Raw genomic sequence first — 144,179 nt, 5'->3', positions numbered from 1 at the left:
ATATTTTCAGTGAATTGAAACATATTATTTAAAACACTTACCCACATATATTAGTTGCTTTATGGGTTGATCTGAAATATCTAGGCTACCATTATTGTAAACAGAATTCCATTCCACTAATTTTTAAAAATTTAGGGGTTGAGAATCTTGAGGTGCTAAATTAGGGGTACTTTCCTTCAGAAAGAACTTGTACTTGCTTCTGGTGGGTACTATTGAATACACGTTGGTACCATTGTAACATGATATCTCAGCTTCAGGTTTCTCTGGCTACAGGGAAAATGTATATCTGAAACTGAGACCTGAACAATAGCAGGTCTAAGGGCTAATTCTCAGGAGAAACAATATAACTGTTTTGTTTGTTTTGTTTTTCTTTTAAACCTAGAGATCTGGTGAAGACAGACACTTTCCTGATAGGCTTCCATGAGATGTTTTAACGCCTTTTGACTAACATTGTAGCCCATTTGAGGTTCAAAATTAATGAAATTCATATGTCATGGATTGTTTACTGGGTTGTAGCCATGAATATATGTGCTGAATGTGTTGGCTGAAGGAAAATATATCTAAAAACTGATAAAGTGGCATATTAATAGATATGTCAAATAATCTTTAAGCCAGGGATAATACTTATAGGAGTCAGATAGGTAATGTAAAGGCATGAAGTTTCTAAAAAATAAGACAGTAAGAACTAGTGGGCAACTGTCTAAAAGATTCAAATTCAAATGTAAAATTGAAGGTAGCCAAGAAAACATCTCCTGAAAGTACTTGACCCAGAGACTGCCAGTTTTGACCTCTGACTAAACTCAACAAATATCTTGATAGTATACTTTACATAGACTTGAATATGCACTAATATTTTCTGATGTTTCTTGACAACATCCAATTTTACATTTAAATATGATCTGTAACAGTTTTACTTGCTTAGGCTAATGTATTTTAAACCGTGTGATTGGTATGGCCTTTGTTCTACATTTTTTTAGAGATGCAGAATCATCTTTAGCATACATTAAAAATAAATGGTCATGGAGCAAGGATTTACTAATCATAGTAAATTGAGGGAGTTTGGATAAAAGATCAGTTTTGTAAATTAGGGATTCCAGAGTCTAAAATTAGCAGTATTCATGATTTAGAGAACAAAAGTTACTAATAAAACATTGTGCATAAAATGTTTCCACCACTAATCCATATTATATGATGATGAGAGAAATGAGGTGAAATAGAAGATTAATGAAAAAATCAATGGTAATTTCTGTCTTCTTACTAAATAAGAGTCGATTTGTATCATCACTATTAGCATGTAAATATAAATGGGAATAAAATCAGGTCTAGAGGGAAAAGTTGTGTTGAGTTTTATGGCTCAATGTGGGCAAAGTGTGGTGCTTAATTCCACAGCTTTCCACTTATTGTGTGATCACACACTATTTTTTTCATATCCAGACTGGATATTCAGCAAACTCTTACTATATATCAAGAAAAAAATGCTGCAGAAATATATTTCTTATTTAATTTCTACTATTCTTTTAAATGGCAGTTTGCAGAATGCTTCTGGGTGTACAGCTAATGACCCATGAGCAATAAGCAACTGTTTAAGTAAAATGCACTATGAAAAAGCTTTTACCAAACAGCATTTTAATATTTTAAATAGATTTTCCATTGCAGGCTCTTTGTAACTGGATTAGTTCTCTGATGTGTTCTGACAGAGCTGTGGTTAGGGATACTCCATTAACTTTGTCTGTCATCTTATTTTCTCTAGTATCCGGCAGAACACCCTTATATTTCATAATTTGTATTGCTATCAGTGCTGATTTGTAAATGTGCAAATTATAATTAACAATGGCTACTGCTTCTATTAAATATTAAATCATTCTTGCAGCTTATGTTTTCCACAGCAGATGGAGCCCTGTGGTATGCAAATGGGCTTTCCTTACATTGTCAGCAATATTTAACCTATATTTTAGCTTAAAGAACATATTTTTCTCTGTTTGCTTTATGTTTTCTATAGCATTTAGGTTAATATTTATTTACTGCAGATTCCCTTTCTACCAATAAGAATTTCATGGACTATTACATCCCAGCACTGTGGTTTTGTTTCCCTTCATTAATAGCTCCTTAATCATCTAGCTTGCTTGTAAGTACAAGAACTTGTTATTTGTACTGATGCTGCAGTATTGCATAAGAAGCATTTAGTTATATTTTAGTATGTAGAGCAGAAGCAAAAATGTTGAGTACACCATCGTAGGTTTTAATTTGAAATCCAATCTATGCGCACATTTTTCCCCCAGAATAAGCAAAAGCATTTAAGGTTTTATATTGTGTCTTAAACATTCTATTAAATGTCATCAGCCGATTCAGGAAAATGTATTGCAAAAATATTAGAGAAGTGTAAAATGTGTAAATGTAATAGATGCTTGGGACATGGAGAGGAATGTAAAAGTCCAACATTTATCAGGTAACCATAAACTACTAAGAAACATTGATAGAATGTAACATTCTTATGATATATAGTATCTTAAGCATGAACTCTTATTTCTGGTATTTATTACAGTGCTGTTTCATTAGAAAACACTAATCCAGAATTATTGCAACCTTTCCTAACTGTGGAGTACAAATATTTTGGTTGAGGAATGAGTTCTAACTTTCTTAACAATGAAAGGATATATACTGTTTAAACCTGGCTGGAATCAGAAAGTTGTGCTTTCTTGACAAGTTTTTAATGGCAAGTTAAGACTGCCAGGGAAACTGTAGAACTCAAAGGCATTAACTGACAAATTAAGCAAAGAGTAATGAAAACTTCAATGTGTTTGCATCATCATTCATTGAACTGTAATTGCCTCAGCAGCACAAAATTAAATTGTAACAAGTAAGGGTCTTGACACTTCCCGCAATTTCTAAAAAAAGTTTGTACATGTCATGGAGGATAAACAGCAGTCACAAGAAATACTGGATGTGAGTCTTTTAAATTAATTAATTCTATTTATTTATTTATTTATTGGAATCAGCCATTCAATAAGACATACAAGGTTATTGTAACAGTCTGCCTTTTGGATCCTTAAACATAGGAAACTTTTGGTCTGCTGCAGATGACACAATTTTAAGTGGGGTCATATTCAAGGTGTTCAGCTTGTTGGTTTGTAGAAACAACTGGAAATGAATTGCCATTTAGGGATCTCCTCCACCCAAAGCCCCATCCTGAGAGAGGAAGAAAGATTAGGAATACACGAGGTAATTGTTCAGATTTTGCCTTTATGAATGTCATTTGAGTATCTAGTTAAAAGTATATTTATTTGTGACTGGCCAAAGAAAGCAAAATCTAGGTAGCAGGGTTTTTTTCCCTCCAAGAACATGTTTAAAGCTTTAATGCTAGAGTACCAAAAAGAGTATTAGAATACTCAGAAAGAAAAGTATGTCTGTTTTGCTGAGGCAAAACAGAATATAAAACAAATGTTGGATTAATTTAAAGTTACAGTTATGAAATCCACAGGAACAGCCTGACCAATTTTTCTGTGGGCTTTAGAGATGGTGACTTTCCTAATAGATTGTGCTTCAGTTTTGGGTGGGAAGCTGTGATGAACGTTTGAGTGAGAAAATATGTGTCTGAGTTAGAGCATCTGCTTTCATTACTTAGTTTTCCAGAGGACATTGTGAGTCAAGGAAATGAGTGGGTTTTATCCTGGAAAAGATCCAGGGGAAACTAGATCTTCTTAAGAAGACAAAGGAAGAGCAGATTTCAGCAGCTTTGAGAAGGGAGCTGTGGGCGAGACTGAGTGCGGGGAAGACTCACCCTGTTGGTCTGTGGTGAGTTCTGCTCATCTGGAGACAGTGAATCCTCCTTCAGCAGCACAGAGACTCGTTCAGGGTTCAGTATTAACCTGTTTAAAAGTCTTCCCTCTAGCTTATTCCAAAGTGAGATGCCCTAAGAGCAGAATGCCTTTGCTTCAGAGAGCTGTACTTAATGGGCATTGCCTGAAGATAAGGCCTCCACAGAACATTGATATAAGGAGGGCAGTGGGAGTGAGAAGAACATAAAGGACCTGGATTCTGGGTGTGGAATTTCAGATTTAAAATTCAGAGGAGTGTCCATAAGGAGGCTAAACCTTACAGTCAAGTAATTTCATCAACAATTCCTAAGCTATATGTTCGGGAAGAGAGGAGGAGATTTGTATACCCTTCAAATAGTTCGCATATTTTTGTAGCCTGAAAAAATAAAAATCGTAGTGCAAAATGGATGATTGGGGTCTCTGCCAACATACATACCAAAATCTGTCACAGCAACAGAGACTATCAGGCTAATTTCTATCTCTTCTTTATTGGGGGCGAGGTTGAGGATGAAAGTGTAGGGTGGAGTTAAAAAAAAAAAGAGAGAGAAGAAATGGGATACTCCTGGATGAACAAGATAAAAGACTTGTTTTGTCTTATTTTGACTTTGAATGCCTGTCTCATGCTCTGGGGACCTTTTGTCATCAGTAACTTCTGATATTTGCTAAATCTAGTGACCTAACACATTATTTCCTTCCTTGGATATCTTTGTGTCCTTAGCCAGCAGCATCTACACAACTAGGTTTAGATCTCCTGAATTTCTGCTTACTATTTCCTATGAAGACTCTAACAGTCAAGATCTGTCATCATGCCACCATGAGGCTAACATATAAAGTGGGCACAGTGGAATTCAGTGTTCTTTTATCCCCATTATGCTGCACCTTCTTTCCTGATATAACTGTCCCATTACCTGCTTCAGGATGCCCAGTTACAGCTGTCTTGCTGACATACCTCACTCTCCAACCATCCTTCTCGTCTTGGCTTCATCAAAATGTGTAAGTTTTGTGGTCTCTGCCCTCAGTACCTTGTTACCTTTATTTAATCTATCAGGCAAATGAAATTCAGTAAGGTGCTATTGGCTAATAAGTAAGGTCTTTGGATAACATTTGCCTTTTGATAAGTTTTCATTTACATGGACCCAAGTGGGATGTTATAGACCCTGTGCTAAGACCAGTAAGGCAAGAGCATTCTTTGCTTCCCTTCCCAGCAACAGTTTAACTAATTTGCTGATGAAGAGCTTTGGCCTTCCAGTTAAAAAGTCCATGAAATTGTATAAGGTGCCAAACTAGCACCTTCTTTAAAAAATAAACAAAACATATGAAAAGAAGCTCATCACCACTGATCCTTAGAGAAATGCAAATCAAAACCACAATGAGTTAGAATGGCGATTATTCAAAAGTCAGGAAACAACTGATGCAGGAGAGGATGTGCAGAAATAGGAACGCTTTTACACTGTTGGTGGGATTGTAAATTATTTCAATCATTTTGGAAGACAATGTGTAGCAATTCCTTAAGGATCTAGAACCAGAAATACCATTTGATCCAGCAATCCCATTACTGGTATATACCCAAAGGATTATAAATCATTCTACTATAAAGACACATGCACATGTTATGTTTATTGTGGCACTAATCACAATAGCAAAGACTTGGAACCAACCCAAATATCCAGCAATGATAGACTGGATAAAGAAAAAGTGGCACATATACACCATGAAATACTATGCAGCCATAAAAAAGGATGAGTTCATGTCCTTTGTATGGACATGGATGAAGCTGGAAACCATCATTCTCAGCAAACTAACACAGGAACAGAAAACCAAACACTGTATGTTCACACTATAAGTGGGAGTTGAATAAGGAGAACACGTGGACACAGGGAGGGGACCGTCACTCCCCCGGGCCTGTTGGTACGTTGGGGGACAAGGGGAGGGAGAGCATTAGGAGAAATACCTAATGTAGATGATGGGTTGATGGGTGCAGCAAACCATCATGGTGTATGCATACCTATGTAACAAACATGCACATCCTGCACATGTATCCCAGAACTTAAATTATATTTTTAAAAACACAATGAAATAAATATCAGTCTTTCAGCACATTCCCCAAAATAATGCTTGCTGAAGGATCTGTAGTTTTATGCAAACCCAGTATTAGGCCTAATAGAAAGTAAATAGTAAATCGTGGTAAAACTATTCTGCAAGGCATATAGCTTTCAAAAGAAACTCTCTCTGCCTTCTTTATGGTCCTAGTGTTTTAATTTTTTATAGATTTAGCTTTTGAAGACCTTGAGTGTTTTTGTTATAGATAAGCATGTTCTCTGGAAGACTTGACTTGAGAGAAAGAAGCTCCATGCAAAAGATCTTTTTGAGCAGGGTAGAGTGGAAAGCATAATTCAATAACTTCACAAAATACTGCAGATACTATCTACATTTTGAAGATTTGCAGTTCATCAGTGTATTAAATGCCCTGAGAAGTCCTGTAGTGAAAAAGCCTGTTTAAATTTGTTGAATTCAGCATTTTCTAAATGTGTAATTCTTTTGTTCACAACATTCTGGGGAACTAGTTTCCCAATTAACACAATCGTGGAGGATGGGGAGGGGTGGTGACATGCTGCTATAGACATCTGCTTGTACTCTAATTACTTTAGTAGAAAAGAAAGAAGAAAATGTTGTGTTGCAAGCCGCTGTAGACAGCCAGTAAACACACCATTTTTTTTCCACTCATTCATTTACTTATCAAGAATTTCCTAAGTATCAACCTTGTAAAGAAGACTGAATAAGGAGTTGAGGAGCCCCCCCACCAACGAAATCCAATCTTGGCCTTGAGGTGTTTAGAAGCATGTTGGGAAGAAATTACATAACAAAAGTAGTCTAGGCAGCACGTATGTGACTAAATCAATGATCAGTGGTGAGACAATGTCTTCCAGTGCTTGAGTCCTGGCTTCCTGGGATTTGCAGGGACTACTGGATGCTGATGACCGACTGCTGCTTGGACTCAGCCACATCTGTGCAGACATCCAGTCTCAGTAAAGAACCAAACAAAAAAACACCACTTCAAAGACCTTTCAATCTGTTAGAGCAGTAAGCTGGAAGTAATATTTCCTTTCTTTGATATTCAGAGGAGAAAGCATAGGGCTTGGAATCAGAGAACTTCAGTTTGAGTTCTGCCTGCATCCTTCATAGTTTTTTGTTTGGATATATCCCCTGACGTTGCAAGGTACAGACACTGAGGATACTGTTGTTTCTGTTTTCTGGAGTATTGATCTAGAAGGATCCTGGGAGGATCTAATGAAAACAATTATATAAATTCACACATAATAAGATTCTATAGAAATGTTAGGTATTATTTTTATTATCCTTGATTCTGTTATTCTTAAACTAATCAAAATAATGAATCAATATGTAAGAGACTATCTTAAGTGTTTTCCATTTGTTTTCTTTTTTAATCTTTGCAGCAGCCCTAAGTGTCAGATATGTAATTATTCCATGTTACAGATGAGAAAACGGAGGATGGCAGAATTTAAATCAAGGGTTTAAGTTAAGTACTTTTATGTGTGCCCTGTTCAGCAACTTTGGAATTCATTCATCCATCTGATATTATTAAGCACCTGCTACGTACCTGTATTGTTCCAAGTCTTGGCTGTACAGTAGTAAGCAAAATGGATTAAAATGCACGTCTTTGTGGAGTTTAAATTCTAGAGAGGAAGAGGGACAATAAGTGTAATAAATATGTAAGCTACGTAGAATGATAGAAGGCAATGAGTAGGAAAGGTCAAGGGGTGTTGGGAGTGTGGGAAGAAGCAGTGACATATAATTCTAAATGAGTTATATGGCTTGCTGAGATGGTGACTATTGAGCAAAGATCTGAAGGAGGGGAGGGAATTGGTCTTATAGATATTAGAAAGAAGAGCGCTTTAGTCACTGTGGGCAGTTAATGAAAAAGCTCCTAAGAAGTGAATATGTTGAGTGTGTTTGAGAACCGGTATATTCAGTGGGGCTAGAGTAAGTGTGCCAGGGGACAGAACACCCAAATCAGGGAGGCCGGACGGTGTGGGGCCTGCAGACTACCGCCAGGGCCCTAGCTTCTCTCTTGAGGGAATAGAAGATAGGGAAGGGTTCTGAGCAAAGAAATGATGTCATCTGATGTATGTTTCAAAAGGATCACAGTGGCCATTTTGTTGAGAATACACCCTGGGGGTTAAGAGAAGAAGCAGGAAAATAAAAAACTGCCTCATTTCTGGTACAGGATAAAGTGAATTAGAATGTGCTTCCAAGTCTCTTTTGGTGTATATTAAACTTGGTTAGTTCATTTTCCATATAGCAAAATGAGTATGCTGGGGAGGCCTTTTTGAACATCTATTTATCTTGACCAAATACTTTCTTCTAGCATCTTGAAGTCATTTATTTGGCTATGTTGGTGCTATAACCAAAATGAGTTTTTCTATAATAGTGACATAAATCCTGGAATTCCACTAGAAGATTAGATTAAATAGGCCTTTTAATTTTTTGTGGGGTAGGGGGGGTAGTGTATACCATCTGCTTCTTATCAAAACCAGTGTAAGTTCCAGTATAGACTGGGTGGTGATTTGAAAACACCATCTGTCCAGGTTCCATCTAAAGGTAGAATGTCCATTAATAGGAGAATATCGTTAGAAACTCTATCCTGCTATGCAAAGTGAGGATCAGAACCATGATCTTTTGAAAGCAAGAAGCAGAAAACTGACACAATAAAAATTTGAATTCTTTTTGAAATCATATTAATCATTGATATTATTATCCAATTTCTAGCCTTCAGTCCCACAAAACTCAACCTGGATGAAGAATTTGATGTTGTTTTTACCGAGCTGATAGAACTAGAAATCACATAATCTTATAGTAAGTTCGTTTATAGATATTCGAGTAACTTTATGGACCATGCTTGGGTCAATGATAGAGCAGAAATGCCATTAAAGTAGAATATTTTTAGTTAATACACTGGTGACATGCATTAGTGATACTTGAAAAGGAGCGAGGAGTTTTGTGGTTTTAGCTCATCTCCTTATTAAGATTTGTAGGTGTTTTATATGAACTTACTCTCCCATTCACCCTCAGCGAATGACTCAGATCACTTTAGCCTACCAGGAGACATGCTCAAGAACGTTTTCTGTTAATAGAACATGGCTGCCTTGTTTTCTTTCAAAATGCAATACAGTTACTTTGGAATTACAAGTGTGACCAAGAAGCAGCCTCAGTTGAAATACAGATTTTGTGGTTTATTGGAAATGTGAATCATATTTTCTTTATTTACTTAAGGATTCATGTTTGGGAGTAGAAGTATAGCAAAGAGGAGGTTATTCAAAAATTATTGAATTAATCTGCAGTTCTTCCTCTTCATATTTGACTTATTTTATTTTCTAAGAATTGACCAATGCCTTCATGAGGGATATGCTTAGGAAATGACAGTCAATTGCCTGATAGAAATATCTGTGTTTAGAGATTGGAGAGGGCCAAGGGGACAAGTAAGGCAGTCCTATCCTTTGAGACTGTAGTCAGAGATTTAGCAAGAAATTAGAAATGCACAATACTGTATTAAGCATATGTATAGTTACCTGAAATCCAGAGTCATTTTAAAACAAAGTGGTTAAGAGGGTATAAATGTTAGTATTCCATTGCCATCCCTGCCACCACAAATCTACAGCCTACTATTTTCCTACCATACATTTCCTAATGATGCTTCTGTTGATAGAAAGCCCCAGTCATTTTTTATTAATGGATGCTGTGACTTCGTCCCACTCTCTTTCCATTGGCACAGCATCTACTGATTAAAGATGCTGGGTGAGTCAGAATATTCCTTGCATAATGATTGGTTACTTGGAATGGGTACCAGCTCTTCCTTTGTGATAAAGAACAGTGTATATAAATAAGGGGAAGAGATTTTCTTGATGTTCAAGGTCTTTGGTCTCTGAGTTACAGACTATAAATTTCCTGGGCCACATTCTAGATGCAGAACTTCCACAGAAGTCAACAAAAGTTTTGATAAAAAAATTAACAGCAGGAAAATGCACTATTATTATTTATTATTATTTCTTTTGGCTGCTCTGAAGATAATTTTATGCATAAAGTAATGAAGAAGTTTTGAGTTTTTTTAGTGATTCATTTTCATGCAAATGTTTATCACATTTCTGGGTATTGTTTTCCTCTATCATATATATTTCCATCTTCCATGGGTAAATCAACATCTTCATCCATATTGCACATTCAGCGGCTGTAAATTCAGCCTGTATTCTCATTAAATGTTACGAATATGTGATTTTCATTTATGATTTTAGTGGGTGTTTCTGAAATTTCCACAGCAGCATCTGGCCAGGAAATAGTGTCTGTGAATCAGAATTACTACAACTAATTTTATTTTTCTTTTGTAGACTTACTTCTCTAATCCTTTACTAGCAAATAGGAGATGACTTGGATTCCTTTCTATTTTAACTCTCAGAGACTCTGCTCATCAACAGACTTTAGGTTTGATTTTGCTTTTCCTGGTATGCAACGTTTAGGGAACAGTGGAAGCAAATCTTGCATCCTCTCCTCTGCCACCCTGTCAACACTCACACCTAGGCCACCACCATGGTTTAATCAGACTAGCAGGTACATCTCGTAAGAGCTTTTTTACTACATTCAGCTTTGGTCCCTTCTAATCTCTCACTGCTGCTGTTAGAATGATCTTTTAAAAATGCAGATATCCTACCTCTTCCTGCTTAAAACCCTTTGTATTGTCCTTGAGATAGAGATCAAATTTCTGAACATAGCTCATGGAGCTCTGCGTGTTTTGGTCTCTACTTGCCTCTCCAGACAATTATCCCACATTCCCTCTCACTCTTCATGTTCTAACCATAGGAACCTGCTGCCAGGTCCCCAGATCATCACTTTTTTTCACCTCCAGGTCTTTATGTATGCTGGTTCCTTTGCTAGGACAATCGTTTCCCTCTATATGCTTCTGCATATATCCTGCTCATCCTTCAGATCTCTGCCTGGATTCCCCTCTGTTGAAAGGCCACTCCTAATGCCATCAATAGGCCCTACATTTCCAGGATATATGGCACTTGACCTTTCAAAATAGCCATCACACGTGTTACTTTTTGTTTCATGTCTATCTTCCCCACCAACTGCACCAACCGCTATCTTTCTGAGGCTCATGACTGTATCTGTGTTGTTTATTTCTCTATCCCCAGCACCCTGTACAGAGTAGAGATTTGCACACCTAACAGGTATGTAGTAAATGTTTGTTGCTATCACTTTAGTCCTAATTCAACTGCTGTCCTCTGTGATTGTTTCACTCCTGTGATTGGAGGCATGTTCTTCTTTTTCTAAGGAGAGGGTAGGGTATTCTTCATTTGAGACTGCACAGATACTCCTCATCTTTCATCTTTCCTCTCTGGAGCTGCTTTCTGATCTAATTTTCACCATAAAAGCACACTCCGTTTAGAATGAGGAAGCATCTTCATGTGATTGGGATGGCCAGTTGCTTAGGAGACGGGAGTCTTGAGTTTGGATTCTCACATAACATTAGCTGGGCTTTTATTCCTGGGCAAATCATGTGATTTCTCTGGTTCTTATTTCTCTGGGCCACAAAATGAAATGTGTGGACTGGATTGGAGCAGTAGGTTCCTCTATAATACTAAGAAACCTTCTTGTGCACTTTTTGAGACAGGTTAGGCTAGTCTACTCTTGTAGAATACAGAAGAGAAAAAGATGGAAAGGTGAACAAATGGAAATTCAGCATATCTTCCTAGAGTGAATACTGGGTTTTGACCAAGGGAGGGCTGAGGATGGGCTGTCTGTTTCCTTCAACACATGCCTTCCCTCTCGCCGTTTCTCTGTGGCTCAGGACAACAGTCTGGGGCAGTTGCAGGTCAGAGAGGAAGCTGGTAGAGGCCACACACGAAACATTTTTCCTCATGGAAAATGTGGATTAGTGGAAGCCAGAATAGTGTATGGCAACACTGTGAAGTTGTGTGTATGTGTGTATGCGTGTGTGTGGAGGGAGAGGTATTATTGTCTGCCGTCTACCCACAGTGTCTTTATTTACATAATAGCTATAATTCTCAATGTATAGTAAATGAAAGAATAGGATTTAGAATTAGGCTGGGACCTGGGTTTAAATTCCAGCTCTATCCGTTTGGTTGTGTGTGAGTGTGTGTGAGAGAGAGATCCATGGCAAATGATTTGATTTCTGTTAGTCTCAGTTTCCTCCTCTATACATTTATGGTAATAACTACTTCATAGAGTTAAGAACTTAAAAAATAATATTTATAAGATGGGTCTTTTGTGTCTAGTTAGCATGCCTTTCCTCTCTGATAACGCCATTCTCCTTTAGAGGAGCTGCTTCTCCTTACTTAGATCATGTCTGTGATTCACAGGGAATGCCAATCACATAGTAACTGCTTACTCTCTAGAAGCCCACTGCCACTCTCCCCAAAGCAAGAGATCTGTAGATGAACTAAGCCTGGACAATCAGGGAACAGACCTGGATTTTTGAAATTGAAGCTGGGGTGAGCTTTTCTGGTGGTGAATGTGAAAAAGTGCACACTCTAGTTAGAAGCTGTTGGCAGGTGGGGTCCCAGTTTCTCAGAGAATCCTGATTTGCAGTAGGATAAGACATGATAGAGGCAGAGGTAAGGAGAGCGTGTATCCTGCTGCCATCAAATCTTTGTTTCTCATCATTTCCAGTTAACTCTTACTCCTTATATGAGTCCATAAATTTACCTTTTTGCTTAGGATAGCTCAAATTATGTGCCTGCATTTACATATGTAAGAGTCAGGATTAATAGAGTAACGTGCTGTAGGTCCTCAGGAAACCTTAGTTTTCTTCTGCACACAAATATGATCTTTTTTTGTGTGCTTCTTTTTGGATAGGCCTAGGCATCATGGGTTGAAAAAATCAAGAGTTTCTATATTTCAAATTTCAAGTTTTTAATAAATTAGTAATTTTTTTAGTTTTCCCTACAGATTTAACTACTAGCCTCAATGATAATTTTATATTTTGAGGATTAAAAAATATAGCAGGTGTAAGTACTTAAACATGCTATTGCCAGAGTGGAAAGGGGGCACAATATTTCTAAATGATTTCATAGTAAGTATCTAAAACTTTTGTTTATACTCTTTTACTTTCAGTTTCACTTCTAGTACTCTATCCTATGGAAACAAATCTGGATGTGAACAATATGTGTTCAAATACATTTATGTGTATATATATTTGTTAGGGTGGAAAGTAAAACAATTTAATGAATGCCCAAATCTCAGGTGTTATTTAAACTCCATGCAGCCTTTTAAATAGCTTTTAAAGGAGTATTTGTTCACATGAGAAAACTCTCATATTTTTCAGTGAAAAATAGAAAGGCCATAAAACAATATATACAATATAATGGTGATTTGTAATTATATCATCACGACCTCCCACACTGCAGCGTATATGTGCGTGTTCAGAGCTAAATAGTATAACAGAAACACCAACATACATCTTCCCTGGGCAGTGGGATTCCTGATGTATGGAAGCCACTGTGATTTACTCCTCAGTATCCATTCCACTATCCCTCCTACCTCTACACCACATGCAACAACTATGCCACTTGGCGAGACTGATCTCTACTTGAGTTTTGTGGGTGGAACTCAAATCAATTTGGAAGGTCAATTGGATCAAATCAATTGGGAGGATCTAATTCCTCTACTTACAGTTTTTAGGTTAAAGGTGGACACAACCCAGGCCCAAGCCATTTCATGAATAGTATTATTAATGTTTTGGCCTTTTAGAAAATTTTTTTATAATTGAAAGTGTATATAAATTTACGGTATACCATATGATGTTTTGATATGCATACAAAGTGAAGTAATTACTACAGTCAAGCTAACTAATATATCATCTCTTCACATAGTTACCTTTTGTGTGTGTATGGTGAAAACATAAGATCTACTCTCTAACAAAGTTCAAGTATACAATACAGCAATGTTAACTGTAGACCCCATGCCGTGCCTTCAATCTCTAGAACTTATCCATCCTACAGAACTGAAATTGTGTACGCTTTGACCAACATTTCCCTACCTCCCCAGTACCTCGGCCTGAAAGTTATATGCCTGGCTCAGAGACAGGCATATAACTTTATTTGGTCCAGTGAGAGATAATAAAATACTTTTATTCAGTGTTTGGATGAGGGATACCCATTCTTGCTCCCTGGACATGGATGAGGAATCATGAAGTCCTGGGTAATATTGAAAGAGATTTTGTGCCCAGGGGAAAGCAAGCCTTGGTATGAACTGACACACACAGGCAGAGTGGAGAGGTGGAATGAGACCTTGTATCTGGTGACATTTGTCAAGTCTCTGAATCAAAATAGCACTAAAGGTTGCCCTAACTTTGGGATGAGCTAACATTTGCCTAATCATTTAAAGTAGATGGCATTGAGGTTTTAATTAAATCAAAATAAAACTGTTAAAATGTAAATAAAGTGGATTTTATTTTATTCCTTATGTTTTCCAGTATTTTAAAAAGATTTTCTGCATTGAACATTTTCTGCAATATTTTCTAATATTGCTTTCATAATTAGAAAAGAGTATTTATTTATAAAATTACTGTTAGCTAAAAACTTGCAAAATCCTGTTGAGTCAGTGTATCTTCCCTTCTTGTTCACTCTTAACCTCCTTGAATCCTTTTCCCCAAATTCTCATGAGAGCCAGAGAAGCCAACAAAATGTCAAAATTTTGTCACTTCATTAATTAAGAGATGAATTGGGTGAGGCACAACCTACATTCTGTGAAATTGATTGGCAAGTGACTGGCAGAACTACCCTGTAGCTAACAGGGCAATGACAGCAATGTGGTTGATTATCACTGTGTGGCTTATTTTAAAGGTATAGAAACATGGGAAGATTCACAGCAACAATGATTATCTTATGCGGAGGGAAGAAGCTCCAAAGTCAGGATCTAGAACTCTTTTACCTCATTTGGCAGGGTGGTCAAAGGAAGAAAGTCCATAAGCGATCTAGACCTCAAAAGCTAGAAGTAACTAAAACTAGACATATACTCACATTGTATCAAATCAGTTAGATTGTAAGGCATGGTACAGTAGAGAGAGGCATGCATGAGCCCATTTAATCAAGGGGTCTGTGAGCAAATGGTAACTGGGAAGAGAGAAGTAGTCCAGAATTCGATTAAGGAGGTGGTTCAGAAATGGTACTGGAGGGATAAAGGGGCTGGTGGCCAAGCACCTTTAAGAAGTCCTGTGGATAACTGTGATAAATATTGCCTTGGGGAAGGAAAATTCTCACTAGTAGAATCAGTCTAGTGATGACGCCTAAATCTCTGTTCCTCACACCTCATTGCTCTCTGGTTCTAGATCATATGCCCTATGAGGCTACCATTAAATAGATATGAAATCTTAGGTTAGTCACTTCTCTGCCCTTGAGGTGTCTCATTTGTGACAGGGCTGAGAGTTGGATCAGAAGACTTGCAAGGACCCTGCCAGGTGTAATATTCTACAGTTCTGCAATTGGCCCATCCATCTGCCCATTGCATGAGTCAGCCAATGAAGAGAGCCTTGGAAGCTTGTGCCTTTGAGAGCACAGCATGAAGAAGGCATCTTCCCAAAGTAGTGCTCTTGGGGAAACAGAGGGCTTTTGAAGTCGAAGCTGCTCTCCTTGCAGCTGCTCTACAGAGGGAAAAAAACCTGGATTTTAAAGAAGCAAATGGTCTTTCTTCTTTTTTTTTTTTTTTTAACAAAATTAACTCACAGCTGCAAACAGCACAATGAAAGCACATTTTAAAATAATCAGATGCTTTTAGGGCCTCCTTCTGCTGCCAGAACAACTTCAGTCCGAGCTTCTGCGGGATTGCTTTCAAGGCTTCAGCCTCAAGCGTCAACTGTCCAGTGGTGAAATGGGGCCTAAAGCTGTTGGTGTCAGAAAAGAGCCAGAAAGTTTTATGATCTCAGGGACCCTAAAGGCCTCAGCTGTTTGTGTGTTTGTTCTGTTCTAATTAGGATGCATTACGTATTTTTGAAAGGCATCTGACAGCCAATAGGTTGTTTTTAAAGGGTCATTTCATTAAATACTTTTTAAAAATGTTCAGTGATCTTTTAAATTCCATTTAATCAACTAATTTTTATTTTATAACAGTAATAAAATGTGAGCTCATGCATTTGCTGGTGCTTGCAATGATCAAGGTCTAAAACATGCTACGTTCTGAATGTCCGCCTGTATTCGGTACATTGATTTTTAGATGAATATGCTATATATTTAGAAGATTGTTTAAAATCCTCTATTTCACTGTGATGCCTTTGCAAGTGAATTTCTGTGTGTTGTTCAGGTGGCTGAATTGGCCTTAAAAGAGAAATATATAATGGGGTTGAATATCTTGAGAAAAGCCTACGAAAATACTTAACACATTGGAGAGGCCAACTTTGTCCAAGAGAATGAAGCTTCTTCCTTGTGAGCTGCCAAAGGCCAAGAATCACTTTGGTCACTGGGGTTGGACACATGGATTTATAGCTAGGTAACCTCAGGGCAAATCCATTCCGGGATACCTGTTAATGGTATGACCTTGTGTAAGGCCCTTTATCTTCCAGATTTCTTGCATGTTCAGTATAGACCATCCCTTAATTTATATAAAACATTTTTTGAGCTTAGTGATATTTTCAGAGTCAGAAATCTGACTGTGGTTGAAAGACAATTCCTTTGTTCTCATAATTAATAATGACTATGCTGTCTTATATTGGATTTTGAAGATAATCATACTATTATTGTCATAACTAAGAGTATTGGGTAGAACCACATCATGTTGTTAAGGCTTCAGCCTGTCTTTCTTTAATCTGACAATTATAATCACAATAATAATAATAATGTCAAACACTATACTAAGTTCTGTCCATATAATGACTCAGTACTTTAATACCCATAATGACCTCTGTGGTAGTTACTGTTTCTAGTCCCCTCTTACAAATGAAGAAACTGAGACACAAAGAGGTTTAATGACTTGTTCAGGGTCACAGAGCTTTATAATAAAGGGAATATTTGAAGCCAGGCAGTTGCCTCCAGGGTCTGCACTCAACCCGGTTCCTATATGATCCTTTTCTTGACTATGAGTTAAGTGTGGTCACAAGCTATCTTGACACAGAATATGGCATCTTAAAGGCCTAAAATATGGGCTATATATTATGGTTTGAAACATATATTTGCCTGGAGGTTTGCTGTATAGTTTGCAATTGGTATTGAGGAGAAGGTATATTTAGGAATTAAAAATATTTTCTATTAAGTATATGGGCTTTCAGACACAATGTTTTCAGTTCTGATGTAGATGTTGTTTTCTTTGTAAGTTGGAGGTAAGTTCACCATGTCATAACATATCAGCCAATCATAAGTCAAAAATCCTTTCCATTAATACACCTATTACAATGTAAGCACTGCACAAGGTACAATTTAAAGAAAATAAGAATTTCCCTTTGACAAATATTTGTTCCTGCCTTACTGAAATTTAAGGGCTGATGAGGTATGTCACATAAAAACCAAAGGAATAAAGACAACCAGAGAGTGGTGGAAAACATACCTATATATACCACAAGTATAGTCTGTGAGAGCATCCTTTTCCTAAATATCTTTCTGTCCTTTCCCTATGCAGCCTTTGCCCTTCGTTTCTCCAGTCCTGACTCAGATACTTATCACTTGCTCCTGCAGCATTGCAATAGCCGTCTACTTAGTTTCTCTTCCTCTAATATTGTCCCTTTGTTTCCGTTTTATACACCTTCTCCAGATGACTTTGCTGAAGCAGAAAGCTGACACTATCACTGTTCTCCTTAGAACGCTGATCTGACTCTTCACCAGCATATAGTAAAGCTCGAACTCTTTAGAGTGACATGCAATGCCCTCCACAAAATCCCCTGCCTACTTTTCTAGCCTCTTCTTCCCTGATATACTGGGCCTTTCAAGCCTTGATCTTTCGAGCATGTGGAATGCCTTTTCTGCTCTTGTCTGCTGGGAGAAACCCAGTGAATTTTTTCAGACTGAATTTAACCATTGCCTCATGGGAGAATCCTCCTTTGACGTCCCCCTCTTTAGTAGGAAACAATTCTGTCACCTCTGTGCCCCCATAACACTTTATTCAGACCTTATAGCCCTTCTCATGATGTTTGATAATTCCCATAACTACATGGCAATCTTCCCCACCAGAGGGAGGGCTCTGTAAGGTAAGGCTTGTTGTCTTCATCTTTCTGTCTGCAGTGTCTAACAGTGGCTGGCACAGAGGAGGAGTTCAATAAATGACTATAGATTGACTAATGAATGGGTGATGAATGATGGATCAAATCCTATTGCTTGAGTAAAGGGTAAATTTTGGAAGCTTTCTCTATTCATTAATGAACTAACTGATATATCAATTCAGTTGGTATAAAGACTATAACATGAACTAGATAGCAGCAAGTCTGAGGTCTCATCCCCAGGGTCACTAATTAGAACTGTGGCCTGGGACAAATCACTTAACCTCTTGATGCCTCAGTATTGTCATCTGAAGATTAGGACATGGATATCTAAAACCCCCAGAGTTGCCTCTAGGATCAAATAAAACCAATTTATGGTCAAAATGCTGTTGAAAAATACAAATGATAAAATATTTCAGCAAAATTTCTCATGACTGTCCCTCTTATATCCAATTCCATGCTAGGGAAGCATAACAGTATGTCTCCCTGCTTCTTATTTTCTCAAGGTGCTCTGCATGTTCTTCCTATAATTGCTTTGGGTCATTGAAGAGGCTCAAGAGGGTTATATTTAGTAGGTCAGTATATTCACAAGCAAGAACTAGAATTGTAAAGAGATTCTTAGAACACATTTAGTACAAAAGAGTATTTCTGTATTAGACCATCAAAAGTCAAAGTCATAATTTGAAATGATGAACGTATCCATTTTAAGTCACACAATACTTTGCATAGTTAATATCACTGTAATTAGTCATGGTTCCTATAATTTATTGAAAAAGATGCTGATCCCCTCTAGTGCACTACAGTGATGAATGTTACAGGAGCAACTTTGGAAGCTGGAAGCTGGAATCAGGAAAATGAGTAACAGTTGGAGAATTTGTATGTAAATCAATAATACCCTTTCTTCTTCATTTTGAAACCAGGATTTTCATCACACACTGCAAAATCAGAGTGCTCCCACAAGTTAGAGCTGTTGCTACATTCCACAGAACTAGGCAGCCCATTTCTACCATAGGAAATGTTTAAAATCCTCTCAAACATTTGAGTAAATCTCTAGTAAATATTTAAACTCTGTATAACTAGTCACAAATAAATTAAGCTGATTATATGCAGTCTCTCTAATTAGAAGGGCACAGCATTTGTTGAAACGTGATTAGTATTATTCATTAAGCAAAAAATTCTCATTTGTATCTTATTATCACTATTCTGCATAAACTAACACAATTTGTCATGAACTCCCTCATTTGCTATATCCTCAAAAAGCAGATTATGCTTATTTTTCATTTGGACAGTGGAAAATCAAGCCAGGTGTTTGGCAGCACCAGAGTGTTCAGGTGTAACTGTGCCAGTGATGGCACATTACGAGCAGCGTGGATGAAGGATGAGGCATGGAGAATCTTGGGACCGAGGTGCCTTGAGGCCCATCCCTTCTGAGTGCCCCTGCTGATGAGACAGGTGTTGTACTGGGCTTCTGGGAGGGGAGAGGGAGACAGGAAAGAAACTTTTTTGTTAAGTCAGATCTTTCCTTTTCCATCAGAACCTGAAATTTCTTGCTTGGATTCCTGCTGCATTTGAGCTGGGGGCATGTGCAGTGTAAGACCTCCACAGCGGTACCTTTGTTTAAAATATTTCCAAAGCATAAAAATTCAGCTCCATGATTTGTCTAGAACTGTCAGTCTGTCTAGACACATAAGCACTGTACATATTTGGCTTTTCAGACTTATAGATATTGACAGATAAGACAAAGACTATGTTACATTATCTGGCCGAGTGGGAACTGCAGGCTGCTTTTCCTCCTCTTCAATCTATTCTTTTTGTCTTTAAAATCTTCTTTGTTCTCCAGCTCAGGTTGGAGACTCCATTAGGGCTTGTGACTTCAGCTGCTTTACGATTCTGGCAGAAATAGGGACGTGAATGCTGTAGGGTCTATAAAATAGTGAGCGATGATAGGAAATTATTTTTTAAGGAAGCAATGCTCTTAAATATGCTACTTCAAATGCTGTCTTTTCTCTTGGAACTTCAGAGCTGTGAAGGACTGGGCATTCACTATTTGGCCTTGAAGTGTGTCAGTTTCTCTTTTTGTCTCTCTATTTCTCTTTGTTACTTCATTATCATCTCCTGTTTTTGTAAATACTCTGCTTTCTGCAGCCTGTTTTCCACACTCCTTCTGATACGGTTGATTTTCTGAGAGACCAAGCATGTGGAATGGTGTGGGAATAATATCCAACAAGGAAATATTGGAGAGAATGGTAATATTTCCTTAAAAACACACAAAGCATAGGAGCAGGATATAATGGTGGTCTTTAAATGTTAGCATGGCAGAAGAAGTCTCTGTAAAGCTGGCAGGAGAAAGATACAGGGTGGCAGATACAGCTCAGCCTGCAGAAGTGCTCTCTAAACAGAGCTATTCAGACATGAGCAGGCTAAACCATGTGGTGGAGAGCTCCCTATTACTGGAAGTAGTCAAGCAGAGTTTGTAGCGAGAGCTTGAATTAAATGAGTTTCAAGTTCCTTTCCATCACTAATATTTGATGATTCTCTTTTTGTGGAAAGACTGTGTTCAACTGCCTCCATCAAGAAAGTTGAGAGAATTTCAATGATGATAGAATTTCAAAATATTCAGGAATCTAAAGTCCTGCTCTTCACTGCCTCACTCTTCCTCAAGCCTGCAAAGAAAGCTACCTGCTACTGCAGGTTACCTGGCAAATGTTCTATTAACACCTGGAGTGGCTGGTCATGCTGAAAAACCAGTGTAATGTGTGACATTTATAACTCCAATTTGGCCGGGCGCAGTGGCTCATGCCTGTAATCCTAGCACTTTGGGAGGCCAAGGCAGGTGAAACATGAGGTCAGGAGTTTGAGACCAGCCTGGCCAGCATGGTGAAACCCCAACTCTACTAAAAATACAAAGCATCAGCTGGGCATGGTGGTGCGTGCCTGTTATCCCAGTTACTCAAGAGGCTGGGACAGGAGAATTGCTTGAACCTGGGGGTTGGAGGCTGCAGTGAACCGAGATCATGCCACTGGACTCTAGTCTTGGTGACACAGTGACACTCTATCTAAAAAAAAAACAACCTCCAATTTTGGGATAACCTTGTCAAGATTTCCAACTGAAGCCTGACTAATAGACTTAAGAACTCCTGTGCGCTGCTATGTGGCCAAGGCACAACTGCAAAGACATTAATGGCCCATCCAGAAAGCATCATTCTTAGACTCACATTTTCTTTGTCTTCTCCATGGATGAAGACTTGTCCAAATACAGGCTTTGGGTGTTAGATTTTGGCTGTAACTACTTTATATAACTAGTGGGGAGATTTCTAAAGTAAAAAGACTTTGGAAAGTCCTGAGACAGGGACTCATAATGTGGGGTGAAATTAATTACAAATTAAAGGGACAAATACATTACCTTCCCAAGTAGAAAACTAATTGTGAACCTAGCTTATTGGGCAGGAGAGCCAAAATTATGAAACTTTTAGGTGAGGTTTCTTGAATTATGGTTTGGGACCACCTACTTGTTGAAGAACAGATTCCTGAGCCCAGTCCCAAACCTATTATATTTGCTTTTTTATTGCTATGAAACAAATTACCACTAACTTAGCAGTGTAAAGCAGCATCTATTTATTATCTCATAGTTCTGAAGGTCAGAAGCCCAGGTGGGTTTGGCTGGGTTCTATGCTTAGGATTTCACAAAATTAGAATGAGACCAAATTTAGAGTCTCACAAGGCTACATTATTTTCTGAAGGCTCTTAGGAAAATCCAGTTCCAAGCTCATTCATGTTATCAGCAAAAATCAGTTCTTTGCTGTCTGTCAGTGAAGGCTGTTCCTGGAGGCCACCCACTTCTTTCCATATGGCCCCTCCACCTTTAAGCCAGCAAAGGCACATGCTTGAAATCTCTCTGACTTCCTCTGTCATATGTCAGAGAAAACTGTGCTTTTAAAGGAGTTTTATGATTACATTAGGCTCACCCAGATAATTTAGGATATTCTAAGGTGCACTGACGTGAGACTTTAATTATATCTGCAAAATCCCTTCTCAGCAGTATGTAGGTTAGTATTCGATTAAATAAACAGGGGACTGGAGTCTTTGGGGTCCCTCTTTTGAATTATGGCTACCAATCTACTAAATCAGAGTCTCTTCAGTAGAATAAAATAAATTTGTCTTTTAAACAACACTCTAAGAGATTTGAAGAACAATAAAGATTGAGAACTCCTGATTTAGAAGAACAGTAAGACAAGCAGTGAATGTTAGTTGTCAGGTGAGTGATGCAGAAAATAACTGTCATAGGAGTTTAAATGAGAGACCGCTAAAGACTGAAGATGCCAACAATTGCAGGGACATCCACAGAGAAACTGGAGCTTGAGCTGAGTCCTGAAGGAAAGAAGACATTCAGAAGGGAGCAGTGCAGGCTTTTCAGGAAGGGCAGACTCGTGAGCAGAGATTTGGAAATTAGAAAACATGTAACTGGCCTTTCAGAATACAATGAAAATGAGTGTGGTTGGATGGAGGTATGTAATTGTGATTTGTGAACAAACGTGAGGTTGTGGCTATATTATGGAGGACCTTGATTGTCAGGTCAAGAAATTTAAATAAAGAAAAGTCATTTTAAAGAAAAAAAAAGTTTAAAATGCAATGCAGTTATATTCCCTTTGCCCCATTTACTCACCAACTTTCTCTGCAATCGAAGATTATAGTTCGATTCTCTTTCAGCAATGTCAAGGTCTTGCTTATTATCCAAAGATAGACAAATATTTTTATTATTTTTATGCACAGGGATAAGGAAGGAAGGGGATTTTTAAGTTGTAAGAAATAAACTAGCATATGGGAAACGTTAGAAAAACTCAGGATTCAGACTCTTTGGTTGAGGGAGAGTGATGGTGACATGAGACTTTTTTTAGAAGTACCTTTCTGCATATTATGATCCCTGAAATGTTCTCCATTTACTATTCTCCAAGGTATAAATATACTCCAAAGACCCCAGATAATGGAAAGCAGTATATGGGCAAGACTACTAGTCACTGCATAGTTATTAGAATTGAAAGCTGAGAGTTAATTTTGTAGCTTGGAACAGAAGGTGGACTACCTTAGAGCCAGGTTCAACAGCTTTGAAAACCAGATGAAAGCTGCAGATACAGGAGGGTATCATTTGACAAGCAGATGGATGACAGGGTGGGTACACTGGTGAGTGTTGTTGATTTAATGACTCCAGATAACATTTCTTTAAAATTGAAAGCAAGTCCCTGGGAAATAGCCAGCAAAGCTGTAACTTGTGGATTTCTGGCCTCCCAATAGATCTAGATGGGGAAAAGGGAAGGGACATATGTAGTTCTTTGTTCTGAGAAACTTAAATTGCTTCTCAGAAGGAGGCAGTATAGGCTTCCCCCAGTGGAAATTATGAGGGTTCAAATCAAATTCTCTACCTAGGAAAGTGGAGTTTCACTCTATTTTAGTGATAATTCCAAATCTTATGTTTAAAAATGCTAAGTGAATATAGAAAAGATTATCTAGGGTCTTCCTTTTTCAACACTGAAGTGGGGAAATTCTGAATTTCTATGTCACCGAACTATAGAATTACACTTTAGAATAATTGAATAGAGAACCTCAGGACTTTGAGCCCTTAAAGTTCATCTAATTTCATCACCATTTAAATCCATCGTTTTATTTATCCAGGTGACTATCAAGAATATCTGTATTACTCCATTGAGTTTAATGTATATAAAAATGAACCAAACACATATCTGTTTACAAGGAGCTCACATTTCCCTCTAGGAAACAAACAGCAAAGTGGAGTCCTATGGAGAGCTTAGTCTCTGCAATCAATGGCAGCAGTGAGACTTAGATGGTCTTAGACTTAGACTCCACTTCACCCCCTCACCAGTGTCAGCAGGACTTAGCAAGGACCTGAGGCTTCACACCTACCTGGAATCAATGAGATTAAACAACGTGGTGCAAGGTGGGGCTCGTCATCCCCAAGCTTTCACCATCCCTGGTGACAGTGGGGCACAGTGGGGAACAGTGGGGAGTGTAGCTGAGCTTATACCCTGCTTGAACGCAAGAGGTGATGTGACTCAGTGCTTCACTTTAACAGGAAGGAATCCTTGGGGCTGAAAAGGAAGCTCTACTTCCACTTCACTCATTTTTAATGAGGCAGTGTGAGTCTGCACTCTACTTTTTGCATAGATAATGTCAGCAAGGCCCAGCAGGAAACTAGACATACACACCCATTTAATGCTTATACTGAGCTCAGCAGGGGGACTATCAACAAAAAAGAAAATCAAATAGGATCAGACTCCATTGCTATAATGTCCAAAATGTCCATATATAATTTTTTAAAAATTCATCATACCAAGAACCAAGAAAATCACCACTGAGTAAGAAATAATAATCAATAGACACAAACATCAAGGTGAACCAGATGTTGGAATTATCTGATGAGAATTCCAAAGCAGCCATCATAAAAATGGTTCAACAAGCAATTACAAATTACCTTGGAACAAATGAAAAAAATGAAAACCTCAGAAAAGTAGTAGAAGTTATAAAAATCCCAAATGGAAATGATAGAACTAAAAAATCATTAAAAGCAACATAAAATACTCACTGGATGGGTTCAGTATTAGAGTGGAGATGACAAATGATAGAATCAGTGAACTTGAGGATAGAGTTCTATATATAGAGATAATGTAATTTACATAATCTGAGCAATGGGGAGAAAATAGGAAGGTGAGAAAAGAGAGTGGAATTGAAAAACAAATTGAATAAATCTAAAAGATTCCTAAATTTCTTGAAAGATAGAAATCTACATATTCAAGAATGTGAGCCAATCCTAAAAGGGATAAACCAAATAAATTCATACTAAGTTACTTTATAATAAAACTTCTGAAAATTAAATACAAAGAAAACATTTTGAAAGCAGCCAGAGCAGAAATGACACATTGCTTATAGGGAAACAGCAATTCAAATGATGGCAAATTTCTCATCTGAAACCAGGAAGGCCAGAAGAAAGTGGCACAGAATCTTTCAAGTGATGAAAGAAGAAAAGAACAATCAATTCAAAATTTTATATCCAGCAAAATATTCTTTGGAAAAGGAACGAAAATTATTACTTCTTTTTTTTAGACAGTGTCTTGCTCTGTCACACAGGCTGGAGTTCAGTGACTGCAACCTCTGCTACCTGGGTCCAAGTGATTCTTGTGCCTCAGCCACCCAAGTAGCTGGGATTATAGGCATGCATTGGCATGCCCAGCTAATTTTTGTATTTTTAGTAGATACGGTTTCGCCATGCCGCCCAGGCTGGTCTCGAATTCCTGGACGCAAGTGGCCTGCCTGCCTTGACCTCCCAAATACATTCTTAAACTAAGAAAAACTTTTTAAAAATTATTGCTGGCACACCTACTCTTAAAGATCACTAAATAAAATTCTCTAAACAAAAAGGAAATGAAAATAGAAGACAGTTTGAAACTTAAGAAAGAGTATCAGAATGGGTAAAAAAAATTAAAGTAAACATAATAGACTGTTCTCATGAATTTCTTGAATTATGTTTGATGGTTGAAACAAAACTCATTATACCTTCTGATATGGTGCTTAATATGTGTAGAAGAAATTATATTTTAAATTATATTTTTGAGAAAATTATATTTTAAAAGTGGGAAATATAAAGAAATGCAAATGAAAATCAGGTTCCTTCAACTTCATTTGAAGTGATCAAACATTGAGACTAGTAAACTGTGATTTTTAGTCTGGAATAAAAAAAAGTATGTTTTTTCTAAAACTAGAAGTCTACCCATCAATGAAAACATCCTCAGTGAATTATACATTGATGAGAAATACAACTTTATTGTGTTAATGACAACACAAAGTTATTCTGATCCTTATTGGATTACACTGGATCAGAGAGGTCTCCATGGAAAATTCAGGCTGAAGATGGGAGCGAAAGAAGTAGGGCTTGAAAAAAGTAAATGAGTTGTAATGCCTGAATACCCGCTCTAAGCTTCACAACGGACTTCCAGCTTAAGTTTGAAGTTATCTAAAAAAGATTGTCTCTGCCTTCACCCAGGTATCCCTTAGCAATTAAAATCTAATCCCACCAGTGTGTTCAGTCCCATTAGCTGGCAAAATCACGAAACAATTGTGCTTCCATAGTCCTGGTGTCTGGTTTCCCAATTAGGAGTCATAAGCAATACCTCACCAGTGAATGAAAGCTTTCCATATTACTCTGCCATGTTGTGTAATTTCATGAATATCCATGTCCAGGTATCCAAGATCCTAAATCCAGCCTAAGTACCCACCGTGACTCCAAGACCTGAGTACAATATAAAACACAATATTATTTTGGGAAAACAAGCATTAATGTATGCCTTAGCACTTATGTCTACTTTGTCCTGTATTTGTAAACTGGACTAGACTACACATAGGCTTTTCAGAATGTTTTTACCTTTCTAACTTGAAGTCCTTTTGCTTAAGCCTCTTATGATAATCATGGTCTTCAGGAACTTTTTATTTTCAGAGTAAGATAAGGATGAAGAAGGCAGCCCATCAGGGGTTTGAAGCATAGTTTGGGTAAAATAATGTTTCCATTTCCCTATCCCTCCCTGGCCCTATTGAGTCTTGCAATTAAAGCCAATAGAGGAGCAACGTTAGGTTAAGGTAGAAAAGAACAAAGTAATGTGAATCCCTCCAAATAGGGACTCTTGAGGTATGGCAGGGAAGCAGGGTAACTCTTCATCTTCTGGCGGCTCATCTCCAAAACTCTTTCCTATATTATCATGGCCTAGTTGTGCATCTGTGAGAGCTTTATTAGGCCCTTGGATTTTCCTTCTTGGAAGGGCCTTGAGTTTTCCATCTTGAGATGTGAGGGGCTTAAAACTCCTTTATGGCTATGATTTTCAGACATCAGCTATGCGTTGTGCTGGACATACTTCTTGGAGTCCAAGAGGGTGACAATTCTTTGAAGAACTCTTGCATGAATAACTAAATAGCTGCACTATTTGAAATGAGGGGTGAGAATCCCAAATCTCTAATTTTTAGCTTTTTCAGGAATCCTATGATGTATGTTGTTGGAACACTAGGACTCCACATGATACAGCTGGAAACCCTAAATTAGAGCTAACACAGTGTGAATGCGCAGGCCTGGACTTCCACGTTCTGTCCTGATGAACACTTCTGGCTACCCTCTAGAGTCCTGTTCAGGATACCAGCCAATTATCCTCTAGCTCATGTAAGAAGTGATCCCATCTCATTTTCTGTCATTTGCTATTGACTGGAGTACTGCTCCCAGTGACTGATCACTTGAGGACATACAACAATTAACATACCTAATTTAGGAGAATTGCCTGTTACACATTACTGCTGCAGTGATTACCATCCTTGCATCTGAGTGGGAACTTTGTGCCCTTTAATTCTCAGTCCTAAAGGCTGGTCATGTCTACACGTCTTGATACAGCAGGTGCCTGTGTCATTCCTTGCTTGGAGTGGTCCATACATGCATTGTATGTTTGAGCCAACCTGTGATAGTTCATTTCTTCTATGGATAGCTCTGAGTTAATGTTTTATTTATTATATCGAGGCTGATATTGATACAGATATCAAGGCAAAACTTACATCCTAGTGATCCAAACTCTTGCTTCTTGAGGAGAACATAGAACAAGATTAGTTTCTCTCTCATATGACAATTCTCCAAGTATCTGAAGATAACAGACCTCATGTCTTCACCAAACCTTCTCTTGTTGAATGATATATTCTTTTTTCAAGATGCATTTATTATTTTATTTTTAATACTAAGTAGTAAAGCTTATCTGATCACCTACAAAAATGGTGATTTTCCTGTCATTTAAAAAACTCTCCAAGGGTCAAGACTTCCATGAGAAGTTCTGTGGGAATATCACAATAAGATAAATCTTTGCACTATCATCTTCTGCTTCTTTATTTGGCTACTATTTTGGACTCGGAGCAGCAATTGAACAGGAGGGACATTTCTGATTCCTGAGGAACTGGGTATGATGTGTACATGAAGTGGGGAGGTCAGTTGGTAGAAACCTGCACACCACCTGGTATGATACTTCTGCTCAACCCACCACCTGCTAATGGTCTGTGCTGGATGCTACTGCCACTGAGGGCGGGCTGCTTTCTCAGGCTCCACAAGGAACATATATCAATGTGTGTTCATTTGTATTTTCCTTGTGAATGCTTATCCTTCCAAATGAAGTAGACTTTTTATATCTCCAGTGCCCAGCACAGAACAAGCATTCTATAAATATGTAGTTGGTGATTGAATAAATAGGTAAATGAAATAAGGAAAAGCTCCAAAGCCATTCTGTTTTCGTTCTCTTTCCCCTCTGTCTCTCTTACCAGCTTATGGTCTTAGCATTGTGTCACCCTGATGGCTAGTGTCTTCTGACAGTGAATACTGGTTGCAGGATGCAAACTCTCTTGCTCTTCTTAATAACAATTTCTGTTTATTCCACTTGCAGTAATTGATTCCTGTCTGTGGCTCTCTCTCTATGCCTGTTCATCAGTATTTTGCCAGTAGCAAATTCTGATTGGAAGTGCTTGTGGCCTGGATCCCTGCTACCTACAGTTGGATCTTCCTAGTTTTAACTACCTAAGCCTCTGTTCATGGCCTCATTTTCATTTATTTAGTCAGTCATTTATAGGGCGAACATTTACTGTATGCTTACTCTATGGTTTTGAAAACAGCAACTAATAAAATGCTGGTCCTTTGCTAAGAAGCAGAGAATCCAGTGGATTCTCCACTCTCCTGTGACATCCTTTATCCGTCTGCTGCTGAGACTATACGAGTTTACCTGGTTTCCTGTGAATCTGTATGTTCTCTGGGTCCTGGCCCCATCCTGTTTTCCCTTACCACCACCCCACTGTTGCTGCTTGGGTCCTGTACCTGACACCCTGCAAGTCTGCTATGGAAGCCTGTGCTCCCTGAAGTCAACAGTATGCTTCCATGGCTGCCCATGACCTGTGGGGACATCATTATACCTCATATAAGGGACAGGTTCTCCACAAATATGCAAACATACAGAAACATACAAACATACATACACATGTGGATAAGCTTGAATCATACACCTGTGCACACACATGCTTATAATGCTTGCTCTATTATACTCTGCCAGAAAACAGAATTTGAGTTTTATATCAGTTACCTCTTTGACTTGAAGTCTTCCTGTTACATGCCTGCAAATATTTATACTTGCATTGAACAAAGTGACTGGAGACTCTGATAGTATTTTCTGAAATGTACCATGACAAATGCCTAAGATGCCAAGCTCAGCTCATTGACTTTGGATCTGAATATAAATGGTTGGGTGGTAACAACGGTATAATTTTTTTTTTCTTTTTTCCCCCCTAATTCCATATTATCACATTGAATGTATCTGAGTACATATTCATTGCTTTAGCCTCCTGGGTTGCAATGCTGTGCACATGCATGATCAGATCAGGAGAAATGGGCCCTATCCTTATTTTGAAACTCAATGCACCTAGAACAAAGAACCTCTGACTCTGCTTGCCATCTGCTGGGGGAAGAGAAGGCCTCCCACTGCCCCATTTGCCACACTTAAATTAAAGAGTGCACTCCTGGCAGGCGGTAGAGTGCTTGGATCTATAGCCCTGGTGTGGATTTCACCCTCAGATGCCCCACATGAAGTTTTGTAGGAGTTCTTTGACTTCCCACATTGGGGAGTAGAGTAAAATTTAATTTCTGAGTAGAAGGACTGGTAAGAAAGAGTCAATGTTCTATAAACCATAGAATAAAAGACAGAGACCAAAAGACAGATAATAAGTATATATTTTATTTAATAATGTTCTCAGTAGTTTCAATCATTTTTCTGTAATTTTCATGATGAATGCAAGTGATACTTTTCTGCATATCCTTAGTGTTGAGAAAACAGGCTGGGGAAATAATTTTTTAGTCAAATATGAAACTGTACATGATTCTAATACCTTGGAGGAGATTTCTTTCTACTTTCCATTGTTCTGTAAATGAAAAGTAAATTATGCTTTGTTAAAAAAAACTTTCCGTTGAATAGTTTTATAGCAAATGTTTCATTCACTTCAATAAATAAATGTACAATATTTTTTGAAAATTGAGAATCGGGCTTTGTGAAATTTAACAACCACACCAAATTAGTCTCTCCAGTTCTTCTGCTGCAATAGAAAATTATACTTTTTAACTTTTAGTTAAGTACCATTTAAATAAAATGTCTAATTCACTCTGAGCTTTCATGAAGCATTAGACCTGTGACGCACAGTAGTAGTTAACGTGAGCAAGCTAAAGGATTCTTAATGATTATGCTTAATCTTAATGAGAGGTGCCATTTTAATGAACAGCAGCATGGTCATGTGGATAGAACACTGCTTTAGAAATTAGGCTTCTGGAGACTTCCACACAGGATTTCCAGTGCATCACTCTGTGTCTCTTTGCAGATCTCTTGACCTCTCTGGGCATTTGGTAAAATGGAAATAATGAATACGGGTGTCTGCCAAGCTCTCAGGGATCCTTAAACAGGAGGAGTTTTTTACATATACATGATGTAGGCAATCATGGTGGATCTACCTACGATTTACAAGGGACGTTCAGCAGTTTTCGTTAGTGAGAACAGTAATCCAAGTCAGAATTATTGTAGATTGTGGGTTAATTTCTTTGTTTTATATTTGTGTGTGGTATTGTTATTTGGGTTAATTTTTGGAAATGAGTGCAAGGGAGGAAAGAAAGAACTTAATGCTGCGAGAGCTCCAGAAACTTTATCTCAAGTTTGGCTTTATGCTTAGAAAAAATTGTGTGTGGGAGATGATAGTTGCTACTTTGTGTCCTTTGTTGTAAGCACCGAGCAAGCTGCTCTCTGTACTATTGTTTCTTCCAGCAGAATGAAGAAAGGAGGTTGGTGTTATCTTCAAAACTGTGTCTCCTCGAAATTGTACCACTATGGTTGGTCTATCATAGCCAGGTGGCCACTTCAGATGGGGTTGGGATTTGGCACTGGATTTCCTCAGTAGCAGGGACAGTGGCTGAGCGAGCGGCTCTCTGGAAGCCAAGTGCCTCCCTGGGGCTTGGCCAAATATGTACGCATGATCTCTTAAGCACATGCATAGCAGGAATTGGAGGAGATGGTTGACAGCCACTGGGGATCCAGAATACTGATTCTTGGAAGGTGAGGTAGTAGGAAGGGAGAGGGTGAGCATCAGCGAGAACTGAAAGTAAGCTGCTGAACCCAGCTGGGGTTTAGAGACAGGCCTGGAGTTCCTGGGAAAATAGGTTTTGAGGTCACGTACATGTCTAGGCCCAAATCCACCTATGTCATTCACTTAACTGTATGACTTGGAGAAATATGATGTAACCTCTCAGACTCTCAGTTTCTGATTCTCTAAAATGGGTTTAATAAAACTGTTGGTTTGTAGTGAGGATTTAAGCCAACAATGTAATAAGCTAAGTGCAGTCAATGATGTTTAGGAGTACCTGGAAGGCAAGTGGTTGCTCTGGCCCAGGAGGATTGATTACCAACCAGAGAATGTTCAGTCACTTTGGATCTGGTCAGCATTGATCCTGAGAACAAAAGAGGGTGGGAGTAGTAGTTAGGTCTGAGCCTGGAAGTGGGATCGTGACCCAAGCCTGTGGAGAGAGCTACTGAGCCTGAAAAACAAACTGAAGCTAGCTGGATAAGCTTTGTTGTGTATCCATGGCCAGTTGTACCTTTATCTCAAAGAAAGGCTCATGTCTTATTCATCGTTATATCTCCTATACCTAGCAGAAGACCTGACACAGTATATAAATAATTACAGAATAAAAGCAAAAAGAACAAAATGTGGTATCTTAAATGTGTTGCACACCTTCTAAGAAAAGCAGAGTTGGGCAAAGTCTGGAATTCCTCATGTCTCTCTTCAAAAGGAACTTAGTTTAATCACTTAGCCCTGCTCTTTGACACCTAGCTCTAATCTTGATTTTATAAGTTATGAACCTCTCAGATTAAGAAATAATTTCCTGAGTAGCACGCTAGTATACAAGGGCATATCATGGGATCCTATGGAATATACCTACCTGGGTCCAGAGGAGTACTAGCTTGTAGACAATGAATTATTTCAGAGGAAGAATAACTAACCTATTGTTCAGCTGTTTCTTCCTAGAAATGTAGTATCTTATATTCCTCTATAAATGGTAGGATTAAATTATAAACAAAATTATTTGTGTAGTTATATTTCCCTGTTATCTTTTACATGCCATTTCTTATGTGTACAGCACTTGATTCATTGGGCTGAGTTTATCATAGTGATTCAGGAGATACCAGAGTATAAGCACAGAACCAATTTGCAAGGAGTTTGGGAATAGTTGGTCTAAAACAGAATGTATTTGCATCCCAAGTTTCTTTGAGTTTTAACTTGAATGTATCAAGTTGCTCAAGAAGATTTTTTTCTCCTGGTTAAAGCCAAATCAAAATAAACCATCAGATGTTGAGTGGTTTCTGAATAAAAGCATGCATCTCTTGCAAATTCTTAATCATGAGGGGATGTATTTACTCAGGAATTATCCAAGGGACATCCAAAACTCGACTCAGATTTTTCTAAAGTTGTACATACAAAGTTCAACAAAACTGAACTTCTTTTGAACAAAATTCCTAAATGGGCAAATTTTGTCTGAAGTATGAATGAAATGAAAAATTTTCTTAATTAAAAATGATGTTTTTTGGTCTTAGATAACAATTAAAGAAAGCTCACAAGCCAAATATGTATCTTCATTGTGGCACATCAACAAACAGGGCCAACAGGAAAAACGAGGCTATCTTTGGTACCTATCAGTTTACATTTGTTCCTTTGAAAGTCTTGGACATAGGCCATCTACACAAGTAGAGAATAATCAGGCATTTTACCAATGTGGGTGACCAGGTGATACTGCTTTGGTTTCATAGAAGTACCCAGAGTAGTTTTAGTGTATGTATTTACGGCTGTTTTGTAATCACATATTTTAACACATTTTTTATATAGAAACTATGTAAGACCAGGAATATATTGACTTTAGGACGGAAAACCATAGTAGCTTCAAGAACCCAGTGCTTTAGAGTAAAGAGCTTATAGCATATTTTGTCCTCAATGCCTAGCTTTTACTGGGTACTTAGAAGACACCCAAAGATGTTTGTCAGTGTCTTCCACTATGGTTTTTGTGTTGCCTTATATCATGATTGCTGCTGCTTGAAAAGTTTAACACATCTGTCTCAGTCCTGGTTTTGATGTGAAAGACTATATCTGCATTACTCATTAAAGACCCAATGTGGCGCACGAGGGAGGGGTCGGCGCGAGGACACGCAGGCCCGGTGCGCAGGGCTGGGGCACCAGTGAGGGGAGGGGGCGTACGGCCCGCCCTGCCCTGCCCCTCGCCCCGAGACTGGCTTAGGGGCTCCTGCGCCGCTTCCGCTCGGGGGGCACTCACTGGCGAGCTGAGGGGAGTCCGGGCCGCCCCTTCCACCTCTTCAAGCTGGGAGGAGGGGATGAAAGCTGTTGAATGCGTAGAGCAAGAGTTAGCAATGTGATACACACCTACACAGTGAAGCATTAATAATTGTTCAGCTTGGGACTTCTGGGAAGACGGCTGCCTAAGAACAGCTCAGGACTTCAGCTCCCAGTGAAAGTGCAGAGGGTGCGTGGACCCCGCATTTCCAGATGAACTCTTATTGCCCACAGACCAGGAGATACCCAGGCAGAGGGGTCGCCAGCATCGCAGTCCCAGCCGGTGCGGCTGTTTTGGCCCCCGTGGGGTTGATTCTGCCCGCGCGGCTGCTGTGACCACACCCTGTTGCTGCGGTTCTCCGAACAAAAGCCACTGGTCTGGGAGCCCTCTTAGCTGGCGATCAGAGCCCTGAGACGGCAGAGTTTCCCATTCATCTGAAATAGCGAGACAGGCCAGGAGATTCCTAGGCAAAAAATCCGCCAGGAGCCGGCGTCGCAGTTCGAGCCAACTCAGTGAGTCACAGCACGGGACATCCCGGCGCCTTTTCAACAAGCCACCGGAACACGGGGTCCTTTAACTTAAAAGAAAAGACTCGGCCGGGCGCGGTGGCTCAAGCCTGTAATCCCAGCACTTTGGGAGGCCGAGGCGGGTGGATCACAAGGTCGAGAGATCGAGACCATCCTGGTCAACATGGTGAAACCCCGTCTCTACTAAAAATACAAAAAAATTAGCTGGGCATGGTGGCACGTGCCTGTAATCCCAGCTACTCAGGAGGCTGAGGCAGGAGAATTGCCTGAGCCTAGGAGGCGGAGGTTGTGGTGAGCCGAGATCGCGCCATTGCACTCCAGCCTGGGTAACAAGAGCGAAACTCCGTCTAAAAAAAAAAAAAAAAAAAAAAGAAAAGACTCTGAGTCAGGGAGCCAGGTGATCAGGCTCGGTTGGTCCCACCCCTCCACCCCCAACAACAATGAAAACAAAAACAGTAATTGGAAACCCTCTGGGTTGAGCCCTTCAAACCAAGCACAGCTGAATCAGGATGGTCCGGCTTGGTGGGGGAGGGGCTTCTGCCATTACTGAGACTCTCCACCGCTACGGAGGCAGGCCGCCATTGCCCAGGCAACTCACCGTTGCCGAGGCAACAGGCCACAACAGAGAGAGTCTGCCATAACAGAGGCGGGGCCACCGTTGCTGAGACAGTTCTAACTACGCCCATATAAACAGGACTGCAGGGAAGAGCTCAGGGCAGCTGGGCGGAGCCCACAGCAGCTCAGCAAAGCCCCTGCAGGCAGGCAGTGGCTAGGCATGCTGCTAGCTGGGCGGGTCAGACCTGAAAGAAAAATAAAAAAAGGCAGTAGTGCAGCAGAAACTCATAAAGCTCCAACTCCCTAGGATAGAGCACCTGGGAACAAAAAGTGCTTTATGAGTTCAGCTGCAGCAGACCTAAACATACCTGCCCAGCAGCTCTGAACGAACAACGGAGCTCACAACTCAGGACTTTAAGCCCCAATAAAAGATAGACTGTCTCCTCAAGTAGCTCCCTGACCCCCATAGATCCAAAGACTCACCTCATAAAGGAGAGAACGGACTGAGCAACTGAGCATCCTTCTGGGACAAATATAGCAGAAGAGGAAACTGGCAGCAACCCTTACTGTTCTGCAGCTGCTGCAGGTGACCCTCAGGCAAGCAGGGCCTGGAGAGGACCTCAGCAGTCCTACAGCAGAGGGGCCAGACTGTTAGGAGGAAAGCTTAAAAAAAAAAAAAAGTAACTTCAGCATCCACGAACTAGAAGCTCACTCAGAGACCCAATCTGAAAGACAGTAATTACAAAGACAACAGGTGGATAAACCCACCAAAATGGGAAGAAACCAGCACAAAAAGGATGAAAACTCCCGAAACCAGAACACCTCTCCTCCTAAAAGGGATCACAACTCCTCACCAGCAAGGGAACCAGACCGGATGGAGAAGGAGGGTGATGAAATGACAGAATCAGACTTCAGAAGGTGGGTAGTAAGAAACTACAGTGAACTAAAAGAACATTTTCTAACCCAGCGTAAAGAAAACAGGAAACTTGAAAAAAGATTGGACGAACTGCTAACGAGAATGGACAGCATAGAGAGGATTATAAGTGAATTGATGGAGCTGAAAAACACAACACGAGAACTTCGTGAAGCATGCACAAGCTTCAACAGCCGAATTGACCAAGCAGAAGAAAGGATATCAGAGGTCGAAGATCAACTCAATGAAATAAAAAGAGAAGGCAAGAACAGAGAAAAAATCGCAAAAAGGAATGAACAAAATCTTCAAGAAATGTGGGACTATGTGAAAAGACCTAATCTACGTCTGATAGGTGTACCTGAATGTGATGAAGAGAATGAATCCAAGCTGGAAAATACTCTTCAGGATATTATCCAGGAAAACTTCCCCAACCTAGCAAGGCAGACCAATATTCAAATCCAGGAAATACAGAGAACACCACAAAGATATTCCTCAAGAAGAGCAACCCCAAGGCACATAATCGTCAGATTCACCAGGGTTGAAATGAAAGAGAAAATGCTAAGGGCAACCAGAGAGAAAGGTCGGGTTACCCACAAAGGGAAGCCCATTAGACTCACAGCAGATCTCTCAGCAGAAACCCTACAAGCCAGAAGAGATTGGGGGCCAATATTCAACATCCTTAAAGAAAAGAACTTTCAACCCAGAATCTCCTATCCAGCCAAACTAAGCTTCATAAGTGAAGGAAAAATAAAATCCTTTGTGAACAAGCAAGCACTCAGAGATTTCATCACCACCAAACCTGCTCTACAAGAACTCCTGAAAGAGGCTCTACACATATAAAGGAACAACCAGTACCAGCCACTCCAAAAACACACCAAATGGTAAAAGAGCATCAACACAATCAAGAATCTGCATCAACTAACCAACAAAACAGCCAGGTAGCATCAAAATGACAGCATCAAATTCACACATAACAATACTATCCCTAAATGTCAATGGACTAAATGCCCCAATCAAAAGACACAGACTGGCAAATTGGATAAAAAGCCAAAACCCATCAGTGTGCTGTATCCAGGAAACCCATCTTACATGCAAGGATACACAAAGACTCAAAGTAAAGAGATGGAGGAAGATCTACCAAGCAAATGGAGAGCCAAAAAAAAGCAGGAGTTGCAATTCTCATCTCTGATAAAATAGACTTTAAAGCAACAAAGATCAAAAGGGACAAAGAAGGATATTACATAATGGTAAAAGGATCACTGCAACAAGAAGAGCTAACGATCCTAAATATATACGCACCCAATACAGGAGCACCCAGATACATAAGGCAAATTCTTAATGACTTACAAAGAGACTTAGACTCCCACACAATAATAGTGGGAGACTTTAACACCCCATTGTCAATATTAGACAGATTAACCAGACAGAAAATCAACAAGGATATCCAGGACCTGAACTCAGACCTGGAACAAGCAAACCTAATAGACATTTACAGAACTCTCCACCCCAAATCCACAGAATATACATTCTTCTCAGCACCACATCACACCTACTCTAAAATTGACCACATAATTGGCAATAAATCACTCCTCAGCAAATGCAAAAGAACAGAAATCATAACAAACAGTCTCTCAGACCACAGTGCAATCAAGTTAGAACTCAGAATGCAGAAACTAACTCAGAATCGCACAGCTTCATGGAAACTGAACAACCTGCTCTTGAATGTTGACTGGATAAACAATGAAATGAAGGCAGAAATAAAGATGTTCTTCGAAACCAATGAGAACGAAGACACAACATACCAGAATCTCTGGGACACATTTAAAGCAGTCTCTAGAGGAAAATATATAGCAATGAGTGCCCACATGAGAAGAAAGGAGAGATCTAAAATTGACACCCTATCGTCAAAATTGAAAGAGCTAGAGGAGCAAGATCAAAAAAACTCAAAACCTAGCAGAAGACAGGAAATATCTAAGATAAGAGCAGAACTGAAGGAAATAGAGACACAAAAAACTCTTCAAAAAATCAATAAATCCAGGAGCTGGTTTTTTGAAAAGATCAACAAAATAGACAGACCACTAGCCAGATTAATAAAAAAGAAAAGAGAGAATAACCAAATTGATGCAATAAAAAACGATAAAAGGGATATCACCACAGATTCCACAGAAATCCAAACCATCATCAGAGATTATTACAAACAACTCTATGCACATAAACTAGTAAACCTGGAAGAAATGGATAAATTCCTGGACACCTGCATCCTCCCAAGCCTAAACCTGGAAGAAGCCGAAACCCTGAATAGACCAATAACATGGTCTGAAGTCGAGGCAGCAATAAAGAGCCTACCACCCAAAAAAAGCCCAGGTCCAGATGGGTTCACAGCTGAATTCTACCAGACATACAAAGAGGAGCTGATACCATTCCTTCTGAAACTATTCCAGAAAATCCAAAAAGAGGGAATCCTTCCCAAATCATTTTATGCGACAAACATCATCCTGATACCAAAACCCGGCAGAGACTCAACAAGAAAAGAAAATTTCAGGCCAATATCCATCATGAACATAGATGCAAAAATCTTCAATAAAATACTGGCAAACCGATTGCAACAGCATATCAAAAAGCTCATCCACCATGTTCAAGTAGGATTCATCCCGGGAATGCAAGGCTGGTTCAACATACGCAAGTCCATAAACGTAATTCACCACATAAACAGAACCAAAGACAAAAACCACATGATTATCTCAATTGATGCAGAGAAGGCTTTTGACAAAATTCAACAACCCTTTATGCTAAAAACCCTCAATAAACTAGGTATTGATGGAACGTATCTCAAAACAATAAAAGCTATTTACGACAAACCAACAGCCAGTATCATACTGAATGGGCAAAAACTGGAAGCATTCCCTTTGAAATCTGGCACTAGACAAGGATGCCCTCTCTCACCAGTCCTATTCAATATAGTACTGGAAGTTCTAGCTAGAGCAATCAGGCAAGAAAAAGAAATAAAGGGTATCCAAATTGGAAAGGAGGAAATCAAATTGTCTCTATTTGCAGATGACATGATTGTATATCTGGAAGACCCCATCATCTCAGCCCAAAATCTCCTGAAACTGATAAACAACTTCAGCAAAGTCTCAGGATACAAAATCAACGTGCAAAAATCACAAGCATTCCTATACACCAGTAATAGACTTCAAGAGAGCCAAATCAAGAACAAACTACCATTCACAATTGCTACAAAGAGAATAAAATGCCTAGGAATACAACTAACAAGGAACGTAAAGGACCTCTTCAAGGAGAACTACAAGCCATTGCTCAACGAAATAAGAGAGGATACAAACAGATGGAGAAACATTCCGTGTTCATGGTTAGGAAGAATCAACATCGTGAAAATGGCCATACTGCCCAAAGTAATTTACAACTTCAATGCTATTCCTATCAAGCTACCAATGACCTTCTTCACAGAACTGGAAAAAAACACCTTAAATTTCATATGGAACCAAAAGAGAGCCCGCATAGCCAAGTCAATTCTAAGCAAAAAGAACAAAGCGGGAGGCATCACACTACCGGACTTCAAACTATACTACAAGGCTACAGTAATCAAAACAGCATGGTACTGGTACCAAAACAGAGATATAGACCAATGGAACAGAACAGAGGCCTCAGAGGAAATTCAACATACCCATAACCATCTGATCTTTGACAAACCAGACAAAAACAAGCAATGGGGAAAGGACTCCCTGTTTAATAAATGGTGTTGGGAAAACTGGCTAGCCATGTGCAGAAAGCAGAAACAGGACCCCTTCCTGACACCTTACACCAAAATTAACTCCAGATGGATTAAAGACTTAAACATCAGACCTAACACCATAAAAACCCTAGAAGAAAATCTAGGCAAAACCATTCAGGACATAGGTGTAGGCAAGGACTTCATGACCAAAACGCCAAAAGCAATGGCAACAAAAACCAAAATAGACAAATGGGACCTAATCAAACTCCACAGCTTCTGCATGGCAAAAGAAACAGTCAGTAGAGTGAATTGGCAACCAACAGAATGGGAAAAAATTTTTGCAGTCTACCCATCTGACAAGGGGCTGTTATCCAGAATTTACGAAGAACTAAAGCAGATCTACGAGAAAAAAACCAACAAGCCCATTAAAAAATGGGCAAAGGATATGAACAGATACTTTACAAAAGAAGACATACAGGAGGCCAACAAACATATGAAAAAATGCTCATCAACACTGGTCATCAGAGAAATCAAAACCACATTGAGATACCATCTCACACCAGTTAGAATGGCGATCATTAAAAAATCTGGAAACAACAGATGCTAGAGAGGATGTGGAGAAATAGGAACACTTTTACACTGTTGGTGGGAATGTAAATTAATTCAACCATTGTGGAAGACAGTGTGGCGATTCCTCAAGGACCTAAAAATAGAAATCCCATTTGACCCAGCAATCCCATTACTGGGTATATATCCAAAGGATTATAAATCATTCTACTACAAGGACACGTGCACACGAATGTTCATTGCAGCACCGTTTACAATAGCAAAGACCTGGAACCAACCCAAATGCCCAACGATGATAGACTGGATAGGGAAAATGTGGTACATATACACCATGGAATATTACGCAGCCATCAAAAACGACGAGTTCACGTCCTTTGTAGGGACATGGATGAACCTGGAAACCATCATTCTCAGCAAACTGACACAAGAGCAGAAAATCAAACACCATATATTCTCACTCATAGGCGGGTGTTGAACAATGAGAACACATGGACACAGGGAGGGGAGTACTACACACTGGGGTCCGTTGGGGGGAAATGGGGGAGGGACGGGGGGATGGGGAGGTGGGAAGAGATAGCATGGGGAGAAATGACAGATACAGGTGAGGGGACGGAAGACAGCAAACCACACTGCCATGTGTGTACCTATGCAACAATCTTGTATGTTCTTCACATGTACCCCAAAACCTAAAATGCAATAAAAAAAAAGACCCAATGTGTAACAGCCTCAATTCAATACTATTCATTGTTCAGTTAACAGGTGCCATAAAGAAATATAAAAGATGAAATGCAAAGGATCATGCTAGGAAATAGAAGTACGAAATACAGTCCATGTTTTAGAGAAATATACCATTCTATATAAAAAAATAAGGTAAATTCAGGGAAGCATTTAAATTGCAATATTGAATATTAAACAAGAATTTAATGTGGCACGGAGAGTGTTATTGGAAGCCAGAGAAGAAGGAGGAGATAGTTTTACAGAGGAGTTGGGACTAGGACTGAACATTGGTGACTGCACAAAACTATGATGGAGAGAAACGGGACAGTAATATTATAAAGAGGTACATAGCCGATCTCCAAGGGCCATGGTGCAGGAAACTGCTGTTTTTTCTGTGGAGGAGCTCTAATACAAAACATTCCAAAATTGATGGGGGCACCTGTGCAAGACTTTCCATTGAAGACCGGAAAGAGGCTGGTCATTCTCAGTCCTGCTGTCAGTGTGGTATGGAGAACACAGGTTCACCTGGCTTTTCTTGCACAGACCCAGAGCTCTTCTTTTCCCATCTCAGCTGTCTTATCAGCTGCCTCACCTCCCTGAGAATTTGGTGCATTGCCCCGTCACTCCCCTTCAGGAGGCCTTAGCAGTCACATTAATTGACTGTTAAACTATTGATTCCAAAATTCCAATACTTCCTCTAGGATATTGGGATTTCCAAAGGAACATCTTCCTCTTATGTGACATGTACATGAACCTGAAGAGACTCAAGCATTTTCTGCAGCAAATCTGCTGTGGCCTATTCAGTTGGCTTGTCTTAGCAGCAGGGATCCTTGAAAGCTTATCTGCTACTTAGTGTATGACATCAGGACAACAGGACAAAGAGGCTGGTAGGTAGAGTGATGACCTTACATTGAACAGAATGTTTCACACAGGCAGCAAAACTTCCCAAAGACCTGGACGTTAGTTTGAAAGAATAAATAAATCAAATGTCCTGACACATACTCAAGTATTTGTTTAGACATGCATATATATATAGATTGCTTTCTGGTCTCTATTACAGAGGTAACATTAAGCTAACTTTTATTTTCTATATTATTTGCACATTTTCCTATATTGTTTTGTGAGGGGTATGTGTGTGTGTGTGTGTGTGTGTGTGTGTGTGTGTGTGTGTGATGCCTAGTCTGTCTAGGCTAGCCTGCAAACACCTTGAGGGTGAAAATTACATCTTTTGGAATCATTCATAGTACCTACCAGATGAATTTAGGCTCCTGTAAGAACATAAATGTAGCCTAGTTTAATTCATATAGAATTTATTTTTGATTCCTCACTTTATTACATATACCACTCAAACACTAGTTTATCTCCTTCAAAAGCTTTATATTTCTTCCTCATGTTTCATTTCATGCTCAGTATATATGTGTATAACCAGTCAACTTTGTCTCAATTCTTTTTATTTCCTTGCGTGGGAGCCATTTTAATAGTATTTGTTTCAAGTGAAGGTCTGTTATTCAAAGTAAACACACAGAACTTGGCTGGAGAAAACTATTTGAATAATATTCACATAGCAATAAAACCTTGAAAATGTAAATATAAAATACAATATCCATGGTTAGTAATGTTATTCACACACTTTACTAAGTACTGTTAGAATAGAATATAGCTAATTATGGAAGAAGCATAGTCCTACAAACAACTTTCATCTGAGGATCTCAAAGAATTTTTACTAAAGGACATTATAATATTTATTCTTAGTAGCCATTCTTTTCTCACCAATTTTTAATGTGAAAACAGAGATGGGACAAATATGCAAATAATTTTGCGTCTGAGGGCTCCTGATTTTTTAATCCTAAAATATATGTTGGGTGCATATGAAAGCACAACCCCATCATGAGTAAATATGGAATGCAGCCCTCTCTTCATTCCTGCTAGCTAGCTACTCAGGGACCTCAAAGAAAAGAATTTTGTTATTCACCTTTACAGTCCTGGTGAAGAAGCCAAGAGGTTGTTTTTTCCTCCCAGGGCAGCATTTTGAGTGCCAAGGCACTGTAAAACCATTAGATCATAGATGTGAATGATTCTGGACTTATAGGAGAGTAGGGGAGGGAACACTGGAATTTAAGGAAAGTATTGTTCATTTCATTAAAGATGAGAAACACGCTGCTTGGAGAGTGCTATTGAGTGGCAGGATCTGGTCAGAAGAGCACTGAATGTAGAGTCCCAACAGTGGAATTTGGTACCAGAGCTCTGAGCTGTGCCATGCTCTAGCTTTGCAGCTTAGGCAATAATGGTTATAAATATAATTAAAGGTATATATTATTAAATGGTTTCTGTTTACTAGGAACTTTGTATTTGTCATTTGAATCCTCACTATTCTACCAAGTGGTAGTTATTATTTTTCCTATTTTATAAACACAAAAATAAATAGATGCAGGGAGATTCAGTAACATTGCAAAGGTCTCAATACCAGTGAATTGGCAGAGCTGAGAGTCTATTTGAGACTCAAGTTCAGGCTCTTTCTGCTAGACCACGATGCCATCAAGGCATCTCTGAGCACCACGTTTTAAGTACCTACTATAAGCTGGTCCACCAAAGTGCTTAGCATAACTTACTCTATTTGATTTATAGAAAAAGGTGCTGTGAGGACAGTGATATTTTACAGACTTATAAACTGCAAATGAGAAGAAAAGTGACTTGTCTCAGTTCATAAATTTAGTACATGGCAGAGATGAGCTTCATTTTTTAAAAAAGTTATTCTCTAAATATGTTACCCTTATTCTCTAAATATGTTACCCTTTCTTAAGTTATAGTCCCTTTCTAACCCACAGAGTGTCATGTGGTCTTATAGTTTTCCCAGGGTGGTAGTTATGGCTGGTAGTTTTTCCTCTATTTTAAAGGTAAGAAAAATGACTATCAAGGGCATCACAACCGGTTTATTCTTGTCCACTGGTTGTATCTCTTCTGTCCCCTGGCTCTTTTTCTCAGTGTTGGAGCTCTCCAGCGGCTTATCCCTAATCTCTTTCTCTATTTCAACTTTGTCTTTGGTATAGCCCTAAAGGAATTCATCTAGTCCTATGTTTCTGAATGTGTTGATATCACACAAATTTAAATCTCAACTTTTATGACTTCCAAATCTCTACATTGACAACTCTGAATTGTAAATCTGGAGCCCTTGGTGTCCCTCTGAATTCCAGGTGTCTGTTCAGTATTGCCACTTGAGTGTCTGAAAGGTATGTCAAAATCAGTATGATCTAGACCAAATTATTCTTTTCCCAAACATCTGTTCAAACCTGGGACTTTCTCACTCTTTTGTGACTTAACAAAAGGTGCCATCTCCATCTAATTGCTCAGGGAAAAACCCTGGAGATTAGTTCCTCTTTTTCCCTCACCTTCTACATCCAATCCATCCCCAACTTTTGACAATTAGACTATTGGACTAGAACTGCTTCTTATCTTCTCCCCATTATGTCCTGAATCAAATCCTCATTCTCTCTTACTTTGGCTACAAGAGTCTCCTAACTGATTCTGTTACCCTTCTTGTCAACCTATTTAGTACATTTCATATGGAGACCAAATGACTTTTTTTTTTATATTTGATGTCAGATCATATAAACCTCCTGCTTAAAACCTTCCAATAACTTTCCATTGTATTTTTAAAAAAAAATTCCAAATACCAGGACCTAAGACACCTTCATAATCTGTTCCTTATTATCTTGCTTACTTCACCTTTTTTTACTCTTTCTTCTGCTCACATGCTCTGACCACACAGCCTTCTTGCTTTTTATCAAACATGCCAATGTTGTTCCTGCCCCATGACCTTTGAAATTCTGAAATATTTTCTTCCATATTGTGCATACCTGGCTCCTTCTTTTCACTGAGCTGTCAATCATCCTTTGCTGAGCACCTTTGTGAAGTAGGCTTCCCTGCCTTGCTAGTCCCTTGGGATCTTATCATCTCATTTTATTATGTTCATAGAACTTACCACTATTTGAAATTATCTTTTAAAAAAGTATTTATTTTTCTGGTTTATTGTCTGTCTTCTCTGTTTAATGTAATATCTTCAAGGACAGGGACTTCTGCCTTATTCACTGAAGAGCAGTGCCTGGTACATAGTAGACACACAATTAATATTTGCTAATGACCAAATCACCGAATGGGTAAGAAACAGGCGGCAGTATAGGGTAGGGGTTTTGAGCCCAGACTTTGGATCAGGCTGACTTGGTCTTAAGTTCAGGCTTTGCTCACTAGCTATGTCACCTTAGGGAAATCTCCTCTTAAAAGATAAATGTAGATATTAATAGTAATTACCTTATGGGGTTGTTTTGAGGATTAAATGAAATAATAAAAGTGAAGCACTTAGGAAGGTGTCCAGCACATAGCAGTGTTCTGCCAGTGCTGGACCTTCTCATTAAAAGCATCTTGGTCCTATGATATAAAGCAAGAGGAACAAGGCTCTTTATATCCTACATAATACTTAGTGATATTGGGTAGTAATACTGGGAAGGGGAGGAAAGCCTAATGAAAATTAGATGTAGCAAGGAAAGGGTGTTGGTCCAAAGGTGCCTGATAGCTCATAATGTATTATTTGCATCTGTGAAGAGCTGTCACAAAGGACCCATACATGCTGTGGAGGGCACAACTTTGGGAGTGTCACTGATTTAGACTATAGTATAAACAGCATCCCTGGAGTTGTACAATGGGAAGTGACTAGTACATGTTTCCTAAGTTATTTAATCCAACAGGGGTAAAGGAGTTTATTTAACATCATCTGAAATCTCATAACTCATAGTTGCCTTTTATCACCAAGGTCTTTCAATTCCATGCCACCTTATTTTTAAATGTACCAGGATTCCTCCCTACTTCAGTTTCCTATCTCCTATATGCCGTATGCCGAAATTTCAGCAGCTCTGATTTTACCAGTGCTTTAAGAATTATGTAGTGATGCTCTGTTATGACTTAAAAGTCAGGTCACGTCATCTGACAATGGAACAGAATATTTGGAATGAGGTCTGTCCTGGAATCCTGCATGTGGGATCACTGCAAACTACTGTGAGTGGCAGAAGAGCTGGATGGGTCTTTTATTCTGCTTCCTCAGTGCCCTGCACTGCACCTGCCAATTGTAGGTGCTCAGTGAATGTGTACCACATGATTGAATGTCTGACTCCAGCCTTCTACTTTGTATGAGCAAGATGGGACTCGCTCCTCTAGAGGCATTCCTGACATGAAAAATCTAGGTGGAAAAGAAAAACTCAGCTGCACTGAGTTGGTAACACAGAAGATAAAGCACCATCGTGACATTGGTCCTTGCCTAATTTGAGACACCAACTGTGCTACCCAACATTAGGCAATATGGTCCAGAGGAGTTGCAGTTTTGTGCCAGATGTTTTCAGGACACATGTGGAGTCCGAGAGTTGCTGGACTTTAAATCTCAAATGGCACAAATATGTCTGGACACATCATTTGAAGGTCACAAGTAAGAAAGCTGAGCTCCATCCTGAACTTCCTCACTATTAGCCCATGTGATTTTGAAAGCACTGCTGACATAGTGTGGTCTTGATTTTCACCTTCTGAAACTTCAGTATCTAAATATTCTCCTGTGAAGGGGTCAGCATAAATATTATTGCCCTTAATTACTTCTGTTATTCTTTGATTTTGAGTATAGGACACTTAATGCATTATAGATTGTGTAAGACATTGGATTTCTACTCCTAATGAACTTTAAATAAGTTAACAATGGAATTAAAAAATATACATTTTCCTTATTTGACTTATGATGATTTTTGTCTGTCTTCTTTCTGATGTGGTTTCTGTTTATAAATGAGAACAAAAAAGATGGGTGGAGGCCATGATCATCAGTGGGAGCTTTTAATTTCCCATCTCTACCTACAAACCCCTTTTCAGGGGTTCCATTGCAGGTAGAATATAGAATTATTCCAGAGCCCCTTAAAATGATGGGGTCTATTTCTGTAGCATTTCTCTAGGTGACTTCTATGCATCCTCTTCACTCTATCCTCCCCAACTCAGGGAGAACTTCAGTATCCAAAGGGGCTTCTCCTTAAACTAACTGCTCTATATTTAGAAAAAGAACTTCTCCAGGAGAGGTTAATCACACTACTTAAGGCAAATTCACAATAGTTAAAATAGGTCATTAGGAATTCATTCAAGTGTGGCTCCTATAAATTGACTTCTAAATTTGCAAGGGAAAAGAACACTGCTTAGGTCTAAGCACAGGATTTGTCCAAAAATAATGTTACATATCAGGAATTACTACAGACTGCTGAGAGCTGTCAAATCTTAAAAAGAATCAATTTCTGTTTGAAAAACTTGCTAAAAATAGAGATACTTATGTAGAAGAAGCTTGGATATCTATTTTGCTCAAATAAAATAGGTTATTCTATTAGATTCCTGTTAGATTTTATGTTCCTTGAGGGCAGAAGACAAATCTATGTCAACTTTACAGCCCCTTGTTAGTGTCTTACAGAATATCTTGCACATAGAAAATGTTTAGTTGGTTTTTGAGTGAAACTGGATGTATGTATGTTAAAGAGAATACGCAAAGGGTAAAATTACAAAGAAAAAGCATAGCTCTTTTTAAAAGATGATTAATAAGGTCATATAGTGTATGGGAAATAATGAGAAACTGAGATGGGAGAAACTTGGGTCCTAATTTGGCTTTGCCATTAACTATGTGTCTTTGGTTGAGAACTTTCACCAACCTTAATTTATTTTAACTTTAAACAGAGGAAGCTGGAGCTTCGTGCCTGTTCTAAAACTGATCATTTGAATGTTTATTTTATGCTAATCATAATTTTTACTTGTGTTGATATTTACCTAAATGAAGATACCAGTTCATTTATAGCTTTAGGCACTAAATTTTATATCAAGTAATCAAACTGCCTTCCAGTCACCTTACTTAAAGGAGAGTTTTCTGATTATTTTAAGCAGTTTTCTTCTGTCTGAATATTTGATTCTTAGAGTTTTGAAAACTTACTTTCCAGACTTGTAAAAATAGGGCAGAGTAAAGACACAAATGACTGTCCTTGTTATACCCAGCTGAAGTTTATGGTATTCTAATTACAGTGGACCTGAACCTTTGGTGAGCTGGAGTAATTAAACTATTCGGTGGGAGCAAATCATTACCCATAGGAGATGAATATGTTTTTCTAGGTTGCTGATTAGAGCACTGAAAGAGGAAATTTACTTAATAGTGCCTGGAAAAGTGAAGGGCATTTTATTTTCAGATAGTAGCTTGTTAAAAAAAAAAAAAAAAATCAAGCTGGATGCTGTTTTACTGTGATCATTTTTGTAATCACTTCAGTTTTACTGAATAAACCTGATTCATGTTATCAGAGTGGAAAGGTGGTTTCAGAATAGGTGAGAACAAGTACAAAAAAAAAAAAAAAAAAAAAAAATTAGCCGAGCGTGGTGGGGCACTCCTGTAATCCCAGTTACTCAGGAGGCTGAGGCAGGAGAATCACTTGAACCCTGGAGGTGGAGTTTGCAGTGAGCCAAGATCATGCCACTGCACTCCAGCATGGCAACAGAGTGAGACTCTGTCTCAATAAAAATAATAATAATCTCATAGGATTACTCAAGAGCATTCATGGGCCATTCTGATGAAATTGTGGAACCAGAGAGGGAGGAAACCTTGTCTTGTAGTTAAAAGACAAAGAACTTCATGGTTGAGGAAGGAATTGCTCCTTCTCTTTCTTTATGATAGAAATTGCTGCTGACAACTCTTCTCACCAACCTGAATGATATGGGGATACAGGTCTCATTCTGTAAGAAGAGGCAGTTGTAGATGTGACTTGCTATCTGTAGCTATGAAGTCTTCCGGAGAAGCTATAATCCTATGTGAAATCAGAAATTAAAAAAAAAAAAAAACACCAAAATTCCCGGTTTCCTTCTGGTAACATTGAAAGTGTCCCAGGACAGTGGGTGCTATGGGGTTAGGAAAGGGCCATTCCCCCAGCAACACTTAATAAACATATGACAGATTATGGGAGCAACCACTGCAGACAAAGCCTGCTGCTAATATGGTTCCATTAATATTGAAAAGGAAGAGACTATGGTATTTGAACCATTGCCATTTGGTCTTGAAGAATATATAACTTGGTTGGCTTTTTGAAATTCTATAGAATAATAGAATGTGCTTATAAGTTGGAAAGTTAATGTCAGCTAATTAAAAACATCAGTGGAAAGAGCCCCTCAAGTTTAAGATTCGTCTCCAAATCAAATAAAATACGAATCAGCTGTTGGCCCAAGGGATTCCAGGCACTGGTCTCTATGCCCCTTGGGCAAGGCTTGCATTGGAATCATGGGGCAATTCTACATTGAGCTTAATTACATACTTACCTACACATGTTGGTGAAGAACATGGACTTGGGAGTCACATAGAACTGGATTCAAGATTGACATCTAAATTTGGGGATAAAAGTGCCTTCCTTACAGTGTTGCTGTGGGGAAACAACACAAGTGAATGCTAAATATGTAACAGCTGGAAGGCTCAGGCACTGATCCGTCATAGCAGGTGCCAGTCATGGGGCTGCAGCAGGGTCCTGGAGGCCCCTCTGGGTTGCATTAGTTGCTGTATTTTGAGCTTGTCCAGGGAGTACCTGGGAACGAGCCAGAACTGCCAGAGGAGAGGAAAAGTCCTTGAGGGACTGAGTAACAGCTGTTTACTACCCAAAGCAGAGGATTTCAATACATATAATAGCATACAAGCTAGATAAACAGTCATGAGATTGAAAGAGATTAAGTTAGATAAAGTACTTAGCACAAAGCCTGGCATTTAGTAAGTGCTCAGTTAATGACCATTATTATCAGTACTGCTATTCCTCCTTCTCCTCCCCCTTCTTCCTCTTATTCTTCTCCCTTCTTGTCCTCCTCCTTGTCTCCTCCTCCTCCTCCTATTATATAATACAAGAACAAATATATGCCCTACAACCTAGAACGGGTGGCTTGTTTTCTATCCTGTTTTGGACCACTCTTAAGACTAAACCAGTGGTCCCAAACATTCTCATGAATCTTGATGTCTCTGTGATGTTTTTAAAACCCTATACCAAAAGAAATATCTAACTGTTCTGTTTATTAAGTAGGAAAGTCCAAACAACTTAATGTTAACATTTGGAAAAAAACTAATACAAGGAAACTGAAAGGCAAAAATATTATTTTTATTTTATTTTTAAATAGCCCCAATTACTTACTTATGGGATGTGCATAGCAGTTCAGCATCTCGCAACTTCTAAAACCTTGGAATTAGATTGGATAATGCCTCCTCCATTTCTTATTCCACAAATAATTTTTTGCATTACTTAGTTTTTATCATTAAAAGCCTGCCTTCGCAGAGGTCCCATGCTATTGAAAGGAATGCAGCAAGACCCAATGTTGAAACCAAAAACTACCTTGCTATTAGTTTGTGGCATATTTGAGAAATATGGCTGTGTGCCACCCTAAAAAATGTAAACGGTCCATGGGCTCTGGGAATTTGCTGCAGTATTCCATGGTGCCTCTGCACACAATTTAGAAACCATAGGATTAAACAGATGGACTTTTGGAAATAGTAAATACTAATAGCTGGAGTCAGCTACAAACTAATGCAGTCACAACTCCAGGGATCTAGTGGGCATAAATTTCATATGATTATGTCTTGACTCTTGGACTTCTGGGACAAATGGTGGTTTGGGCTAACTGCCAGTGAGTTACAGTCTGCCCAAGCTTATCTAATTTGTTGATTTTGAACTTTCAAGAGAAATGAGAACACCTTGAATGGAGAATAACAGCCTTTGCTTTCAGTCTTTCTAATGGCCTTTATCTGCCTGCTGAAACTCAATTATGCACTCAGGGGAATACAGTATATTGTGCTAGTTTTTCATGAAATTAATATACGGATTACTGGATTAGCAAAGTTCATCCTTTTTTTCTTCTAAAAGTGATTTTTCCATCTCTGATCCATCACTGGATTTTCTGGATTTTGTTTAGATTTATATTTGGGGTGATCTGCTGGCTTATCTTCTGTTTTGGAGGGGAGAACACTGCTTCTGGTAGAATTATGGAATATAGAACAAAAAATAATTTTAAGTTCACTTACCATGATCCTCTTATTTTGCTCATGAAGAGAGAGGCCAAGCAATTTGCCTAAGGACATTTCTCATTATGGGGCAAGACAAGTCTGGAACCTAGTTTTCAGCCTCCTGCAAAAGTCTTCTAGTCTACAGTTCTTTTTTACACAATGCTTGCTTTCTCTTCCACTCATGCCACTTCAGAGGTCTCAGGGCATATCATTATAAATTACCTCTCCATGATCCTGTCACAGTCTACTATTGAGTGAGCGCTGACCTCAACCCTATATACAGAGCAACCTCTGGTAATGTCGTGTAACACAACGTTGAAATGCTACAAGGTTTGGGAGAGGTTCTTTCTAGAATTTGTAGTTTATTTTGATCATTTTCTTAAATAAGTAGTTTCTAATCTATTTAGAATTACAAACTTGTGAAATCATCTAAATGAAAGCTAATGACCTTGTCCTCCTGAAAGGCACACACAGTTGCACAGTTTAGGGGGTTCTGTATACTCTCTGAACTCCTGTCAACTCTGGATTAAGCACCTCTGCCATTAAATGTGAAAGCCTTTAAAATATTATTTATAACACATAATTATTTTGCTCTGCTTTTATTACTAATACATGTACATCCCAAGACTTTTAGCCTGTAATTTGGTTTACTTTTTGTATATTTTCCCAATAAAAGGAAGAGTAAAGATTATTAATAGTTTGTTTCCAAGATTATGAAAAATCACAGCCTAACTTTCTTTTGAAATGAGAGATAACCAGTCAGTGGTCTCTAAATCCAGGTGTCTTTCTTGGTGGTGCAGGTGAGCTTTTAAAAATAGACTGCCGTGTCCAATTCCAATCTAGACCTCACCTGAAGAGTATGATCTAGGAAACATTTTTAACATGTGACAATTATCCCGATGCAGCAGGTGCATGAACCCCTGAAAATCCAAAATTATCATTTTCTACAAGTGCTACTTGAAGGCTATAAAGGTGGAAAAATTAGTGGCATAACTGTAAATTTATTGTAAAACACCTGGCTTCCTTGATCAAATGTACTTTCTTTTGAAAAGCATTTGTATCAGAAAATAATACTGCCATATAGAAAATTCTAGAGAGCAATAAAACACTAACAATTAGTTCGATCAAATGTTGACATGTTGCTATGTATGCTTCATGCTTCCAAAAAAGTATAGATATACCAGCTTATTTTGATTTATAGTCTCACTATTGTTCTTTAATTCCTGTGACTTCCTTCTATGTTAACTTGTATTTTTCTAATAATATTTTTCAGTTCCTTTATTTTTAACCATTCTGTCTGGGTTGGTTATACTGAGTTTAGATGTATCTAGCAAGCAATGCAGTGCTATTGGTTTTCAGGCTACTGTGATATTCTCTGTTTCCATTTTTCATTTGTTGTGAATCCTATAATATTTTGGTTTATTTCTATGATCTTATTTTATATTTCTCTTTGTGTTTTCTGTTTTCCTTCCGTATTTACCTCTTGTGTTGATCAGATTCTCAATAGTTATTCCACCCTTCTTTCTTTGTATTTTTTTCGTATCTTTTTCCCTCCCTCCTTCCCTCCCTCCCTTCCTCCTTTCTTTCCTTCCTTTCTTCCTTCCTTCCTTCTTGCTTGCTTGCTTTCTTTTCTTTCTTCCATTCATTAATTCATTTATCCATTCCTTCAGCAGTTGTCTTTAATTTTAAAAATACATGTAACGCCGGGCGCGGTGGCTCAAGCCTGTAATCCCAGCACTTTGGGAGGCCGAGGTGGGTGGATCACGAGGTCGAGAGATCGAGACCATCCTGGTCAACACGGTGAAACCCCGTCTCTACCAAAAAAAATACAAAAAATTAGCTGGGCATGGTGGTGCGTGCCTGTAATCCCAGCTACTCAGGAGGCTGAGGCAGGAGAATTGCCTGAACCCAGGATGCGGAGGTTGCGGTGAGCCGAGATCGCGCCATTGCACTCCAGCCTGGGTAACAAGGGCGAAACTCCGTCTCAAAAAAAAAAAAAAAAAAAAAAAAAAACATGTAACATTAAAAAGTGTAAAATTATTTAGTATTTCTAACTTTCTCTTAAAAATATATCAACCTTAGTCACTGTTGTGCTGGTACATGTTTACCTACCACTTTATAGAGGAGGAAAAAAGGTCCTGATTTGTTACATTTACTGATTTCCCTTGGGTAAATATTCTTACTATAGCTAATTCCAAGCTATAAATATCATGTAAAGTTGGGCAGTAATGCTCAATAGCACATCATCATAAGTATTCCAGATACCAGAGACAGAGATTAACCTCAAGAACACAGGAAATAGCTAAATGAAGTGAAATAGCTAAATGAAGCAATATAACTGGAAAGTAATGGGTTTGGGGTATCTATTACCTTTGCTTCTCATATACTTTAGTTCTAAATTGATATACTTGAATATTTAAATAATGGCTGTGTTTGATAACTGGTTTGCAAAATTTTTAAAAAGCTCATTTTGTGACCTCGTTTAAGAACACCACTGTCCTTAGACTGCTTTAACCAGTCACTCTGCATTGCTATCCTCAGCTCAAATAGACACACAACAATCATTGTTATTTTGGCAGTTTTGACTTGCTTTATTTTAAATGTGTGTACACAAAATATTAATTTCACAGATAATCATTAATTCACTTATTAATATATGTCAATTTCTGGCTTCATCCTTGTTCCTTAATTCCACGACTTCCTTTTATGTTAATTTGTTATTTTCCTGAAATACATAACTTGATAAATCTATTAGCAAAGGCATGTAAGTGGTAAAATCAATTTGTTTCTATATGTCCAAAAATGCTTCAATTTTGCCTTCTTTCTTGAGAGGTAGCTCAGCTGTATAAAACCTGCTAAACTGACAGTAATTTTCCCTCAGTACTTTCAAAATATTCATTCATTCCTTTCTTGCTTTAATTATTACTGCGGAAGAGTCAGTTCTCAATGTATCACTGTGATTGTCACGGTCATCTCTTTCTCTCTTCCTGTTAGCTTTAAGTTTCTGTTTCTCCCACCTCACTTCCTCAGTGTTCTGCAGTTTTGTTAAGATGCCTCTTGGCCTAGATCTATCCCTATTTATGCTACTGAATGCCCACAGTACTCAGGTCTATTTCTTATTTCTTCAGTTCTGGAAAATTCATTATTTCTTCAAATAATACTTCATCTTTTTTTTTTTTCATTTTCTTTCACTTTCTGCAGTACTTAGTAGATGTAAATGGACTCTTGTCAATCTGTTCTCCATTTCTTGTATCTGATATTTTATGTAAGAAGACAAAACAAAACAAAACTCTCAAAACAATAGCCCCTCTTTGTCTTTATATGATTAATTTTGGGTAAAGTCCTCAGTTCTTTTTTCCAATTTTCTACTTCTTTCTTCAACCATTTTTAGTCTAAGGTTTATCATGCTATTAATATTTTTAAAAATCAAATAACTCCTACTTCCCAGAATCTTAATTGTTTTTTTTATAACCATGTATTTTTGTTCAGTATCTTTTTAAAAATAACTTTTTGTTCACTTTAAATAGGTGTTATTTCTTCATTTAGCCAATGAATATTAAGGATTCTCAATAAGCAAATATGAAAGTTTTTGTCAGATGGCTCCATAAAATTAATTCCTGTAGCTTAGTTACTGTGCTGAATATTTATTTTGTTAGCTACCTTTAGTTGCACTGTATTTCTTAATGCGCTTTGTAATTTTGATTTTGCAACTTATTGTGAGTGGGAGTTATTATTGCTATATTTTTTGCTAAGTTTTAACTTTTTTTTCCCTTTTATGTGCACCCTCGTGTGTGTGTGTGTGTGTGTGTGTGTGAGTGAGTGTGACTGCTGCCTCCTACCCATGTGACTTTAACCTCTCTGCCATCCCTACCGAAGTCTTCTCTTGCAGTTTCTGTGCTTCTGTTCTTCAGCAATATTAGGGATCTCATAGATGTATCCCCTGAACCAATAAATGACTCAATTCTATTATAGGCCATGGCGGCCAGCAATATATTTGTGCTTGTTTTGTTTTAAGCTGTCTTTATAGGGAAGACTAGCTAGTTTCAGCTCCTGGCTTTAAGCAGTAAGTTAAGCTCCAGTTTCCCTTCTCACATGTCCTTCACCCCTACCCTCAATCTCATTTGAACACTTTAATTCCCCTTTAGCCCCCCACCACCCCAAGCAGGGCTCCTAAACTCCATTGCTGCTACCATACTTGAAACTTAGTGGGTATACAGTTTCAGCGCAGCACATAGCTTTGCATTGTGTTCTTTTTGTGGTCCAAAGGATCCTCACCTTGGTTTTAAGTCTTATCATATCTTTTTGCTTTTCTATTTTTATATTATCTATTGTTTGTACAAGATGGGACTTGTCAAGTAAACATTCCATTCTACCATGATATCTTCTGCTTTCAGAGGCTTAAAACCAAATGCAGGCAAGATTCAAACAGATTCCTAAGCATAATGTTAAGAAGCCTTTCTTTTATGTTTTTATAAAAATAGGGTCTTTTTGTTATTCAAAATAATATTTAAGTCTCATTACATGATCAGAGTAGTCTAGGCCTTTCTATTTTAAATAAAGATTTAGATGAGAAACACTGCAGGTGGCTTGAAGATAATATGCATCATGTGATTGTCTCCTGGGGTGTTATTGTCTTCTCCATGATATCCAAAGTTTTATGAAAGATTCTGTACACATCCAACATAGTATTGGTTGGAATACATTTTATTGGTTACTTTTGCCCAAAGCTGGCATATTGCCTAAAGCTAGTAACTGAAGTCTTGTAACATATGTCTAGTTATTTAGGTTACCTTGGCCACTTTTATCTGCTGGCATTCCTAATACAGGGAGCTTTTCTTTTTTTAAATGCCTTCTTTCTGCATATTTCCCTGAGTTCAAGTAATGGAATTGTATCATTTTGCTTATTATGTTCATCATCATTTTAACCCTTATCTTCTGATCAAAAGAGCAGGCATAAATGAAAAGTAGCATCTTCCATACAAACAAAAAATAATTTTAAAATACCATTCCATTACATTACAGCATGAGATGCACTTATATTGATAATCAGTGTGTCTGAATGTCACACACATGAGGTTCTAAGAATGATACCACAGAACTTTTCCCAGCAATATCTATCTATATATAATAATTGCCCACAAATATTAGTCTGAATTTTAAAAGAACAGAAACTAAGCATTTCATACTCTCAGAAAGCACAAAAAGATTTAATTGTCATATAGCCAGACCATAAATATGTTCCTTCCAAAACTGAAGACTAGAAAGACTGCCTCGTCTTTGTCACTTTAAGGAAATTAGCCAAACTTGTCACATTCATGCAGAGTCAAAACGATCCTTCTTTGGACCTCTGTGTGTGTGTGTGTGTGTGTGTGTGTGTGTGTGTGTGTGTCCTGGGGAGGAAGTGTGTGTACCTTTTTTCTTCCTGAAAAGGATCTGTATGTTTAAATGGAGCAAAACAGATAATTGTCATGAAGCACACTGATAGAACCTGGGATTTGACTCCTGCTATGTTGTAATTTCACTAGACAGTACATTCTTTGAGGATGAGTCTCTCACAGTATCACATAGAGCATAGCATATTTTCAGGCACCTCCATTGTTGATTGTGGTTCCATTTCTCATGTACTTCGGCCCATACTAATCCTTCCGTTGGAATTATTAGCACCATGCAGAGCATTCGATAAGCCATTCAGCCTGTGTGAAGCCTCTCCTATGAACCTGTTTAGTGCTCTATATATTAAATATTTCTACCATTTTGTATTAAGCTCAGGAACTTTTTCCCCCTTACCATTGGACTATGAACATCCTGAAAGAAGAGCCTGAACCTTTTAGCTCTATGTAGTACCTGGACTAAGTGCCAAATACATGTTTGTAAATTAAAGTATTTACTACTTCTCTGAGGGATCTTGAAAAAAACTGGGCTTTCTATTATTATTGTGGTTTTCAATTGAAACCTAACATGTAGGAGACACAACAATGTCCCTGTTTACATTAGTCAAAATCTCAGTAGTTTCACATAATAAAAGCAGATTTCTCCTTAATGTCTTGGTTCCCATGCAGTCAGTCAGAACTAAGATTACTCGGTCATGTGGCCCTGTCATCTTCTGGAGCTTCATTCCCTTCTATATTCAGCCAGTGTGTGGGAAATGAAGGAGGATGTGAAAGTCTGAAGTTTCACATATAACTTCAACCATATTTTATCAGACAGAACTGAGTCCAATGACTCCGGCTTAGTTGGAAGGAGGCTTGAAAATATAGTCTAGTTATGAGCTAGGAGAAAATAAAATGAAGTTGAGTTAACCCAGGCTTGCACCTGCTACATTGATATCTAAGGAAGTCTAGAATCTGGTCAAGCCTGTCATGCAATGGCTTGTATGTTGCAAACATTTTTAAAAATCACAATAGATTGGCCATTAAATACTTGGAACTTAATTGTAATTATATCCTGGGATTTTCATTTGCTATACTTTGTTGATGTGAATAGAAGTTGGTAGAAATATTTAATTGACAAAAGCATTTTTTAAATTTGAGAAGTAGCTTTGTACATTGGTGACAAAGTAAGACATTTCTAAAAAGATTGTGGTGCAGAAAAATATGTTTAAGGAGCAGATGAACTTACCTACCTGAGTCCACACCTTAGCAAGTAAGGCTTATTTATCAGAGTTTGTTTTCTCTAGTTTTAGTCACATGGATATTTATAAGTCTCTCATACTAGAAATCATTTGAGTGAAATGACATCATTTATTTTTCATTAAGTGCATCTTTTCTTGTAGGATTCATTTCTTCTCCATCACTAATCCATAACTACTAACTGGTCTGAGATGTGTTTTTTTAAATGAAACAAACCAAAGTAGGCACAATTAACTTACATTAACTAGAGGCAATCCAAATCTTTTTCTTTTTTTTATTGTAAGCAAATCTGCTTTAGCAATTCCTAAGAAATGACCAATTTAGCGCTTGCTTTGAAAGTATGTTTACATATGAGTTTCAATATAAAGATGACTATTCCTTAAGTTTTGTGTATGGTAAATAATGAAATTGAATTTTCTTTGGAATACTCTATTGAGTTCCAAAGAAAGGAGTCATTATTTTGTAAATAAGATATGCGCCTCCATTTTACAGGTTTTTCCTGATTCTGCAAGCCTGAGTAGTCAACTGAAAGGGTTCATTCAAAGACGTAAGACATACTATATAATGTGAGGTATAATTTTTTTTCTAAACTTACGTCTACCACCGAGAACTTTATAAGTAGAGATTTAAGAGGACAGGCTTGGGGACTGACTGGCCTCCTATAGTTCCTCCTAAACCTGAAAGATTATTATATCAAAAGTCAGCATTTCATTGCCCCCCTATATCCATAAAGAAAATTAAAATCATATGCTGCACAGCAAGCTTAAACCATTCAGAATGCTCATAAACATATTTAAAGCCAAAATTACAGCTGTTTCTCAACTCTCGGTACCACGTATAGCTCTAGATGCAGCTCTTATGTTGCTGTGCACATATACTGTAACAGTAATTACTGTATTTTAAGTACTATGCCATTCCACAAGAACAATTTTTTGGTGATGATACAGCAACCTGGTGACAAAGAGTCCCTCCTGCACCATATAACCACCTTCACAAGGAAAACACTGTGTCCTTAATGTTCTTCTAGAGCCTTGTCTTCTTTTGCTTAGGGAAGGAGATAACAGGTTTTCTCAAATATACAACCAAAGAAAGCATTTCGCCAAACACGCACTGTCCAGTGACCTACTGACAGCTTTTTCTTTCTCCACTTTTAATGCAATTTTACAGTTGGAATTTAGTTGATTGCATACAAGTTTGACTGAAGGACTAACTGGTTCCACTGGTAGTTCCAAACTTGTCTGAGCACCTTTTCTTGCCACTGTGCTCTGAAATAAGGATGAATCAACAGTCAAACATGAACTTTAATTAACTTCCACTAGAACATACCATATGTTATACAGAGAAGTAGGAAGTGTGAAATCCTTTGCAAAATGAAAATTTCTCAGAATCTGACAAAGTGGGAGCAAATTTATTATTTTATCCTCATTATTATTATTTTGTGTTTTTCACCCTTACTCTCGGAGTTTGGTAAGTGATTAGGTTAACAAGCCTTCTATGAGGAACCTAAGTGTATACTGAAGTGATGATGGATCATACACTATGAGATAGCACGTGCATTGAGAAAGTACTTGCCATAAGTTTGCGGTACTCTGTTCACTTGATCCCAATTCTATTTACATGACCATCTAATGAGTAGGATGTCTGGTAGGAAAGGAGCTTACAGGTATGTTCTGGTGTGCCCTGGCAGAATGGTAAAGTGCATGTCTAATTCTGCTGGTGTGGACAGTTATGGTTAGAGTAACACTTGGTAGCTCAAGGTGGAATGGTAAGGACAATCCCCTAGTGATATTTTTGCAAAGATTCTTCTTAGTTTACATCCTAACCCACTGAATTATAACAAACAAATAAAGCTCACTGTCTACTAAGTGGGAAAATTTAGATGTTATCCACTAGGAATTCTGTCCCTTTGGGGAGCAAAATAAACATAAGTTATTCATTTATATATTTACTTGTATTCTCAAGAAAGGTCCTGAGGATGAACCCTGCTGAAAGCCTCCACTGTGCAATTTCCATGTATACTTCTAAGGAGCCTAGAAAGAGACAAAGTCAGATTGGGCCTGGTATTCAGAACATCCCAGCAGAACCATTAGCTGGGATAGAGAAATTTGCTAAAGACATCAACTTTGGGGTTTTCCCTTTGGCTCATAGAGAAAAATCTTTGTTCTCCCAGTACAATTCTTCCTAGAAAGAGGACAATATTGCACTTTTAAGCAGAGGATACCTATCTTCAGGCAAAATATTTCACAGACTCCTTTTACGTAAAATCAATAAAAGTAGAGTTGCTTTGGCTGAAGAAGGAGGTCAGAAGGACAGAACCACCCTCTGATTCAAGCTCGGTGTCTGCTTTTCCCCAAGTTTCCTCTCTGTGAAAACCTCAAAGGAAACTTACAGCTCCTCTTAACAGTATGAAAATTATTGGCTCGAGACAACTCAGACCACTTGAGACTCATTTCCCTTGACCTGAAGAAAAGTCACTCTTTACTATCTATTTTGTCTGATAGAATAAAGGAGGATATTGGAAACTCCAAGCTTGAATGTGCAGATATTATATAGATTCCTCTAAAAACAGTAAAATTTGTTTATATACAACAATAACTATCAACACACATATATTTCCAAATACGGGAAAGAAAACTGTGAATACACATATGTGTATGTTTACAGTTATGCTTATGCAGAACAAGTAGATGTTTATGCTGTATGATTGGAAAAAACTTTCCCAGACAAAATATACTTCTAAGTGGCCCTGTTACATGTGTAGAGTCTCCCATTACCTATTCTTTTGGGTAATGGGAATTGTTGAAGAAGAAACAGCATCTGGGGAGTGGCATGTATTCGGCCGTTATTGGCCATTAATAGTTTACTTTCAGTCAGTCCTCCAGAGAGAAAGATTGGGGAATGGATTGAAATATAGGACAGAGGCAATTCAAAGAAAATAGAAAATATAGAGAAGTTGTTAAATCGGGGGGAACATGATTTTAGCTGGATTTTGAAGTAAAAGGTTCTAACCAACTGCAGTGTGGCACAGGTTTATCCAAGAGAGTTAGCTATTTAAACATAAGAACTGTACGGAAAGGAGGATAGGGTTGCTAAGAAAATCTTTGTTGCTTTTACAATTTTTTTAACCACTTAAGAGTCTGTGTGAATATAATCTGTATGTAAAATTAGTAACCAATTGGCATTTGCATTTCAAAGTTAGTAAGAGGGAGATTGACTTGATGGCTTGAATCATACTCAAAATTTTCCAATGGTGTTAATGCGCTCCCCCATTAATCTTTTCACTTTTAACCTCCTTACTTCTCACTGGACTATCTAGGTTCTGTTTCTTAAAAATCAACTTAAGAAAGTGTCCCTACTAAGCTGTTGACTGATCCATGAACAATACTAGGAAATCATCTGTTTAATTGTAAGTCTTATAATATTCCTCTGTTCAAAAAGCACTTTATTGCACCTAAGAAACATATAGATGAATAGATGAATGGGCTAGCTAATGAGGGGCAGGGTAGGGTGTGTGGTGGGGTTAAAGGCAGTGAGTCCTTCTTTTATACTAAGCAGCTGGATAGCAAAAAGAGGGCTTAAAAGGGGTTTGCTCTGCATCCAACGGGCAGTCAGTTAACCATTACAGTTTTGGCTATGGGGTTACTAAAACTGAAAGGTAAATAACTCATGTCAGGGACATTTTATCTGCATACTTAAAATATGAATCTTCCATAAGGATTCAGAGAGGAAGATGAAAATAAATAATAAATAAATAAATGAAAATAAAGCCAGATGAGAAAAAAGCCTAAAATGATAAATTGCAAAGTTTTAAATGGTCATTAAAGCTGAGCTATCAAATGGCTACCAAATGAAGTTTCATTTCTCATTTTATTTATAAACATTCATAAAAAAATTGCAAGGAGAAAAAAGGGAAAATCCTTGAACTCGTGTGAAAGACATTTTGTGCCGCGTATGTTGAATTACTATTAAGTATTCACCTGTCTTAAATGGGCTCTTTCTCCAGCCTCTGCATCATACATCTTAATGTCAGTAACATCTGCAACTGAATGGTAATGTGGATCAGTGAAGGTAATCATGAGTTAATAAGAGCTTCAAATCGTGCTTTAGCTAGTGTACACCCTTTCACGTATTTCTTTGGATAATTTACCAATACAATTTTATTAAATGCTCCTGCTTGACCAAAAAGTGCTTGTGTATAAAATTAGTTGTGAATCTGAATTTTTAAAAATGACTAGCACAGTGGTTGTTTTGCTTCATGCAGTCCTTACCTGTTAGCTTTCTTTGGAGCTTAGATTTCAGAAGTAATCGTTTAAAGATCATTCTTGGTTTCAATTTGAGTGTTGAGGATGTAACCTTCCTCTTTTTTACTAAGTCTATGCACCAGAAAGATGAGAAGACAAAAGGTGAAAAATCGATGTTCTTTGCTCCATTGATAAATCTCGAGTGCATTGGGTCTTGTGGGGACACATTGACCTTTACTATTTCTGTTTTTGTTGCTTTTTATTTATTTTGCTGCAGAAAGCAATTGGTCATGAAAAATAACCCAGGGGCGATGCGGTGGGTAGTGGAGAGGAGGAGGAGGAGTGACCTGGTTTTGATTAGTTAATTCCGATTAGGGAGTAAATTCTGATTTCACAGCTGCTGTTCAGGTTCAATGGCACTACCAATTTTTCCATTTCCAGTTCCCGTATATAAAGCTGACAGATTCCTCGGCTAGAACCCCTTTTTAATGCTCCTCTTTGGCAGAGGCTCTACCTTTACCCCCATGATTTTCAGTAGCCTTCCTCCCCGATGCAGCTTTGCCAGAGCTACTCAGTCACGAGCTTCAAATCTCCTGTAATTCCAGTCCTAGCAGGCCCTTAAAAATGTAGCAATGCACAGATGTGCAGTGAAAATTTTAAAATGTGCACTTTCTTTTAGGAATATGAACACTGAATATCACATAAACCTCTGATGTTCCCCTTGCCACCTTCTAGAGCTTAGCTAACCCTTCCTTCTGTGTTTATATTCATGGCTCTTAGGTACATGGTCGTCCGGCTTTTAGTTCGCACGCTTTCCCATCTCTTTTCTTCTATGCCAAATAGCTTACTGGTTTTATGATGTGAGCAGGGGCCAGTGAGGGAATAGTTTGAGTCCTCAAGCTCCATTTCCAGTCATGGCCTGGGCTGAGTTTTAATATAGACCTTAGTTAGAGACAAAGTCTTATTCTTCACAAAGCTCCCTTTTACAGTTTATATAAAGAAATGATAAACATCAAAAGATCAACAGTTTCCCAAAGAAGCCAATATATAATAGTTATGCCCAGGAGCACTGTTATAACTGAAAACCTTAAAATGAGCATTGAATTGTAGCTTTGTTCCATTTTGTTTTTCCTCCCTATAATAGAGTTCCTTTAAAAGAAAGAGGAATAAAAAGAGGGAGGGAAGTTAGAGAATTGAGACTGGAATGAGTCTGATCATTTAGATGTAATGAAGCAAAGAAACAATTCTCAGTTCTGGAGGCTTTTTGTTGTTGTTCTTGGGGGTGGGTATGGATATACTGAAAAATATCTTCTTGCAATCCAGTTGCAAAATAAGTCCTGCCATTTGAGTTTACATTAACTTAACCAGGTGAAGTGAGTATTTTGTGGATATGTGTGTGGTGGGTCAATGAAAATGCCCTCCTAGGGGAATTCACATCCTTTGAAATTACAAGAAGTAACGAGTCTAATATTTTTCTCTTGTTAAAGAAAAAGCATTTGGGGTGTGTGTGCATTGTCTTCATTACAGAGTATTTATGAAATTAGAAATCTCCTGTTTTAAAGATGGGCAATTGTCCTTCCAATTGTGTGAAATCTTCATGTATTTGAGGGTTGTTGGGCCTTGAAAATGCCATTTCTTTTAAGAGGCTCAGTAAAGTGAGGGATTCTGACAATGACACTGGGTTAAATAATGCACTGGTAGCAGACGAGTTAATAGGCACAAAGCAGAGCTGAGTGCATTTGCATTGCTCAGTGTCTGGCTTAGCTATGAACTATAGGAGAGGGTTTCTACATACAGGTCAGCTGGGTAGGCTACATGTCATTGTCCAGAAGTGGTCATTGCTTCCAGGTTGGCGGGTACATATGTGAGTTGTATTACATAAAGTGCCTGTGAATTAATAGATTGTCTATCTGGGGTTTCGAGTTAATCCATGATTAAACTGATCAGAGCTTTAAAACACTGGATAAAAGGCACTGTTATACTGCAATAGTCAAAACAAAGAAGTAAGATGAGGACTGTTTTGCAGAAAATTCAAGCTAATGTCTTTCTATGTGCCTACAGCGCAAAGCCAAAAAGATAATACAAACCCAAACAGATCAACCTGTTGTCATCATGGGTGGAAAAAAAGGGGCATCAGTTCAGTGTTTAAGACTGGACTAGAAAGCAGGAGAGGCAATTCTAGTTCCAGTTTCAGTGCCTCCCATTTTTATAGGGGTCTTCCTCAAAGGGCCACAGGCCAGCAAGAAAGCAAGTCATTTTGGGGTTTTGTGTCTTCTGTTTGTCTGTCTATCTGTGAAATGGGGATGACAATACCCTTTGTCATTCTGCTTCTCATTGGGTCATTTGGATAGATGGATGAGACAATGAGTGTGAATCAGCTTTGAGTTCTTCAGTGGAAAGGTGCTCTAGAAATCCAAACTTACATGTATTGTTTCAGAGTCTCAGCCATCTGCCATGATATGGATGGCTGTCAGCAAGCCACAGCACCTCCCCACACACTGAAACTGAGCATCCTCTAACTTGCCTGAAAAGCAACATTTAGCATCATTGTGGAGACCCACTTTAGGTATTGACACCTTGAAGTAAGATCCACTTAAGTGCAAGGTAAAAAATGGCCCTTTTCCCACATATCCTAGGTCTTCCACTTGTACAAATGAAAATAAGGAGATTTATGAAATGGCAATGCAAATCTTCATGCTAATCAACAGAGTTTAGAAAAAAATCAGCCAGGAGCCCTGAACATGCCAGTGGCAAGTGTACTGTTTCAGCCTGCAAGAGATAAAGTACACTGGTGCATATCGGTTAGTCTAATTTATTCAGTCTTTGCCATATCACAACCTTGTGTTTGATTTTCTTATAAACTAATAATTTCTTGAATGAATTAATACTGCTACAGCCACTAGTACCTCTACCTTGTAGAAGTTTTTTATTGTTGTGTATGCAACTAAATTGAAATATCTTTCACTTGAAATATTGACTTTAATATCTCATTTGAAAAATTCATGAAGCCTTTGATGTTAAATCCATACTCAATTTAGCCAAATGCCATTAGAATATGCAATACGCCTGAATACAGAGAGCATTATTGTCTGTGTTTCTGCAGAAGAATTACATTTTATGACTGTAACGTCAGGATCTTTTTTGGATTTGTGCATGAGGAAAAGAAAGGGAAAGGCAGCACATTAGAGGCAAAATGAAAAGTGGTATTGATTAGGCTCTCATTTACCCACTCTCTGCTTCATTCCCTAAATGCATGGAAATAAGGGTTGTGCCACTGCAACTAACAATGCTCTATAATGAATGGAACAATCTTTAGAAAATTAGTGTGAGCATGTATGATAGTGCACAGATGTTGCTCCGAGTAACTGTCATGCATTTCTTTTACATCTCCATTTACATAAGTCTCTTTATTTCCTAATAGTATCATAATAGAAACATGACAATAGTTAATGATTTCATAAAACACATAATGTAAAGACTGTCAGAAAGGTAGAACGTTAATTGAAACCTATAGCTATACTACATTAGAATTACATTTTCTAAATGAGTCATGTTAAAAATATCCCTCTTGAACCATGAAAGACAAAGACAGGTATTTAAAAAAAAAAAAAAAAGCAACAACAACAAAACAGAACTCAAGCTTTCAGCAAATTAAAATTTTTCCCCTCGTAAAACACAGACCAACGAATATTGCCAAATCCACTGCATGCTAATAGAATGTTTTTTGCCTTTAGTAATTTATGGGCACTTTCCCCCCATCTATCGATCACATTTTAAAAAGTAAACTGCATTAACATTTTAGAGTATAATGGCTCCAGAAAATGTTTGATTTTTATCACTAGTAAAACATCATCATGGTGTGTGCTTTCGTGTTAGCTGGTGCAGGAAAGGATACTTCTTTTTGAGTGAAAGGGCTGTCGGCATCATCCGTGTTTATACAGGTATTTCATGGTGCCATGAAGAAAAGAGCTGAAGGGTCGTGCTACGAACAAGCCACGCTGTTTTTTTTGTTTTTTTTTTTTTGTTTTGTTTTTTTTTTTTTGAATACAAGAAATACATTTATGAAACGAGGGAGGAAAAGGAATGGAGCAGAGAAAAGACAGGAAATGGCAAGTTCCTTACTCAGTGAGATAACTGACTAGCTAGAAGACTAAAGATCCTTTTGAGAGTCTTTGATACAATCGTTGAGCTCCTGGATGTTAGGCCCTGGGCAGCTGCCTGCTCTGTAGCACCATCTGCTGGTCAGTCTGCAGTCTCTGTCAGCCTGGGTGGGGACACGAAACTGCTCTGCTCAAGACAAAGGTCACTACTGACTTCAGTGTTAACATACAGCATGTGAATTGCAATTTGCTCCACATCGGTGAGGGGAGGAACTATAATTATGTTACGGAAGGCTAGTAGGAATGGGACTGGTTATACAGAATTTAACAAAGTGGTTACTCACATCTTTTTAAAGAAGGAAAGAAAGCAAAGCCCTTTTTTTCATGGAGTGGAAAGTAAAAGAATCCCATGGATTTTTAGAAGAAGACTAAACCATCTGTGCAAGAAAATTTATTCTCACCTTGATCCTGCAACATCTTGTGTATCTCCCATTCTATTAAATTAAGGCATTACTGAAATATGTTTAAAATTGAGCACCATCCATCATAGAGATTGAGTTAGAGTATCTACATAATATTTACACATCTCAACAGGAAAAGTAATTTTTCTTTTCAGTAGTTATCATTTTTGAAAACCCAGGTTGACTTGTAAGCCACCGTCTGTCTCATCCCTTACAAAGCATTTCCTCAGCTGATGCATTTCACTGATTTGATCTCACTGATATGGTAATAAAATCACTGGTCACTCAGACACAGAGCTGGTAGCCATGTGTTGAATCACCTGCTGTTAATTCAGATAGAGGTATACAGATGGGACTCAGGGACCCAAATGTGTTAATCTGAGAAATCCCTCGGCAGTATCCCATGGATTACAATATTGCTGAAATATCCGGTATATTACTGTAAGTTAAATACTTCTAGAATTAATTATTAAAAGTGTATTTACCAAGGTTTAGCAACTATTTAATATGTGTTGCTTCCCAATGGGAGATTAGCCTATCTAAGGGCTGTGGAATCCTGGGGCCTTTGGAATTTATTTAACAAATGATAAGCAGCTGATTAAAAATAAATTAAATGCTAGTTAAAAGTATTTAAGGAGCTCATTTTAAGTGTTTCATTAGTTACGAGTTTCCCCATCCCATCTTTATTGTTTTAGAATTATTAACCTTATATATTGGTGTAGAAAACAAGATGGCTGCCAGGGAAGAACTGTATGAATAACCATATTTCTTAACTATATTTTTCCCCCCTTCTGACGTTTTTATTTTTTAAGGTGATTTGGAATTTTTTATTTTTTTATTTTTTGAGACAAGAGTCTCACTCTGTCGCCCAGGCTGGAGTGCAGTGGTGCCATCACAGCTCACTGCACCCTAGACCTCCTGGGCTCTGCAGTCCTCCCATCTCATCCTCCTAAGTAGCTGGGATAACAGATGTGTACCGCCATGCCCAGCTAATTTTTTAAAAATTATTTTTGGTAGAGACAGGATTTCACCATGTTGTCCAGGCTGGTCTCAAACTCCTGGCCTCAAGTGATCCATCCGCCTCAACCTCCTAGAGTGTTGGAATTATAGGCATGAACCACTGTGCAAGTCCCTTAATGATTTTTTTTTTTAACCTTACAAAAATAGATATCTTAATGCAGTGGAAACTTGGAAAAAATTTTGGATAATAGGTTTCCCAGTTACAGGCCATTATAGGATTCACTTACGCATTTTCTGTATTCATCTTGAAATACATATGTAAGTATCCCTGCCTATTTTCCAAATCTTTTTTTTCTAGAGCTAGAGTTTACATAGTTAGTGCAAGGAAAAAACTCATTCCGTCTTGTATATTCATTCACAGAAAAAAAAGTAAATCATAATTTATGACAAAATGATGTGAATTCTTCTTTCAAGGGTATTGAGTGCTTATTATTGTTATTTCCTAGCCATTATATTAGACTCATTCACATACTTTCTTTTTAAATTCAGTTTTCAAGGAATTATCACACTTACAACTTCGTACGCATAGTGTACACAATGCCAGTCTGTTTGAGCTTGAATCAGAAAAGTTCAATAGCTCAGATCAACACTAATCTTTTCTTATATGGAGCTTTCAGAGAAAACAGAATTATTTTGAAGCAAGCTCAGAAAAGCAATGAGAATTTCGTGTCAAAACCAACCTGAAGACATGCTTAAAGATGGAACTGTAGGTTTTAATGCTTAAATTATGTTTTATGTGCTTGAAATCAGTATCTTTGTGTCCTTGTATCAAAACCAACCTAAAAACATATTTAAAGATGGAACTTTATGTTTTAATACTTAAATTACGTTTCATGTGCTTGAAATCCATATATTTGTATCTAAGCTGTTTTTCTATTTTTTTTTTAAAGTTTAAGTTCCTTGTGACTAAGTTCTCGGTCTTTATGTGATTAAAAGACATCCTGACTCAGGGCATTATGCTTAATACAAATTAGTTATAAGTAAAGATGATTTTGAACATGGAGCTTATTCATGGTGATGTCTAAGTGCTGTGAATTTGGAGGAAGGATTTGTTAGGTGGGGACTGAGTGGGAGTGGGGAGATGGGGCATAGTATAGAGGCCAGGCTTTGAATGAAGAGAAGTGCTGGCTTTCATAAGGAGGCAGTGACTCCTCCTTGTTATTCATCAGCATAGTCACAGCAGAGAAGGTTGCTGGGCTGACACAGGTATGTTTTTAGATGTCTAGGAGGACCAGATAACAAATTAGAACTATCCAGGTATACATCTTATGAAAAAATACAGCAGATATACCAGATTTATTCAGACAGGGATTCGTGCTTTTGGCCAAATATAGACCAAACTGCAAATGGTGATCTGAAATAGCAGCTAGGACTTTTGGTAATAGAAATCTCTCCAGAGCCGAATCCTGGGTAGATAAAGGGCCTGTGAATAGGAGAACCTGATAACAATACAGAGTCAGAGATTGACTTGTGTGGCTTGTGGTTAAGAGCTGAAAGTCAATGATAATAATTGAGTCAGTTTATCTTAAGAATCACAGATAATCAACCTAAGAGACAAAAGGAGTTGCCATCTTCATTTATCAACCAGATCTTGGAACTGGAGGACACAGCCTCTTATGGTTCTTGCATGAGGCAACTCCAAAGGAAAATGTAGCATTTTCACAAATCCTGAGGATAAATTATATAAAGTGAAGCTCCCACAGTTAATATGGGTGGATTTACCTCTATTGGAGGAGTGAATAAAACCAAGTGAAAAATGGAATGTGTCTTGGCTGTGCTTGTTGGCCGCGGCCACTGGTCAGGCAGCAGCTGTGGTCTTTATGTTACTAGCAAAGGCTTTGAAACCTCTCCTGGATCACCTCCCACCCTCGTGGCTCCCTGAGTAGTGCCGATAACAACTAGCCAAACAACTGATGCTGCTGCTGAAATTACCTCTTTGGTCTCACACAGAGCCATCCTCAATCCATGGAGAACAGCCAGCATGTCTGGAGAGATGGCAAGTTATGGACTGAATGCATCCCATTGTACATTGGGGTTGCATTGGTTCACAGGAGACCTTCCAGTAGGAAGAGTGTCTGATCATATTTTATGCTGCCAGGCAGTATTGGTAAATGCTGGGTAGTGTTGTCTGGGACTCTTAGAAGTTGTCTTTTGTACTACAGTTATCACATAACTGTGATAATGAATTTGGTTGGTGCGTTTCCTTATTCATTCTCATATTCTCTCTCTCTCTCTCTCTCTCTCTCTCTCTCTCTCTCTCTCTCTCTTTCTTTGTGCTACAGAAGTGTTTTGGTTTATGACAGCTAAAGACCCTGATACCAAGTACCTCACTGCAGTAACTATAGATGTGTACCTATAATTATAATGTTCATGTCTAGGATTGTGAGAAAAACCACACGTGCTGAGTATATGTTCAGGGCATTTAACTCATAGTGGGACTATGCCTTATTAAAGCTTTTTCTAATAATGAAAGAAAAATTTCTTTTTGGTGCATTGGCATCAGAGCCAATCCATTTCCATTTCCTGAAGCTAAGAAGAAGAAAACTGATTATTTTCTGAAACAGAAGATGTTTGTCTTAAACCATTGAAAAATGTGGAATTTGGCTTAAAGGGTACAATGTTCTCTGATCAAGACTCCCATCTCTTAGTACTCTATACTTAGTCCATTGCTTGAGAAAGGAAGGATGAAAAGGGATGCTCAGTGAACACAGTCCATAATATTGGAGTGTTGGAATATTATATATATAGGTCATTGAGAAAACATAAAATAATTACTGATGATAGCTAACATTTTGAGTACTTTCTATGTACTTGGCATAGTACTAAGTTTTACATACGTTACCTAATTTATTTCTCCTAACCATCTATGAAGTAGATACTGTAATTTCTGCATCTTTTTCAGATGAATAAACCCAATGCTTAGAGTGATTAAGGAAATTGCCTCAGTTTGTTCAGCTGATAAGTTACAGAGCTGCTTCTGACTTTAGATTTATTTGATTCCAGGGCTCAGTTTCTTCACTTTGAGTATTTATGTAATAAGAAGATCATTATACGGAATGTTAATGCTATAGGGAATTGAAGGCAATAGGGTCAAAAAGTATTATAAACTGTATTTAAGACTTCCAAAGACCCGAAGACATGTGACAGTTACGTACTACCCACTTCCCCAATCTAAGATACAAAGCTTACCTACTGATCGAGGATACCCCTCTCTGACGGTTTCATCCTACCTACCCTCTGGGAAGTAACTGTGATAATGAATTTGGTTGGTGCATTTTCTTATACTCTCTCTTTCTGTGTGTATACTTAAAGAATGTACCTTATTTTCTGCATTGCTTTTGATTAGGTTCTGATGTGGGAATTTTTTTGGAAGTTGGAAAGAAGGAGCCTAGAGAGAAAATGGAAATCATACAACTCATCTCTTATGAGAGTGTGTTGTGCAACATAAAGCTTGTTTTAAAGAATTGGGGTACCTTCCTCAGGACTGTGTGAAAGATCTAAGCAATTTTACCAGCATATTTTCAGGGAACACACAGTCCTTGAAATGCTTACCCTTTCCTGTGACCAGGGCAGAATGGAATTTGCCCTTTTGTCTGCACAGTGTAACTGTCAGAATGGCTCATTTTCTTTGATCTTGTGTTTTCTGGCATTTGGACAAGGTACCCCAAGAAGTTAAAATCATCATCCCTGCTTGGCGCTCTGTGGCAGCTGCCTGCCTGGTGGCTTATGGTAGTTCCGTGAAACGTGTGGGCAGAGGAACAGAAGGGCTGAGGAAGGAATAGAGTGACTGGAATAGCATTCGCCGGCAGAATGTTTGTAGCTGAAGGTGGAGCATATCCAGAGGACACTGTTAGGAATATTTTAAAATCACAGGTGCACTTCTGCTCCCTGCAATTTAAAGGCGCACAGCAAATGCAATTTGTATAACTCTCACAAAGTGACTAGATGGCTTTCTTATTTTAAATTGGAGTTCTTGTGGGCCCTCCGTAGGCAAAGGGAAGGTAAGCCAGGTCTCCTTGCGAGAATGAATGAGTGTAAAGCAAGTCTGTTTCCCTAGCACCTGGAAAGAGGCTGTAGAAACTCAAGAAGCGTTTTTTAAAGAAACGAATAAATAGAAATGTCATGTTTTCCCACTTGAGGCTAACTCAGTTGTGCAAAATTTTTTACTCATGCCTGTTAACCCCACCACAGTTACTTGGTTCAGCTGTGAGGCAGGACATGATTGCTTCATGCATAGATGGATTCTGAGCTACTTTCAGAGGTGAAAGAAAAGAACTTCCTGTGCCCATGCTTTTCATTAATATACTCAAATCTAAATGCCACTTAAGGAATGTTTTTAAAGGAACAGAAGAAAGGAATAAAAAAGAAGCTCCTAAAAAAAAAGTGGTCCAAAGTTTAAAAATTATGTATCATATTTGTAAACTTTTTTGAGTACTCATCTACAAATACACTCATTTGTTGATTTATACGTTATCTATTTGCTATTGCATAAATATGTTAATAACTAATAGAACTTTTAAACATTTAAAACATTTTAAAAAGGAGACAAACCTGAAATAAAAATATTTTATTTATAAGGGTACAGAACCTTTTGCTTTCACAAAAATTATTATGATGAGTATGATTAGTTATAATTCAGACTGTTTTATCATCTTGGTTTAATATTTTGTGACATGACTTGTGAGTCTAAATCCAGCTTATTTAAACATTTGTTTTAATGGCTATTATGGCTAAAAATAATATTTTATCAAAGTATATGAGTATCATGTAAAAAGGCATTGTGGCTACATTTACGAATCTGTGGTATCCAGATTTGGGTCTCCTCCCTCACTATGAGGAATGTGTGGTGGCTCCTTGGAAAGCTAATGCCCATCTTCCCTGGTGTCAGTCAGTTGTCTTTGCAAACTAATTGCAAGTTATACATTCTTATAGTTTTTTAACAAATGAATTTAAATTCCTCTAAGAATTTTGATCTGGAAGGTTTTCAAACAGGTTATAATATTCTGTTTTCAAATTGTTAAGAAGTATGAAGACGTGGTGACACATCATTTTTGGTAGCAAAATCATTTTTACAATGGAAATGATTCTTAATACCAATTTAAAAATATTCTTTCCATAATCCAAGTTTTAGTTTTAAATACAATGTTTCTCATCCATGATTGAAACATTAAGTTAAACCTTAAAGACCAGCTTAAGTACGTAAGTCAGTTAATATATGCCCCTTGTCTTTTTGCAAAAGAAAATGCACACTTAAATATTGCAAAATTTTTCTACTTCTTGTTCATGAGATAAACACCTAACCACTGTGATACAAAAGATCTTGGTGGCCCTTCTTTATCTCATTTATGAGAATTGTAAACATTTGACTCTATTTTAAAGGCTTTGTGGTTGTCATCATTGTCGTTATTCCGAAAGGACTTTGGCACTTTAGCTTCAACTTCTTGACCTATGAATGATGCCAATGAGGAGGTTTTGGACACAGATTTTGAAATCTTCTTACTCATGTTGTGTGGTTTATTTTAGTTACCACTTGGTAGCATAATACATGAGTCCAGTAAGCTGTGAGCAGCCTGATGGCCTGAAGGCTCCCTGCCACTCTTCTGCATTGTGGACTCCTGGTTCTTTTTTGAGGTCACTTTCCTGTAACTTATGTGACATAGGACCACTTAAAAGGCAGGCCGGGTAATGGTGGCTGAGTGAATCTATATTAAATATTAGTGAACCTTTTAATTTTTGTGCAAGAAAAATACATATGAGTAAAAGAGCTAAGATTTTTTTCTCTGAGTGTATCACTGTATGCATCCCAGCTTAAAAACTGTCTTTACGGCCTTGATTTCTGTTATAACGTGAATCTACTTGGGTGATGGAAGTACTTGAAGTAATTATGTCACTCAGAATGATTTAATTCAACTTTATTAAAAACAGATTTTGATTGGGTAAAAACATGAGTGAAGTAAATAGCATTGGCCCTTGGTGTAGTTGATAATTACTGAGATTCAAGAGGAGATGGAGAAGGTAATGTACAAGCCTTGGAAGCTAAGAGAATAAAACACAAATTCTCATTTTTATAACATTCTTTCTTCCTACTTTTGTGAAGATGCAGAACTGTAGTAAAGGGCAATGCAGCCACCACTGCTGTTTTGTCCTTCTAGTTCAGAGTACAGCTGTCTACTGGGTCCACCAGACAGAAAGATCTTCGCCAAAGCAAGGCCAAGCTTCAACCCAGAGCCAGGACATGGCCCCTGGCAATGGCCTAGGTGTTTAATCAAAGCAGAAGTAGTTGGGATCAAAGGTGGTATCACCCCATCGATGGCTGGCTGGTTGCTACCCTGGATTATGAATATAGCCTAACATTCATTTGTATGTCTAAAATCTAAGTCTTCAAGTAGCTTTTCTGGGCTACACCATTTTCCTGTGGGAGATATTGAGGTAGCTTTTTAGTTTAAACATATTACAGTAATATTTCACACCAGGTTAGTGGTGAAACCAATATTTTCAAAGACCCTTCGAATCTTTTCACTAAAAGCTGCTTGGAATTGGTAGCTTTCTTCCTTATATGCTATTTTGAGCCTGCCAGCAGAAGAGGTGGATTCTACTTTATCCCCATAATTATTTTAATTTCTGAGCCAATGGTGCCATCACTTTCTCCCTCAATTTGTTCCTATTTTCCTATGTATCATTCTCTGCTGAAATGGAACCACCAGACAGAGGGACTTACTACCAGTGGCTAACATCTTTATGGTCATTCACAGTTGATCACAATCACCAGTGATCACCATTGAATAATGCAGTAAGATCATGTTTGTTTCCTTTACTTCATTTTTTTTTTTTAAGAGACAGAGTCTTACTCTGTTGCCCAGGCTGGAGTGCAGTGGTGCAGTCATGGCTCACTGCAGCCTCAACCTCCAGGATTCAAGCCATCTTCCAGCTTCAGCCTCTAGTAGTGGGACTATATGCATGTGCTATCATGCCCAACTAATTTTTAAAAATTTTTGTACAGATGGGGGTCTCCCTGTGTTGCCCAGGATGGTCTTGAAGTCTTAACCTCAAGCTATCCTCCCACCTTGGCCTCCCAAAGTGCCAGGAGTTCAGATGTGAGCCACGGTCCCTGGCTTCATGATTCCTTTATATTTGACATTGAGAGGAATAAGATGGGCATTATATAATATGATGTTTCAGAGCACATATATCTTTCAATATCTATTTATTCTTCTCGAGAGAAAACATGTTCTCTCTTGCTAAGTAAAATACATCTATGTTCTGTAAATCCTGAATGCCACGTCAGCTTATGTTACACCCCATGAGATGAAAAACACTACAATGTAGCACATGTAAGATAAAGTCTGTACTCCATTTGTGCTGAGTTTGATGCTGATGGATGAAAACTTATTAGAGGAATGCACTCACCATGCTTGGAGACTTTGCTGTTAATGGTTTTCCGTATCTCATTTTTCTGATGTGAGTCTTCTTTAAGAGACTTCGACTAGATGATGGAAGACAGGGAAAAAATTCTACCCCCAAATCTCCCCAAACTTGTACACCTTTTATATTGCTATAACTCACAGGTGAAAGTGGGTGATGGAGAGAAACAGTACATTATCAAGTCACTATCCTCTATGGAATATAAATAAGCCATTCTGACTACAATGGCCTTCTAGTAATTTAAAGGTACCCATGACTTATAGAAACGAATTCTATAAAATGTTATTAACTGGGGGATGGCCAGTCTCTGTAAGAATTATTGATTATGACTCTAAGTAAGCATATATGTATGACTTTTAAGTATGATAGCAGTGTTATGAAGAACTCAGAGGTTTAGCAAATTTGACCATCAACTACACTCTAGAATCTAGGAAAACATGACAGAGATCTTCCCAGCTATGAAGAAAATAGCTTCCCAAAGGCACATATAATATACTTCATAGGAGAACATGGCATTGCTCTCAGAATCTCATATTGTAGACCACTGGGTATACAATAAGGCATTTTATGAGAAACACTGGGGACATACTGATAGCAGATAATGAACAGCAATGAAAAGAAGGAGATGAAGAACTGTTAGAGACCAGCATGAATATGATGACTTGATGGGATCTAATAAAAGCAAAAGTGGTCCCCTAAAGCATAATACAGTTATTTTCATGATGGTGATTTTGAATAAATAAGAATGGGTTAAATTATGCTCACTCCGTTTGAGAAAGCAGATGATTATGTAATATATTTTTTCTAAGTTCTTTCAAAAAGGATTAAATAGTAGTAATTCGAAGCATTTACTATGAAACAAACATTTATCTAAGAGCTTTTTAATGCATTATCTCATCAAATCCTCAGAAAAAGATTATTAAGAGTTACCATTGTTATTTCCATTTTACAGATGAAGAAACAGAGGCAAAAATACATTAAGTTGCCCAAGGTGCAGTCAGAAGTAGACTCTTTAATCACTGTGTCATACCTGCCCAATTAAGATGAATAAGTATTGCTACTTAAAATAAAAATCTCAGTTGTCTGAAAATTTTACTTGTATGAATCCTGATGATGCAGTATAAATGAGACATTTATGCATGTATTAAAATAGCTTTAATTATAACTAGGCTCCAATTATGTTACCTAGTAAAGTCTTTACTGAGAACTTCTTTAGTGATAGATAAGAATGTTTTAAAATTAAAGCTGTGATTATTTTCTGTAGGTGGAGGTTTACATATAGCATGAAGATAGCTTCAAGGTTGACAACTTGCTGTCAGGATACTTAGGAGAATATTGAATCTATCCTAGTACTTTAGATTTAGAAAATCATTAAGTCTTGTTTTTGTTATTCCTTTGCTTTGCAAAAATATTATTTTACAGACAGTACAAAGGTAAACTTTAGCTTTGTTCCTGTCAGAATTATCTACTTTCTAATTAAGGGAGCCTGACTTAATGAGATTTTCCTAAGTAGTTTGGATAAGCCTTGGATGACTGACTTTAAGTAAGTGTTTTTTTTTGTTTTTTTTTTGTTTTTTTTTTTTAAAGAAACTAGTTAATCATTTGTTGCTTTCATAACTGATCAATCCAGCATTTCTTGTACAGCTAGGTAATTAGGCATTTGTAACAGACACTATAGGACTATGGGATGGGAGACCGGAAAGGAAAGCCCAAAAAGAAGAAAGCAAGCTACTGTGGTTCCTCGCTCCTCTACAGGCTGGAAGGGGCAGGGGAGTCCCACAAACACAGCTGGAGCCCGTCTATGAGTGTTCATCACACAACCAGGATCATGCTGACCACCTCTGCTAAATAGGGGAACTTGTTCCTACATTAGTGTTATCAGTTTGGTGAGGTTACCGCAATACTAGCTGCCAGTGCAATTGTATTTCTGCATACCCTCTTTGTGTGTACATGAGAGCTTTGAAGCCACTGAAACTCAGGGTGAAGATGGCCATTCAAAAATATATCAGTTATCACATTATTTCTAGATGATGAAGGAAACTGCAAAGTAGAATAACATGGATGCTTGTAAGTTTATCAGAATTAGTGGAATTCAAGTAAATGCTTTGAGGTTATAGAACAAGCAAACGAAATGACAGTGGTGATGAATCAGTAGTTGATTTAACTTATCTCAATCCAAATATCTGAATCTTCTGGAATTTTAATTAAAAATATATCTAAAAAGTGAATGTGCTCTGGGCTTTTCAACTTTTTACACATTCATGGAATACAGTAACTACAAAAGGCAATGCCTTTAGGGGGTGCCTGGTTTGGTAGCTCAGAGGCTTTATTTTGGACAGACAAAAGACAGTCCAACACAACAGCAACTCAGCCGTCATACTTCTGATCACATGTTCCCATAACCCATTTGTTTTAATGAGTAATGAATTACCTCCCGTTTTCCTGAACTTCAGCCTTTTTCCAAAGGGCTATACAGATAAATGCATTGATGTGTAACCAGGTAAGGCGAGACAGTCTGTTCAACCCATGTTATTAAAGAAATTGGTTCACCTTTTTGATTCTGTGTCATTGTAGTTTCAACCATTCATTTGTTCAATAAGCAGTTTGGTATGTTCTGAAAAATAATGAATATTGATCACAAAATCAATCACTTATTAAGAAACAGATGAAGGGAAATTGTTTATCCAATCAATTGTAATTTTTGATTTGTTATTTGTATTTTTCAATTTCTTCCACCCCTCCCTGAGGCTCTCCTTCTCTCAGGAACACCAAGGTAAAGGCATGAGAAACTTGGCTGAAACTTCTGAAAGAGCACCAAACTCAATATATTCATTATAGATCATGATTGTTGAAATAGGCCATAATAAAAGAGAATGTGAGTGAGAACTTCAGACACACTGCCTCTTGCACCTGTGGCTATTCAGCTGAAACTTTATATAGTAATAGGATTTTCTAAAAAGCATGTGCGCTTACTGCTCATGACATGTAAGCTAGCTGGGTTTTGCTTTAAAAGACAAAACAGTTGCGCAGGATTTAAATGTCTACAAGCTAACAAAGATTTTGAGCAAACAAGGAAAGAAAGTGATTACTTTGGATATATATGATACTTGTTCTGATTTTTTTCTAAAGGCTTTTGGTACAATAGAATTGAAATTTACTCTTTAGAATTTTTATAGGCTGTAACAATAAAATATGCTCAGTTGAGGCAGGTTTGAATTAACTAAGTGATGAAATGTGTTGGATCTAACATGGGATAGAAGAAGTGGGAAAAGTCACATATATCCCTTATGATCCTAGAAGAAGGGACCACTGTCCTTTTGTGGAAAATATTGATGAAGACTTTGAGGAGCCCTCTGGGGAAAGATTGAGTGAGTCCGTCCATAAACAACAGACCTGATCACCATTCTAGATGTCCATGTTAAAGCAAGGAATGAATCAGGTGCAGCCTCAGAGCACATGTTTCTAGTTTCAGTTTTCACGTATGTGAAAAACTAGGGCTTAAAACCAATGTATAAACGTATCCCATTCCTGGCAGAACTATTTCCAACTTTTTGCCCTTTTCCCACAGTGCATCTACAGTAGAGCAAATGTAACTGCATCCCCAAGTGGCTAATTAACTTTCCCTGGGATTTGTGAGCACCAGGTGAATATATTGCTCATGCTCATACTTCATCTGAAATGTGATTTTGAATATCCCTCTAGCTGACTGCAGACACTAATGAAAATTGCCTCTTTCTTTCTCTCTTTTTTCATCCTGTTTTCCAACCTTCTTAAGATCAGAGCCCTTTATTCACAGCATGGAGTAGTGGGTTTAATTTCTAGCTGAAGTTTCAAGTTTCGATGTTTAGTGGATATCTTGATGGCTGTAAAAGCTGGGGATTCCTTTTTAAAGAACTAAAAGGATTGCCTGTTTTTTGTTTTTTGTTTTTACTAGTTGAACATTCTTGCATTTGTCTTAAGAAGATTAATCATTTGTCTTTCAACTGCTATTACCTATTGCCTTTGAACTTTTCCTTTTCAACTGGTATTCAGTTTAGTAGTTCAAATGCCTCCTTGCCATAACCGAAAGTTCTTTCTGCTTGTACCACAGGAGTGATATCTACTAATATGTAATGGGGTTATAATTTTAGGAGCGTTGTATCATTGTCCACTGGGCTGTTATGATCATCTCTTCAAGTGACTCTTTTTATAAACTGCTCCATGCCTTTTTTTTCTTCCACCTTATTAGTTTTCTTCTTCTCTCTTTTACTCTTCCTCTCACAGAGCCAATTATTACTAGTTTCTTGCATCTTCAGCAACTGAATGCTCTCTGGAGCTGTACCTTTTTCCTGCAAATCATGGGTCTCTCTCTCTCTCTCTCTCTCTCTCTCTCTCTCTCTCTCTCTCTCTCTCTCTCTCTCTCTCCTTATAAACCTTCATTAGCAGCCCACCCCCACCATTCATCTGCCCCTGCCCTATAAGCTAAGGTCTTATTTTTCAGCTTTCCTTCCATGACAAACTCCAAGCAAAGGTAACTAATACCAGTCACCTTATTTTTAAAGACATTGCTGTATAATTTCTGGAAAGTGGACGTCAGGTTTCTGGCTTTCACTTCATCATCTACACTGGTTTATAACCTTGCCTGTGCTTTTAGAAAGAAATAATGATCATCTTGTTCCCAAATTTAAAAATACCTTTTAAATCTATGAGTTATATGACTTAATCTGCAGCATTTGATATTTGTGGGCACACCATCCTCATTTATTCATTCAACAAACATTTACTGAGTGCCTAGTATATTCAGGCACCATCCTAGGTACTTGAAATCTATGGATGAATAAAGCAAATAAAAATTTCTGCCCTTACATATTATAGGAAGAATATAGACAATAAGGAATTGACATATAAATAAAAACCATGTTATCTAATTAAAATCACCATCAATTGTAAGACATTGGGGGCTGGCGCTTATATGACCTTATATCTTTTTGTACCCTGGATGTCTCAATTGAGAATTCAAAGAAAAGGAGATAACAGATACAAAGGTCCAAATGCAGGCATGTGCCTGATAGGTTCTAGGAGGAGGAGGCCATGATGGAGTGGAGCGAGTGAGCTGGGCAAGGGTTAAGAAACAAAATCAGAGAGGTAACCTGGCCAGATCCCGTGGGAATTGTGGTTATCAATTTTAAGAACTTTGGCTTTGATAGACTCGAGAGTGGGTGAAGAGTTTTGAGCAGAGAAATGATGTGATCTGCATGACGTTGTAAAAGCCTCACTCTGACTGCCTTGTTGCACTGGGAATGTTAGAGGCAGAGTAAAAGCAGAGACTATTGCAGCAATCTTGGGCAAGAGGAGATGATGGCCTGGACGAAGCTGGTAGAAAGGACAAGAGTGAAGGGTGTTCAGACTGAACTGTTTAGAAGGGCGAATCAACCTGATTTGATGATGTGGGGTCTGAGAGAAAAAGAGGAATCAAAGCTGGTTTCTGTTTGGCCTCTGCAGCTGAGCAACCCGAAAGTCTCTCCTGCTCTGGCTTCCAGGAGAGAATTTTTTTTCTCATTTTCTTATTCTGTGCTTCTGGCTTTGCTGACTTCTTCAAACATTCCCTTTCCTACATCGGCCTCATCATCACACATTTCCCCCTATTCTGTTCACTCAGGCTTGTCTTCTGTCTTTTCTTTCTCATTCCCTCCTCCTGTGTCAACTCAATCTTGAATGCACCCCAAATTCAAGTTTCCAGCCCTAACTTCTTTCATGGATTTCGGTGCTGTTTCCAGCTCTTTATTTTCAGATTTCTGATAAAGCCACAATCATCCTCCCAGTCATCCAGGCCTGAAGCCCTGTGTGCTCCTGTACTAGTACCTTTACAACTATATAAATAAAATTTCCCTCACCAGGATTCCCTTTGGGGAGCCCCAACTGATGCACATTTACGAGAAATGCTTAGAACAGTTCACTGAGATGGGTGGTGAGCACCTCTCAGGGTTGCCTGAGAAACAAAAGGTGACAGCTGAACTCCTTTGTAGGGTGGAGAGTTCCTGTTAGAAGCTGAGCCTTTTGCTTTTCTAGGCATGGCTTTGAGAGCTTTGGCTATGAAAAATCTGGAGTAATATCCCAGGACTGTATTGCTTTACATATGAAGGTCTGGTAAATTTTAAATTCTCAGGGAAATATCTAGAAGTGAGAGAGGTACTATGTGAGAGAATAAAGAGAGGAAAAAACAAAATGAAATTTGAAATAAATCTTAAGGGAGATGTGGGTAAGAGAAGATTTAGAGAAGATAAGTATCTTGTTGGAGATTGACTATTGACGATTGGCTATTGACTTCTGTGTAAATATGAGGAAAATCACCATTTCTGTTTTCTTCATTAAAAAAAAAATAGGGCCAGGCACGGTGGCTCACACCTGTAATCCCAGCACTTTGGAAGGCTGAGGCGGGCGGATCACGAGGTCAAGCGATCGAGACCATCCTGGTCAACATGGTGAAACCCTGTCTCTACTAAAGATACAAAAATTAGCTGGGCATGGTGGCGCATGCCTGTAGTCCCAGCTACTCGGGAGGCTGAGGCAGGAGAATTGCTTGAACCCAGGAGGCGGAGGTTGCGGTGAGCCCAGATCGCGCCATTGCACTCCAGCCTGGGTAACAAGAGCGAAACTCCGTCTCAAAAAAAAAATAGTAAGGACCCCAATATGTGCTTGTGGTTTTTATGAGACTGAATTCTTTGGGGACTTTCAACAGATGCTGAGTTCAGTAGGTAGGTTGAGGAGGATTTAAAAGTGGGATATGACTTGGGGCTGTAAGGAGTGGACACAAAGGAACAGCTGCCTTCTGCCTTGCCCACTCCTCATATTCCCGTGATTAAAAGCTGTTACCCTGACTAAGCACCAGTATGAATGTTACATGAGCCATTTCCTTCCCTTTCAATGGTCACCAGATTTGTTTTCTGTCATCTGCAAACGTGGTGACCTCCTAACTAGTCCCTCTGCCTAACCAGTCCAATCTTCATAAAACTTTTAAATTTGTATGGTCATATTAGAGAGAGAAAGGATGGAGTTTAGTTTATTACCTGAGACTGGATAATTTGTAAATAGAAGAAGTTTAATTGGCTCACAATCCTGCAGGTGTACAAGAAGCATAGTTAGCTTCTTCTTCTGGAGGGAGCTCAGGAAACTTACAATCATGGCATAAGGCAAAGGGGAAGCAGGCAGGTCTTATATGGCTGGAGCATGAGCAAGAGGGGTGGGAGGTGCCAAACTTTTGAACAACTGGATCATATGAGAACTCACTATAGCAAGGAGAGCAGCACTGAGGGCATAGTGCGAACTCATTCATGACAACTCCACCCCTATGATCTAATCACCTCCTCTAAGACCCCACCTACACCACTGGGGATTAGAATTCAATATGAGATTTGGTGACCGCACAGAACCAAACCATATCACACTTATAGCAGTTAATACCATGAGTATTTAAGTTCAATTGTTCTGATTGTGAATCCAGCTCAGCTATTTGCTCTGTGATCTTGGTCAAGCTCTCTGAGCTCCCTAAGCTTTAGTTTTTTCCTAGGTACAATGGGAAAAAATTATCTATTTTGTTGTTAAGTTGTGATGATTATATAAAATTGTATTAGCACAGAGTAAGCCCCTAAAATGATAATAATTAATTCTTATGTCATTCCTCTATACTGAAGCCTTTACAATTTCCCATTATCTTCTAAGTAAAGAAACCAAACCTGTCCTAGCATGTGGGCCCTCACGCCCTGCCCTGATGTGTCCTTTCTGGCCTCATCTCCCTCTATATTCCATGCACATTGTGCCCATCCACCTGTTCCCTGTCTTCAAAAAGGCCCCATTGGTGCCTGTCTCTGTGGCCTTGCTTTTCCCGTCTCCCTCCAGTTATGTGCCCTTTTGACAGTTCCTCACCTGCCACAAACTACTCACCTTTAGAGACCTGGTGGAAACATTCCTTCATGAAAACTTTCCTCCTCCTCACTAGTAGAAGTCATCCTTACTCCTCGCCAAGACTCATGGCTGGCCTTTTTAAGGTGTAGGTTATACCTGCTTGGTTCCTTGGGAACTTAGCATCTTGTTTCCTAGATTGTCAGCTCACTGAAGCATGAACTCTGTCTGTTTTGTCCTTGTAGCCATAATGGTGCCTGGAAGTCTATTCTCATCTCCCGCATTCCCCAACGAGTTCTTGCTTGAGTGTGTAATCTGTGTAGGGACTCCAACCTTATACCTACCTGGAACCTGGCAAAAAATATATTAAATGAAAGATCAAGTAAGTGAAGAAATGTGTTAGTAAATGGATCGTAAGATAGTGAAATTTGTGGTGTCCTAACTTTTTCTATACACTTTAGCAATGGAGTCAGACCAGCTATCTAAAAATCTAAGGTATTCTCTTTCTTAGGGGACCACAAAAGAAGTGCTTTGGAATTTTGGCCTCTGATCATCTCAGTTTATTATGATTTTTGCTCCCAACTGCTGTTCTTAGCTTATCTCTCTTGCAAGTTCCCAGAGAATAGAACTCTTATGAATTCTTATGACACTTGCACTTTATTACCTTTGTCCCACTTTCACCTTTTGCTTTTTTAACTGGCTGTCACCTGGCTCAGTGCTGGCCAGTTTCTTCCCTTTCCTGCTGTTAGATGGCAGTTTTATTTTGTAAGGTCCTTAAATATGAGGAAGACGGTAGCTCTCTAAAAATTATGCGTTTGTGTACGATACACAAAACATACAGGGAGTCATATATGTAACCCTCTAAAGGTTTTGTACAGGTATTTGCTTTATACAAATGTACTACTCTTCCTTTGTTCATTTCTTTACATTTTAATTTCCTGATAGATACTCCAACATAGTAGAGTTTTGTTAGACTTTGTGGGGAATAAAGAAATAGACACACCTATGTTGCTTTGGCTATCATACAGAGGAATGGAGATGAGGAGAATAGGCACATACTCTGGCAGTTGAACAGTGGGCTCATGGAGACCTGAAACCTTATGCAGAACACCTTCGCCACAGGCCACTGGCAACTCCAGCACTATGCCATTTTTGTGTGGCAGCTTTCATTTGTCCTTGCTTTCCCCTCTATTTTTCACTTTCATTTCTTCCCACTGCATTTACTGATGCCTTTTCTGTCTACTCTAGTTCTCTGCTACATCATGACTTCTCTTTAACAGTAGCTTCTACGACCTGTGGCTTCTACTACTTCACAGCTTTGGTTTACTGCCCGTGTGCCGTTCAAAGTGTGTGGCACACTACTCGCTATAGGTCTATGTGTCACATCCAAATTCCCCCAGGTGAAGATCTGATTGACTAGTTTAGTGTTTGCTGTATAACGACCCCGTTGAATAGGATTCTTCCACAGAGTCACTGCGTGGGCTTCTCTGATATCCATTTCACAAGTGGCTGACTTTGGGATAGGTGCTAGTTCTAGGTACAAAATTTAGAATAAATATTTCAGAAATACATATCACAAAATACAGAGTAATTCTGGTGTAAGTAATTCCACATGGACTCTTTATTTAGAAGACTGGGGATCTAATAGGTTCACTGTGTAGGCAATTACCAATTTTTGTTTGATTTAAAAAAAATTCATATTTATTTATAGATTGTGTTTACACAGGCCAAGGTAAATTGAAGACTTTAGCTATACTATGAAGTTTCTCTCTATAGTGAGAATATCTGATAATGCATAGGGTATCAAAGAACCATATGCTGAGAAGGGTCAGAAATTACCTTGTCCAGCAGGTCTTAACACGTTGGTCTCAATTAGTTTACAATCCTAAAAATTACCAAGGACCCCAATGAAGTTAGTTTATGTGATTTGTATCTATCAATATTTATTGTATTGGATATTAAAGAATAAATTTTTAAATATTCATTCCTTTTAAAATAACAGTAATAAATATCTTATAAATAAAATAATATTTTAATGAAAAATACATTTATATTAGTGAGAAGAGTGGTATTGTCTTACCTTTTTTGTAGATCTTTTTAATAGCTGGTTTAATGTACAATCGCTGGATTCCTATATTTGCGTCTACATTTAAGCTGTTATAATATCATATGTCATGTAGACACTAGAAAACTCCACTGTGTACTTGCAAGCAAACAAGAGTGAAAAAGGCAAATGACACCTTTGTGTTATTATGAGAGTTTTGAGTTCAGAGACATCCTGAAAAGATTCAGAAACCCCAGGGTCCTTGGACACCATTTTGAAAACCTTGAACATGGTGGCACAAGTGGGGTTTAGAACTCAGTATCCTGTTTATTCTTTCTTTCTTTCTTTTTTTTTTTTTTTTTTTTTGAGGTGGAGTTTTGATCTTGTTGTCCAGGCTGGAGTGCAGTGGCATGATCTCGGCTCATCACAACCTCCACCTCCTGGATTCAAGCGATTCTTCTGCCTCAGCCTCCTGAGTAGCTGGGATTACAGGCATGTGCCACCACGCCCAGCTAATTTTGTATTTTTAGAAGAGACCAACCTGACCAACATCAGGTTGGTATCAAACGCCCGACCTCGGGTGATCCACCTACCTTGGCCTCCCAAAGTGCTGGGATTACAGGTATGAGCCACTGTGCCCAGCCCTGTTTATTCATTATGTCAGGATTTGAGCACCAACAAACCGACTGGCCACATTCTGGTTCAAGGAGCTGACAAAATGCCAGATGTCCACCTGTCTCCTGCTGTGAAAACCTGGCCTCAGAGGAGTGAAACAGGCTCTGGGAGGTGAAGAGATTGGTGACATTTCACAGTCATCAGAAGGGACACAAGGATAAGAACATATGATCCAGGACATCTCATCCTTGTCCTTTGATTTGTCTGTGTGTGCTGCAATTTCATTCTAAAGCCTGATATACTGAAGGTTTATTATAGAGAAATAAACCAACAAATCAGAAGAAAGGGGACATGATTTGTTCACACCAACCCCTTTCAGCATTTCCCAGGTTAGATCAGAGGGGCAATTCTAGGAGCAGCAGTCTCCATTATTGCCTTTAATTTCCCCATGGCCCAGACTAACATTGTCTTTTCCCTTTGTTATGCTTTTGGCAGAAAGTCTTTCCCTCTTGGTTAGACTTAATTGGAATCTGAGCCAAAGGGGGATGGGACAGGCTGCCATGTTGTACCACTTTCCTGAGGCAATTCTTCAGGGAATATTTGTGTTCTGTTGATATAATGATGTAATACAAGGCTTATTGCACAGTACATGGGACTGAAAGAGGATTTTAATTTTAAATTTCTTTAAGGGATAATTTTAATGAAACAAAAAGAAGTATATTTTTATTCAAATTTTTAGTTGAATATATATGTATGTATATATGCAGTATGTATAGTATATATAGTGTGCTGGTATATGTCTGTGCATATATATATATATATATATATATATTCATCTTGAAGTTAAATGGTCTCTAGATAATTATAGTAGTAAACACCCGCTTCTCTCCTTCTTTGAGTAGGTGCATGTGATTTTTAAGAAACATCTGAAAAATACTGAAACCACTGAGTGTTAAACTTGAAAATTAAACTGGAACTTTCTTTTTATGATAAGCCTCTAAGCACATGCATTTTAACACTTAAAAACTTTATGACTATTTGAATAAATTATTAATTGTTAAGGTTTTCAAGAATCAAAAATAAAATATTCATATATCAAGTGGACTTTTCCCCTTGTCAATAAAGAATTTCCATGTTATGTAATCTTTGGCTTTTATGCTTCATGACTTGAAATGTAAGTACCTACATACATTTTCATCTTACAACATTTAATGCTGTTGGGAATTTAGCTCATTAATTCCTTTGCTACAAGGTAGGGCTATGCCCTCTTCCAAAGTAAGTTGGAGAAAATCACTGGCCAGCATTCCATTATTTCTATTTTCAGTTTTCTCTGATATTGTGGAGTATTCTAATCTTCTCCAGATGAGTGGAATTGCAGCCATTTTTGCTTGACAGTCAAAGACAAACACCGAGCTGTCCAGAAGATAGAGTACCATTTTATTCCTCTGTCGAAATTCCTGATGATATGGGCAAAACATCAGGAAATTCTCTCGAGAAGGCTTTCTGAGCCTTCATATTATTAAGACTGACATTTCGAACTGACCTAGTATAGCATAAACCCTTTTTTCCCTGAAAATATTAATAAACCTTTCTTACCAATTGAACAAGCTTTTGCCCACTATCCACCAACCAACCTCGGAATAGTTTGCCCGATTTATGGGATTTGTTTTTGAGTTTTCACAGGAATTTAGAAGTCCCTTATGTGCCTCTTCAAATGTCATTCTTTATGCCTCCCACCTCCTGGGTAACCACTAATCTGAATTTTTAGTTAATCATTTCTTTTTTTTTTTTTACATGCCCATGTTTTTAACTTTGTATAAATAGAATTATGCTCTATGCATTTTCTTTGATTTTTTAATGAAATGTTATGCTTTTGAGATTCATCCATTGCTGTAAATTTTTTATTTTTTTAATGTAAGAGAATAACTATCACACTAAGGTAAGGTAAGTGGTCACTTCTCTGTCACCTATTTTAGAAGATCTCATCAAGACTTTAGTCACTTGGTTTCTTATTCCTGTCAAGTTGTACATACTACAGTTTATTTTCCTTTTATAAAAGCCAATGCTGTTTACCCATGATTAGTTGAGAGGCATTAAGGGTCATCACTGTCAAGCACAAGCAAACAAATCTCTAAATTGCCAGGTTTACTTATTATTCAAGTATGTTTCTGTTGATAGGATAGCTTTAAAAGTGGGTAGATGTATTCTGAAGTATTTTACAAAAAGGGAAGGGTATGGAAAAATGGAACAATACTGTTTATAGTCTGATATATGCTGACAACTACAAATAAGACATTTCTACAAGTTTGAAGGCCTAAGAAGTCCCAGTTTTGATGAGTTGGTCCTTGACAGTTATGAATGGTGGACTGGTTACATTAAAGCAATGAGGGAGCTAATGGCAGGTTTGAAACTGGGTTGAATAAATCATCAACAAAACCTATCAGGGTGCTGTGAGAGCAGGCCAGACCAGCCATGTGCTTCCTACTTGCCTGGAGACCACGAATCTTTGGCATTGTAGAAATGCTGGAAATATATTTTTTGGTCACCTTAAGTTTCCTAAACCTTTTAAAATATATATTTAAATATTAAATATATTTAGTGTAAAGTTAAATACACATTTTTCTTAAACTAACACTGCCAGTATTACATGTAAAGTGTTCAAGATTATATGTGAGATATTCGGCAGCTTTAAAATTAGAGTGTATATTTGAAATCTTAAATGGAATTGACCTTTCGTATCACTTTTGAATAGGTGCAATATGACTACTGTGCTACCTTCTGGAATCTTTTCAGTGATTATATAATTCTTCCAATATGGTATCATTAAACTTGTAGGAGGTGGAAACCATTACAAAAAGCCCATTCAAATTTTGCTAAAACTCTTATGAAAATGATTTAATTTATACATATAAATAATATAACCAAAAAGCAGGAAAGGAGTTACTAAAACCTAATTCTGTACTAAATTAAAAGAGTGTTTTCATTTTTTTCTCTCTTATTATGACAGTTGAATAATATATGCTATACTAAATGGATGTCTGGTATAAAGAGCAAAGATCAAGAAATGAATGTTTAGAACAGTAAATTATATGTTAAAATCTATAAATAGCTTAATAAATATATTCTTGCATTGAAAAAGCAGAAAATTGCAGGCTACGGAGTCGATTATCCAAATGGTGTGGGTTTGAAATCACCTTTGGAATATAGCCCACATTGTCCCATTGGGTTTTATAGCTTTTGCATATGAAACTTCAGTTTTTAAAAAAGGAGTCCTTTTGAAAATGTATTTATTTTTATTTTATGTACCATCTCATTCCAGAAATGATTTGAAGTGACTTATAAATATCCTATTCAGTTTAGGATGGCAGAATTTATACTTGAGGTAATCAGCAGAGAGAAAATATGAGGAAAGCAATGAAAGCCAGTGACCATGAATTCACAAACTATACATCCATGGTCCTATGTATTTGCTGGCATGTTTGCTAGTGTCACACCACAGATATATCTCTGGGTTTCCTTGCAACCATGGCAGGGGGGAAAGGAGATTGCTTATATGACATATATTAAAAACAAGTTTTATATCTGGGACCAGTTCAGATTTTTCTGCTTCTGAGAGCTGGGGAAACTCTTTCAAACTTGTATGGTTAACCTAATTCCCCTAAGATCTACCATATTTTTCTGTATCTTGAGGTCAGTTTAGTGAGCAAATAGTTTAGAGGGCAACTGTACTCTTCTCGTCCCTAGGATCAGAAATGACTCATTTTAAAGCCATAGACATTCCAAACAAATAGAATAGAGTTTTTGTGTAAGTTAAGGTACACCATTTAAAAGAGACCCAATTATAATTCAGTAGCCTGAAATAATGACAAGTTATTTTTTTCTGATATAACAATTCAAGGTGAGCATTCCAGGTTCGTGGCTGGCCCCACATTCAGAGAGCCAGGTTTTTCCATCACATTGCTCCACCATCTTCCTGGAGCTTATTGTCATCCTGATGGTGGGAACTGGCCAGCAGTAAGGGGAAAAGCACTGGGAAAGGCACTCTAGAGGTCTCAAGACCTAGGCCTAGAGGTCTGGGTCTAGGCCTATTTCTGTCCATCGCTCATTGGCAAGAACTGTCTCATAGATGTTCAGGAGGGCCCGTGAAATACACAGAGGCCAAGTTCTCAGTGAACAGAGAACAACAGATTTTGGCTAAAGACTGTTAACCTTACAGAAGAAATGTTTTCAGAGAAACACTCTGGGGTCTTGTCCATCACTCAGTTGAATACCTACTAGCATATTATATTTGATTTTGGTGATTTAACTTTAACAGGGATATAGAGAAACTAAAACTAAACTAATTTATTTTCCCCATTTTTATACGTGCTCTTCCTTTATTTCTGTTAGTGTTGTTTCCTATCTATGCTTCACATTTCATAATTAGGTTGATTTCTCTTCCTTTCTTAAGCTGCTCTCTCCTCTTCATTACAATCTTTGATAGTACCAACACTGTAATATCTCTGAAATCTATTTTCCCTGTCCATTATCTCCACCACTGGCCCAGGGTAGGCATTTACTTTCAGTCTTCATCATTGCCCTCTAAGTAGACATCCTGGCTTCATTCTCCTCCCTGTCCATCCTATGCTACACACAGCTACTTTATATTTCTCTAATTATTGATTGAAAATCTGTTAGTTCAGGAAACTGCTAGGGAACAAAGATGAAACAGGAAAACTGCCCTCAAGAAGCTTGTCATTTAAGAAAAAGATAAGGCATGCACTCACATAACTAAAATCCAGTATTAGAGCTGTTTGAATCAAAAGGTTCCTAGTGGATTACCCATCAGAGAAGCTCTATGACATCAAAGTCTTATTTTTTGGATTTTGTTGGAAATAATGGAAAAAGAAATTTGGGGGTCCTACAAACTTCAAGAAAAAAATACTAAGTGAAGACAATGATCATTTTAGCTTTTCAGGGTAAAGATGCTCTCCAAGGCAGGACTGTGATTGGTACTGTGCTGTCCCTTGGCCTACCCCCTGAAGATTTGGCCTATGTTCCTTGACAAGGAAAGTAGTGAATTTGAAAAGGCTAAATTTTAGACAAGAAAATAATGACCTATTCCTTCTAATGTTGGAAAATGTAAAGTTTTACGAAATGATTTTAATACCAGGAAAAAAAAATCTTTTGAAGGGTTTTTTTTCTCCTGGTATTAAAATCATTTCATAAAACTTTACATGTCTGGGCATGGAAATCATAACAGGTATAGTCTGTGCCATGCATGGGAAAAGGAAGCCCACAGATATTTTCTCTCCTGACCTCACGGAACACAGGGTATGGAGGTATGAATCCTTCTGGCAAATAAGCTTTATTTTCACAGGACATACAAATAGTTTTTCCAAGTTATTTCCTACTGTGTTATCATGCTGAATAACATGCTTAATAAGGGGGTGGCCATATCATTATATAGAATGCTTTCAACTATTATTAATATAAAATGAAATAACCCAACTGGCTTAAACCACAAAGAAATTTATTAGCTCACATAATGGGAAGTTCTGGAGTTGCGGTGGCCCTAGGATTACTACATTCAGTGGCTCAGTGATGTCACCAAAGACCCAATTTGTTTTTAATTTTTTTAAATTTCTTTCTCAGCAAGTCAGCTTCCTTCACAGTTGAATAAAGTGATGATAGAAGCAAGGGATTCCAGAAAGGGAAATGGCATGAGCAAAGGCACGAAGTCAAGAGGACACAGGGCATGTACAGGAAACAGACTGTTTCATTTGCCTGAAACATAGGAAATTATTGGGAACTATATAGAAAAAGGCATTGTGAGGCCAGATATTATAGAGTCCTGAATGTGAAACTAAGAAATTTGGACTTAATTCTATAGACCATTCAGAACCATGGGTGCATTTTAGCCAGGGCAGTGATAGGACCAGAAAAGGATGATAGGGAGAGAAATCCAGCCAGTCAGTAGTGTGAAGTGGAGTATAAAGGGCCTGGAGGTGGCCTGAACTAGGAGGAGACAAAAACAATACCTCAAGCAAGTCTGAAGTAGGATAGAAGAAGACAGAAGGACAAGAAAAGTATAAATATAAGAGTTAGTGCAGAGATACAACTAGCAGAATTTTTCCACGGGTGGGCAGCTGGGTTGGGGATCAGTGAGGCATCAGAAGGAATCAGAGATGTCCTGAATGCAGATCGGAAGCATAGGAAGGGATATGGGGAACAATATTTTTGAAAATATTCTCTATGCCAGGCACAGTATAACAGTATAGCAATTCACTTCCATAACATATTAACAGGAAAGAATTTAGCATTCCATTCTAATGAGGAAACCAAAGCTGAGGAAAGGGTTTAAGAAATGTTTACATGATTAAGCATTTAACAAATGGAAAAGACCGAATTTTAATTAGGTGTTCCTAATTTCAAAGCTCATGCTTTATCCACTCTACCTTTAGGAGACAAGGAGACTAATTTACTTTTTTCTTCACTGATTTTGCTTCTCTGGTCAAAAGTACTCAGTGGCTCTATATTGTTCAAGAGTACAGTCCAACCGCTACTGCATGGCATGTAAGGGCATCCAACCTCTGACTTCCACTTGCTTTTCCAGCCTTATCTTCCATTACAATAATTTGCTATCCTACTGCATCTTCCTAATGATAATTATTATTTGAAATTCCCTAAGCATGCCAAATGCTTTCTTGTCTCTCTCTGTTTCTTCCATATATGGCTTCTTTTCCTGAATGCATTTCCTCAATTCCTCTTTTTGTGAAAATTACACCTATCCAATCCTCCGTCAGTCTTTTTCTGATTATTCATTTTTATTCACTCTATACTCCTAAGTACCTTATTTGTGGTTAGTTTAGTAACATATCATTTACACTATCTTTCTGACAGAGCTATAAGATCCTTGAGGGAAAGGATTGGTTTTATTGGCCTCCATATTCTGTGCAGAATGTCTTATAAGACCATATGCTTATAAGAAATGAGAGACAGGCAAGAAAAAAAGGGAAATAAAATAAAAATAATACAGAAAGAGAAAAAGAAAGTAATGCAAAGGTTATATACCTAGCAAAGTATACTTTATACTTATTAAATGATTATATTTCTTAAGTATGAGAAATAGCCTTTATGAAAGAAGTCTACTGTAACTTGAGTGTTTTATTCTAGAAAAGGCTAATGATCTACTTAATTATTGTCTTAAAATCAATTTAAAAATTTAGATAGGGAATTAAGACCAGTTGTTTTTCATAGTCAAGAAGGATAATTTTAATAATTGAAAATGGATATATAGCAGAACATATTCTAGTTTGACTTATGGAAAACATGGCCAACATTTTGGGACTGAAAAAATCCTCAGTGGTCTTCTAGAACAGTACTGTAGTAAGGAATAAAGCCACAACATGAAACAAAATACAAATTTTCCCAAATATCCCTAGAGATCTTTTTGAGAATTGGTAACAATGTATTCTAAAGATTCTTTTCCCCTCTATGATTCACATCACATCATGTTCAATTTACTTGCTTGTGTGTTTTTTTACCTCACTAGGGACAGGGGTGGGGTCTCACTAATCTTTGTTTTCTCATAGCTTAGCACAATGCCTGGCACATGGTAAGCATGTAGTCAACGTTTGCTGAGTGAAATTATATGTACAATGCACAGCCATGACACAGGCTAAGGGGATCCCTATGCTGATATTTACTCATAGCTGTATTAGGCCTCTTGGAAAGTTTGGTAAAATTTAAGCTTTCTTTAGCCAATGCTACAAATAATACATCAATACTACCAAGTTTTTATTTACTGAACACAGTACTTGCCTCTAAAGAGGAGATAGGTGTATACAACATGAATCCGACTTTTCTGAGGAGACGTAACCTAGTCTGGGGATGTATGACCAAATTCCCAGGAATAAAAGCGAGACTATATGTAACTGTAGTTATACCTTTATTTTTTTAATATTTATTTATTTTTTATTATACTTTTAAGTTCTGGGATACGTGTGCAGAACGTGCAGATTTGTTACATAGGTGTACATGTGCCATGGTGGTTTGCTGCATCCATCAACCCATCATCTATATTAGGTATTTCTCCTAATGCTATCCCTCCCCTAACACCTCACCCCTTGATAGGCCCCAGTGTGTGATGTTCCCCTCTCTGTGTTCGTGTGCTCTCATTGTTCAATTCCAACTTATGAGTGAGAACATGCAGTGTTTGGTTTTCTGTTCCTGTGTTAATTTGCTGAGAATGATGGTTTCCAGCTTCATCCATGGCCCTGCAAAGGACATGAACTCATCCTTTTTGATGGCTGCATGGTATTCCATGGTATATATGTGCCTCATTTTCTTTATCCAGTCTATCATTGATGGGCATTTGGCTTGGTTCCAAGTCTTTGCTATTGTGAATAGGGCTGCAATAAACATGTGTACATTTGTCTTTATAGTAGAATGATTTATAATTCTTTGGGTATATATCTAGTAATGGGATTGCTGGGTCAAATGATATTTTTGGTTCTAGATCCTTGAAGAATCACCACACAGTCTTCCAATAATGGTTGAACTAATTTACACTCCCAGCAACAGTGTAAAAATGTTCCTATATCTCCACATCCTCTCTAGCATCTGTTGTTTCCTGACTTTTTAATGATTGCCATTCTAACTGGTGTGAGGTGGTGTCTCATTATGGTTTTGGTTTGCATTTTTCTAGTGAATAGTGATGATGAACTTTTTTTCCTTATGTTTGTTGGCTGCATAATTGTCTTCTTTTGAGATAACCTGACAAAAACAAGCAATGAGGAAAGGATTCCTTATTTAATAAATGGTGTTGGGAAAACTGGCTAGCCATATGTAGAAAATTGAGACTGGACCCCTTCCTTATACCTTGTACAAAAGTTAACTGAAGATGGATTAAAGACTTAAACATAAGACCTAAAACCATGAAAACTCTAGAAGAAAACCTAGGCAATACCGTTCAAAACACAGGCATGGACAAAGACTTCCTGACTAAAACACCAAAAGCAATGGCAACCAAAACACCAAAATTGACAAATGGGATCTAATTAAATTAAAGAGCTTCTGCAGAGCAAAAGAAACTATCATCAGAGTGAATAGCCAACCTACAGAATGGGAGAAAATTTGTGCAATCAATCCATCTGACAAAGGGCTAATATCGAGAATCTACAAGGAACTTAAACAAATGTAAAAGACAAAAACAACCCTGTCAAAAAGTGAGCAAAGGATATTTTTGTCTTTTAAAACAGGGTCTCACTTTGATGCCCAGGCTGGAGTTCAGTGGCATGTTCATAGCTCACTCTAGTCTTGAACTCCTGGGTTCAAGCAATCCTCCCATTTCAGCCTCCTGAGTAGCTGGAAATACAGGTGTGCATTACCGCACCTGGCTTTTTTTAAAAAAATTATTTTTTGTAGAGATGGGGGTCTCACTATATTGTCCAGGCTGATCTTGAACTCCTGGGCTCAAGGTAACCTCTCACCTCAGCTTCCCAAAGCACTGGGATTTTAGGCATGAGTCACCACACCTGACAGTTCTACCTTTATTAATACATTTGCTGGAAATGGAGTTTCTTTGTAACAAACTATGCATGAAACAGGAATAAAGGCATTCAGTTTCTGGACAACATCAAATTGTCTCTGCATGTATCTTCTTTCTGTAGCCAACCTGCTGAAATCACGCAGGATTGTTATATGCGCATGTTTACTGTTGCATTCTGATGTGAGTCTTACCTTCATAGACTATTCCCTTCTAGCGATTTAAATTTTAAGCTTTAATTAATAAAAAGCTTAGCCTTCTATTCAAAGAGCTTCATGAACTAGTAAAAAGGTATAGACATTTACATAAATGCATATCTATTTTTGTCTGGGTGTCTATTGTCCATTTATATTTGGCTTGGTGGGTAGTGGGGTTATTTGGGATTCCATTGATGGTCTTTCCCTTAACCACCACCCCAGAACAGCACTCTTCTGTCTTATGGGGGAACTTGGCTATTCCTGTTGAACACATGATCAGCGAAGCTTCTTTGCTGTGTGTAGTCATCACAACTCCATCAGGATGTTGCACTGATGTTGTTTGAGCCCAGATATTCCAGCCTGCTCAAGCTTTCCTGCCTTTTTTGCTTTCCCTTTTCTCTTTCTATTCTAAATGCATGTAAGATATAACCAGTAACTTTTCAAATCCTAACCAAGTTGTCCCCTTCCTTTCTTTACTCTAAAATACACATTTTACATTCTCTGATACTCTTGACATTCTTCCAGTTCAGTGTACTTCTGCACCATAGCCCCATCTATTTGACACTGTACATTTATGTCTTTAGTATTAATTTCTACCCCACCTTAGACATTTATCCAATCACATGCAAATATTACTTAGAGGACATGGCTCTAACGCCCAGGTGTTGAAGATCTGAGAAATAAGTTTTAACAAAGAAGTATGTTATCAACTAAAAATGTTCTCCCTTAATGGAGAAATTAATATATAGTGCTAAGAGCTAATTATGTAGTACACATACATGCTCAGTGTTTCCAGGATGCAGGGAAGTGAGAACTCAGTTAGGGTTAACATAATACCGGGAGGCTCTCCAGCTAAGCAATCTTGATGTGAGGGCTTTGATGATGAGTATGGAGTTTTCTCCAAATCATAGTCAACATAGTGCCATGGGTTTAATTGTTGTTGCCAATATTTCCTAAAAAGTTACTCCTCATTTGGAAATAATCTTCAGAGTGGAAGTTGGTACACTTGAATTCAGTGAAGTTTTGTCACTGGGAATGTGGGTAGATCATCTTCCCATCTAGGATTCAATCAGGCATAAATTCAGAGCACACTTGAATGACATCTTAAGTAGATATAATGAACACACCAATTATATTCTTTTTGTAAACTAAATTAATACATATTTAGTATTCTTTTATTAAAGGATTTTTTGGGAAAGGGAGTTCAGTCAACTGAAACTTTCTTTTTCAGAAAGCTCTGCTTTGCGTAAAGCAGCTACATCATAAGGGAAAAAAAAAAGATGGGAAGAAAAGCACTAGCCATGGTTTCGGAGAGAAATCGAGTGAGTGAAACTAAGGGCATGTGAAGAACAGTCAATATCCAGCAACAGCAGCAAAACAGTTTCAATTTTCTGGATTATTAATTCAAATTCACACGCACATGCCAGTTAAAATTAAAGGCCTCTTTTTACTGCACTAGTATAAATTAAAGATTATATTCTGCTCCACAAGTCTGAATTAAATAGCTTATTTTGCACACCAAGCTCTCATTTTAAAGCTAATAAAGAAAAGACATAGCATGTACGTGCAAGCTCGAGACAGGAAGGGTCTAAATTACTACACCTGTTTCACTTGGGAGCTACTTTATTAGTGTTACAAAACTTGGCTTTCAATTTGGCACTCAGAAGCACATTTAGAACAAGCATTTCTTTGTTTTGACAGAGAAGCTGTGGTAAATGAATGACGTTTGAGCTAGGTGTGAAATGTGAAGGTACAAAATTAACTGGTAAGGTAATTACTGTTCTAATTCTGCATAAACAAGCGTTTTGAAAATCATTAATAGTTCAGGGAAATAATGTTAGTGATTAAATAAGGTGGCTTGCATCACTGAGCACAACTAAGCTCCTTTAATTACATTTGAAAGCAAGGGAAAGCAGCTAATTAAAATTAGCACAAGGTTCCTGAATGACCAGCACTGCATTGTTGCTCTAACCTGTATAATTGTGTGTTTATTAATATGTCTTCATTTTCCCTCTCGAGCATTTAACAAAATTATTTAAAATAACTAATAACCTTTAAGGAGTAAATGTGACTGAAGCCAGTCATCAAAATGAATACTTCAGGCCTTGCTCGGTCCTACCATCCATTCCCTTTTCCAGTGCCCATTCACACTGGTGGGAGTACCATGGTTAAAACCCAGTAAGGTGATGCCCTACTCATGGTGCATTTGGAAGGTTGGCAACAAGACAACCTTAGATGCTTAGAAGTTGCTTCCTTCATGGGGTCCTGCCTTGGCCCTTTGTTATTTCTTTAAGAGAAAATGAAGTGCACTTGTTGACTGTTTTCAGTGTCATTCATCCATTTATGCATTTCATTCATTCATTTGTTCATGTTTGGCAAGCTTTTAGCACTGTCCTGAAGTTACCGAGATGAAAAAGACATGGTTCCAGGTAGGACCAGCTAGTTAATTTGTGGGTCCCAATGCAAACTACAATGCAGGTTCTTTTGTGCAAAAGTCACTAAGTATTTCATGATAGCTGCAGCAGAGCATTAAGCCAAGCGTGGAAACCATTTGAGTGTGGGTCTCTGTGCAACTGCACAAGTTTTGCACTCAAGTGAAACTCAACAAGCTTATCAAGTTGTAAGGGTAATGTGCATGAAAACAATAACAAGAAAATATGATTCCTGTTTACAGTGATAGGGGTATGGGCAGAAAAATGATTGCCCAACTGCCAGTCAATATTGTCATCTGTGCTGGATTGTACTGATAAGGATGTTATTAGATAATGAGACACTGTCTGCTTCTGTTGAGTACCCAGACCACCATATGCAAGATCAGTAGTCAGTCCTCAAACATAAACTTCCCAAAGGTAGAAACCTCAGTTTATTTATTTAGGCTTAGAAATTCAATAAAATAATTCAAAAATGGGTTGACTGTTGAATAAATGCAATATAATTTTGTATTATAATATCAACTAACATTTTTGAGTGTTTGTTATGTGCCAGGCACTGCTTTCAATTCTGTATAAGAATGATTTCATTTAATGTTCCAGCAACTCTATGAAGTAGGTACAATCATTATCCATATTTTACAGATGATCAAATTAGGGGAGAAAATTTAAATGGCTTGCCCAAGAAATTAAATGACAGAGCTGGTATTTGAACTCAGATGGTCTGACTTGAGAACCTGTGTTTTTTTATAATCAGTATGCTTAACGATGATGCAGAGGGCAAGGATGATCTAACTAGCTAATTCCCCCTTTTCTTCATTTCAATTTGTGTGTATAGATAAACTTGAATCATTTGAGAATCTGAAATTGTTTCTACATATCAATCAAATAATTTGGACACATAAGATACAGGAGAGAAAATGTCAATTATTTTTCAATTTAAAAATAATCATTGCTCTAGTGTTTGACTGGGGATTGAAACATCAAGTAGAAATTTTACGTTAATATCTTTGTCACATGCCTCCCTCTGAGATGGCCCAGTAGACATAGCAACTACTTCTGGTCCAACAATTTTTGGAGAGACCAATGCTCCTCAAATTTCTATTCCTACTGACAAAAGGTCTAAGCTCAGGCAATACCACCTCTGAGAGGGAGGCTGAAAAACTTTTGAAAGGTTTTTTTGTGTGTGTTTTCATTGCTTGATCCTTCCTCCCTCCTTCCCTTCTTTCCTGTCCTTCCCTCCGTTGCCTCCTTTCCCTCCCTTCCCCTTCCTTCCTTCCTTCCTTCCTTCCTTCCTTCCTTCCTTCCTTCCCTCCCTCCCTCCCTCCTTCCCTCCCTCCTTCCCTCCCTCCTTCCCTCCCTCCTTCCCTTCTTTCCTTTCTTCTTTCCTTTCCCTTTCTTTCCCTCCCCTCCTCTCCCCTCCCCTCCCCTCTCCTTCCCTCTCCTCCCCTCCCCTTCCCTTTCTTTTTTTGCTTTTTTCCTTTAAAATTTTATCAGATATTTGAGCCAAATAAAACACTGCTTAACAAATTTCCTTTCGGAATAATTCCTCTTTTAACCTCTCACGCTTTGCTGCTTGTTTGTAGACCTGCCTGACAACTGGTCAGATGTATTGACTCAGTTCACCACATCAGTTTTGATGCTTTTTGTCTGTGTGGCCACATATTAACATGATGAATACTGATTTAATGGGGTAGATCAAAGGAGTTGAGGTTAACTGAGGCTGTTTAATTTACCAGCGATGCTTTGTTCTATTGTGGCTGAATTTCATTTCTTACTGGCAAATAAGATGTAGCTGTTTTCTTATATTACAGTTATATCATTTAATATTAGTTGTTGTATAGGCCAATGGCATTGAAAAACCCTGAACCTATATCATGTGTAACTTTCATTTTTATTTCCTATATTGTCTAAACTCATAGCAGCAGACAATAAAAATTCTGCACCCAGCATATTTAGAGGCCTCTGAGTATTTGCTCAGTTAAAAATTAAACCATCAAAAGTCATAAAAATTTAAATGGAGCAGAAGCCATTAGGATGATAGATGTTTTTAAAATAAAATATTTGAAAGGTCCATTGACAATCTCAAAAATATAAGCCCTCCTTTTGTTTCCTATCCTGTTTCTTAAATCTGCTGCTCAGAGTCCCTTACTACTTTCATTCCTCTTTTATTTTACTAATTTTGCTGACTTCTTTACCAGTAATTGACCTGAGCATTAAGCTTCCACATCATTTTCGTCAACATTTTTTCTAATCCACTGGATGTTGATTGTTTCTCTATAGTTTCTGAAGATGTACTTTCAAATATTCAGTACCTTCCTGATTGTTAAATCTAACGTTTTCACTTACTCTTCCTCTCTGTATCATTTGACACTTGGACATTCTTCCTTTTCCTAAAATACCTTCCACCATGACTTCCACAGTACTTCTATACTCTGTTCTGTTTCCCTCTCTGACTTTCTCACCTCTATCATGCTCATGGGCTTATGGACTGCATCATCTTTTCCAATTGCTCGAATACAAACCACACCTTAAAGCAGGCGTCCCCAAACTTTTTACACAGGGGGCCAGTTCACTTTCTCTCAGGCCGTTGGAGGGCCGCCACACACTGTGCTCCTCTCACTGACCATCAATGAAAGAGGTGCCCCTTCCTGAAATGCAGCGGGGGGTGGGGGGGGCGGATAAATGGCCTCAGGGGGCCGCATGCAGCCTGCAGGCCGGGCCGTAGTTTGGGGATGCCTGCCTTAAAGTTTAGCTTCTGCACATCTTTTTTTTTTTTTTTTTTTTTTTGTACTTTGCATTAACTATCTTAACCACACTGACAGTTCCAAGTATGATTTTTAGGGTGACAGCTTTTCCTTCATATCACTTATCACAGTTTGTCATTGCTTATGTGATTAGTGAGTTCTCAGTAGATTGTTTGCTACATGAGTACAGCATTTGAGGCCAGGTTTTCACCAGCGTATAGCACAATGGTTGGAATGGAGAAAGCACTCAATAAATATTTGTTAAATGAATGAATGAATGAATGAATGAATGAGCCCTTTCTATATTTCTAACTTGTTACTTACTCTGTGCCCTTGTCCTGGGTCTTTAGCTGCCCTTACATGCCTATACTTTAAGTTTTCTGTCACCTGAAACTCAATGTGTCCAAAAGCAAACTATCATTATTCTCCAAACCAGGTCTGTGTACAGCTTCTGAGTTTGTCACTGACCCTATCTTTTACCCAGCTAGCTGTAGAGATTTCGAATCATGAAGTCACTCAATCTCTTTCTGTCTGGCAATGCATTATGTGCCTTAAATGCTTTATCTCACTTAATTCTTATAATATACCCATGCTATAGATGTAGATATATACATACACACACAGTGTCAAACACACACACACACACACACACACACACACACACACACACACCATTTCCCCTTTAGATTTAAAAAAGCTGAGGAATAGATAAATTTGCATGACCACTAAGTAGTACAGCCAGCACTTAATCTAGGCCTGGCACATGGTAGGTCTTTAGTAAATAGGTGTTTTTTTCTTTTTCCTGATTATAAACATTTTCTCTTATTATGACTCAGTCAAGATTTTCTGAATACCTAAATATTTTATTCTATTTGTCTTAAAACTACTCTATTTTATATGGAATAGGAGTACACCTTTCTTTCCTCTAATTAAACTTAGCAAATAATATTGAGCATTTCTTATGTGGCAAGGACTGTGTTAAGCCCTGACAACACAAAGATAAACAGACATGATTTCAGAGAGCCCAAATATCTCTGAGGGGGAAATGCAGAGAACCAATGCACTATTACACATTGAGGGAAGTGCTCATGACATGGTAGTGTTTTGGGAAGACAAAGGAGAATATTATTTTTCTCTGGGAAGGTCGTGATCAGATGTCATCATAGCAAAGGAAGGTTTTGATCTGGACATTAAAGAATAAGACTTTATTAAATAAAGAATAGAAGGAAGAACATTCCAGAAAGAAGAAGCATCATGAGCAAAGACTCAGGGTTATGAAACGTGTGTATGTTTAGGAATTTGCAAGTAGCACAGGATGGTCAGAGCTTGAGAGAGGCAGGAGCAAGAAACTCCCTCTTGTTCGTCTCAGGATTCTCTTATAACAACAAGCAAGGTTCTTACATATAACAGAATGTTCAGTAAATGTTCCAGGGTCCGATAACTGTTTAAACTTTTAGTTTGTTTTGACTCATAAAGGAAACTTGAGCTAAATGTCAGAGAATCATAATGAGCTTTTACCCATGTTCTCAGGACCTAAAACCAACAGAAGTAAGTCCAAGGAAATCAAGCAGAAAAGGCCTTCAGAAATCAAGCTGTTTATTGTGCCTTTTCTCTTCTCCCACATGATATTCTGGAAAAGATGATTGATTTAAGGAAGTATCATAAAAGTGGAGAAGAGAGATGTTTGGTGCTCTTATCCAGTCATTTTGGGAAGGACAGTGAAATGAGTTAAAGAATGAAAGTAAAAGTACTCAGCAGCTACATTTTTTGAATTCAGCATCAGTCCTGCTCTCAAACAGGCATCTAGAAGAAGAAAGAAAACATTTAGGAAGACTTGAAGGAAAACAGATCTAGGACCAATGGAGATGGGAAAGTTCTTTAAGCACAGGAAAAGGACCACACAGAATATCAAGATGCCTTTTTTTAAAAAAAAAAATTCTCTTTGCTAGACTGTAAGTTTCCTGAGGACAGAAACTATGGCTAATTTGTTAACATTATAAATACATTGCCTGTTATGGAAGCTGATATGTAAATATTTGAAAAAAGAAATGAAAGTAGGGTAGTGATGAGAAATAAAATTGATGGGATATTGCTGGTCTTAAATGTCAGGTGAAGTGTCTCTGTACTCCAGTAAGCAATGATTTTTGATGGAGGTAGTGGGAGTGGCAAAGAGTTACAAGTGAAAAGCAGCATTTTGGAGAGATTATTATAGCATCTGTGTGCAGGAAGAGTAGGAAGAGGGAAAGAATATACCTGTGGAATAATGTGAACCTGGAATAGAGTGGTAGCAATGGGATAAGAAGGGAAATGACAGATACAAAAGGTGTATTGAAGAAAGAAATGTCTGAACTTGAAGACACATTTTATATGGAAAGAGAGAGAAGGTAAGATCGTCCACGATAAATATAGGACTTAGAGTTACTTCACCTGAAGACAATATGACCAATGGGACCAAATGAGGGAACACAGTTCTGAGCTCCTCTGGAGGCTGAAATCATCCATATCTTTAGCCAAGGAGCCTATGGCCAAATGGCAAAGCAAAGAGAAAAATCAGACAATCATGTAAATTTACCAAGTCAGAATTAATCAGGCAACAACAACAACAAAAAAGATAAAAGAGATTTAGCCAGCAGAACCCATATCTAGGTTTTCAAAATCAGGAAGAAATGCAAGATAATATTAGAGTAAAGAAGGTGGGATTCAGGAGTGTACAAGTAACAAATAGCCAACATTTTTTTGAGCGTTTACATGTAGCAGGCACTGTGCCATTTTGTCTTTACAGATATTACGTCTTTTAACCCTAATAATATTATTTCAGTTTTACAGATGAGCAAACAAACAGGCAAAAAAAAGGTTAAATGACTTGCCCAAGCTCACACAGTTAGTTCAATGCCAGAAACTGTATTCGTAATCACTCTTTCACATTGCTGTGTAAGGGTATCAATCCAAGCAGTTCATACCTGGAAAGTCAGGTCATCAACAGAAAGGGGAAAACTCAACTGACTCTCAAGTGACCCTTCCTCTAGCAGAGCCTGACTCACTGGCTACCTCTGCAAGATCAAGCACCCCACTTGTAGATATTACCCTAATACTAAAAAAGAAGAGATACAAAGCTTTCAAGCCAGAGTGGATTTTTTAAGTCCCCATGAATTTTGAAAAATATGAAGGTTGCTGATAAAAGAACACAGGATGCCTGGAGTATACTAACAGAGACTCTGAAATACTTATCACATAATTTAATTGGCACTATAATTTACTTCTTAAATAGCATATCAATTTCCTAAGATTTTATATCTCACAATTGAACTGCTTTCTAGTGTTCCACTATCTTCTATGCAAGCCTGTATATGATTCCATCTATTTTTACTGTTTAAAATGTATATATATGTAAATTATTATTCACTGGATCCTTTTGCATCTGAGATATAAATGCTGAATCAACGTGGGAAACATCAAGTGTCTGTTTTAACCTGACTTGATTATACCTAAATATAAAATATAAATTAGCATTTTATTCTTGGTTGTATTTATTGTTGTATTATATCATGCATTAATTAAAAAATATGTGTTTTAAAAACACCTAATTTACAATTCATCTGTCTACACCACCATAAGGTCAAAATTTATAAAGATTGAATGTTTTTCACTAAATTTTTTAACAGAACGTAAATTATTCTTATTGATTATGTTTGAGATTTATTATAGATTTTAGCTCAGTATTAAAGGTTTACAAAATAGAAAATAACCAGACTCCAAGATGCCTGTGTCTTGTAATGTTGCCAAACGTCATTTTTCTAATCTATTGATGTGATTGACATGTAGTTACGATTTGGGGGGAAACTATTATTAATAGGAAGAAAAGTTATGACTATTGAATCATGACACTTTGCTGTTTTAAGTAATGTGCTGGCTCTGTGTTCTCAAAGAGAACATCGTTGAAATGGAGAACAGGTTACAGACTCTACACCTTTTAAAAAAAATCAAAACGCTAATGGAATGAGCCACAGAGATTTAAAATAAAATAAGTACGCAGGGGTGGAAAGTGTCAGGATAGCTACCACACCAAATCAAACTGTTCCCAGATTCTCACTCCTACCCCTTCCTCACCACCCCCATTTCTGGTTCCCGAAATGTGAACCTTCCACAGTTGTCATACAAATGAAAATTATGTTCACACGACTGACCATGAATTATCAAAGAAATTTCACTTAGTGAAATATGACTTACCTATAAAGTTTGAGACAGAATTCTCTGAAACACAATGAGAGACACCAGTGGAAGATATACTATAAATTATTATATTTGTTCATTTCATTAATTGCTTTTAAAAAAATTATTCAGACTCCATATTCTGGCTTGTTAGGTCTCCAAAGTTTTTTACTCTTTTTAACATCATCTTTTTATTTGTTCATTCAAAAAATATTTACTAATACTTAGTAGGTATCAAAAAATATTCAAAGTTCTAAATATATAGTAAAAGCCGCTATTTGAGACCACCCTTTTTAAGGAAGAGTCGAAACAATATGTAATTAAACAATGAATTAAGACAGACTGGGTACAGTGATTCACTTTGGGAGGCTGGGGAGGGAAGATCACCTGAACCCAGGAATTTAAGGCCAGCCTGGGCAACATAGTGAGATCCTGTCTAAAAATCAGTTATTTTCTGTTTTGTTGTTTTTTTTTTTTAATTAGCTGGATGTGGTAGTGCTCATTATAGTCCCAGCTACTAGGGAGGCTGAGGTAGAAGGACTGTTTGGGTCCAGGAGTTTGAGGCTGCAATGAGTCTTGATTGCACCATTATACTCCAGCCTGCATGACAAAGTGAAACCACGTCTCTGGAAAAAAAAAGGCATTAAGATAATGTCATAATAAAGTGTTTCTGTAATATATAATTTGAAAAACTTGAGAAGATTCCATTTAAGAAATGCTAAAAATCAGTTATAAAATCAGGTGTAAGCAAGAAACCCAAAAAAAATTTTTGGAAAAATACTGTAAAAATCTGCATTCAGATTACTCGAAATTATCTCTGAGTTCTTTCTTACTCCAGAAAAAGCTAAACTGAAAGTTGCTGGTGATGTATTATGCAACAAATATAAAACAAAACTCTAATCCAAGACTCATTCTCAAAACATCTTATCTCCACATCAAATGATTGGTAAAGAAATATATATTTAGAGAGTAAGGTAAAGTAAGAATAAGTTAAAAAAATGTTTAGGGTTTAAAAAATCACATTTTATGTCTTCTTGCTTAAATGTCCTTTAAAATCAACTGATCAAATACAAAATCCAAGTTTATTTGATAATAAGCTTCTACTGTACTGACAAGAACCATGACAAAAATCAGACAAGTTAATGTCACAGAGGGCAACATGGGGGTGGGTCAGGGAGCAGCACTTGCTCTGGTGATCAATGAAAGCCTTTTCTGGCACTGCCCTCTGGAACTTGAGTGGCTCTTTCAGTTGCTTTAACATACAGTGCTCTCTCGCCTGCTCCTGAATCTCCACGGACCTGTCGTTTTCCTTGGACTACTTTAATGGCCTTCCACTCTTCTTTCTTTTCCTTGGCTGGTGCCTATGTCACAATAGGTCAAACTGAGATGTCTTATCTCCTTGAAGCCTTTGGGGTCCCTCGTATGTAGTTCCTCTAGTATGTCTTACACTTGAGTTATAACTTCCTGCTTACTCATCTGGGTACCCTGGCACACAATACTTTGTAAGGACGAGGGTCCTGGTGTACTTTATTCCCTCTTTCATCCCCAGCACCTAACATACTGTTTGGCATAAAATGCCCACCAAAGACATATTTATTAAAAGAATGCATGCATCATAACTAACGAGGAGGTTTGAGATAAAAGGGGAACACAGATCTAATTAAGCGAATAGGAGAAAACAGACCAATCAAGTGAATAGCACAGGCAAACACTAGTTTTGAAGAACTTGCAGTGGCATTGAGTAACCTCCACTTTTGTGCAGTATAGAGGAAGAAGCAAGTAATGCTTTTGAAAGAATCACTAAGCAACATGTTTCAGCCTTATAGTGATGGGGATATACTAAGTACATTATGTATACATGATTTGGATTTTTTCCTAAAGTGGGGTCAACAGTAGCCAAGGGACTGGTAGTAGAGATGTGACAGTGGTGTAGACATTAGTTGTGATGAGGATAAAAGCTCTTATCCTGGTGGTTTTTAACCATGGTTACTAGAAGAAAACCTGGTGCTCTGGTTACCAATTTGTTCTTTTGAGGCAATATAAAAAATATAAGATTCATTAAAGTTAGAAATCATGTAAGAAGAGAAAAATGTATATGTACCAACAAGCCATTTTAGGCAAAGTAGGCTATTTAGTTATTCTAAAATGCAGGTTATAACATGCCAAAATTTAAGGTTTTAATTTTTTAACTAGGACTAGCTCTAGTCAGCTGACCTACCTGTGTAAATTCCAGATACAGTGAAAGAATGTCGAGGACTCAATAATAATTTTGACTGGCTGAGGAGAGAAATACAAGATGTTAGAATATATATGTGATCATACAGGAAAATATGTAATAAAATGGGAAGAAAATGTTTTAAAAAACAAACTGGAAAAGTATTCATTATACATTAGAATTTAAAGTGGAGCCACTAGGATTTCTATCTGAGGGGATTCATTTATTCAAGTACTAACACAAACTCAGAAGAAGCCATCTCATCTCTAAGAGCACCTCTCAGCATGGGTCCTCAAGGGAAGCATTCTATCAAGCCTCCAATGTGTTATCTACAACTCACTTGCATGCCCATTGCCTTGTGCCCTAGAGGCATTTGTAGAACACAAGTAAAAGCCAATCTTCTCTTTCATCTGCTAGTACCACATAAAACTGGGCGTTTCTAAACCAGGAAGATGCCCTGTGATGTTATATGTGGATGCTAAAGGTGGATGTTGTCTTGCTGTGATATTCTTAATTTGGTTTAAAGACAATTTATAAAGCTTTTTGTCAGTGGACATGACCACAAAAGCAGATATTTTTCAGGCTTCTGAAGTACTTTGGTTTTTAAAAAACCCCACAGGCTCATATTTTGTATTATTTGGAGCTATAATTTGGCAGGATTTGAGATATGTAAGTTTCTTTCCCCCAAGACTTAAGAAGAAAGGACTTAGAGAAAGTACTCTCAGCTGGAATAGGGAGGGATGCAGGGAAGATCAGGTACCTTTTTAATGTGTCTTTTTTCCCACTAAAGCCCTGATGTTAGAGGACATTCACTAGTGACAAACAGTGCAATTTTCTTTGTATGTGAACTAGAGCATTTCAGCTAAAAGCTTGAAGGAGCTTACAGGTAAGATGTCTCGGCAAGAGTTTCTCCCCTGAAAGAATACAACTTAATAAATGTGCAGTGGCTCCATTTGGACTCCTACCTGTCTGAAAATACAAAATCACAGTCTGTCTGCTACCTTAGACTCGTGCCTCATGCACACATGACCTGTCCCCCTTTGAGGTTTACTGGAGTGTATTTCATTAGAATCTCTTCGTGGCATCGTAAACCTGATTGTAATGAATGGGCTGAACTCTGAAAGCACTGGGCACTGACCTCCCATCTGCTGGTATCCTAAATCAGACCATTAGAGAATTCCACAAGAACGAGCATGCTGTTTATAGGTTAATTTATCTCTCATTTGGTTCAACTAGATGTGTGCTTATAAAGGTCCTCTAATTGAATCTTATAGATGCTACAGAGATCTTTCCATTTTAAGGAAGACTTTGGAAATAAATATAGTCAGTTCTCAGTTATCTATGGTAATGGGGACTGGCTAGCATGGATGCATGTAATATGGAGGTGGTCTTCTCTCCTCATTTGGGTGATTAATTGTAAACCTTCATCCCTATCCAATATTGAACCAAAAGTTCTACAATGGCTGAACCTGGTCACTTTCTCATTTATTTTGGCTGATAATTCTCCCTTCAAAATGCTATAAACAAGCAAAGGAGGCCCAATGCCTGAATACTATATGTATGTCTTTAAAACATGAAGGTGTGTAGATACTGATGGAGTCAGATGTAGAAATTCACTTGATTAATGGCTTAGTACCATTAGAAAAGTCAGGCATGACTATCTACGGCATATAGATACATTATAGTAGCCCGAGACCCAGTAATAATCACAAGGGCATTGTCTATTCATTTAATGCCAAGTACTAGACTAAATATCCATATTTAATGGTTTAAAGGAGGTTTGGAGCAACTGTTGTATTTATTTGGTAGATGAGGAAACTGAAGCTAAACAGATTAAATATTTGCCTTGCACATGGTACTGGTAAGAACCTGGTAGGGACTTCAACATCTTATAAAAGTTGTTTAATCCTTATCTGCAAGTTCCTGATACTGAAATATCATGAAAATGTGTAGGTGCATGAGATGGCTCCTCTTAACTAAAAACTGACCATCTACCCCCAGTACCTGAAAAATCATTTTTATTTTGATGCTTTTTTGAATTCTTTATGTGCTTTTGCCCCTTTTGCCAGAGACAATATACAAATGCTTCATTTTTTCCTATTTTAAAAAATGATTCAACTACATGGAGCACCCACGTCAATGTTTTACTAAACTGTTGTCATAAATAAAGAGCTTACTAATCACCTAGTGGAATGCCAATTCTTTGGCATGGCACCGTCCTTGTACACCTAGTAGCAGTTGAGTCCTATGTATTTGAAGGAGTGTGCTTCTAGTACTTAATTCATTTATCACCTACCTTTAAGGGATAATTGTGGGTGCATAATTTTAGCAACATCATTATGCCTGTTGATATAATCCAGAGCTGCCACAGTGGTGCAACCCCTGATTATATGTTCAATTAACTGCCACATGTTGTCAGCACCTCTCATCCACCAGGATTTCTTCTGTTGGATACTTGTAATAATTTATAGCAAAAATAGTCCTGCTAGGAATTGCCACAGCAACCCCGTGGTCTCACAAGTTCACAGGAACAAGCGACTCCTAGCTTTGTTTCTTTCTGGTCTGTGCTTTGGTAAAGAGAGCCTAGACTTGCCCAGGCCATTTGGTCAAGAAAGAAGCCCGATTGTTTTTCTTTTGAACTATGAAAAGACCCTGTTTGTGAATACATTTTACAAGAGAGGAAGGATGTCTGCAGAACTTTGTTCTGTTTTCTGCTACAAAAATGTGAATAGTTCAGAGTGAAAACCTTTTGTGATGGTTGATGTCTCTCAGGAATAAGCTGGATCTCCAATGTTTTGGGGATGCTTTGAGTCTCAAAAATTGATAATCAGAAAAGTGTTTTTTGTTTGTTAATGTATCCCTGTTCTATTTTTAATTAAACTCCAAATCTCATTTAAAAAAAAAAAAAAACTTGTAGTCAAATTGCCTGATTTCTGGTGTGGGCTCTATATGATTTGGGGCAAGTTGTTAACTTCTCCCAGGAACTGTTTCATTTGGACATGAAATGAACGTGAAAGTATGTGGCTTGCCTAACTTCCCGTGATTATTGTGAGGTTCAATTGGAATAATATATTTGAATGCACTCTAAAACTTGTAAGGCAGAGGCAAAATGTGACATTTGTTATCCTGATGTTATATTCATACACACTAAGAAACATTTTCACTTCCCATCTTATGTTTGTGCAGTTAAACAATCTTTATCCATATTTTAATGGTAGAAAATAGCTGTTATTTTCACTTTTTTTACTGTATGCAAATTCAGTGAAGTCAGAGACAAAAATCGCATACCTCTTTGTTTCTTCTCTGAAACCCAGACCTGGGGAAGTGCTGTAACTTAAAATGCCTTGACTCAATGGATTTGAGGAATATGCATTGTTGATATTAACTACACTCTTTCTATGGTCTTTATGAATTAGGCTTATGAAATTAACACTTTCTGGCGCTCTACAGTGTTCAGTCATGGAGGAAATGATGTTACAACAATTGCCTTGAGTCTAAACAGGGTTATTTTAGAGGAATAAATTTTAACTTGCACCCACGACCCATGAAGGGCTGTGTTTTGGTAGCATCATCCTCATCTACAGAATAGCTCTGCCCCACATTTCTCATTTTGCTGATGTATTAATTTGGTTTAGATCTGGGTTTTTTTTTTTTTTGAATAAAAACGTTAGTGCAAAATATGAAACTAATATCCATGTATCCTACAGTCCAAGGGGAAGAGCACTATGAAGGAATAGGAATGCAGCTGGTTTATAAGATGCCTTATGGGAATTAATAAAAGGCATCCTCTTTGAGTGAACAAATTAGGAAAAGATGCCTCCTCTGTGAGGTAACAATCCCATGCTAGGGCATTTAACTTGGAGAGTGGAGTCTGGGCTTATTTCAGCTTCCATTCACTGTTTTTGATGGTACCTTTGTGCAAGGCACAAACTGCACGGTGACATGAGACGAGGGGACTTTTTTCCTATTGGGAAAACAAAACCCTCAAGCTCATGCAAACATATGCTTATTACCCAAATCCCAGCACCATATGGGTCTATGGAATGGCTACAGGCAGCACCTTGGCCTCTCTTTTCCACTTATTTCCTACCCCACCATGGATTTTCTCTTGCTTTTTTTAAAAAATATTTTTCTTTATCCCCAACTCCTATTAGTCAGGTTTTCTCTGTGCAGGACTATGGATAAGAAAAGGAGAAGGCTGAGCGGGCCTTGTCATGGGCCCGTCATTCTCCAAGAAGATGGCTCTGACTACACAGTCAAGGACCTCTGGAAACCCAACATTCAGAGTTAAGATATTCCACAAATACTTATCATGTCCCTGCAATGTACCAGGTTTCAGTGGTACAGCAGTGGCCAATTGTATAAGCTATTTTCTCTGTCTGGATACCTTCCCCTGACCTGTCCAACTACCCCTCCTTATCCTTTAGGTCTCAATTGAAATATCCCTTTCTTACTCAGACTCCTGTAATTTTTGCAGTCTTTCAAAACATTCTCCACTTTTGTGATTACTAGTGTCATGACATTCTTCCCTATAAGACTCTCCTCACATGAGGTTGAGGACCATGACTGCTATGGCTCTGGGGCCTAGTTGAGTATCTGGCATATAGTAGACCCTCAGTAAGTACTGGTTTAATGAACGATGAATGAATGAAAGAATAATGACTACGAAACATAGAACCCAATTAATTCACTCTTTGATAAACCTTTGTGAAAATGCTATTATGCATTTGAATGGGAGGTATATATCCATTCTTGAAATCTAATGAGCTTTGAAATTATTAAAGTTTCCTGCCTAGAGTTTTCCCTATAATCTTTGCGTAAAAGATCTTTTTAAACAAAAGTATGTTAAATCAGAATATCAGAAAAAAAAGTCTTTTCATCATTTTTAACAATAACATGGCCATCTTATTTGACAAAAAGAGAACCTCAGAATTGAGTCCACTGGGGTGATTTATATGATTAATTGTGGCCTGCTGTTGCAATATGGCAATAGTGATAAATAACAATGTGCTGGGATATTTTAATTGTAAAACAGCCATTTCTCTGGCCTTTGATTGATCATGGTCACCGTAATCATGACTGAAACCTTTCATTAACCTTTTTGTATTTAATTTCTTCTTTCGAATTAACATCATTATAAATCCTATTCCCATGAACAAAACAACATGCATCCTTTCAAGAAGCACCTAAGCTTCCTGGCATTGCGCGGCTGCTGAACAAGAAGTATAAACTAACCCTTTTTCCCAAGCAAATTTGAAAAAGAAAAGGTTTCTAGAAGCCTGTGCTTCCTGTCTTCCCTCCTGGGGAGGTCTCATCATGATGTGGGGACACCCAGTGAGTATGATGTTCTAAAGACCCATAAAACATTATTTGACATGAAAATTTTGCCTTGCCTATGAGCTGATGCTAATGAATTACATATGATGCAAGAAGCAGCATGGCTGAAATATTTTTATTAATACTAATAATTTTTTTGCTTATACAGCACCTTTCATTGCAGAAAACTGAGTTGGAAAGGAAGCTTTAAAGACCTACTTGGGGTAAAATTACTGGCTCATAACTTTTTAGACTTGCTGTTGCCTTCCACCATGCTAGGGCCAGGGGGCTGGGTGTGCAGATAATGTGGTTCCCCTCAAGGAATTCCAGTAACCAGAGATGACTAGACCTTAAAGTATTTTTTAAGGGGTGTCATATGTAATCTCCACAATATCACTGTGAAATGGGTGTTATATTTGTTTTATAGATTAGGTGACCAAGGCACAGAGAGATGAAGCAACTATCCCCACTGGCCCACATCCCTCTTTGGAATGGTTCCCCTTGTGATTCCTTTGGGCTCTGGCCTGAGGAGGACGGGAGAGCTTGGACCACTGTTGGGGCATGCTGCTGATAGTCTGTGCTGTGTTTTGACACTTAATGTTAGATCCTCCACATTCTATTTCTTTGGTTCATATACTTCTTTTAGTTTCCCAAGCAGATTGCAGTCTCCATGAGGAGAGTTTGAGTTTAGGTTTATAAAGTGTAGCTTTTATTTTTATAATTAAAACCCAGGACATATACTTCAATCAGGGAACAAGTTGTATCTTAGTTTGGGATGCAATAACAGAATGTCATAGGCTGGGTAACTTAAACAACAGAAACTTATTGATTGCAGTTCAGAAGGCCAGGAAGTCTGAGGTCAGGGTGACAGCATGGTTGGGTTCTGGTGAGATCCCTCTTCCTGGTTTGGTGACAGCTGTTCTTTCACTGTGTCCTTGCATGGCAGGGAGGGATAGAGATAATCTCTCTTGTGTCTCTTTTTATAAAGGCATTAATCCCATTCATGACGGCTTCACCCTCATGACCTAATTACCTTCTGAAGATCCCACCTCCAAACAGTGTGACACTAGGGATTAGGGGTTCAACATATGAATTTGGAGGAACACAAACATTCAGCCCATAGCAAGTTGATTTCTCATGGGGGCAATGAGAAAGGATTTCGAAACCAGGGCCATTCTAGTAAACCCAGGACATAAGTAGTCATAACAATTACATTTTCTTTTATAGGAAGACCAAAAGGAGAGTAGTCTACTTTCATTTTTAAGTTACACTTAAGGTATGTGCATTTTTGTAGCAAATTGATGTCTGGCAACATTCAAAATGTCAGAATTTTTACTCTTTATGGGGTAATCATGCTCTAGGGACTTCATTTAAACTAATGTACAATCCAGAATGTAGAATTTATTTATTTTCACTAAAAATATACCTTTTAAATGATATCTCTTTGAAATGTTTATTTACTTTTGAGACAAGACATCTAGGAAACCAAATAAGCATTCTGGGAATTTTAGAGACCATGGAATGCAATGTCCATGATACAGAAACATTTTCATCTCCCCAAAATGCTACCTGTGCTTCTTCCCAGGCAATTTTTTGTTAATGGACACAGTAGTTTCTAGTTTTTGTATCAGGTAACCTCCAGACATGGCTGAAGTCAGAACTAAAATAGATTTAGATGGGTTTTTCTAATTTATCCACAGAGAATGTACTTTTAAGCTTATAAGAAGCTGTTAAACTGTTTTCCAGTGTTTGCATCACTTTATACTAGTAATAGACGAGAATTCCAGTTGTTTCACATCCTTGCCAAGACTTGGTATTGTCAGTCTTTTTAAATTCAGCCATTGTAATGTATGCGTAATGGTATCTCATTGTGTCTTTAATTTGTGTTTGATACAAACGGCAGTAAACTTCTGATGACTTAATCATAATAAACCTCTTTCCATGTGCAGATTAGCCACTTGTATGTCATCTTTTATGAAGCGTTTATTCAATTTTGCTCATTTTAAAAACTCAGTTGTTTTACTGATTGTCAGATACAGTTATAGCAATTTTTTTGTCTTTACTTGTCTTTTATTTTTATTTTTTTTTTTGATGGCACATTTAAAAGAGCAAAGACTTTTAATTTAAAGTTATATTTATCAATCTTTCCTTTATGATTCATTCATTTTGTATTTTAATCAAATAAATCTTTGCTTACGCCAAGGCTATGAAAATTTTATCCTATTTTTGTCCAGGAATTTTATAGTTTCACTTTTCAATTTAGATCTTTTATCCATTTTGAGTTAATTTGTGTATGAAGTGAGGTAAAGAAAGAGATTAATTTTTCCAAATGAATATCCAGTTGTTTCATTTTCTAATCTTTTCCCTATTAAATTATCTGTGCAGTTTGTGTGTGTGTGTGTGTGTGTGTGTGTGTGTGTGTATGTGCATGTATTTCTATAAAATGTTTAAAACATGTACTATTGTTTTTATTTTTGTGTCTCTTGCTAACAGTTTAGGAATGAGAGTGTTAAGCATGAGTCTCTTTTCTGAATCCAAAGCCTATTCTGAATGCAATAACGAGGAATTAGGAGTATAGTCATATTTCTGGAGACTCGACTACTGACTCCATCTCACATCTTTGCTCAGGATCCAACTATGGGAGGATGGAAGGTTCTGAGAGTCTTATATAGAAATAACCTCCAAACTTCTGAAGGATTTGGTATCAGGTTATTTTTTTCTCTTCTTTCTTCTGTACCTCCCATCTAAGACTTCCTATTCACATGGTCACCATGCCAATTTCAAATAACTTTTTCCCTGGACTTACATGGATCTGTATTGAAATGTATAGTGCTTTATACATAAGTAAACTAGATCTGTAGAACTAGAATACACTAAACTATTCATATTAAACTTGTAAGAGACACAGTTTTTCTATCTTTAATAGTCTTTGAAAATAATTTATATGGTAACTGTGGATAGCATATACTCTATGAGTTAGGATACTTCTTGTTTTAGAATTTCCTTCACAGAGAAAATGTTAAACTGACCCTCTCTGTCACAATTTTCATCATTGTTTGTGTTTATTTTTCATTACATTGAGCTGTTACGTCGCCCGAAGCTGTGGCAGATTTGATTTCTTGTAGTGCTGTGTTGTTCTGTTTTTGTTATCCTTCTCATTACTTCTTCTTAGCACCCTGTCCTTGACTTCATAACTGGGAAGACCCAGCTTGCAAATCTGCTTTTGGCAGAATAAGATATCTTCATCTTTGAGGTCACGTTTCAGGCTTTTGTTCAGTCACAAGTTCTGTTTGGATTTATCCTCGGTGTGTCTACTTGAATATTCAAAAAGTCATCAGCTAGTCTAATTTGTTTTTTTTTTAGCCATGTAAAAGACTGATTTGCTTTGACAGGTGGATCAGAAACAGAATTGGAGCTATTTTATCTGGACCTAATTAAACAACCTTCATTACCGGCAGATATATGTTTGTGACTTAAAATTAGCATGATTGGAATTAAAACTCAAAATATAAGGCATTGAATTCAGATATGGCTGGTTTAAAAATAAATTCCATACATTTTAAATGCAGCAAGTCTGGATTTTAAATATCCTATAGTGACAAATTCCATTTAGAGTTTTGTGTGTGTGTGTGTGTGTGTGTGTGTGTGTGTGTGTGTGTATGTGCAGGCACACAAGGCTGTGGCCATAGATAATAGTAAAAATATGACCCATATTTTCAAAACAGTTACAGAGCAGCATTCTAAATTATGAAAATTTAATAAAATATTTTAAAAATCTCATTTCTCTTCTCCCCAGCCCAAAGTATTGAATTCAGCTTTGAGGATTTTGTGTAGCTTTCTTTGATTTCAAAGGTTACATTCTTTAATCAAATTATTTCTATTCATCATTGTCGAGTTTCTGTTGTGATTGTGTTTTATTATACGTACCCTGATTATATGTAGACATATGTATATATAGACACAGGGAAACTTGCTTAAAGTATCCTTCCACATGTAACATTTTAAACCACATTAGATTTTTTATAGTATTTTATTTCCTTAACCTTTTGAAAAAGATTTTGAAACAATTTGTGTGTGCATATAAATCTACATACACACACACACATCAAATAATACATGTAGTTGTAGTTGTGCATTCTGGGTAATAATAGAAACAGTAATTATCAAATAATTATAAAATATAAATATATATTTTTTGTCTTTCTTAGAATTTTTGAGGGTTATTATGTTCTGAGATATATGAGCCAGATTTTACCTTATGAAGAAAAATAAAAGGTTGAATAAAACATATTGACATTTCTGTTCAACATTAAGGCTGCAGGAATTATGGTGGATTCCTTTTCCTAACAAACATAATATGAGATTCCTGGTGTGATGAGAACTGGATATCAAGAATCTAATCCCTCCCCCTGCCTTTGTGCATCAGAAGCCTTCTCCAAATTATTAAAATTCCAGGTCTTTTGTGATACTTCTTGATGCATCGTTGCAATTTTAACTGCTTTAAAATGCAAGTAAGAACACCTTCTTAGTATTACAGCTTCCTTGTGTACCTAACTTTTTTAATAAAATATAAAATAAAGCATTTATGTTTATCCATGTCCTTTTAAAAATTAGAATTTCCAGATGGTCTCTCCTTTTATATATTCTTCTAGGAATCAAAACAACAGTTTCTGCAAGTGTTTGTCACCTTTGTTTGGATTTACCTGGCTCTTCCTTGTTACTAATGAGGGATCTAGTTCAACCATTGTCCCTTCTTCTGATCTTTGTTCCGTCACCTCCCTTGATATAAAAGAGGTACTGACTTAACACTAGTTCAGTAGTAGGCATCACTTTCATTTGTGTTCCAAAGGAATTGTTATTTTTGCCATGTACAGCGTCACCTTCTTCGAATCTTTTTTGAATCCCAGGTTTGACATATCTGAGCTGTAGGTGGTTGAAATTTAATTTGGGAGCATCCAGATGAGCTGGTTGGCCAAAATGAAATGTAAATCTTTGTTTTCTTGTTCCTTTTACAAGGATGTTTACTATTCTTTCCTTTTTTCTCCTAATGCAGTGAGGATGTTGATAATATCTTTTCCAGGCTTCTTGCCACTGTCTGGCAACTCCCTTAGTGCTGAGAAAGCCTCTAAAGAATTGGCCACATCAGGTAGGAGGCTGAACAAGGGCTTTCTGAATGTTCGCCTTAAGCCCGTCAATGTGTAAAAGGCTGTGTTTTTATAAAATTGTATCAGTTTTGCTTTGTCAAAGTCCATCACACAGCATTCAAAAATTAATTTTTGGAGTTCATAGGCATAGGTTTGAATTCTAGCATTGCAATTTACAGACTGTGTGACCTTCAAAAACTTACTTAACATCATGGAGCTTCACTTTTCTCATCTGTAAAACCAGGAAGATCAGACTTGCACTCAAGAAGAAGTGAGGGTTAAATAAAGAGAGTGTAGCATAGCAGTTGGGAGCAGAGAGGCTGGGGCTGGATCACCTACTTTCAGGGACATGCAGCTATTGCTTGTCACATGATTTGGGCAATTCATTAATCTTTCAGCTGTTTGGTTTCCTCATTTGAGAATATGGATTATAATAGCATCTATTTACAGGATTGTGAGGATTGAAACAAATAATACCTTTAAAGCACCTGTAACCTTACTTGGCAACAAGGGAAGCATCTCATAGATTCATTCATTTAACACGTATTTATGAGATACCTACAATGTGGAAAGCATTATTTTAGGTTCTGGAGACAGCAGGGAACAAAATTCCTACCCCCTTTAGCTTTTATTCTAGTGGGTGGAAGCAGACAAAGTAGCAAATATAATAGCAACTATAAATAGCAAATGTAAAAATAGCATATATAATAAGAGGTGTGGCGATAAAGCAGAAAGGGAGGATAAGAATGGTAATGGGTGGGAGTGCAACTTGAGATAGGATTGTCAGGGTAGGCGATTGAGAAGATATTATTTGAGCAAAATCCTGAAGGTGGGAAAGATGGAGCCATTGTTAAATGAAGTCTACAAAAGAGTAAATGCAAGACCCCTAAGGCAGGAGACTGAGTGAGCAGAGGGTGACAATAACAAAAGATAAGGCCAGAAAGGAGATCAGGGCCAGTTCAGAGGGTCTGACATCTACCATTAGGAATTTCGTGTTTTATCCTGAGAGAGCAGAAAAGTCACATGATCTGACACATTTTATAAGGAACAGCAGGCTGGAAGTTGTATGTGAACTGTAAGGGACAAGGGTAGAAATGGGATGATGAGTTCAGAGCTATAATTGGAAACGAGGGACGGGATGAAGCTTCCCTGCTTCGGGATGGGCCAGGTGGAGGTGGAGGGTAAGCAGAATGGGGATATATTCTGAAAGTGTCGGTGTTTGCCATCGTCGTGACTAAATGAGGTAATGCACAACTCATTTGGAACACTGACTGCTACAGAGAAAACATTTATAAAATGGTAGACTATTGTTTTTAATGAATAAAGTAGTTTTAGTCCAAAATTTTTCTTGTGAATTTGGGAAGAAACTAAGACTTGCTAATTAATTGTCTAAAGAGGAGTTAAGTGTGATATCAGGAAGGACTTCACTCATATACACAATGCCCTGTGAAGCACTGGATTAAATAACTAAGGAGATTTGAATCTTCCTTTTCTAAATATCTTCATTTAGGAAACTACCTATGTAAATATTTCCTAGTTGAAGAATCCATTAGATAAGGAACAGGCAAACTACCTCTCAGGGGCCAAATCTAGCTTGCTTCCTTTTGCAAATAAAACTTTACTGAAACATAGCTATGTTCATTTATTATGTATTATCTATAGCTGCTTTCATACTACACAGCAGAGTTGAATAGTTGTGAAGTCTAAAATACTATCTGGCCTTTTACAGAAACTGCCTTAGATGAACATTTATGTGTGGCTCAAAGTCATAAACACATACTTATTCAGGATATATTTATGAAAATGTATGGCATCTAACACTTAGTATAGACTCAAAGGTACTCACAAATATGTTTATTTTGGAGGAAGAGTCCAGGCATGCATCCTTCAGAAGGTCTCATCATCATCATAGTACTATTTATCAATGATTTACTACATTCCAGATGACTGTTCTAACCACTTTACATTTAGTACGGCATTTCAGCCTCACAGCAATCACTGGGGAGATAATATTGGTATTCTTATCTTACCGATGAGAAAACTGAGGCACAGGGGGCATGTTCAGAGTTGAACTATATGTGTCTATCAGAGCCAAGCATGCAAACATAGGCAGTCTGGCTTTAGAGCCTATGCTTTACTTCTATCTAGGCAGCTTTTGAATGGTTCCTTTGCTAGATTGTGTGTGTGTGTGTGTGTGTGTTTGTGTGTGTGTGTGTGTGTGTGTCTTCCCTATCAACAAATTCCTACATTTGGCTATTGAACCCCACCTTGTGAGATTGTTCAATGCTATGATCATTCGCATCTCTGCTGTCTCATGGCTACAACACAATGACACTGTTCAGCAGCTGGAAAAACTGCCCCATTCCCAATTTCCTTTTAAGTTGACAGAATAACAGAAAGCCAATTTTGATGCTTGTAAGTGTGAAATTTCAAAGAATAATGCAAAATTAATTTTCATGTTTGTGAATTTATTCAAGTTGAGAGGGTTCTTAACTCTTGAAACTTCAATGTTGGGTTGCTAAAAGTGGATATCATCTTCCTTTAAATAACAGGCTATTTTAGAATAAGATTAGATCTGTCAGAATTGAAAATAGTGTATTTATGCTTCATTGTAAACCTTTCAGTTCTTTACGGGCTCTAGGTTCCCAAGGGAGTTTTAAAAATCCAAATGATGTACCTGAGAGCTGAATTTTGCATTTGGATCTCTGATTGATCCTACATGTGAAAACAGAAGTTGTCTGATAATCACCAATTGACAACACGTTTGAAAAGAAGCAGCTCAACTTCTTTTGGCTACATTCTGCAGCAATGTTCCTCCTTTCCCCCATTCCAAGGGCTTTACTAGATGATAGCTTCAAATAGGTGTGTTTCCTGGGGAGTTCACCCATTTTTGGTTAACTGCCATGCTAAGATGCAGCTGCCACAGATCAGAAGCTGCAAGGTACGAGAGTGTTGTAGCTGCTTACAAAGTGCCCCAATTCATGGTTTAGATGCCAGAGCCCCAAGTGCTTGTCCAAAGGCAGAGTCTCATTCAAAGCCCATGGATATGGCTTCTTGGTGTTTCTCTTTTGTTGACATTTGTCATTTTCTTTCACACACAAAATCCATTCCCCAGGTAGTGCTCTACTTTTCAAGGATTTCCCCCAAAGACTCTGAGACTTCAATTGTCCTGAGAATTAAGTTGTCTGGATTTAGATGTATATAGTAAATAACTTGAAAATAAGGAACTCACCACACTTTAGTATTCTCATAGAATGCTAGAAATGCAGGGAAATAAAGACTTTGTTTACAAGTAAATAGATTGTGCAGCTTAGTAATGGAGGCCAAGGGTGCTGTTTATTCCTGCTGTTCCTTCCCTTCCTTCCTTTTCCCCCTCCACCCTCTTCCCCCTCCCCTAACTTCCCCACTCCCCTGCGTTGCCCTCCCTCCCTTCCTCCTTACCTCCTTCCTTCCCTCCCTCCCTCCCTTTCTTTCTTCCTTCTTTCCCTCCTTCCTTCCACAAATAGTTACCAAGTGTCTGCTATGACCGACTGTGTTGGACTCTGAAGATACAATTATAAACAAGACCAACAAAGGTCATCGCCTCTTGGAATTTCCTGGAAGAGACAGAAATAAAACAAATAATTAACAATAAATTATGCACATAATTATGTGATTACTCTAGGTAAATTCTGTGTAGAGAAAGTATAGAACATGATGGGCAAGACTAATGGGAAACTTAAGACTGATAAGCAGGTGAGGCCCCTTTCCCCAGGGGGAAGTGTCACATCCACTGACACTTGATAGATTAGTAAGAGTCAGTCAGACCAGAGGAGGCATGGGAGGTGGTGGGCAGAAACATCTCTGGCAGATGAAGAAGGGCCTATGCTAGAAAGGACTGAATGAAGACCAGAGTGGATTCTGTGCACCATGTGAGGGTAGAAGCATGTGAATTTAACCTGGAGAGGTAGTCAAGGGCTGTGACTTGCTGCTTGGCAGACCAGGTTTTTAAGAGCAATGAGAACCAACTAAAAAATTTAAGGAGGTCAGGCACGGTGGCTTACACCTGTAATCCCAGGAGTTTGGGAGGCCAAGACAGGTGGATCACCTAAGGCTGGGAGTTCAAGACCAGCCTGGCCAACATAGAGAAATCCTGTCTCTACTAAAAATACAAAATTAGCCAGGCACGGTAGCACAGGCCTGTAATCCCAGTTACTCAGGAGGCTGAGGCAGGAGAATCACTTGAGCCCAGGATACAGAAGTTGCAGTGAGCCTAGGTTACGTCATTGCACTCCAGCCTGGGCAACAAGAGCGAAACTCCATCTCAAAAAAAAAAAAAAAAAAAAAAAAATTAAGGACGTGTGTGTGTGTGTGTGTGTGTGTGGTCAGAAATGCAATATTTGATGGGTCTTTCTTGTGTGTTTGAGAACCTCACAGAAGATTCCATGGAAATCCATGATTATTCTCATTTGAGACTTTACCCTTAAGTGCCTATTATATTTGTGCCTGTTTTATTATGGCAAAACTGAACATTGTCTCTCAAATCTTCAAAAGTCTTGTGAATTATCAGGAGTAAGTTTTGAGACTGTGTTAGTTGGGGCTAGAGTCAGAAGACATAGTAGAGAGAGTTTGGCTCACGAATTTTTGGTACACCTGATTTGGGACAACTTTTCCAAATTAGAAAAAGGTACGGTGGAGCTCTAAAATTCTTAGGAGGTTTGTTTTATTTTGTTATGTGTTGTTTTGGTCCTCTGGTTTTTTATTTTGTTGTTTTGTTTCCCCAATGCATTTGATAACTCTATATTTTACTACTGATGTCATTTAAATATATTTAAAAATCTAGGGTAAATATTTAATAAATATTTACCCTAGATTTTTACTTTCCTTGCACAATATACCAAGTTGTTGGCAGCTCAATACCATTCCCCATCTTCTCTGTGCTACCATTGTTGGAGGGACTCAAAGCATAAGAATAAAATTCGTTAAAAATCTCTGCTGGAAGATTTCCATTTTATATTCTACCAGTGAAAGATACTTGTGCAAAAATTGGAAGGCAAACGGGAATAAAAATCTATGATTGTTTCTTGCCAGCATTGGGTAGATAGATGTTTGAGGTATGAAAGATAACAGAATTAAGATTTTTTTTTCAAAAGCTCTGGGTGTTCTATAATTTCTTAGCACTACTTAGGTGCTGAAGCTGGCTGTATCATCAGTGACAGTTTCCTTAAATATATGTATCTCCTGGTTTCCTGAATGCTGGTGGTGGCATCCCCTTTTGCTCCATCAGCCTCTCCAACATATTTCAAGTTTCCAATTTCTTGTGTTGCAACCATTTCTGCATGAAATACCTAGAATGGTTTCTGTTTTCCTGACAGAGCTCTGACTGATATAAACCATTATTTATCAGTTCATATTTGTAAAACTGAATTAAATTTGGTTAGTAAATTGACAACTGTCCTTTAAAAATAACATTTAACCAGCCTGGATGATTTTATTAGTCTTTACTTGAATATTCTATTCTTAGTCATGACCTCAGCATCCTTTTCTAAGCTTCAAACCCCATGAAACTTTCTGATCAATAGACATACTCTCAAGATCAAAAATCTCAAACTTCTTAACTAGAATATAAGAACTTTGTTGTTGTTGTTTTCAGATGGAGTCTCACTCTGTCACCCAGGCTGGAGTGCAGTGGCACTATCATGGCTCACTGCAACCTCCATCTCCCAGGTTCAAGTGATTCTCCTGCCTCAGCCTCCTGCGTAGCTGGGACTATAGGCACGAGCCACCATGCCCCACTAATTTTGTATTTTTAGTATAGATGGGGGTTTCACCATGTTGGCCAGGCTGGTCTTGAACTCCAGACCTCAAATGATCCACCTGCCTTGTTATAAAGGCTTTCAAAAGCTGCCTTCAACCATATTTTGTTTCTTCACCTCTGATCTTGCCCTCCTGAAGCTCTAGTATCATATGTCTTCTATAATTGATGTTTCTGGGTTGGTGCTCATGTGATTCTGTCTGCCTAGCTGCCTACATTTTATTGTTCTGCTATGAAACCCATACATATTCTTGAAGATCCAACTCAAATATCTTTTCTCCTTCTCCACTATTTTTCTCACACACCTCTCCCAACAATCCCAACTAAACCTCAAAAGCAATGTATTTGTAAGTCAGATTTAAAAATTATATTATTTTCTAGCTATTTGTTTTGTTTCCCATTTTCACTACATAATAAATCCTTTGAGAGATTAAACTCATTCATTTTTGTGTCTCAGAAACTTAAAACTCAATAAATGGTCATGGACTTGAAATATTGAGTTGAAATAGACTGTCATCTATGTGCCATGTGTGCAAAAAAATAGCCAGAAGAACCACCAGAAGCTTTTCTAAAAAGCAAAAAACTTTTCAAATTGATCTAATGCTTCATAAAGTAGCCTAGGGAAAATTTTGACTTTACTCTTGTCTTGCAAAAAGAAGAAAACTACTGAAGGAATTTTCTTGTTTTTCAAAAACTGATATTTTGAATATGTATTTTTTTCAAGATATAAAAATGTAACTCCTGCTAAAGCCTTTGGGCATATGTACAGTTATAAATATAACATTAAAATACAAGTATACATCATAATTTAATTGTACCGTACAACATAGGGAAGGAGAGGTAGCAAAGACTGGCATATGGCTTGCAGTAGAGGCCTCTCCTGGATGGCCAGTGGTGTGGGGTTAGAGGTGATGACACAGAGAAGGAGAGGGCAGATGAAGAGTTTCATAGCATTAAATAGGATTGCATGGAAGAACAGGCATGAGGAAACTATGGCATCCCATCTGGCCAAACAACTCTACATAAATCTCCAATCACAGCCATCGATCAACCCAAAAAGCAGTTTTAGATCTTGAGTCCTCACTAGCTGGGTATATGCACAAAAGGTGTGTTAAAGAACAGAAACCTTTGTAGTGACACTCTCAATGCCAAATGGACTAAATTCTCAATTTGCTTGTCTTACTGACTCAGTGTGGAATTATGAACAGGTTATTTAACATCCTTAGGCCTCAAGTACTTCATCCATTTATGGGGATAATAATGTGTGACTTTTACTTCTATCACAAGATTGTTTTGTACTTCTCTTCTAGACATTTACATATTCAGTTCCAAAGCTGACTCCAGGCAAGATTATGACGTAGAGAAGATTTTTTTTCCTGGTAACTTCCTGTCTCCAAAGTCAGAACTCCATCTTCCTTTCTGATTCCCCATTCTACCATGGTTACTTTTCCCAATAGGCCCTGGTGGATGGCATGTTAAATGTCCTTTATATTATAGGTGACACTTGCATAGCATTTTATAACATATGTGAAGACTTATTTTACTCTCATGGCAGGTTTGATAGGTAGTAATTATTATGATCCCCATTTTCCAGACCAAGAAACTAAGGTATGAGTAAGTATTAAAAATCTTGGATAGAACCATGTACCTAATAAATGGTATGTCAGGATTTGCAACCCAACAATTTTATTCTAAAAAACTAATACTTTTGAGAAATACATGAATCTTAAGAAGACATTCTTGAAGATTTAAAAGTTTTGGAACACAAAAATCTTTATGAACTTGCTAAAGAGCTCCCTGGGGATAAGGCTCATATTCATCTTGTTCATTGTTGGATTTCTAGCCGATGGCAAAGTGCCTTGCATATAATAGTTATTATTTCAAAAATAGTAGTAAGTAAATGAATAAAATAATAAGTGAATAGAATAGCTATTCTCCTATTGATCTATCTATATATCTATGAATTTATGATCTATATATGTCTATATATTATATAGACATTTATGTATAAAAATGTGTGTGTATAGTTTTATTTAGTTCTTTTTTGTACAAATAGGTTATCCCTTCTCATTTCATTCTTTTTCTTGACAAAAATGTAATTTTGTACATCTTTATTCATTTCCTTTACACAATGAAAAAAATTCTAGGCAGGTCAAAACACCAAAAGCAATGGCAACAAAAGCCAAAATTGACAAATGGGATCTAATTAAACTATAGAGATTCTGCACAGCAAAAGAAATCATTATCAGAGTGAACAGGCAACCTAGATAGAGAATGGGAGAAATTTTTGCAATCTATCCATCTGACAAATGGATAATGTTCAAAAAACTTAAACAAATTTACAAGAAAGCAACCCCATCAAAAAGAGGACAACAGATATGAACAGACTCTTCTCAAAGGAAAACATTTATGCAGCCAACAAACGTATGAGAAAAAGCTTATAATCACTGGTCATTAAAGAAATGCAAATCAAAACCACAATGAAATAGCCATCTCACACCAGTTAGAATGGCAATCATTAAAAAATCAGGAAACAACAGATGTTGGAGAGGATGTGGAGAAATAGGAATGCTTTTACACTGTTGGTGGGAGTGTAAATTTGTTCAACCATTGTGAAAGACAGTGTGGTGATTCCTCAAGGATTTAGAACCAGAAATACCATTTGACTGAGCAATCCCGTTACTGGGTATATATCCAAAGGATTATAAGTCAATCTACTCTAAAGACACATGCACACATATGTTTATTGCAGCAGTGTTCACAATAGCAAAGACTTGGAACCAACCGAAATGACCATTAATGATAGACTGGAAAAAGAAAATGTGGCACATATATACCATGGAATACTATGCAGCCATAAAAAGGATGAGTTCATGTCCTTTGCAGGGACATGGATGAAGCTGGAAACCATCATTCTCAGTAATCTAACACAAGAACAGAAAACCAAACACTGCATGTTCTCACTCATAAGTGGGAGTTGAACAATGAAAACACATGGACACAGGGAGGGGAACATCACACAGTGGGGCCTATGAGGGGAGGGGTGATGGGGAGGGATAGCATTAGGAGAAATACCTAATGTAGATGATGGGTTGATGGGTGCAGCAACTACCATGGTACATGTATACCTATGTAACAAACCTGCACATTCTGCCCATATATCCCAGAACTTAAAGTGTAATAAAAAAAATATCCTAAGAACAGCCATGTAAAGGTATGCACATTTTCATGTAATATATGGTAATGCCATTAGCTTAATGGAGTATTGAGGTCTGATATTTCCTCTGATTGGGTAGATATCCACAGTGTGGAAATAATGTTCTTAGTCTGAACACTTATGAAGAAATAAAAATTGCTAATCATTTAAAAAATTCTAGGCAGGTCGTTATGGAAATATTTTTGAATTTCGTAAATAAACTTTTTACCGTGGAATAATTTTAGATTTATAGAAAAGTTGCAAAGAGAATACAGAGACTTGTATACTCCTCACACAGCTTCCCCTAATGTTAACTCTTTACATGACTGAGGTATATTTATCAATGCTAAGACAGCAACCTTGGTCCCTTACTATTAATAAAACACCAGACTGTATTCAGAGTTAATTAATTTTTCCACTAATGTCCTTTTTTCTCTTCCAAGATTAAATATAAGGTAGCATATTGCATTTAAACATCACATCTCCTTAGTCTTTTCTGGTTTGTGACAATTCCTTAGTCTTTCCTTGTTTTCTTGACCTTGACAGTTGTGAAGAGTATTGGTTAGTTATTTTGTAAAATCTCTCTAATTCGGGTTTTCTGATGCTTTCCTCCTAATTAGACTGGGATTATATGTTTTGAGCATCACAAAAGTGATGCTCCTTCTCCTCACATCCTATTAGGCCTATGTGTTGTAAACATGACTTATCAATGGGAGTATTAATTTTGATCACTCCATCCAAGTAGTCTTTGACAGATTTCTCCATCAACTTACCACTTCTTTTGTACATGCTATTCTTTGCAAGCAAGTCACTAAATCCAGTCCGTCTTCAAGGGAGGGAAGAGGGTTTGGGGGAGGGCATTAAGGACCATCTTCTGGATGGGAGTGTGCACAAATTATTTAGAATTCTATGGGGAAGACTTTTCTCTTCTTATTTGTTTATTTACTTCTTCATTTATCTGTAGCAATAAGAGCTCATTTATATTTACTTTATACTTTGGGTTATAATCTATTGATGGTGTTATTTATTCTGTTTCTCAAAGACCTTTGACAGTCTTTTTTAATCTGTGCATTTTTAGAGTCTCTCACTTATCAAAAAGGGTTCTGTCTTATTAGCCTAGCACCATCATCATTGTTTGACAAGGGACAGTGAAGTCTCCTGTTACAGCCTCATGTTACAATTAGTTATAGATATTTTTCTCTGTGTGCTCTACAATTTACCAAAGTCAGTCCCTTGCTCAAGACCACTGGTGAAGGATCCAGGCCATGATCTGGGTTCCTAAGGCTGCTTCTGAAAAGCAAAAATGTAGCGAAAGCTGTAAGGAGCCAGGGCCCTGACATTTCAACACTTCACACTGATCTTTGGGAATGCAGGGATGAATGGGGGAAATACATCCCATGAGAGTCCACTCACTGTCCCCTTGACTTCTTTGATTTCAGTAGCAGTTGGAGGCTTAAGACAGGTGATGAATTTGGTCCAGAGTGAGGTTAGTTGAGAAGGAAATGAAAACAGAGGTTTAACAGGAAGATTAGTGGACTTTCTACCTCTGGGCAATAAATGTCTGCTTTGGTCCTCTCTAATCAGTTTTCCACATGCCTTGTGCCATTTACTTTACTTAGGATGAGTTCTTAAAGCTCCATTAGTAAGTGTTCAAATCACTGTTTTGAACGGGCTTTTTTTGTCAATGCCCTCCTTTTAACCCACTTCTTTTTTTCTAAATGTGTGCACATAGAGGGCTGGTCAAGGGGGAAATTATGCTGATAAGGAAGCATGGTCTATAATGGAGAAATTGCCTCAGAGTCTGAATATATAACTCCAGGATAGAGAGGCCTCTTTAACACTTGCTTAGAGTGTACACGCATTTCATAGCTCATAGCTCAGGGCAAAGAAAATAGGCATCTGATAAATTTGCATGTAAAAAATATTGAAGTCCGCTAACCAATAATATATCTCTTGACAGGAAGGAAAAACGGTGTGATTTTCTTTGGCTCTGTAATATTTAGGAAACACCTACTATTTTTAAGAACATAGAATTGAGACTATTAGAGAAAAGTAGAGCATAAATAGCTCTTAGTTGTCTCCCTCCACACCTATAACCTCTTACTTTCTTCCTCTCTCTTCTACTCTCACCGGAATCTTAGTTTTCTCATCTCCTTCCCCTCAATTTCAAATGAGTATTTGCATTATAAGGTCAGGACTCAGGCAGTGTTGCAAGTCTACAGTGATTTCAGCTTTAGGAGGGAGGATAGCAGAGGGGCAGGGGACATAAAGGAGTTATTGCTCATTGCGAAATGCCCTTTCAAATGCTCCTTATATTCTGCTTAGTTTTGAGAGAGTTTCGTAGTGGTTGACAGATTATGTAATCTGCTCACCCACCGATAATTTTTTGGCATGGAGAGATTGTACAGGTGTTTCGATTTGAGCCAGTCTCTAGTTAATAATCAATAGTCCTGTTGTCTAATGAAGTGATGGCCTTGACACCCTGGCCTTTGTGCAGTGTTAAAATAACATTGATCGCTATCATTATCATATGCCCTTGATATACTGAATAAGGACGTGGATATCAATCTTAGAGCAAAGTAACATTTCATAAATCTTGTAGAAATAACCAGGATTGTCCAAACAGGCATATGCTTCTTGACAGCAATGTGACAGAAGAGTCTAAGACACAGATAATTTAAAATTTATCTCTAAACCTTGATTGAAAAACCCCTCCAAAGTAGCATTTAGTACAAAGTGTGTTTCTTTATGTGCCAAAAAGGACTAGGGAGACTTCTGATTTTCTTTTTTATAGTAGATTACATTGGAAGAAATACTTCTGTGGCACTTCTGGGGTGGAGGGAGGCAGAGCTGAAAAATTCCCCTTGGTTATTCCTTTCTGAACTTTATTTTAAGTTTATGTTATGTTTCAACAACTTGTTAAATAGTAGTCATGGAATTTGTGTGGAGAAGACTTTAAGGCAGGACAGGCTCTCACCCAACTGGGCTGAGGCACTAGGGAAGGAGGATTCATTTTTCCAACAGACCCTCTTCATCAGAATCTCATATTTTAAACTTTTTCACTCTATTTGACATTTTTAATATATTCATAATTTATTTCTTATCAAGAAACACTAATTATTCTTGTGATTATTCTGATTATCCTAGTGTTAAGGGGTTAAATTATCCCTTATTGCTAGATAAAAAATGTTATGAAATCAAGAACATTGGATCAAAATTTCAAGAAAAAATTCTTACTTTGGTAACATTACCCTTCTAAAACAATACACTCATGAATCATTGCCTTTTGTGAACAGCTTTATCACAAATATAATGAAACATTTGCTCAGAGAAGTAGGTCTTAAGCTCGATATTTTTCCAGTCCAGAATAGTTACTGAAAGTTGTATGAAGATTCTGAGAATCAGGGTGTGAATAATTTAGAGCAATTACTTTTATGTCACAAAATTATCCCTGCACAGTCAATAGAATTCCAGAATGGGTAAACAAGAAGAAAGAGTGCAACAATTCCTCAAAATTTAATGAATGCTTAAATGGATAACCACATTTAGAGGAGACAAAAGAAGACAGGAGCCTTAACCAGGATGCAGGCCGATGAAACAGAGATGTTTTTATTATCAATTTACGAAGGTAAAGATGGTCTTATAAAAAAAAAAAAAAACCACCAGTTTTGTTTTTTAAAATAGGAAGAGGTCTTGCTTATAAAAAACCAAACTATTGGGTATACTAGTGCATGTTATGTTTTGTGTATGTGTCTGCGTATATGCATTTGTATACTTTCAGTCTATCCATAGGTATAGCTCATATTAGTGTTACTGATGACATGCCCATCTGACAGAAAAATGTAACTCGTTGTAAACTGAATGTGGAATAGAAGTTCTGTGAAAATGAATTTTAATTTTCACAGAAAAGTAGTAATTGAAATTGAATTAGAAAAATCAGAGTATAAAGCAATTTTTGTCCCTTCTTAGAGTAACTTTTTAAAAGATTATTGTTTTAAGATTTTATCTACAACATTTTTGGATGTTACATTTCAAAGATAGAAAAAATAAAAGGAGCGCGAGGTCTTTCTTGTAAACTTTGGGGTGGGAGTGAATGCTCACGTGTAGATATTCAGTTGTTTGTAGCCTTGTTAGGTCCTCGTGTTTCATTAAAGACACCTAAGGAGAAAACAACTGATATCTGGGCTTCGGTAGGTTGCAGGAGGACACACACATGACTAAAACCAGAGCCATTTTTAATAACTCATTTGCTCCCCTTTAAAAAAAAAGGAAGAGAGCCCTTGGCTGTGTAAAACCTTTAGTCACTAGTCTGCCAAAAATGTAAATATTTTTTAAAATCTATTATTTACTAGGCAGGAAGCTTTCTGGGAGGTGGCGGGGTAGTGGGGGAACACAGATAAATGTGCCAGCCACACGAGCTTTATGGCCACTCCAGGCCCAACTGTCATTCCTTCGGTACTTCCTGTCAGTCTGACTAAACTCTGTCATCCCTCAACCCGGTTTAAATTAACAGGTAATTTGTAAATGTCACTTCAGGTTAGGCCGATCATTTTGTTTCTACTCTACCAATGCAAAGTCTAGGACTAATTTTTCTTGTCTTCTTTTAATAGGATTTTCATTTATAAATAGAATTATGTTCTGAAAATAAATTACAGTAAGTGATGCACAGAACGGGCGGCAGTGGCACTCTCATAGAATTTCAAGCACCTACATCAGAAGAGATTAATAAAAACACTTCAAAGGCTAAATTCTCTTTAAGCAGAAGACAGCTTTTGGTTAATATTTAATCTGAGTAACTGAGATCTTGGTGGAAAATATAATTTTTTAATATCTAAATTAATTTTCAAAACAAAACCATTAATTTTGTTTGGAGAGTTTGTGCAGTGAGAAAGTTCCAGTAATATATTTGTAGAGGGAAAAGTTAATCAATTAATTTTGTAGTGAAAAAATAGCTTTTAGTATTGTATTTGTTCTCAATGAATTTCTGTTATTTGTTCGGGTATAGTGGTTGAGGTTCTTTCTCCTAAGCCTTTTCCATCTCAGTAGGTAAAGGAGAAAGCTCTAGGGGGAAAATCTTGTTTTATAACAACTCTTCCATGGCTGCCATGCCCTTCACCTGGTTCTTTACACAAAAGATCACCTGCTAGAACCCTCCACCTGTCCACTCCTAGAGACTGCAAGGCTGGCTAATAGGGTTTATCACACAGAAAGCTTTTGGCATTGCCGCTGTGGCAGGTCCATTGCAATCATGGAATTTTTACAGAGAGGAAATGATGGCGAGAGATGTAATGGGAAATCATGCAGTCTAAGTCACATGAGAAATATTCACCAAATGTTAATTGATTGAGTTAATGATATCTCTATCTCTATCTGCATCTGTATAAGTACCTACATCTATATTGTTGGTGGAACAATCAAATCGATCATTTGTGCCATCTCATCAGTTCTGACATTTACTAGTTTTTGTGAGTTTAGACACATTCTTTCTAAGTTCATATTGATTTGGTAAAGTTAACATCTGCGTCTGGTCTAATTTAACATGGGTTTATGCAGCTGACATACATTGTCCATGCGATAATCCTATTTTGACAGCTATAGATATAACCCAAACCACAGCCTTTACTACTGTCTTCTCCATGATGGAATATGGCTGCACTGAGAAAGCTTTCATCTTTTGTCTGTCCTACAGCCAGAATAACACCATTTTATCAGAAAGATAAAGGAAATAGTTAATGCTTATGATCTGCTATTAGTTAAAAAGAAGTTCCGGGGTCAAACCAACTAGCTGTTCCAGTACCATGTCCAATACTCCTACCTTCTCCCACTCTACCCTATTTTCCCAGTGTTCTTGGACTGTTTTCTTTATGTTGATGAAGAGATATGGAGACAAAGAAATTCACATTGTGTTTGATCCAAGCCTTCACAAAATTTCTTCTCTACCTCTTCTCTAATGTCTTTTGATGAACAAACACGCTGTGGGATTTGTAATTCCCTGAAGTAATTATCTTCTTACTGGACATAGACTTTTAATAATTCAAGTCATATGATCATATTATAAAAAATTGGAAAATGGGAAAATTATCCCTATACCTCTGCTGTCCTAACACATTGCCATATTTCTTTCAAGTGTTTTTTCCTATATGGCAGTTTTTAAATTCAAATGTAATTTTAATCAGTGTATATATGATTTATAACATTTTCCCTTAATGTGCCATTTCCTTTTCACATATTTTTATATGGCTTTTATGGCAATCATATTTCTAAAAGAAAAGATTATTAATTAAAGCAAGTACAATCAGAACTCATTTAACAAATGCTCATATTACACTCATTTTGGAACAGTGACAAAAAGAATATTTGTCTGTTGCATTTTGCTACTAACAACCCATTTTTCCCAATGACAACTAACATTTTACCTTTGAAAGAGTGCCTTAGTGACCATGGTCCCATTAGCCCAGTCAGAGGGTTCTCTGGAAGGTACCCACCTGACAGAGGTGGGGCTCTGCATTCCCCATCAGATGTCTTTGCCTAATGTTTGAACTTGTTCATGTACATAAGGCCTTCTCTTTGGTAGGTGATGTATGTCATGAAATATTTGGCTATGAAGTAATTCAAAAAGCAAAGGAAGAGAAAGTGAGTGAGAGGCAGTGACAGAGCACCTTTTTTCCTTGTTGCCTCTAATAGAGAAAAGAGTACTCTTTATGAGGGACAGTGTTAAATGCACAAAAGAGTGTTGCTTTTACCTAGATTTTTTCTTCTTACTTTAAGAGTATTTTTACTTAAGGCTTTTCCTCTTAAGCCCTAATTTGAGAAAAAAAAAAAAAGATGTAGAATATTAGGGTGGAGGGCTAGGAAAGGTGAGTTTTATTAATAAATCTCTCAGTCATTATATTAACTTCTAACAAATTGCTCCCAATAAACAATAGTGAATTGCTATTGATATAGAAAAATAGAGGATTGCCTACCCCCTTCTTACACGCACACACGAACACACACACTTAATTGAATAATTTCACTGTAAATTCTCATTAGGTTCAGAAGCATTATTAGAGGTATGAAGTGACCCCCACACCTTTGAACTTGTCATGCTTTGTAAAAATTATAAATGATTTTCAAGTTTGCATTGAAATAATAAGTTAAAAAAAACCCAAAGCCCCAAAGGCAAAATGTAGGGCTTGCGAGAGCCAATCCCACTCTGCCATTACTTTACCATGCTAGCTTATGGCAAATCATATTCTTCCCCTCTCCCTTGCAGTATTCTTACTTACAGCTAGAGCTTACAGCTTCAGGAAACAATTGGTAAGGTACAGATGCATCGTTACCAGTCAAGCTTCATAAAATCGACTTTAAAATCCTTTGAAAAATATAAAGGATATATTTAAGAATAATATTAATTAAGTCTCAGGCAGTTGGCATATGGTTTTTAAAAAAACATTCAATAAGAAAAGACCTGCTTCTTATTTACACAGGCCAGTACTTTGAAATTTCTCATGGCAGAAAGCAGTCCTTCATGCACATAACCTATGAATTATCCTTGAAATAAAATGTTTAATTACAGTTGACATTTCTGAACCCATTGCAGGTGGTGCCCATCTGAAGAGTGACATTGTTTACTACACTACAAGGCTCCAGGCCTAGTGTCAGAGATTATAAACCAATTTCCATCCCTGCTTTAATGCTGGTTTAATATCAGAAGAAGAACTTTACTGTGTAAATATTAAACATTTTGTTTAAATATTAAGTACCAAAGGTCTTTTCCTTTTGATTATTAAAACAGGAAGAGCCCCAACTTTGAAAGAGGTGCCTTGTTGTATTAAGAAAATGACTGGTTCCTTACCTTCAGGTTAATTATCACTGGCCAGAGACGCATGCTAAGGCAAAATGTCAGTTGTCTGCTTGTGCCATTGTGAATCTTGGTCATTAAATGGCACTGGCAGACCAGGTGTCTGCATCACTAATAATGAGCTTATTAAGAATTGTAGGTTTTTCTCTTATTCTTTCCCTAAGAAGTGATCTCATGATAATTGGCCAAAAGAAATGATGTTTTCTTCCTGGGCACAGGTAGAGCAGGATGGGGAATCTCAAAGAGATGACTCACGAGCAACCCAAAAGTAGCATTCATTGGATTTGATCATCATCAAACTGCAAAGGAGCTAATCATCTCAAAGGTTGACAAGGAGGGTCTGTTGCAAAACATACACTTGTTTGCCCACCTAAGATTGAAACTAAACCACTAAATTTATGAATATCTGACTTGCAGACAAATACACAGAGGGATAAGAACTCTCCTCTGAGAGATTGCATCTTCCAAGTAATTGCTATGGAAGCTACTATGAGAATATTCACAGTTCCTCTCAATCATGAAAGAATGAGCTATGTTCTTTAATTTGTAGTAGATAGGGCTTGCTAGCTTTGTATCCTTTTTCTTACTTATTGTCTTAAAATTCTTGAGTAAAACACTCTGTATCTATTAGGCAGGTGTAAGAGATCCAGATGTTCTTAAATTGATAGCTATTGGGTCTGCCTTATTGAAGTGCTTATAAGAAGACAAATAAACGTATGTTTTAGGTTTTTGGTGTTCAAATAAATTCAACACCTCTAAGTACAGAAGTGTCTTTTGAATTCTGTCTGAGGCAGATGTCATTAGAGGAATGTTTTAAAACACAGTTGTTCTGATGAGAAAAGGGAAAGGGGCCTCGGTTGATTCCTTTCCTAGAACTGTTGAACCTATTAATATTTACATATAGACGGTTAGATGGAAACATTACAAAGCAGCTTGTAAGTGCTACAATTTACCAGTACCTCAAAAGCACCTTTAAAATCTTTTCAATCATTCATTCAATTAACATGTGTATATTGAGCATCCATTTTGTGCCTGGCATTGTGGTGAGCCTTCACACATTTAGAATAGATCTGAAAAGTCAAGATTAACGTACTTGATACAATTAGAAAAGTGATCTACATATTAAATTGTTCAGTGGTAGGAAAATAAGGTTGGCTACTTGGGGTATGATGAGATTTTATAAGACCTTAATAACTAGTGAAATAAGGTCAGGCATGCTACCATCTTTGAGCTGCATGACTTGGAGAGACTTACATCATTGTTGCAAGAGGGTCATTTGCTAAGGGGAGAGACAGATTGGAACGTCCTGTTGGAGGATACAACAATACACTGATTATTTTTAAAAGATTTTAGTTAGAACAGCGACAGTGGAAATGGACAGGAAGTGATTTCTAGAGAATTTTTAATTTGGTGGTTACTATTCGTTCTTTAAAAATTGTTTCTCGTATTTCCTCATATGAGAGATATTGAAAATGTAGGTTCGGAGCAAGAGAATGAGTCAAGATTTGGAAGGCAGACATTGTTCTCTTGGTCAGACTACTGATGCTCTGTGTGACTTCAGACTTCCTATAACTCTAGGTTTCTCTGCCCTTAGATTCCCATAACAATATCAATGATCTAACCATTATGAACAATTTTTAACTTTGAAATTTCTATGTGAAAGACTCTTTGGAATTAAAGAAGTTGTTTTTAATGCCCAGAACTTACTTTTTTTTTCCATTTCAAGCCCCTGAAAAGGAGGACAGCTTGCATTTTGAATCAAAACTCATATGTTATTAATTTAAAACATTAGTTTTCCTTTTCCTCATTTATGTGTGTCATTTGTTAATATCCTTCAAATATTTCCTTTTTTGAAAAATTTAAAGGCCTGCTTATTGAATGTGGTGGTTTGATTTAATATGATGTTATTTTCATTGTCAACTTCAGTGAAATATTTGAGATCTTGTCTTAGTTGAGATTACTTTAGTGTTACAGGGCTGTTTTCCAATATACAAATACATTGTATATATTTGTATAATAAGATGTGAAAAACTTTTTAGGCTAAGATATTTCATATTTTCTAATATTATCTCATGTTTACTTTTTATTTAGAAAACATCCATTGACTTCTTACTACAAGAATCTCTACCAGATGTGCTGAAGATACCCACAGTAAAAGAGATCTATTCTTCTAGGTGCTTACCAGCTAGTTGGGAATATTGACATTTAAACACAGTGATGTAGTTAAGTGGCTTGTAAGTGGTATAAATAATTAGTGATATGCATTCATTCAGAAATATATCTATTACACAGGAAACATATGCGAAGCATATAATGTACCTGAAAATGAAAGGTGAACTCTGACTAAAGAAGTGTTTGAATTGAGCCCTAGGAGAAGGTATAGTTACAATAGGGAAGGAAAACATTCCCAGCTCAGGGGTCTCCTTTTGCAAAGGTATCAAGGCACCAAAGCCCAAAGTGTAGCAAGAGAGAACAAAATGGGCAAAGAAGGTAAAGTCTGTGCTTAGTTCACTCTCAATACACACAGCACATGGATAGAAATGTTTTAGAGTATTGCAAAATGGAAAGAAAATATGGGGAACATTAACATATAAAGAAGGAAGAAGTAATGGAATCTGACGAAGCTAAACTGTTTCATTGCCTCTTAAATTTAACTCTTCAGAATTTTGCAATAGGATTTTCTTTCCGTTCATCTCACAGGAGAAGATAGCTTTTAGCACTGTGTACTGGCCATTTCTTGCTCTCTGGTCAGAGGTTACCTTTTCCAACTCATCAGAAACAAATGGAGCAACTAACTTCTCTCATTGCTGATTTATATTTCAGGGAATCTGGGAAACATTCTGTTTTCAAAAGTATCATTGATAGGAATGCTTCCACTTCACTCCAGGGCTCCTTACAGACTATGTCATTCTTAGAAGTGGTAAAATATTAAAACCCATTCAATGTGAAGGTTAAGGGATATATTCTCTGGAGATTCCTGAAACAAGAGTTACTTTAAGAGAGAACATCCTGGTCTTCTGAGTAATATTAGTCTGTGAATACAAATCACAGTTATCAGTGGCCATTCCTTTTACAGAATGAAAATGCTTGTTTTTTAGCTCTTAAGATAAAAAAAGACCTTCATAAGTCCACCCATGGTTTAGAATAAAACATTCAAACATTCAAAAACATAACACTGATATGAATAGAGAACATTTTTTTCCGGATGAGACCACGCACCTTAAAGAAAAAATTATGCTCTATCCAAAGTTCGCTTTGTTTCTGTTTCTTTTTGCAGACCCCTTGATAATATGCACCACTTTTCAGTTTCTGAGAAATAATAAAACATTGCCATTTTCAAGACATTTTTGACCTGATTTCCAGTAACCAGTATGTATTAGTGAAATCACCTGCAGTTTTTGAGTAGAAGAAATGCATGTCTTCAAAGCATATTTGTTTAATATTTGTGGATTGAATTTGGATGGTTGTATGTTTCATCATGGAGATGTTGCTGAAACTTCTTACATAGCAGTTTTAAAAATTGTGACAATTATAAATTAATCACAACTCTCCACTAAATATATCAGTAAAACGGCATAAGATTTATTTTATTAACATATTTTGCTTCAATTCCTTCCATTTTTAATTTTACTTAAAGCAAACTTTCAGAAAGGATTCTATCTTCTAACTAAACATACTATTTTAGGATGCCAAGTATAAAAATCTAAGAATGACCCTCTGTCAAAAGAATTGTATAATATCAAAATGTTCCTTGGCTATTTCATTGTTTTTCATGCACCATTGACAAAAATCAAATTTTGTTTTCGCAACGATTTCAGATAGATCCATTTCTGTTCTCTTGACATTTTAAACTTACGTATGTAAAATTATTTCATCTTTTTTTATTGAAAAGTACTGATCATTTGAAAAGTCATGATACCTCTGATGTGGAATGATGGTTGAATCAAGTTTAGAAATATGAAAGATACTAAGGTAGAGAAGTGGAATAGTCAGGGCATTTTTTGAGTGTGTGTGTGACATCACTGCAGACAGCAGCAGACTAATGAAAAGAATACACATGCAAAATGTGCTGCTCGTTTCTTGCCTAAACAGGTAGAATAAAGAAAATCATGCTTGCCTTTTCTTATAATTTACCCATGTTCAAAAATATGTATTAGTAGTTGTTTAACAGCAGTCTTTAAAAAGAATTGTCTCAAGGTAAGTAACAAATTATATCAGGTGAAGAGGAAAGAAGGCCAATTTCTTCTGTTTCACATCAGGAATAAAATAGCATGAGACATATTGATAAAAGTTGTGTGGGCTGGTAATTTTCACAACCTACTTACAAGGGAATAATACATATTCCAGATATTCAACTAATACATATTACAGAGATGTGAAGGCAAGGAAATGGCTCTGACAGAAAGAAATACAGCCAGAGGTCCCTTTCATTTGAAGAAATGCACAGAGAGGATCCTCTACTAAAGAGTCCCTTATAAGAATGATTGCTTGTCCTATATATTAATTTACTCCTATGAATTACAGCAAATTGATTCCTACATTTAGAAAATATTATTATTTATTATACATTTCTAATTCTAAGCAGTACAAACTAAGAAGTTTCCCTTCTATTATTCCAAACTTAAACTCCCATATCTGTTTTTCCTTTTTGAGAGGTCTGTGAACCAGAAATTAAACTTCAACACATTCCAATGATTACTGAGACTTGATCCTAAGTGGTAAATTTTCAGTGCATGGCAGTGAGATTTGGCTATGTATTTCCTGTTAAAACTAATAATAGTCAAGTACTGGATCCTGGATTGTACCTGAAGATTTTCTCCTAAAGCCTAAATATGTTAAAATGATTTCTTTTAGTCCAACTTAGTATCAGATATATTGTAAACCTTCATGAACTGGAAAGAAAAGACTGAATAAAAAGAAAAAGAAAATGAGTCACTGTTACAAAAAAAGGACTATTTGACCTTGTTGAAGAAATTCATACTGCTTTTGTATCTTAGCAAATATGCAGGTTGATAGACAACATTGCAAGAGCCATTTTGCAATGACAAATTAACCTTCATGCAGCACCTGTAAAAAAGTCATGCCATTCTTATGTGCATGCATCAGAAATGTGTGTGATGTTTTGTTGCTTCTGATTAGCAGGCAGTTCCCTGATCTGTAATAATTTGGAGAGTGTGGACAAAGTTAATATTGGGCCTTCATTGAGTTTAGTTTGGTTTTCATTCTGCTTCATTTGAGTCTCATATTTCCAATGAAATCGGTAGTCAGTACAAATTAATTTCTCAAAAATGTTTCATTCTACAAATCCAGCCTTGAGAAATCATTGCCTAGAGAAAGGTTGTCCTTAGACAATATTGTACTTTGTCATAAGCTTGTGATGGCTACTCTTGAAACTGGCTATGACCCATTTAGGAGGCTTTATCCTCTTTACCCACGAAATTCCAAATCTGCCACTACCAGCCCTAAAAACCCACTTTAATACTTTCAACATTGATCCTTTCCTTTACCCTGGCATCCATCCCCTCTAGTGGCTGAATTCAATATCCTTAGCCAGACTAAAAACTGTGACTTTTGGGCAAATTCGTTATCTTCTTTGGATTTTCTTGACTTGTTCAATAAAGCAGGAATAATAACAGGACCTATCTTGTAGGTTAGGTGATGAAATTAAAGAATTTAAGGAATGTAAAGGTTTTGAAATAATGCCTAGCACATAGCCCTACTAAATACTAACTTCATAGTGGATCTTTGTATATCTTCCTCTTACTGTTTACACATAAATATTTATAGCCTTTCTTCCCTCCTTCACCTTATGAGGCAGATCTTATTTCTGTCTCCTGAGTCCTTAGGCCCTTGTTTAGCTGTACAGGCCAATGGAAGACAGAAGAATAAGAAACTAAGACCAGACTAACATGGATCAGAAAGGACACAGAGCAACACAGAGAACAAAATTTGTTTGGAAGACAGGAAGAGTGTGAGGAAACGGATCAGGAGGCCAGAAAATTTGTCCATGGGCCTATTTTGGAAGAGAACTTGTGTGAGGGGTAGGGAAGAAAGAGGAAAAGGACAGTGAAGCAAAGGGGCAGGAGAGGAAGAGGAACAGGAGGGGAGAGGAAGAGGATACACCAAGCTAAGGAGGAGCCTCAGCAGGTATGGGTGAAATCCTGGAGCTGCAGGCAGTCCTGTTAACTCTCTAGCAATCTTCCAGAGACTTCAGTAATAGTTTAAATTATTTGCTTTCCTTCTCTTTTTACGTTTTTTTCCCTCCTTCTTCTCTTCCCATTTCTTTTCTTTTCATCTTCTCTTTTTACTTTAATGTGAGCTTTATTTTATTGATTTGGGGGATGGTGCTGATGCAGTGCCATTTTTCTTCTGGGCAGGAGGCTCTCTGGACGCAGACCCCAGCAGCATCTTGCCTGCCATGTTTCATGGCACTCTCTACAGAGGCAAAGCCACATGCCCCCAAACCACATGCCTACTAAGGCTGAATATGCTGTTTCAGATCTCTTTTTTCACAAACCAATCCAGCAACCTAATAATACATAATAGTTACATCTATAGCACTTCCGATCTCTGTAGTGTTTGCAGTGTTTTTGTTCTCATCATCTTATTTGTTTTCCCCCAAGAATTTTGTACATTTACGGGCCAGAAGCTATCATTCCTATTTTACAAAGGAGGAAATATGTGGCTCAGAGATGTGCTGGCCCTGGCACTACTAAGGTGCTGTGACTCTTGTTATACGTTCATTCTACTCCAATTGCAACATCTTTCCAAATTTCCGTAGAACTACAGGGCTCACATGATCTCTCCATTCTCTGAGCTTCTAGGATTCCCTCTGCATCTTTGCCAGCATTTAATAGTTTTCATTTATTTGTGTACTAATTATTTTAGGTTTGTTTAGCCTCTGTAGCTCAATGATAAAAACTACTTTTGGCAAGGGGCTAAGTTTTTTCAGGATGTACAGAGTCTCTATTGGAGGCTACAGGTCCCAAATCAGGGTTTTTTGTTTTGTTTTGTTTTTTTGTTTTTTGCCCTGGTACAGAAGCCTGACACTTGGACTGCATCTTTTTATTTTTCAGTTCTAGGAAGCCTTGCTGTGGATCATACTACTGATGTAGAGATTAGAACCCACAACCTCTGAGTGCCCTCTCTGTGGTTTAGCCCTTTGAGCTATACTGTATTTAGGTTTAGTAATTAGCACTTAGAAAGCCATTGAGGTCGATCCCCATTGCGCCTGTGCAAAATTTGGATTCATGTAATTGTCAAAGCCTCTCAGAGAACATTTCTCTGTAATTTGGTATATTGAAAAATAAATTAAACTAATGCTATTATCCATATTCCCTTAGAATGGGATGCAGCAATATTATATGGACAGAACAAAAATCTATAATAGTCACATGTGTGGTAAGGTGACATTCAGATGCATCTGTTTCTTCCCATAAAGTCACCTGCTGGAAGCCTGCTGAGTAAATGTTAATGAATTTGGGTGTACCTTAGCTGCAAATGGATCAGACCTTCCTAATGTAACATTACAGCAACCTGGATTCACTTGGATTATTCTGCTGATTTAAATTAAATTGAACACCAAAGCCAGCAAAATGTATTAGAGAGGAATTAGATGTGCTACAGAAACATTTAAAGAGTGCTCTTAGAACTCAAAGAAGAGGAGGAAGAATAAGGATATCTTTTTGTTATCCTCTAGCTTAGAGGCCGAGACATACATTTAGCAAAATGGACACAATGATTCTACTGTGCGAGCAGAATTTGCTATGTAACCTCCACTAATGTTTAAAGATTGTTCCATAGTTTAATCTTTAAAACATCATGCTGAAAGTATGCCATCAAAAGCCTGCCAAATTTGGTTTTAAAATGCAGCTGGTTTTTAGCTAGAGGTGAGGAAAAAAATATTAATTATTTCTGTTGTTTTTACTGTCTCAGAAAGTTAAAACTTAGGTTCCTCTTTTTATCAGTTATTTGAAAAATTATATGCAATTGCCTGTCAAATAATTTGGAATTTTAAGTGAAGGTTTTAAACCTTTCCTCTTATATCTATGTATCTCAGTCTTCTCTAATGTCTGGGATCTCTACCATGTCTGGAATCATATGTTATACTTGAGTCTAATGTATTTAATTAATTTCTACCCATGTCCATGAACATTTATAACCCATTGCTTTGTGGCTTTTCATATGTGTCATCTTCTTATTATGAGAATGTAAATATTCAAGTATATAATTCTGGGCTCTGCTTTTGATGTAGCTTCTCACTGTGGTTTTTAAGATTTTCTTTCTAGTGTTGGCTGACTTATTAATAAGATACATTTGGTCAGTCAACAACAAATACAGAAATTCATTTAATTTTGACAATTTTTTTCTCATAGGGAAACTTCCTTGTGAAAGAAATCTAAATAGTTCTGCTTGATAATATTGGTTTTCAGATTACTTGTGCAATTGTGAATGAAATGAATTGTTTCTTCAGACTTCATCAGGGGATTCTCTTCTCTACTAATACTCACAATTTCACCAGATATGTCTAGGCCAGAGTCACTGTTTACTGTTATCATAGTCTCCAAGGGCTTTCCTTGTACGAAATGATACACAGAAAACAATACATAATACATGATGTCTACTCTAAGAGATCTCAACACAGAGTGGGAATTGCATCATAGATGCTGATGTTTGGACAACTGGACAGAAATTTCCAACATTCAAAAAATTTCAACATAGTTTGTTGTAAATTACGAAAGTTCCATGACAAACAGTATAAAACAGCCAGCTCTGTTTTATAATTGCTATTGAAGAGTGATTATTCTGAATCCTACATCAGGTATTAACATGAAGCACATCATTCGATGTGCTGAGAGCATTCTACTTTTTTGGTCAGAATTATGTTTTTCTACCTTTTTTCCATTCCAATGGGATTTTTACTACAAATGAAATATTATCATGGTTGAAAATGTACAAAACAAAAACAGTTGGAGCATGGTTCGATATAAACATTATAGATATAGTATATACATATACATGCATCATACATGATATGTACATACTGTGTATATATAAACTTTCTAGTAGGTACATTAAAAAAGTAATCAGGCACAGGAGAAATAATTTTAATAATGTTTTAATTTAAAATATTTAAAACATTAGTATTTTAACATGTAATCAATATAAGATAACTACAATGAAATATTTTATATTCTCTTTTTCATACCAGGTCTTCAAAATCTTGTTTTACACCTACAGCACATCTGAATTCAGACTAGCTACATTTCCACTCCTCAATAGCTACATAATGGCTACCATATTGGACTGAAAGTTTAGCTGGAACAGTTGTAGGAGTTGAGAACACTAAGACTCCCTGTGTTTGAACATTACTTCTGCCTCTGTCCCTCTGTGGCCATCTGTCCTTCTGTGACCACGGGCAAGTTAATTAAACTTTCTGAGACTCAGTTTTTCTTTCTTTCTTTTTTTTAGATGAGTTTCACTCTAGTTGCCCAGGCTGGAGTGCAATGGCACAATCTTAGCTCACCGTAACTTCCACCTCCTAGGTTCAAACAATTCTCCTGCCTTAGCTTCCCAAGTAGCAGAGATTACAGGCATGTGCCACCATGCCTGGCTACTTTTGTAGCTTTAGTAGAGACAGGGTTTATCCATGTTGGTCAGGCTGGTCTCAAATTCCCAACCTCAGGTGATCCACCCACCGTGGCTTCCCAAAGTGCTGGGATTACAGGCATGAGCCACCACGCCCAGCCGACTCAGTTTTCTAATATGTAAAAACAAGAGGGTAAAAATTGCTTCTATCTCATTGAGTTGTTATGAGGATTAAAGGAATTCAAAATACCCAAGAAATAATAAATATACTGCATTAGAGGATGCAAAGGGACTGATATTACTGAGAAAGTTACCTGAGCCTATAAGGATTTAAAAAAAAAATGAATGATATCATAGTTGTATTTCCATGTTCACCACATTTTGCTACCCTGGCCATCAAATCATGCCATTTTCAATGCTTAATATCCTTGTGTTCTTTGGGGAGTATCCTTCCTCACTTAAGGTATTCAGCTAAAATGCTTTCTTATGCTTAGTTTTTAAAGCAGCCAAAGGCTGAAAGTAAGCAGTAAAGTCTAAGCCTTGTTTGAGCTCTTTTTAGAGTCTATACTTTTTCTTTGGGATAAGTAAGTTGGATAGAAAACTGATTTTTCCATAATACTCATTGGCTGAAACTACACAAGAAAAAGTGGAATTGTTTACATTTCTAATTATACAAATATTCTTCTAAATCCAGAGAAAAATATGACCCGTTTTTGTCAGCACATATCATGCCTGCAAAAAGTGGGATGGCAGTCCTCATATCCTTCCAAATTCATGGACACCATGACAATGTTGTGGAAAAGCCTATTGTAAGTTACAGTATTCACATAGCTGCCAACCACCTATAAGAAGTGCCAAACATCAATAACTGTCTACATTGTCCAAAGGAAGCAGTGAGGACAAGCACCAATGATACTGCCACCAACATTACAATTGCTTACCAAGGGGACAATGTTAATTCATGACTACAGTATCCTTTGAAGCTAGCCAGAGACAAATAAAAACAACAGTAGGA

This window comes from Saimiri boliviensis, chromosome 11 (genome assembly GCF_048565385.1).
Source record: "Saimiri boliviensis isolate mSaiBol1 chromosome 11, mSaiBol1.pri, whole genome shotgun sequence".
Taxonomy (NCBI): Eukaryota; Metazoa; Chordata; class Mammalia; order Primates; family Cebidae; genus Saimiri; species Saimiri boliviensis.
The sequence above is the reverse complement of the archived record's forward strand: the minus strand, read 5'-3'. Positions refer to the sequence as shown.